This window comes from Phyllobates terribilis, unplaced genomic scaffold (assembly GCF_046119375.1).
Source record: "Phyllobates terribilis strain yellow unplaced genomic scaffold, ASM4611937v1 Scaffold_12__6_contigs__length_324123572, whole genome shotgun sequence".
Classification (NCBI taxonomy): Eukaryota; Metazoa; Chordata; class Amphibia; order Anura; family Dendrobatidae; genus Phyllobates; species Phyllobates terribilis.
In genome coordinates, this window is record NW_027362772.1 from 276,976,146 (window position 1) to 277,095,890 (window position 119,745).

Here is a 119,745-nt window from a genome sequence, read left to right on the forward strand (position 1 = left end):
GTTGGAACCAAAGATCTGCTGCTAGAACTCTGTGTGGCATTGACCTGGTCTGTAATCTGAGCTGCTGTTAACCTGCGATTTCTGAGACTGGTGACTCGGATAAACTTATCCTCAGAAACAGAGGTGACTCTTGGTCTTCCTTTCCTGGGGCGGTCCTCATGTGAGGCAGTTTCTTTGTAGCGCTTGATGGTTTTTGCAACTGCACTTGGGGACACTTTCAAAGTTTTCCCAATTTTTCGGACTGACTGACCTTCATTTCTTAAAGTAATGATGGCCACTCATTTTACTTTACTTAGCTGCTTTTTTCTTGCCATAATACAAATTCTAACAGTCTATTCAGTAGGACTTTCAGCTGTGTATCCACTAAACTTCTGCACAACACAACTGATGGTCCCAACCCAATTTATAAGGTAAGAAATCCCACTTATTAAACCTGACAGGGCACACCTGTGAAGGGAAAACCATTTCCGGTGACTACTTCTTGAAGCTCATCAAGAGAATGCCAAGAGTGTGCAAAGCAGTCATCAAAGCAAAAGGTGGCTACTTTGAAGAACCTAAAATATAAGACATATTTTCAGTTGTTTCACACATTTTTGTTAAGTATATGATTCCACATGTGTTAATTCATAGTTTTGATGCCTTCAGTGTGAATGTACAATTTTCATAGTCATGAAAATACAGAAAAAATCTTTAAATGAGAAGGTGTGTCCAAACTTTTGGTCTGTACTGTAAATATTATTCTGTATCTGCACTGTGCGACTTGGAGTGATAATGTTGTCTGTAAAATCCCTTAGGCTGCATTCTCACATTTGTGTGAAATGTCTGTGAGCTGCCAGATTTTTTTTTATCGGACTCATAGAGTTTTCTGGGTCCATTCACACATCTGTGAAAATCACGGATCTGAGAATGAGATCTGTGAGGGTCAGAGAATGTCCTGTTCTTATCCGATTTTCAAGATTAGAATAGGACATGCTTAATGAGTCTGTAAAAGCGGACAGCACACTGACACTGCAGACGGATCAGGAATGTAGCCGTATTATGCATAGCACAGTCCCTTAGTATATAGTGTAATCACTTATTATGTATAGCACAGTCCCTTAGTAGTGTTGAGCCACCCCCGTAGTGTTCGAGTTCGGTTCGGTTCGTCGAGCACCCGTGTGTTCGCCGAACTGTTCGTCGAACTGTTCGTCGAACACCTTCGAACACAGTTAAAACCAATGGCAGGCAAACAAAAACACATAGAAACACATAGAAAACACCTTCAAAGGTGTCCAAAAGCTGACAAACTGCTCAGAAGACACAACTAACACATGGAAAAGTGACAAGTACATATAGTCATGCGAAAAGAAAAGAGGTGGAGGAGTAAAAGGAGGGGGAGACACAGATATAGGCATGTCATGCCCTTCTAAAATCCAAAAAGTGAGAAGCCGACACGGCCAGTCCGTTCCTGCCTGTGCCACCTCTGTGTCGCCGGGTTTGTGCCAGAGCCGCGGTGGACCCTGACGGCCAGCCCCCCTATCCCAATACTGGTGCCTGTCCGCCGGTGGGTCGAGGCCCCCCACGGTGGGGGGGGGAGTAACATCTGCAGAAGAAAGACCATCTTCCAGCCAAACTAAGATGTCGACTTCGTTTCGTGGATCCCATTCTTACGGACACGCCCATCGCTACAAATTCTAGATGAGGCACAAAAACAGCAGGTGCTTCAACGGATATCAAGTGCTCCTTCAAGTGGGCTCTCCATCACCTCAATTTCAACATCACAAATACTCCAGTCCTCAGAGGTGTCACCCCAATCGCACTTGCTTCCTCACAGCTCCCAAGTCTCCAGCTGCCCGTCTGAGTATGGGGTAACACAGATGGCTGAGTCTGCCCAGCTGTTTACTCATACTATAGCCTGGGAAACGGAGGTCTGCTCCAGAGCTTCTGTTAATCCAGATGAGGAAATGATCTGATCCGATGCCCAGAATCTTTATAAGTTGGATCCAGGACCAGATGAAGAAGGTTCTGAGCATAATGTAGACCCTTGTTCCCAAACTGTAACTCCTGTTGGTGGAGACAATGATGAAGACGATGATGAGACTCAAATACCTGATTGGAGCGACAACTTGACTTTTCGGTCAGGGCAGGAAGAGGTTGGCTCTGAGGGCGACGGGTGTGATAACACACAGGGTGATGATGACGAGGTTGGAGATCCCACTTACTGTCAACCCACAGTCAGACAGTCGATGAGGTCAGCAGAGGAGGTGGAGGAGGATGTGACTAGCCCTGGGGATGGGGATGACTCGGTACCCGGGCATTTGCCTGGCCTTGGGGATGTCGCGGTGGTCGGCTCCCTGGCCCGTACCCTGGGGTCTCTCTTTAAAAGGGTGGATAATTGTTAATTTTATAAGAGTTCATGACGCCACCTGTGGTATCTGGTGACAAGCACCAGCGCTGCAGCAGTCCACTGAGGCCGGTGATAAGGCAGCTCGATGGTATAGCTCCCCACAGGTGGAGCTAGGTCTCAGGGCAGCGTATGCAGGGGGAATGCAGGACAGGCAAGACCCAGCTGGGTCAGAGCAAGAACGGGAACGGACACGGTAGTCACTTCAGTACCTTTTACTGGTGGAAATTCAGGCACATCCCGGAGCACTGTAGGGTGAAGGGTGCATATCAGGATCCTCCCCAATGAGCGGGTGTAGGGCCTCCTGTTTCTTGCCTCTGCGTAGTAAGTTTCTGACCTGCCTGGAGCTAGGCCTAACTTTGTCTCTGTCCTGCGCTGGCTGACCTTGTGGTAGGGCCTTCTCTTGGAGTTCACACTCCCAGTATGTGGGGCCTAAGCGTCTCCTGGCTCTGTTACATATCAGCACCTTAGCAATCCTGGGACTTGTAGTTCTCCAGGGATTCCGGTTATGCCTTACTGGGTCATAGAGATACCGGTAAGCTCGGATCCTGTGTCTGGTAAATGCTTCGGGGTGAGCTGGTTAAGCTCCTCTGCCCCTTATGTATTAACTCGCCACTCGCCTTTGGCCTACTCGGGCCCTCACTAGGCTATACACACTAACGGCAGCTTGCCGCGCTTCACTGATCTTACGGCACCGGCACACCTTAAGCTCTATCTGGGCTCCCTGAATCTAGCAAGCAGGAGCCTCGTGCTCCACTGCTGAACTATTAACTGCGTTCTCTAGACTAGACTGAGCTCCACTGCAGACTGACCTCTCTTAGGCTTCTCTACTGCAGGAACTCTTCAGAGGAACTGAACTGCCTAGCTCCACCTTCCCTATTTATATCCCTAACGGGCTCCCTCTGCTGGTCTGAGGTGGAAGGTGGAGATGTGTGAATGTTTATGGGGGCCTCTTGTGGAGGATTCCATCAATGCACTCTTGTAGGATCTGTGATACCAAGCGCAGCGGGGCATCACAGATGCTATTGACGACGAGGTTAGGTTGCACCTTCCTGAACAGAGAAGGAGTACTGGAAGCACGTCAACAACTGCATCCTCAACCACAACTCTGCCTCTGACCACAAGTCGTAGTGGCTCTTCAGGTCACATGGGCTCTAAGCCTTGCATAGCCTGGGCATTTATTCAGATCGATAAGGATGACCCAACTCGTGTTATCTGTAATATTTGTCAGCAAAAGCTAAGTAGAGGCCAAAAAATACATAGTTTGAGTACTTCATGCATGTACCGTCACATGGATATGAAGCATAAGTTGCAGTGGGAAGCTCACTGTGCTACAATGCGGCCTAGCCGGCTGGGCCAACCACCGTCTGCCCCATCTTGTGCATCCGCAGCCTCTTCATCCTCTGTGACTGGGGGGACAGCAGTCACACATGTTTTTGGACGCAGACCTGCCACCTCTTTACCCGCAACAGCCAGTGTGATTGGCAGGTCGTCAGTTCATTGGGAAGTGGAAACACCTGCTAGTGTTGAGCGCTCTCCGACATCGAGAGCACCACCTTTGGATCAAGGCAACCTAACATGTCCGCCTGCATCTTCCTCACAGACCGGCAGTTGCCGGAGACACCCTACTCAACACCGTCTAAGCACAACAGCCAGCCCTCGGTCCCTCAGATGTGGAAAAGTAAAAGACCATTTCCTCCTAGCCATGAGAAAGCTAAGAGGTTGAATTTCACCATCTGCAAGCTGTTGGCTACAGAAATGCTGCCTTTCCACCTGGAGGACACAGAGGATTTTCAAGACCTTATGTCCGTCACAGTGCCCCAGTACCAGATGCCCAGTCGGCACTACTTCTCAAAGAAAGGTGTGCCTGCGCTCCACTAGCATGTCGCACACAACATCACCGCTTCTTTGAGAAACTCTGTGTGTGACAGGGTGCACTTCACCACAGACAGTTGGACGAGTAGGCATGGACAGGGGCGTTACATGTCGCTGACTGGGCACTGGGTAACTATGGTGACAGCAGGACAAGGGGCTGCTGTCCAAGTCTTACCGTCCCCACGAGTTGTGTGTTAATCCTCTTTATCTCGAACTTCCTCCACTGCTTCTGCCTCCTCAACCTCCTCTCGGTCCTCCACCTGCACCCAAAGCCTGTCTGGTAATGCCACCTGCTTTCTAACTGCGCAGAAGGAATCCTGCACACCTCCTTACTATGCTGGCAGCAGGGCTCAACGCATCAGTGTTTACTTTGAAATGTCTGGGAAATGTGAGTCACACAGCTGAGGAGTTTTGGTCAGCTCTGGAGACCCAGTTTCATGAAAGGTTGTCTCCACTGGACCTGCAACCAGGGAAGGCCATGTGCGACAATGCTGAAAACCTGGGTGCGGCACTTCGCCGGGGCAATGTCACACACGTGCCTTGTATGGCTCACGTGTTGAACCTGGTTGTCCAGCAATTTTTAGCCCACTATCCCGGACTAGATGGCCTTCTGCAGAGTGCACGGTCGCTGTGTGCTCACTTCCACCGTTCGCATCCCGCAGTTCAACGACTTACATCTCTACAGAAGTCGTTGGGCCTGCCAGTTCACCGGCTGAAATGCGATGTGCCGACACGGTGGAATTCAACTCTGCACATGTTGCAGCGACTGTGGCAGCACCGACAAGCCCTGGTGCAATACGTTCTGACGTATAGCCTGGGCCAACGAGATCCAGAGGTGGGGCAAATCACGCTGGAGGAGTGGTCTCAGATCAGGGACCTATGCACCCTTCTGCACAGTCTTGAAATGGCGACGAAGATGTTTAGTGCTGACGATGCCATTATCAGCATGACTATTACGGTGATTTACATGCTGGAGCACATGTTAAACAGAATTCGGAGTCAGGTGGTGGGACAAGAGGAGGTGGAGGAAGTAGAGGAGGAGTCGTATGCAGAAGGGATAACATCTCCAAGGTCCAGACGGTTGGCAGCACCAAGGCGGCAGGCATGGGAGGGTGGGGGAGAGGGATTAACCAGGGCGCATGGTAGCAGCCAAACTGTTGAGGAAGGTGCAGGAGCCGAGGAAGAAGTGGAGGACGAACTGGCAATGGGCATGGAAGACTCATCAGATGAGGGAGACCTTGATCACATTTCTGTTGTGCGAGGTTGGAGGGAGAGGGCAGAGGAAGGAAGCATGATTCTTACCTCGCTTCCAACACAACAAGGACTTGGTCCTTCTGGATGCGCAAGACACATGAGTGCCTTCTTGCTGCACTACCTGCAACATGACCCCCGGATTGTCAGAATTCGAAGTAATCCCGACTACTGGGTTGCCACACTCTTAGATCCCCGGTACAAAAGTATATTTGCCGAAATAATTCCTGCCATAAAAAGGTATTGACGAATGCAGGAGTATCTGTTGCAGAATCTTACATGTGCTTTTCCACAAAACACCAGTGGTGCACGTAGTGAATCTCACAGTTCTAACTTGCCAACGGTGGGACTGTCGAGTCTTCATCACTCAAACAGTAACAGTAACACAGTATCTGCTGGTAACAGCAATTTTGTGGAATCGTTTCACCACTTTTTTAGACCATCCTTTGCAAGGCCACAGGAGACAAGAAGTCTGACACATAGTCAATGCCTAGAGAGGATGGTACAGGAGAATCTCCAAGTGAACATCGAAGCCATGACTGTGTCACTGGACCCTTGCTCATTTTGGTATTCCAATCTTGAAAAATCGCCGGAGCTCGCCACTCACGCCATGGAGATCTTGTCATGCCATGCAGCCAGCGTTCTCTCTGAACGTGTGTTCAGCGCTGCTGGTGGTGTGCTGACAGATAAGCGCACGCGGCTGTCCACTGAGAATGTAGACAGACTCACGTTCATAAAGATGATCAAATCATGGATTCGCAAGGACAATTCTACCCCTGTGTCATCCTTGGGAGACTAAAAGCTTGGGGATTTGGTAAAATCACCTCACCAACCGTTTTAAGCAACAGTGGGGCAATTGATGCCACTTAACCCTAGAACGCATGACCATAAAAATCTACACTTTCACATACCTGGGGCCCTTTAGGCCCGTGTGCAAATAACATGGAATAACTCAAACTCAAATGACAAACAACTATATACATGAAGAATACCTAGAGTTTCAAAATTCTAACTAAAGCAATCTTGCAGAAAATAGAAAACAATTAACTGGGCGGGCCTGCAAGGCCACAGGTATGCGTTCTAGGGTTAAGTGGTGTCTGTGCCACAATTTTGGGAGTCCCCTTGCTGTGTCTTACGTGACGTTGGCATCGTCAATTCCAGGTGGGTTGGGTCGCACCCCCCCTTTTAACTGTAAGAAACTACATACACTATGGCTTGGGGTAACACAGATGGTTGAGTCTGAAGAGCTGTTTACTCAGAGGTCTGCTCCAAATCTTCAGTGTCTGCTAGTCAGCGTAGAATTTTTAACTGCATCTAGCCTAGGCAATACTTTGGGCGTAGTAGCCCAGCTGCGAAGCAAGCTGCACCGCCTGTGTATCTAATAAGAATTTTTAAATTAATCTAGCCTAGGCAGACTGTGGGGACCCCCAACCAAACCCAGATGCTCAGCCCCCCTACCGCCCCCCTTTCATGGACAACCCAATAATGTAACTCTTACAACTGGATGGGTGAGGATCGGTCACAGCTTTATTAACTCTTTATACTCATTCCATTAGAAAGGCATTTTATTTCTAAAATAATTCAGCTTGTTGCAGCATGCCCTGGGTCCCCACTCCGGCAAGTTGGCCAACAAGTGTAACTCTCCAACATGTCCTTTCTATTTCCAGGCCACGGAGGATCCAGCGTACTCGTATGCAGGACTCTGACCCCCATCCATCACTCTTAACGCTTGCTCCACTCCGTCCTGGAGTCCTGACAGGAATATGTCCAGTCCAATATCTATTAAGTGAACACCGTCTGGCCGTATGAGGCCTGCTTTATCTCCTTCCAGTTGTCGGTGTCGTATCACTACACCGCCTCTGTCTCTTCTAAATTTTGCCATCCGAATATTTATTACCCGCCTTGTCCATTCGATGGCCGTGATGTCTCGTGCACCTTGCCATACCGCTATCGGCACAATCTCTGACCATACTATAGCTAATTTTGTGAAAAATTCTCTGAAGCGCTCAGTGTCTAGTTTCATTATTGCCATTAGTTATGCGCTCTTGTGATGACCTAGGTTGTTTCCCCCGGCCTGTATAACTAAGATGACCGGACCTCTTGCCTCTCTCCCTACCTTGATTACCTCCATTAGTACCTGTGGCCATAGCAGGCCTCTAATACCTCTCCAGTTGAAATATGTGTTATGAAACTCTAATTTCCTCCCGCCTGGGCGGACTTTCGCCCTTTTTTGTGCCCAATATATATACGAGTGGCCTATCACTCACACTGTTGGCTTAGCGTCACCTGTAAAAGAAACAAACCACGTTAGGATAACAAGTCCGGTCTTATGTATCTCGCCAAACACGTGGATCGCCATCTCCCTATCCTCTGAACTTCCGTTTCTGACAGTCCTGCTCTTGCTGCTTCCGTGGCCGCACCTATGCGGAATGAGTGTGTCCCGTAATCTTTGGGGTGGTTCCCTGCCGATGTTATGCATTTATTAAATTTAGCTTGGAACAGGTATCTTGATAATGGCGTTCCATCAATGTGTGATACGAAGAAATTACTTTGTGATCTGATGGTTAGATATGTTTTTACTATTGTTACCCGACTCAGTGTACCGTTTGTGGGTTGTAGAAGTACCCAAGTACCCCTGCCCGCTGGAACCGTTTTCGATTGGTGTATGCGTACACGTATTGCATTATTGGCTATGACTACTTCCTGGTGTAATAAGCGTCCACTGGTGGTAATTTTGGATTGAGGGACTAATTCGCTTATACATAGCGCCCCGAAGAAGGCGATCACAAATGCAGTAGACATTAGTGTTGCTTCGAATTGTGAGTGTCATGTTAATGGTGTTAGGGATAAGATGTGAGAAATCAGTTTTAGTGACACGGGACGGGACGTCTACATTCCTGACTTGGCTGACCCCTTTTCCACCCTTTTATGGATTGTCTGATGATGAATCTTTGTCACATCTCCCCAATTCAGTAGTTGGAAGTGAAATGCTACTCCGGTCAGACACCGCTGCGCTGACGCCCCTGATATGCCCCTCATCATTAGCTGGTGGAGAAATTCTATGGTGACTTGTGATCTGGCTTGTTCACATTGGTCAACCCGTCTGCCTGCTACTAGTCGTGTCCACTCTTCCCATGCCTTACCGTATGCTTGCCACGTTGACGGGGCAACTGACGCTCTGATTAATGGCATCAACTATTCGCCACTAGATCCCATAGGGAGGGTGGGCAACTGTTGCCCGATGGGTGGGCGTTGTGGAAGAGCTCTGTGAAAATCTGCCAATTGAATTGTTATAAAGCGTTAGCAGCAGCTTTATACCCCTCAGCATAGTGGCTAGCGCGGACCCATACATTGTGTTTTAGGCACAGGAATACTAGCCTGCGTAGTAGGCCTAGCACTGGGAGAGACGATGATGCCATCTTATTAATGCAGTGCGCTAGGCTAGTGTTTTGTGTTATGAAGCGTATATTTTTGTTAGCCAGGCGCGCGCCCCATATTTCTATTGCTACCACTATTGGGAAAAATTATTTTCAGGGCTAGATGCAGCTAAAAATTATTATTAATTTCAAAGCTGGTGGAGCTTGGTATAGATGGCCTAATACAATGAGTCCCACACACTGCTAGAAGCCCAAATATTTTTTCAGAGGTAGATGCAGATAAAATTTATTTTTAATTTGCAACCTGATGGAGGTCAGTATAGATGGACTAATAGAGAAAGTCCCACACACTGCTAGAAGGCCAAATATTTTTTCAGAGCTAGATGCAGATAAAAATTATATTCAATTTGCAACCTGATGGAGGTCAGTAAAGATGGACTAATAGAACAAGTCCCACACACAGCTAGAAGCCCAAATATTTTTTCAGAGGTAGATGCAGATAAAAATTATTTTTAATTTGCAACCTGATGGAGGTCAGTATAGATGGACTAATAGAGAAAGTCCCACACACTGCTAGAAGGCCAAATATTTTTTCAGAGCTAGATGCAGATAAAAATTACATTCAATTTGCAACCTGATGGAGGTCAGTATAGATGGACTAATAGAACAAGTCCCACACACAGCTAGAAGCCGAAATATTTTTTCAGAGGTAGATGCAGATAAAAATTATTTTTAATTTGCAACCTGATGGAGGTCAGTATAGATGGACTAATAGAGAAAGTCCCACACACTGCTAGAAGGCCAAATATTTTTTCAGAGCTAGATGCAGATAAAAATTATATTCAATTTGCAACCTGATGGAGGTCAGTATAGATGAACTAATAGAACAAGTCCCACACACAGCTAGAAGCCCAAATATTTTTTCAGAGGTAGATGCAGATAAAAATTATTTTTAATTTGCAACCTGATGGAGGTCAGTATAGATGGACTAATAGAGAAAGTCCCACACACTGCTAGAAGGCCAAATATTTTTTCAGAGCTAGATGCAGATAAAAATTATATTCAATTTGCAACCTGATGGAGGTCAGTATAGATGGACTAATAGAACAAGTCCCACACACAGCTAGAAGCCCAAATATTTTTTCAGAGGTACTGTAGATGCAGATAAAAATTATTTTTAATTTGCAACCTGATGGAGGTCAGTATAGATGGACTAATACAACAAGTCCCACACACAGCTAGAAGCCCAATATTTTTTCAGAGCTAGATGCAGACAAAAAATTATTTTGAATTTGCAACCTGATGGAGGTCAGTATAGATGGACTAATATAGAAAGTCCCACACACTGCTAGAAGGCCAAATATTTTTTCAGAGCTAGATGCAGAAAAAAATTATATTCAGTTTGCAACCTGATGGAGGTCAGTATAGATGGACTAATAGAGAAAGTCCCACACACTGCTAGAAGGCCACATATTTTTTCAGAGGTAGATGCAGAAAAAAATATATTCAGTTTGCAACCTGATGGAGGTCTGTATAGATGGATTAATAGAACAAGTCCCACACACTGCTAGAAGCCCAATATTTTTTCAGAGGTAGATGCAGAAAAAAATATATTCAGTTTGCAACCTGATGGAGGTCAGTATAGATGGACTAATACAACAAGTCCCACACACAGCTAGAAGCCCAATATTTTTTCAGAGGTAGATGCAGAAAAAAATATATTCAGTTTGCAACCTGATGGAGGTCTGTATAGATGGATTAATAGAACAAGTCCCACACACAGCTAGAAGCCCAAATATTTTTTCAGAGGTAGATGCAGATAAAAATTATTTTTAATTTGCAACCTGATGGAGGTCAGTATAGATGGACTAATAGAACAAGTCCCACACACAGCTAGAAGCCCAAATATTTTTTCAGAGGTACTGTAGATGCAGATAAAAATTATTTTTAATTTGCAACCTGATGGAGGTCAGTATAGATGGACTAATACAACAAGTCCCACACACAGCTAGAAGCCCAATATTTTTTCAGAGGTAGATGCAGAAAAAAATATATTCAGTTTGCAACCTGATGGAGGTCTGTATAGATGGATTAATAGAACAAGTCCCACACACAGCTAGAAGCCCAATATTTTTTCAGAGGTAGATGCAGAAAAAAATATATTCAGTTTGCAACCTGATGGAGGTCAGTATAGATGGACTAATACAACAATTCCCACACACAGCTAGAAGCCCAATATTTTTTCAGAGCTAGATGCAGAAAAAAATTATATTCAATTTGCAACCTGATGGAGGTCAGTATAGATGGACTAATAGAATGATGCTATGCCCAAAAGATTTTACTTCACTAGGTGCAGTAAAAAAATTGGTATTCTATACACAGGTGGTATATCTTGCAACACAGATAGGCTACTCCACTGACTAACACACTCTGCAATAGGCCAAAAAGGATTAGCTTTGCTAGATTCAGCCAAATGCTGTGAAAAAAACTTGCACAGCACTGGCACAGACCTGCCTGGCAAAAACTGATAGGAACTGATGTAACCTAGTCCTGAAAAGGACTCCAATTACAATTAGTCTTTACTCCCACAACCTATCTATTTAAGAGCACAGACCTGCCTGATAAAAGTCGTAGGAAATGCTGTAACCTAGTCCTTAAAAGGACTGCAATCACAACTATTCCCTACTCCCAAGCTATCTGTAGATTTGTGCGAAAATTGGCTTGAAATTAACAAGGTATAGCGCACACAGCAACAGCGGTGCCGTCTAACACGCAGCTGCAGCAGTGAGAAAATGGTGGCGACGGGGAAAATGGCTTGGTCTTATAGGGCAAGGACATGTGACATACACTGCCAATGACACATGCCCTTGCTTGTGTGAAAAAAAGCACTTCGCTCCGTGTGTGCGCTGCTGATAGGCTGACAGATTGCACCTCCCCACTGTAAATGCGGGAAAGAGAAAAAAAAAATGGAGATCTTCATTGTTCCTGCAGAGATCCATCCCCTGCCCCTCCCCCCACCCCGCTGTACACTCAAACTGCGTATTAACATTAATTTTCATCATTACTGAGAAAAAATCCAGTTATGATTTTGGTGCACGAACAGTTATCGAACATAACCTCGAACAGCCGAATTTTTCTCAAATTGTTCGTGTTCGCCGAACGGCTCGAACACCGACCAAAACAGCTCGAATTTGAGATTGGCGAACAGTTCGAGTAGAACAACGCTCATCTCTATCCCTTAGTATATAGCGTACTCACTTATTATGTTTAGCGCCATACTTAGTTGTATAGTTTTCCTCTTTTATTAGGTCCCATCCTGTCCCTTATTATGTACCATCCTCTATAGTTATATATGGTGCCTTCTCTTATTATACAGCTTCCTCTGCTGTTATGTACAGTGCTGTCCCTTACATAGCGTATTCTTGTAATTTTTGTCAGTCACAGCGCCCTCTTTTATTACATAGTCATCTCTTGTTAGATATAAAATGACTGCTGATGGAGCAGCATCTGACCAGAAGACCAGTCCATCAGCTCCTCCATCAGAAAAGAAGCTTTCCCATGCTCCATCAGCCATCCTTGCATTATACACTGCTCAAAAAAATAAAGGGAACACTTAAACAACAGAATATAACTCCAAGTAAATCAAACTTCTGTGAAATCAAACTGTCCACTTAGGAAGCAACACTGATTGACAATCAATTTCACATGCTGTTGTGCAAATGGAATAGACAATAGATGGAAATTACTGGCAATTATCAAGACACACTCAATAAAAGGAGTGGTTCTGCAGGTGGGGACCACAGACCACATCTCAGTGCCAATGCTTTCTGGCTGATGTTTTGGTCACTTTTGTATGTTGGTTGTGCTTTCACAACGGACTCTACAACCCACAGAAGTTGCTCAGGTAGTGCAGCTCATCCAGGATGGCACATCAATGCGAACTGTGGCAAGAAGGTTTGCTGTGTCTATCAGCGTAGTGTCCAGAGGCTGGAGGCGCTACCAGGAGACAGGCCAGTACACCAGGAGATGTGGAGGGGGCTGTAGGAGGGCAACAACCCAGCAGCAGGACCGCTACCTCCGTCTTTGTGCAAGGAGGAACATGAGGAGCACTGCCAGAGCCCTGCAAAATTACCTCCAGCAGGCCACAAATGTGCATGTGTCTGTGAAGCGCCCCCTGGGCCGCATGGGGAACCCGGAACCGGGCCTTTTTGTGGATGCTGGGGGTTGTAGTCACCGTGGCGGCGGCCCGGTCCCGTGGCTCAGGGTGGTCAAACCAATGACTGTCTTTTATAGGGGTTTTTATGGTTTTAATGTCCAACTGCGCCACCCGTGGATTGCGGTCAGGGTTTACCGCCGCTGCAGGGCAGACCGCTGAGGCTGGTGTTGTGGGTGCAGCAGAGTGTAGTACAACTCCCCACGGGAGGAGTATAGCCTCAGGGCAGTGTAGAGTGATGATGGTGGTTGTGGTGCGGGGCGTCCCAGTACTAGTAGTGCTGACGCGGTGAGAAAGCACAGAGACAAGGTGTTGCAGTTCAGGTTCTTTACTCACAGTTCTCATCCAGGTCACTTGTGCACAGATAGGACCGCCCGAGCCGTGCTGCGCCCACCAGGCAAGGGGCTCGATCAACCCCCAGGCAATTCCGGAGTGTGGCTCAGGACTCCCTTCTATCCTTTCGTCAGCCGTGCCCCACCAGTGACACTACCTCTGTCCAGCTGCCTTGGGTCTTCTCCTGGGGAGACTGGGTGTCCACTTCCCTGACCCTATGTGGTGTGCCTTTCTAGTAGGTGTAGTGAGGGGTCGCACCAGTAAATAGTCACGACCGCCGGTCCTTGGTTAAGGATTAGTCGCCTCCACCAACTTGGGATCCGGTACCCTGTTCTGCCAACCCGTCACCCGCAATCTCCTGGGTCCTTAGGGTTCCTTCTGCTTTCGTGTCTCTGGGCCCTTCTACACTTTGGGTACTTTTCTTTCTTTGCTGTTCCTTTCTGTTTCTGTTCCTTTCTGCTGGCTCTGGCCTTCCTCCTAGGCCTGCCTCGTGGAGCTGGGCCCAGACTGAGCCACAGCTCCCTGTCAGCCCTCTCTGGCTGAACTCCTCTTCTCTTCTCCTCCTGACTGAACTGAACCCAGAACTAAGATGGTGCCCACCTCTTATATACCTCCCTCTCTGTGTATGAGCCCAGGTGACTTGCAACCAATGGGCTCCTGCCTATGCCCAGAGACCAGCCCCTCCTGCTCCTACATCACTGGGTTTTCCTCCCCCCTCCCCACTCCAGCCAGGGACATGATCTATCGTGCCTGCATTACTGTACTAATGGGAGCACCGTTGAGCTGTCCCCCGGAAATGGGGTGTGTGTGATGCATGCAGCTAACTGAGTCCCGGTCCACACACAATCCTTACCCGGGAGTGGGATATCACACCTCTGGTTGAGGTGCAATACCTCTGTAGCGACCGAACCCTCGGGGCGCTACATCTGCACAAACGGTTAGAAACCGACTCCATGAGGGTGGTATGAGGGCCCGACGTCCACAGATGGGGGTTGTGCTCACAGCCCAACACCATGCAGGACGCTTGGCATTTTCCACAGAACACCAGGTTTGGCAAAGTCGCCACTGGCGCCCTGTGCTCTTCACAGATGAAAGCAGCTTCACACTGAGCACATGTGACAGACGTGACAGTGTCTGAAGATGCTGTGGAGAGCGATCTGCTGCCTGCAACATCCTTCAGCATGACCGGTTTGGCAGTGGGTCAGTAATGGTGTGGGGTGGCATTTCTTTGGAGGGCCGCACAGCCCTCCATATGCTCGCCAGAGGTAGCCTGACTGCCATTAGGTACCGAGATAAGATCCTCAGACCCCTTGTGAGACCATATGCTGGTGTGGTTGACCCTGGGTTCCTCCTAATGCAGGAAAATGCCAGACCTCATGAGGCTGGAGTGTGTCAGCAGTTCCTGCAAGATGAAGGCATTGAAGCTATGGACTGGCCCGCCCATTCCTCAGACCTGAATCCGATTGAGCACATCTGGGACATCATGTCTCGCTCCATCCACCAACGTCACGTTGCACCACAGACTGTCCAGGAGTTGGCGGATGCTTTAGTCCAGGTCTGGGAGGAGATCCCACATGAGACCATCCGCAACCTCATCAGGAGCATGCCCAGGCTTTGTAGGGAGGTCATAAAGGCACATGGAGGCCACACACAATACTGAGTCTCATTTTGACTTGTTTTAAGGACATTACATCAAAGTTGGATCAGCCTGTAGTGTGTTTTTCCACTTTAATTTTGGGGTTGACTCCAAATCCAGGCCTCCATTGTTTAATAAATTTGATTTCCATTGATGATTTTTGTGTGATTTTGTTGTCAGCACATTCAACTTTGTACAGAGCAAAGTATTCAATGAGAATATTTCATTCATTCAGATCTAGGATGTGTTATTTGAGTGTTCCCTTTATTTTTTTGAGCAGTGTATATCTAACAAGAGAGGACGGTATGTAATAAAGACATGGCGCTATATTATCCGATATATAAGGGACGGTACTGTACATATCAAGAGAGGGCACTGTGTAATAAGGGACGGCAATATACATAATAAAGGAGACTATGTAAGAGGTATATACAGTGGTGGCCAAAAGTATTGGCACCCCTGCAATTCTGTCAGATAATACTCAGTTTCTTCCTGAAAATGATTGCAATCACAAATTCTTTGGTATTATTATCTTCATTTAATTTGTCTTCAATGAAAAAACACAAAAAGAATTGTCCTAAAGCCAAATTGGATACAATTCCACACCAAACCTAAAAAAGGGGGTGGACAAAAGTATTGGCACTGTTTGAAAAATCATGTGATGCTTCTCTAATTCGTGTAATTAACAGCACCTGTAATTTACCTGTGGCACCTAACAGGTGTTGGCAATAACTAAATCACACTTGCAGCCAGTTAACATGGATTAAAGTTGACTCAACCTCTGTCCTGTGTCCTTGTGTGTACCACATTGAGCATGGAGAAAAGAAAGAATACCAAAGAACTGTCTGAGGACTTGAGAAACCAAATTGTGAGATAGCATGAGTAATCTCAAGGCTACAAGTCCATCTCCAAAGACCTGAATGTTCCTGTGTCTTCCGTGCGCAGTGTCATCAAGAAGTTTAAAGCCCATGGCACTGTGGCTAACCTCCCGAGATGTGGATGGAAAAGAAAAATTGACGAGAGATTTCAAAATTGTGCGGATGGTGGATAAAGAACCTCGACTAACATCCAAACAAGTTCAAGCTGCCCTGCAGTCCGAGGGTACAACAGTGTCAACCCGTACTATCTGTCGGCGTCTGAATGAAAAGGGACTGTATGGTAGGATACCCAGGAAGACCCCACTTCTTACCCTGAGACATAAAAAAGCCAGGCTGGAGTTTGCCAAAACTTACCTGAGAAAGCCTAAAACGTTTTGGAAGAATGTTCTCTGGTCAGATGAGACAAAAGTAGAGCTTTTTGGCAAAAAGCATCAACATAGAGTGTACAGGAAAAAAAGAGGCATTGAAAGAAAAGAACACGGTCCCTACAGTCAAACATGGCGGAGGTTCCCTGATGTTTTGGGGTTGCTTTGCTGCCTCTGGCACTGGACTGCTTGACCGTGTGCATGGCATTATGAAGTCTGAAGACTACCAACTAATTTTGCAGCATAATGTAGGGCCCAGTGTGAGAAAGCTGGGTCTCCCTCAGAGGTCATGGGTCTTCCAGCAGGACAATGACCCAAAACACACTTCCAAAAGCACTATAAAATGGTTTGAAAGAAAGCACTGGATACTTCTAAGGTGGCCAGCAATGAGTCCAGACCTGAATCCCATAGAACACCTGTGGAGAGATCTCAAAATGGCAGTTTGGAGAAGGCACTCTTCAAATATCAGGGACCTGGAGCAGTTTGCCAAAGAAGAATGGTCTACAATTCCAGCAGAGCATTGTAAGAAACTCATTGATGGTTACCGGAAGCGGTTGTTCACAGTTATTTTGGCTAAAGGTTGTGCAACCAAGTATTAGGCTGAGGGTGCCAATACTTTTGTCTGGCCCATTTTTGGAGTTTTGTGTGAAATGATCAATGATTTGATTTTTGCTTCATTCTGTTTTGTGTTATTTCCTTGCAAGCAAATTAAATGAAGATAATAATACCAAAGAATTTGTGATTGCAATCATTTTCAGGAAGAAACGGAGTATTATCTGACAGAATGGCAGGGGTGCCAATACTTTTGGCCACCACTGTATGTGTGTGTGGTTATATATACATCTATAGTTTTGCCACCATAAAAGGTGGGGACCCCAGACACATTTCTTGCACAGGGGCCCCAAGCAGTCAGTGTCCGCCTCTGGTCCACTGCCATGTCAACACATCTTTTGTCTGATCCTCTAGAAGACTTCTGACAATCACTGAGGCAGTTGCATATGATCGTATTTTTGGTGTTTTGTTGGATCACACTCAGATCTATGTTATTCTATGAGGTCGTGCACATGTCCAATATTTTCCTCGGACTTAGTCTGTCCAAAAAAAAAAACGCAGTATGCACATGTTTGATTCGATATTCGGATCGTACTCGGCCATGCAAGTCAGTGAGTCCATGGAAAACATTTCCACGGACTCACAGGATGGAGAAGATGGAGACATTTTTTTCACCATCATCTCCACATCCACGAAAATCGGATCACGCTCTGATCAAAATCTGATTTTGATCATTTGTTTGACCCATAACATGAAAATAACATTAATAACATAACTTTCATTACAAAATTTTCAGTTTTACTCAAGCTAGTTGATGTGAAAATGAGTACACTGCACATCAAAAACAACTACATCAAGTATTATGTATGACCTCCATGATTTTTAAGGACTGCACCAAGTCTTCTCGGCCTGGAATGAACAAGTTAGTGACATATTGCAACATCTATCTTTTTTCCATTCTTTAAGAACAGCCTCTTTTAAATCCTGGGTGCTGGATGGAGAGTCATGGCAACTTGTCTCTTCAGAATTCCCTATATGTGTTCGGTTGGGTCAGATCAGGAGCCACTTGGCCACTGAAAAACTTTCACCCTGTTCTTCTTCAGAAATCCATTAGATGGATGTTTTGGATCATTGTCATTGTCATGCCTTGAGCCTGTGCTTTGTGGTCGTCTTCTCTATCCGCTGAGACACAGCAGATATACCTTTTCTCCAGGTGTTTAGTATCTGTTATCCTTGCTTTAGTCTTTTTAGTTTAACAGGTGTTTTCATTTATTCATTTGTCTGTCCTATTACCTTCCGGATGCGGCTTTATACACATTCCCCCTGCTGGTGATAGTCTCATAAGGAAAACCAGTAGTGATGAGTGTTACGGATCTGGGTGGTGGAACCTCTGTGCTTTGATGCAAGGAGGGACCAGAGGGGTGTAACTAAGTGCCTACTCGGACCGAACCAGGTCACACGGCTCCGTGAACCAGGGAGGGACCGGGCAGGTGGACCAGGTGCCACTCTGGGACCGACCTTGTGTGAGAGAAGGTGACTCCCACGGGTCAGATGACGGGAGCTGACCGGTAGAGCGGATGAGCACGGCAGGTAGGCTGGCGGGTGATCCGAGTAGACAAGCAGGCGGGTACAGCAGGTAACTTGGCAGGTGCTCCGGGTAGGCAGGCTGGTGGGCACGGCAGGTAACAGGCGGGAGCTCCGGGTAGGCAGGCTGGCGGGCACAGCAGGTAAACAGACTGGCGGGCAGGACTGTTAGCCAGACTGTTGGGCAGGACTGTTAGACAGACTGGTGGGCTGGACTGTTAGACAGACTAGCGGGCAAGGGACCTGAGGGCTGAGTAGAGTGTTAGCACACAAACAACAACCTTGCACAGGCACCTCCATTTTGGAGGAGGTGCTTAATACATGGGCAGTCCTCTGGCCATTGGCCGGGGACTCCTTAGGATGGCGCGCGCGGCCCCTTTAAGAGCGAGGGAGCACACGCGTCCTAATGACAGTGCCTGGGAAGCTGCGCGCAGTGAAAGTCTCAGCAGGAGAACAGGAAGACACCAGACCAGGGCTGCGGCGGTGAGGGGAGCGGCGTCTCTGCCCGGCAGAAGTCAGAGACGCCGATGCTACAGTACCCCCCCTTTACGCCCCCTCTTCTTTAAGCCCGTGAGAATTTTTTCTAGAAGATGAGGGGCATGAATGCTCTCCCTGGGCTCCCAAGACCTATCCTCAGGGCCAAACCCCTTCCAATCCACAAGAAAGAAAGTCTTTCATCTTACCCTCTTCGTGGCCAAAATGTTTTCTACTTCAAAGACGACCTCAGCGGAGACTGTAGCTGGAGTGGTACCTGGATCGTCAGAGAAAGAATTAAGGACAACTGGTTTGAGGAGAGACACATGAAAGGAGTTGGGAGTCTGTAAGGAGGCCGGGAGTTTCAGCTTGTAAGCCATCGGATTAATTTGGCTCAGAACCTCGAACGGACCGATGAACCGCGGACCCAACTTGTAAGATGGTATCTTAAGACGAACATATTTGGAAGAAAGCCAGACCTTGTCTCCCAGACGGAATAGAGGCGGATCCAGACGTCTCTTATCAGCATGCTTCTTCATCCGCGCCGAGGACTGAAGAAGAGCAGATCTAGTGTCTTCCCAAATTGCAGAAAATTCGCTGACGAGAGACTCCACGGCAGGATTGTCCACTGAAGAGGAGACAGGAAACGAAATCTGGGGATGTTGACCTTAAACCACAAAAAACTGAGTTTTAGCAGAAGACTCGCTCACATGGTTGTTATGGGAAATCTCAGCCCAGGGCAGGAGCTCAACCCAATCGCTATGGTGAGCGTTGACAAAGTGATGAAGAAAACTGGTGAGGATTTGATTAATGCGTTCCACTTGGCTATTGGACTGAGGATGATAGGCCAAAGAAAAATCCAAGGAGACATCCAGCAGCTTGCGCATGGCTCTCCAGAAGCGTGAAGTGAATTGAACTCCGCGATTCGAGACAATGTGTCATGATACTAGTGGATACAACTGGACACCAGTAGCTAGGTCAAAGAGACTGCAGACACAAGAGTTAAACAAGCGATAATGTATTGATGATTTGAATGCAATACAGCACAGAAGTTCAGACGAGTCTTTAGCCAATCCAACAGACAATAGCGGCAGAGCTTACACTCGGCAATATAGCATGCGAAGTCACTGAGCAATGAGAGCACCAAGATGTCTGGCACTGACAGACTCTCTTGCAGAGCAGAGGAACACAAGCTGGCGGGAGTTCTTACATATCCGCAGGTGTAGTCAGGTCGGAGATTTCTGAAGTTGGGTGTTAGCAATCACTCAGTCACCAGGCGGGGATTCAGACATGCAGGTCGGCAGAGGACTCTGCCGTTAGGAAAGGACCAACAGGGATCGTAAGTCCAGGCTTAAGACTGCAGAGGAACAAGGTCCACAACATAATACACAAGCAAGGAAACAGAACAGGTGCTGACTTTATATATAGCTTTGGCAGGAAGCAAGATGGCCGATGTGAAACATAAAGATCCATGTTAACTAAGGGCAAAAGAAACAACAGATTCCAGGCCTAGATCCTGACACAATGTGGAGGAGTAGGCCGTGAAGACAGAAGATGTGATGGATGAAGTCCTTAGCCAGCACAGGTGCAGACGGAAGACCAGGCAGTGGAATGAAGTGGGCCATCTTAGAAATGCGGTCAGCGACCACCCAAATGACAGTACAACCGGCAGAAACAGGGAGATCCGTGATGAAGTCCATTGCAATATGTTGCCACGGAGCGGAAGGCATGGGAAGAGGAAGAAGACAACCGGCTGGGAGGTGCCTAGGTATCTTTTTACGGGCACAAGAGGAACAAGCCGAGACAAATTCTGCAACATCCTTGTGCAGGGTGGGCCACCAATAATGTTGGGCAATGAGCAGAAATGTCTTCCTCAGTAAAACCTTCTTCCGATCCTGAACCACTACAAAGGTCTTACCGGGAGGTAGATGAGACTGGTCAAAGGGAGCAACAGTCATTATTTTGGAGGGGTCAATGATATGTAGAGGCTCCTCCTTCTGGTCGGTAGACAAAAATGAATGGGATAGTGCGCCGGCTTTAATGTTCTTGTCTGCCGGCCGGTAGTGAAGAGTAAAGCAGAATCGAGCGAAGAATAGTGACCATCTGGCCTGAAGCAGGTTTAGTCTTTGGGAATTCTGCAAATAAGCAAGGTTTTTATTGTCAGTGTAGATGACCACTGGGTGCAGAGCCCCCTCCAGCAAGTAGTGCCACTCCTTCAGTGCTAATTTGATGGCCAGCAGCTCTCGATCTCCAATGGAGTAGTTGCGCTCGGACAAGGAGAAGAGCTTGGAGAAGAAGCCGCAGGTTACCATTCTACCGGATGAGGATTTCTGGGTGAGCACTGCTCCGGCCCCGGAGGAGGAGGCATCGACCTCGAGGAAGAACTGTCTGTTGCAATCCGGACAGTGTAGCACTGGAGTAGAGGAGAAGGCTTGTTTTAGGGAGACGAAGGCTTTCTCCACCTCGGAAGACCACTCCTTGTAATTTGCTCCTTTACGGGTGAGAGCAGAGATGGGAGCAGTCCGGGAGGAAAAATGAGGAATGAAGAGGCGGTAATATTTCGCGAAACCCAGAAACCGTTGCATCGCCTTCAATCCCTCCGGTCAAGGCCACTTTAACACGGCAGACATCTTCTTGGGATCCATCCGCAGACCGGTCTCAGAAATGATGTAACCAAGAAACGGCAAGGAAGTCTGCTCAAAGAGGCATTTCTCGTATTTAGCATACAGACGATTCCTCCGAAGCCTCAGCAGAACCTGACAAACATCCCTCCGGTGTGAGGGCAGATCAGGGGAGAACACCAAGATGTCGTCCAGGTACACCACCACGCAGGAAAACAGGAGATCTTGGAAGATATCGTTAACTAGCTCCTGGGAGACGGCTGGAGCATTACAGAGACCGAAGGGCATCACGCGGTATTCGTAGTGACCATCCCTGGTGTTGAATACGATCTTCCACTCGTCTCCTTGGCGAATCCGGACCAGATTGTATGCCCCCCGAAGATTGAGCTTGGTGAAGATCTTCGCGCCAATTAGACGGTCAAACAGTTCCGAGATGAGAGGCAGGGGGTACTTATTTTTGATGGTAATCTGGTTTAGATCCCTATAGTCAACACAAGGGCGAAGTGAGCCGTCTTTCTTCTTGACGAAGAAGAATCCTGCCGGAGAGGTGGATTTCTGGATAAATCCCATAGCAAAATTCTCCTCAATGTACTCAGACATAGCATGGGTCTCGGCCAACAACAAGGGGTAGATTCGCCCACGAGGAGGTGAAGCACCAGGTATTAGGTCGATGGTGCAATCATGCGGCCTATGAGGTGGTAGTGTCTCAGCCTCCTCTTTGTCAAAGGCGTCCACATAGGACCAGTAGGGTGCCGGCAGGCCAGGTAGGTTAGCCGGCATAGACGGGGGTCGAGCAGGACCAACCGGAACCAGAGAGGATTCATGGCATTCCTGACCACAACAGAGCACTTCACCAGATCTCCAATTCAGGATGGGCTCATGTCTCTGTAACCAGGGCAGACCAAGCAAGAGGGGATGAGAGAGACCGGACAGCACATGAAAGGAGATCTTCTCCGAGTGCAGCATTCCCACCTGAAGAGTTACAGGCTCTGTGACCAGCAAGATGATTTCCGGAAGAAGCTTCCCATCCACTGATGAAACCACCAAAGGTTCAGCCAGACATATGGTAGGAATATGATAACGTTCCACAACGGCCTGTTGAATGAGATTCCCTGCGGCTCCGGAATCCAAAAAAGGCAGTCTCAAAGAAGCGGGTCTCACCACTGGTGACAGAAACGGACAGAGTCAAGGACGGAGAGGAAGAACTCTTGCCTAGGACGACCTCTCCGAGTGGTCCTAGACACTGGAGTTACCCGGTCTCACCGGGCAGGAACGGATCAGATGCTCTATACTGCCACAGTAGAAGCAACTTGCCTCGGCGCGGCGTGTCTCCTGGCGAGACTTGACCATCTTGGCTTGGTCAATTTGCATTGGCTCTGGAGAAGACACCCGGGGGATTGCTAGTTGCGAGACAGGCCTTTGGAAGGTTGGAGCGAGACGCGGAAGTCTTCTCTCCGGGGTCGTCTCCTTAGCACGTTCCAGAAAGCGAATGTCGATCCGGGTAGCTAAAGACACCAGGTTGTCCAGGGTGGAAGGTATGTCTCGGCCGGCTAGCTCATCCTTGATCCGTCCAGAAAGGCCCTCCCAAAAGGTGGACACCAGTTCCTCATTATTCCAGGCCAGTACAGATGTAAGGGTGCGGAAACGCATGGCATACCCTCCCACATAAAGACTCCCTTGATTGAGTTGGAGAAGTGAGGAGGTATGACGCGCCCCCCTGGGCCGTGGGGTACTCGGTAGTCGGGCCGGTCGTTGCTAGGGGAGATGTCACAGTGGCAGTGACCCGGTCTGTGACCCAGTGCGGTCAATAAAAGGGGTTTTAAGAAAAGGATTATAGTTTTTATGTTTATGTTCGTGACGCCACCTGTGGTATGCGGCTAAAGGGAGCCGCCGCTGCGGAGCAGGTCCTCTGGAGCTGTTGTTAATGCAGCAGAGTTGGTTTAGCTCTCCACATGTAGAGCTTAGCTCCAGGGCAGTGTAGATGTTGTATGATGTAGATGATGCTGGGCAGTGTAGTGCAGGGGGTGATGGCGCAGCAATAATTCACAGAGACAGTGGGGTGCAGTCTTCAGGGTTTACTCACAGTTCTCTCTTGGCTCCTGGTTACAACTGCAGATCATAACTTCCCACGTCGTGCTGCGTTCACTGGGCAGGGGTTCAGCAATCCCTCAGGTAATTCAAGAGTGCCTGACAGGACCCAGTTCTATATGCCCTTCTCAGCAGTCTTCCTGCACTGGCTCTCACCCTTCTTGCCCTGCGCCTTGTAAGAGGGTGACCAGGACCTGGTCATGCACCTTGTCTATGTGTGTGCACATAACGCTATATCCTGTTTGAAATATGAACATGTGTTATGATCAATTGTCTGATGTGTCAGTTATAGGGTCAGTATAGGTCAGTGCAGGTAGGGTATCAGAATAGTAGAAGAGTAAGGCTAAGGGGGGCACTATAGCTTAAAGCAGATATAGTTGTAAGTTAGGAAAGAGTTAAGGGGTTTGGGAGCTGCTCAGGGTGAGAGGAGCAGGTTCAGTGCAGACTGAGATGTTTTTCCTGGTTGCAGTTAGTTAGTGAGGAAGTGAGAGAGATGTAAGGAATTACAGTTGGTGGTCCAGGGGGCACCGTTGGCACGATCTGTCCAGCAGAAAAGGACCCGTATTCAGATATTCTGAACCAGACATTTCCTAACGTTCGGGACCTACGGTCCACAGGATCCACAGAGAGGTGTGTGTCCAAAAGCCTTCAGTGAAGGGGAAGTCGGACGGGAAATAGACAGTATGGGATTCTTAAAACTGGGTCTCATAGGCCAAGAAGGTCCGCTATGGAAGGGACAGCTCAGGACAAACAGACAGTGAACATCAATATGTGCGGTGTATCAGACGGTAACCCTGGAAAAGTATGTGAACAATGCTACCTGCTGTATGAAGTTCCTGAGGTGAAAGAACCGAAGACAGCAGAGATCTGCAATCCAAACGTGAGTGTTCTGCACCACACGCACAACACAGGAGAATTGGGACATTTATTTTTGTCAGGGGACCAGGGTATGGGAACACATCAGCCCCTCGCCATAACTACTACCCTGAGGTTCCTACAAAATTGGCGTAGTCGGCAGGATGCGAGTTCCTCACATGAAGAGAGCGGGGTGTAGGGGACCCGCGGCACAGATAAAGCGCCTGAAGATAAACAAATGAAACGGAGAGAATTGAAAAGTGTGCGAACAAAGATGGCGGATGAACATGGCGATCCCAAGATGGTGGCCGGCCACGTGAGTCCCAAGATAGCGGAAGATGGCGCGGAGATTTGCCAAGGTTCCGCCCATCGTGGGCGTCCTGAGCACAAAACGGCGTGGAAAGCAGTATGGTATGGACGCCGGGCCAGATGGAGATTGCGGCCCCCTGTGAGTTGTTTCCACCCATGATAGGCGCGGCGAAGGAAGAAGAAATTCCGCCTACCATTGAAGATCCCAGTAACAGAGTGGGAAGAATTGCTGAAGGCAGTCCCACCCATGGTCGGGCGGAGCCTGGAAGGAGGACCCATTGTGCTGAACAGTGCGGTGCCATTGCTGAAAGGAACGGTGGAGCAGCGACAACCTGGGAACATGTCTCATCATGGTGGCTTCGGGAGGATGGAGTGGAGCCGGCGCAGGGAGCGCCAGGAGAAGGAAGAACGCCCAGTTGGCCGCTGGGGAGTCTTTGACCTCCATGATTACCCCCTAGAGAGCGGCTTACTGTTTGTATCAGGCTGGTACCCCTTCCACAATCCGCAGGGGGATACCATCTCCCTAGCGGAGGCCTTAAAAGGGCTCGTGATCACAAGTCCAGGAGAGAAACAAGTAGCGGTACAGGAGGAGGCGGCCGGAGGAACAACGGCAGCGGAGGTGCCAGCAGTTGACAGCGAGCCGGCTCCGGTGACCATGGCAGCGGTGAGTCGCAACGCGGGCCCTGTCTCCAGCCCCCAACCCCCTACTTACCAGGAAGTAGTGAGAACCCCCGGGGAAGAGGAGGCCAGGTGGATCGCCGGGGTAATCGCTGAAAAGAAGAGGCGGTAGCTCCGCATCCGTGAAGAGCTGCGGAGGCCGGGGGGGGGAGCAATGTCCGGCCTGACGACTTGCGGCCTAGTGCGACACTTCGACTTGTCTCGCGGCTACGGTTTCTTACAGGAAGCAGGGACCGGCGAGAAGGTATATGTCAGCAAGGGGCCTATTGACGCCCCCGGTCCCTTGCTCGTGGGTAGCAGAGTTAAATTCATCAAAGAACGTGGGCCCCGAGGCCCGTATGCAGTGGCCGTCACCGTTCTGTCCGACACAGAGGAGCAGATGATGAACCAGCCTGTGCGGCCAACTGTTGTGGCCACAGCACAGCTGGCCGTGGGCGCAAGTGAAAGTGTGCGTTTTCTGCACCACACGCACAACACAGGAGAATTGGGACATTTATCTTTGTCAGGGGACCAGGGTATGGGAACACATCAGCCCCTCGCCATAACTACTACCCTGAGGTTCCTACACTCCTCGCAAACAGTGTCCCAAGGCGGTATCCTCGGATCTTTCTGGTCAACCTGGAGTTCCCTGGATCCTATGTAGTTACCTTTTTGGCGACTTGAGTGCGGATGTGGAAACTGCACCCTGAAAGTACAGAAGCCTCCAGTTTCTAGTTGAATTTTGTAATTCTCATTAGTTAGGGGCCGGTCCCCTCTGTGGCTCGATCCCTCCACCGCCTGTTAGATTCGGGCGTACGGGTGGCCTCCAGCACTGCCCGTACCCCGGGGATGCCTTCTTCACTCCTGGAGCCTTCCCTCTGCTCCCGTTTCTTCCTCCTCTCCTTCTCCTGGGCCTCTCTCACTCAGGCTTGCTCTTCCCTGAGCAGAGCTCCTGCAGAGCTCCTGCTCCCAACTCTTCCTCTGACTCAATCTCCTCAGACTCCCTCTAGAATGTTCCACCCTCTCTTTTGTATCGCTTCTTACTGAGCTCCCCTAAACTACTTACTCCACCCATACCCACTACATGGTTCCCCCTACTTTGGTTCCCCCCATTCCAGCCAGGGACAGGGCTCAGCAGAGGAGCAGCACATCTTGCCCCTCCTGCCGGTCTGGAGTAGTGTAGTGTTGGATGCAGGTGTTAGGGTCCCGGGCAGCACTCTATCCTTACCTGAGAGTGAGATACCACACCTCTGGGTGAGATGCAGTACCTATGTGGCGACTGAACCCGAAGATCTTTGTCCAGGTTCATCGAACACCTTCCGGAAAGCCGTGAGGAAAGCCTGGAGATCGGACACCAGAGGATCCCCTCTCTCCCAAAGAGGGTTAAGCCATGCCAACGCCTCTCCGGTGAGGTGAGACATGATGAATGCCACCTTGGCGGGGTCAGAGACGAACTGGTGTGCTAGAAGTTCAAAGTGCAGCGTGCACTGATTTATGAAGCCTCAACATAGAACAGGGTCACCATCGAAATGTGGAGGCGCAGAAAGCCGGGGTCCAAAGCCGGGTGCCACAGCGCCACAGGGTAGAGGCGCCGGCGGGGTGGGTGCCGCCGGAGTGGGTGCCGCTCAATTAGAGACGGACAACGTCGGAGTAGACAGCTTGTCCAGGCGGGAGTTGACGGTCCGCAGACAGGACAGGATAGTCTCCTGTTGGGATCTCTGACGAGAGACCTCCTGGTACAAGTCAGAGAGCGAAGGAGGCTGGGAGCCACCGGATTCCATGGCTTGTGCAAACTTTTACGGATCTGGGTGGTGGAACCTCTGTGCTTTGATGCAAGGAGGGACCAGAGGGGCGTAACTAAGTGCCTACTCGGACCGAACCAGGTCACATGGCGGCTTAGTCGAATCCGTGAACCAGGGAGGGGGGCTGGGCAGGTGGACCAGGTACCACTCTGGGACCGACCTTGTGTGAGAGCAGGTGACTCCCACGGGTGAGATGACAGGAGCTGACCAGTACGGCGGATGAGCACGGCAGGTGGGCTGGTGGGTGATCCAGGTAGACAACCAGGCGGGTACAGCAGGTAACTAGGCAGGTGCTCCAGGTAGGCAGGCTGACGGGCATGGCAGGTAACTGGCAGGTGCTCCGGTTAGGCAGGCTGGCGGGCATGGCAGGTAACTGGCAGGAGCTCCGGGTAGGCAGGCTGGCGGGCACGGCAGATAAACAGACTGGCGGGCAGTACTGTTAGACAGACTGGTGGGCAGGACTGTTAGACAGACTGGCGGGCAAGGGACCTGAGGGCTGAGGAGAGTGTTAGCACACAAGCAACAACCTTGCACAGGCACCTCCATTTTGGAGGAGGTGCTTAATATAAGGGCAGTCCTCCCGCCATTGGCCGGGGACTCTTTAGGACAGCGCACGCGGCCCCCTTAAGAGGGAGGGAGCGCACGCGCGTCCTAAGCACAGTGCCCGGGAAGCTGCGTGCAGTGCACACCTCAGCAGCAGAACAGGAAGACGCCGGACTGGGGCCGCGGCGGTGAAGGGAACAGCGTCTCTGCCCTGGAGGATGCAGAGACGCCGATGCTACAATGAGCAAGTATGCTCTGTTAACCCTTTCGGCGAGTATGCTCGGGCGAACGCCGCTTATCTTCAGCGTGCTCGGTGTTGCTGTATGTTTTAATCACTCCAGTGTGCATGATTTGCGACTGTTTGACAGCTTTAATACATGTGAGGAATGCCAAAGAAATAGGCATTCCTCACATGTATTAAAGCTGTCAAACAGTTGCAAACCATGCACACAGGAGTGATTAAAACATAACACCGAGCACTCTGAAGGTAAGCGGTGTTCGCCAGAGCATGCTCGTAAATCTTGAGTAACGAACATCACTAATAACCAGCCTTACCGCCACTGTTTATGCCAGTCAGTGAAAGACCAGCTAGGTTTTATCTTTCTGCTGATTATGCTTTTCACCCTGCACCTATCTTCTGTTTCTTGTTTAGAAAGTAGGCGGAATATTCTCCAGCAGTACATACCTTATCTTCTCATTTTGTATTTTGTGGTTTGTTTTACTCACTCTGGGATCTCTTTCTATCTCAGCACACTTTCCTTTCTGTAGTTAAATCGCACTCTGCTCTGCCCTCCGGTTCCTTATGAGGAACTTGAAACGCTCGCGGCCCTTTCAAGCAGCATAGGTCCGAGCTGCCATTGTTTATTCTGTTGTTAGGGCTATTCCAGCTCATGTAGGAACCACTAGGGACTGCGGGGTCAGAATCTCTAATCTGTACAGGTAGGGTCAGTTGCAGTTTCTAGTGTTTTACCTATTTTCCTGAGTGAGTTGTTACACAATCATAACAGTCATGTTGGAAACGTGTTTGTCTACCACTAGCGCGGAGTAAGGGCAGCATCTTCTCTATCACTATAGAGCAGTACATCTGTGAATTCATGATAATGCCATCAATAGCATGCAGTCCCCCAACACCAGGAGCTCTCAAGTGCCCAAAATAAGGACATGGCCACCACCATGTCTCACTGTAGGCACCATGCATTTAGAAAAATGTTTTTAAAAAAATGCATGGTGCCTATAGCGAGCAAGTAGTATAGTGAGTATTGCATAGTGAGGAATGACTAATCACTCCTTGCACCGCCCCGATGACTGGAAGGGAGCAGCTACGGGGCAAATTAATTTAATTTTCTTCTTGTATCCGCTCTTTTATTAAACCAGCCTTACGTGATTTAAATGCTCTTTATCTGCAGAGTGGCCCTATATCTGTGGCGGGTAGATAGTGTTTTTTAGAAGTGACAAGTTGCCTTTTAAAGTGAATGAAATGTATCAGTGATTAACTAAAATAATGAAACACATAAGAGATCTCATCACTAAACGATGACTATGAAGTAAGTGTAACTCTAGTAATATAGAGGCGGGAGCAGCCATATACATATCACATTTCTACACTTCCAGGGTTTGTCCTCAATTCACAAAAGAGGAGAGGTTACCTGGATGGATCCATATATATATAGTATATAGGGAGAACAGAAAGCACAAGAAAGACACAAATGCAGCAATCACTATGACATAGTATAGATCAGGTTTGTGTAGGCGAAGCCTCATGTGGACATTGATCCAGATCTACAGGTACCGGGTGACGAATTCTGGATCCGTCTTTGGGGTACTATGTTGACTCTACTTATCCTACTCATGATCTTCCCATGTGCAGGTGAGTGTATCATCAGTTTAGTATCTTATTGATGTCACATTTTGGCATCATAGAATTTAGTGTTTAGTTTAAATCATTTCCTTTTTTCTTTGGTTACGTTTTTGTTTCTTTCTTGTTTCCGTTAGATTTAGTGACCCAAAAGAGCCTTAAAGGAAAACTAAACTTTCTAATAATGTTTGATCTGTTATATGTTGATCAGTGGGGTTCCAGGTCCTGAGACCCCCAATGATCGCTCTAACCAAGCTTATACCCAAGCGCACAGACTGGTGTATGGACTCATACACTTTCTACTGAGTTCATCCTCAGCTCTGTGGAAACTAGAAAAGAACTTGGACACCTCATTTGTGTACGGATTATGTTTTTATATATTGTTTGTGCAACAAAACTTCTCTTAATGTTTTATTAATCATAATTTTGGGAGGGGATCTTGTTACATTTTTTTTTACATTTTTTAGGTCTTTTATCTATCTAAATATTTTTCTTATATACTGTACATACAGCGGGGAAAATAAGTATTTGATACACTGCCGATTTTGCAAGTTTTCCCACCTACAAAGAATGGAAAGGTCTGTAATTTGTATCGTAGGTCACTTCATCTGTGAGAGACAGAATCTTACAAAAGATCCTACAATGTGATTTTATGGTTTTTATGTTTAGATTCTGTCTCTCACAGGTGAAATGACCTACGATAAAAATTACAGACCTCTCCATTCTTTGTAGGTGGGAAAACTTTCAAAATCGTCTATAACGAGTGGACGTTTGCAATCACACACAATATATATTTTTTTACCCCCTTCACGACATGCGCCATACATGTACCGCATGGTGCGGGCTCCGGCGCTGAACCTGCACCTTTCCGGGCATATGACAGCTGATCTGTACAGATGTCATATGCCCATAACAGCTGTGGGTGGAATCGTAATCAAATGCCGCTGTCAAACTCTGACAGTGGCATGTAACATGATTGTGCCGGAAGTGCATCATTAGTAACATGATCGTGCCGGAAGTGAGTCACATGATCGTGGGTCGCAGATGGGTTAGCATGACAACCCACGGTCTGCAGGAGACCCCTGTGGTTGTCATAGGCAATCTGCTATAAGCGCCGCCCAGTGGTCGGAGCTCATAGTAGATGAGCACTTTTGTTATACACAGCGCCCTGAGACTATTAAAGCAAACAAAAAGTAGAAAAAAAAAATAAATAAATAAAAAAAAATATAAAAGTTCAAATCACCCCCCCCCCTTTTTTCCCATTCAAAATAAAACAATTAAAAAAAAATCATATATGCACATATTTGGTATCTTCACGTTCAGAATCGCCCGATCTATTAATATATAAAAAGAATTAATCCGATCGGTGAATGGCGTAACAAGAAAGAAAATCGAAACACCAGAATTACGTTTTTTTGGTCGCTGCAACATTGCAATAAAATACAACAACAGGCAATCAAAATATTGTATCTACCCCAAAATTGAATCAATAAAAACTTCAACTTGGCTCGCAAAAAATAAGCCCTCACCCGGCCCCAGATCCTGAAAAATAGAGACGCTATGGGTCTTGGAAAATGGCGCAATTTTTTTTTTTTTAGCAAGCTTTGGATTTTTTTTACCACTTTAATAAAAAAGAACCTATACATGTTTGGTGTCTAGTAACTCGTAATGACCTGGAGAATCATAATGGCAGGTCAGTTTTAGCATTTAGTGGACATGGTAATAAAATAACCCAAAAAAAACAATTGCAATTTTTTTTTGCAATTTCACCGCACTTAGAATTTTTTTCCCCCGTTTTCCAGTACACTATATGGTAAAACCAATGGTGTCGATCAAAAGTACAACTCATCTTGCAAAAAATAAGCCCTCACACCGCCATATTGATGGAAAAATAAATACGTTATTGCTCTGGGAAGAAGGGGAGGGAAAAAAACGAAAGTGCAAAAACGGAAAAGTGCTGAGGCGTGAAGGGGTTAATTTGTCTACAAATGGAAAGGAGGGTTTTTTTTACATCATCAAATGCACCAAATTTATTAGTGAGCTGTGCTACTTTTTAGGAGCAAAATATTGATATAAAATATACCATTCAAGAGGTAATATTAAACGGGGCGGTCCGAAAGTGAAACCTATTTTCATCCTAAATGCCTATCTATTTAATGTAATCATCTGATCATTTTCTAATACACTTCAATTAAAATTTCCTACCGTTCCCTCTCTATTTGAACTATTTTATTTTATTTTATTTTACTACTGCTTGTGATGACACTTCTTTTGAGAATCCCATTGCATGCTGGGATAGTCAAACGATCGTCAGAGAGCTGAGACATTGTAAAGACATACTGTACAGTGGCATACTTTGTCCATTAGCTCCATCTTACAATAACAAGCAAACATGTGTGATATGTTTTTTATTTTCTTTTGTTATCCAGTATCTTATGAATTGGAATCCAATAAATCAACATTAGTGGAGCTTTCGGACTACTTGATGGATGGCTACCACAAGGACATCAGACCTGTGAAGAACTGGAGGAAAACCACTACGGTATATATAGACGTAGCCGTATATGCAATTCTTGGGGTGGTAAGTTATTTCTTTCCTTAGCTATGGCTCATCTAGACTTTAGAGTTGTATAAAACGTTGGGTTCAGCAATTTTTCAAATGTCTGTTTGGTTTTCCAGTTTTCTAAACCAGGGTTCCCCAACTCCAATCCTCAAGGCCCACCAACAGATCATGGTTTCAGAATTTCCTTAGTATTGCACAAGGTGATGGAATTATTGCCTGTGCAGGTGATGGAATTATCACCTGAGCAATACTAAGGAAATCCTGAAAACATGGCCTGTTGGTGGGCCTTGAGGACTGGAGTTGGGGAACATTGCTCTAAACGATGTCTTCTTCAAAGGGATTGTCCACTTCAGAAAGCTCATTGTCCCCTATAGCAGAATTCTAAGTTCATTTTCAAGATTCTCATATCTTGCTAAAAAGATCATTTCTTTTTACCAACTCACATTGGTTTCAATGGGAGAAGCAATATATTTATGCTTTTCAATGTAGCCAAAAAAAAAATTGACTCCCAAGTGAATGGATTTCTCAAAGGGGATCTTACTCAATATTTTACAATACAAACTTTTTTTGCATACATTATTATTACTGTGAGAGAAAGGCAGAAAGACTGATTGGATTGTGCAATCGTTTTCTGTTGTTTATCTCAGCACAGTGCTGGAATCACATCTACACTGCTCAGTACAGCTGTATAATGTCCTCCATGCTCCATGCTTCTGAACATGTGCTAAATAGCAGTAATCCTTCATGTCTTTGTGTGTGGGAGACATCATAGCAGTTAGACCAGCAAGAAAAGATGACGCATCTTCAGGGGTATACAAGACACATATAATTGTGTTAGAGATGAGTGAACCTTCCGAGATTCAAATTCGGCAGACTGCCCAAATTCGGCAGGGAAATTCAATTTACATCAAAATGATTCAATGTGAATAGAACATTCCTAATAACACCCTGGGATTTCTCCACACCCCAGAGCATAATAATATACAGGGTGGAAAAATAAAAAATGTAATGCTCTACTTGCTGTTCACCTTTCCTGCTACCATCTGGTCCTCCATTAGGTCCAACCTCTTTGATCCTTTCTCTGGCATGCAATGTCATCTTCAGGCATCTTGACTCTGGCTGGAACTCCGTCGCTGAGAAGACCTCTTATATCACTGTGCACATCGTGAAATCATAATGTGCATCATCCAAGGCCTAGCCTACACCTTGGGTGATGTACGTCGTCAAGACTAGACATCACGACATGGGCCATGATGTTAGAGGCCTACTTGGCACTAGAAGCCGTAGCACAAAGAGAAAATTCCTGAAAATGAGAAAGGTGCAAAGAAGAGATCGAATGGAGCAAAGGACGGTAAACTGTGGAAATGGCGAGACAAGTGAGTGGGAAGGTGTGGGTTTTTTAACCCCTTTTTTTGGCCAATACAATGCAGCAAAATGGTGAGTAGTTGATCATTATCTTACAGGATTTACAAGTAGTGAAATGAAAAAAAAATGGATTTAGAAAAATCTGAAATGTTCATATAATTTAAGGTGAACTAAATCTGCCTTTAACAAATTTGCTTTAATTAGTATATTCTAAAGGGTAACATTTCTCCTTGTGGAGATTGGCATGTCAGGGTAAGGAGACTTATAGGCCCTGAAATGCTCCTCTGGGCAATTAAATATGCAAATTGGCTCTTCAGAGAGGAAAATGACTTGAAATCTAGCGCCACCTATTGAAAATGCCAATCCTAAAAGTCAATATTGATCCCTTAATGAGCCTTGTCATATGATTTAGGATTTAAGTTAAACTAGAATCTCAATTTGCAGACATGTGCTTCGGGGTGTTTCCCCTCCTCAATGAAAAGCATGAGATCTCATTTGGCTGTATGAGAGGCCTTTGACTGGGGTCTAACGGGTAACGTTTCTCCTTATGGAGAGTGACAAGCCAGACATGCTAGTGTAAGGAGACTTATAGGCTATGCAATGTTCCTCTGGGAAATTAAATATGCAAATTGCCTCTTAATTAGTAGGCAACATATAATCATGATTAACCTACATTGGTTTGCATTAGTAATAAAGTGACCAAACATTTTACAGCAACTTTCATTTTGTAATTTGTAACTAGTGTTGAGCATTCCGATACTGAAATATCGGGTATCGGCCGATATTCGCGGTATCAGAATTCCGATACTTAATTTCTATACTTTTACAATATCGAATACCGGAATCGGAAGTTCCCATAATGCCTGCGCTCTGCAGTGTCTCTGAAGTATGACAAGCTGGATGGCAGCGCTCAGCTGAGATCCAGCCTGTCATCAGAATGCTATCCCAGTGTGGGAGAATTCTCCTGATCGTTTAAAAGCCGGCGGGCGATAAAAAGCCGTCGGCTTTTAAATAATCACACAGCCCCATCCTGCTTCCCCGCAGCCTCCCACCCCGATCCTCCGCTCCCCCCCGCCACCTCCCATCCCGATCGTAAGTTGGGACCGGGCGGGGAGCGCAGCACCAAGGAGCGGGGAGCGAAGGACCCGGGCGGGGAAGCCGGCAGTGAAAAGACTTCACCGCCGGCTTTCCCGTTCTGTGCTGCGCTTTCCCGCCGGTTATTTCAAATGAACAGCTGAGGTATCAGGTGATGCTGATCAGCTGTTCATTTGAAGTAGCCGCGGTGCCCTCAGAGGGTTCACGTGAGTTCATGCTTGACTGCATTGCATGAACTCACATGAACTTTCCCACGGCCGCACAGGTCAGCCCGTCATGATTGGTGTGTGTGGGTGTCTGTGCGTGTGTCTGCGAGTGTGTGCGGGGTGTCTGTGCGTGTGTCTGCGAGTGTGTGCGGGGAGTCTGTGCGATGTCTGTGCGGGTGTGCGCGGTGTCTGTGCGATGTCTGCGGTGTCTGTGCGATGTCTGCGAGTGTGTGCGGTTTCTGTGCGATGTCTGCGAGTGTGTGCGGTGTCTGTGCGATGTGTGCGGGTGTGCGCGGTGTCTGTGCGATGTCTGCGAGTGTGTGCGGTGTCTGTACGATGTCTGCGGGTGTGTGCGGTGTCTGTGCGATGTCTGCGGGTGTGTGCGTGCAGGCAGACATAGGCCGATGTGACACTACTACTCCCATCGGCCTATGTCTGTCCCCCGTCCACTCGTGCCAGCAGGATCAGCTCGATGGGAGCAGTAGTTCCCATCAGCCTGATCCTGCTATTTAAATTGCCCTACTGTTTCCCCAATAAATTTTAAATACATGTCATTGGTGGCCAGTGGTTACCTACAATAAATTAGTTTATACATTACCTGTCCCCGCCGATCGGCACCTAAAATAAAGTAAAAAATAAAAAACTACACCTATACTCACCTAGACACCTAATTCCCCGAAGCCATCGATCTCCTGTAATAAAATATAAAATAATAAACCACAACCTTATCCTTACCCCTCCGTAGTAGTCCACGAGTGTCCCACGATGATCTCCAGTTTAGAGCAGCCACATAGAATGTGACCGCTCTGAACCGCTGCCACCGCTAGAATGATGGGGCCGTAAAGCAGCCCCGTCACTGCATAAGCGGGTTCGCCAGAGTTCAGGCAGCGCTGCTCCGGTTAGCTCCTTTACGGCCCTGCTGCATCGTGAGAAATTCCCACAGTACAGCAGTGCCGTAAAGGAGGTCTCCGGAGCTGCGCTGCCTGAATGCACTCCGGTGACCTCAGTCAGTGGCTCCCGCTGCCGGGAGCAGACGTGTTCCCGGCAGTGTGAGCTTACAGCAGCCATGCACAGCTGTCACCATCTGCAGATGTGACAGCTGTGCATGGGAGATCAGCGCAGGAACGTGGACAGGTAACTATTTTTTTTTAGTAGACTAAGAATTAAATAAAATGGTGTGTTTTATTTCAAATAAATTATTTTTTTCTGGGTGTAGTGTGTTTTTTCTTTTTAACACTTTGTAGGTTAGTAATGGGGGTGTCTTATAGACGCCCATCATTACTAACCTGGGCTTCATGGCAGCTGGCGCTGACATGAACCCCAACCCTATTACCCCCTGCCACCGCACCAGGGCAGCGTGGAAGAGCGAGGCTAAGTGCCAGAGTTGGCGCATCCTATGGATGCGCCATTTCTGGGGCGGCTGACGGCTGGTGTTTCTAGCCTGGGAGGGGGCCAATATTCATGGCACCCTTCCTGGGCTATTAATATCAGCCCCCAGCTGTCTGCCTAGCCTTTGCTAGCTATTAAATAGGGGGTACCCCACGTCATTTTTTTGGGGGGGTCCCCCATTTTAATAGCTAGTAAAGGCTAGGTATTCAGCTGGGGGCTGATATTAGTAGTCTGGGAAGCTCCGTAGGTATTACCCACTTCCCAGGCTTCAAACATCTGCCCCAGCCGTCTGCTTAACCTCCGCTAGAGCCTAAAATTATGGGGGATCCCACGCCAATTTTTTTTTAAATAAATCCTTTATTTTAACACTAAATGACATTTGAGGAGTTAATAAAGATGCAGTCCCTAAATTATTATTTATTTTTTAATTAATTTTTCCCAACAATTTTGACGTGGGCTTTGACATATTTTGTATGCCAGCCAGGTACAGCATCCAGCTTCTATGAACGCGCCATTTTCCGGGGTGGCTGCGGACTGCAATTTGCACCGGGGGGGGGGGGGGGCAGAAAGCTTCCATCCCCCAGCTGCCTAGTTGTTCCTGGCTGGACACAAATATAGTGCGAAGCCCCACGTCAATTTTTTTTTAAATTATTTCAGGAAATTCATGAAATAATTAAAAAAAAATTGATGTGGGGCTTCGCCCTATATTTGTGTCCAGCCAGGTACAGCAGGCAGGAACAGGCTGCGCCCAACCACCAGCTGCCTATTTGTACCTGGCCGGACACAACAATATAGAGAAGCCCTTTTTTCAAAAAATTATTTCATGAAATAATTTTAAAAAAATTGACGTGGGGCTTCGCACTATATTTGTGTCCAGCCAGGTACAGCAGGCAGGAACGGGCTGCCCCGAACCACCAGCTGCCTACTTGTACCTAGTTGGACACAACAATATAGGGAAGCCCTTTCTTTTCTTAATTATTTCATGAATTTCATGAAATAATTTTAAAAAAAAATACGTGGGGCTTCGCCTTATTTTTGTGTCCAGCCAGGTACAACTAGGCAGCTGGGGGCTGGAATCAGCAGCGCAGGGAGGCCCAATCTTTCTGGGCCCCACCCGCTGCAAATTGCAGTCCGCAGCCACCCCGGAAAATGGCGCGTTCATAGAAGCGCCATCTTCTGGCGCTGTACCCAACTCATCCAGGGCCCTGGTGCGGTGGCTCACTGGGTAATAAAGGGGTTAAGGCCAGCTTGGCATTATCAGCTGGCTCTAAGCCCGAAATTCATGGGGTCACGCCAATATTAGACATGACCACCATGAATTTCTAGTAAAGTATTTAAAAAAAACACAACACCCAAAAAAAAGTCCTTTAATTGAAATAAACACACAATTCTTTATTGTTCTAAATTAAACTATACTTACCATCACGCCCATTCCAGCTGAAGCCAACGATCTCCTGCAATAAAAGAAAAATAATAAAGCAACCTCATCCTTACCTTTCCATGGTTCCCACAACAGCTTCAGCTCTGCTACATCGAGATGACAGGCTGGACTGCAGCAGAATGCTGCCATCCAGCCTGTCATCCCGCAGACACTGAGAAGCACAGTGTCTCTCTTTGACGGCATAAAGATGAGCCGAGGTCATGTCCAATGAACTCGGCTCACCTCATGCACGTCACTGACAGCGTGGGAAAATTCTCCTGCACTCAGCGCTTCAGCGTGAGAATTTTCCCACGCTGTCAGTGACGTGAATGAGGTGAGGTCATGTCCAATGAACTCAGCTCACCTCATGCACGTCACTGACAGCGTGGGAAAATTCTCACGCTGAAGCGCTGAGTGCAGGAGAATTCTCCCACGCTGTCAGTGACGTGCATGAGGTGAGCTGAGTTCATTGGACATGACCTCGGCTCATCTGGATGCCGTCACAGAGAGACACTGAGGAGCGCAAGCATGCCTGCACTTCTCAGTGTCTGCGGGATGACAGGCTGGATGGCAGCGTTCTGCTGCGGTCCAGCCTGTCATCTCGATGTAGCAGAGCTGAAGCTGTCCTGGGAACCATGGAAAGGTAAGGATGAGGTTGCTTTATTATTTTTCTTTTATTGCAGGAGATCGTTGGCTTCAGCTGGAATGGGCGTGATGGTAAGTAGAGTTTAATTTAGAACAATAAAGAATTGTGTGTTTATTTCAATTAAAGGACTTTATTCTGGGTGTTTGTGTTTTTTTTTTAACTTTGACTATGGGGTTAGTAATGGGGGTGTCTTATAGACGCCTCTCCATTACTAACCTGGCTTGATGTCAGCTGGCATTATAAGCTGACATCAACCCCAACCCTATTACCCCACTGCCACCGCTACAGGGCAGTGGGAAGAGCGAGGCTAAGTGCCAGAATTGGCGCATCCTATGGATGCGCCATTTCTGGGGCGGCTGACGGCTGGTGTTTCTAGCCTGGGAGGGGGCCAATATTCATGGCACCCTTCCTGGGCTATTAATATCAGCCCCCAGCTGTCTGCCTAGCCTTTGCTAGCTATCAAATTAGGGGGACCCCACGTCATTTTTTTGAGGGGGTCCCCCATTTTAATAGCTAGTAAAGGCTAGGTATTCAGCTGGGGCCTCATATTAGTAGCCTGGGTAGCTCCGCAGGTATTACCCCATTCCCAGGCTTCAAACATCTGCCCCAGCCGTCTGCTTAACCTCCGCTAGAGACTAAAATTAAGGGGAACCCCACGCCAATTTTTTTTTAAATAAATCCTTTATTTTAACACTAAATGACAAGTACAGTAATCAACACTGTCACTGTACTTCATATATATGTGACTGACATGTTTCTATCTATCTAATCTATGTGTGAAGCTCTATTCTGTCTGTTATAAATTGTCGGGTACCGCTGCTGAATTGCCGGCCGGCTTTTTTAAAGAGACAGTGCATGAAAACACTATTATTTTTTTAAATAAATCCTTTACACTAAATGACAAGTACAGTAAGCAACACTGTCACTGTACTTCATATATATGTGACTGACTTGTTTCTATCTATCTAATCTATGTGTGGTGCTCTATTCTTTCTGTTGTAAATTGTCGGGTACCGGTGAATGCCGTTGATGAATTGCCGGCTTTTCATGTCATTCTACATTATTCTTAGTTGTTTTACTTCATGTAGAATTTACCTACAAGGAAAGAAAGGGTTTATTTTCATTCCGATATTTGTGTCCCATTGACTTGCATTGGTTTCCGGTATCGGAATCGGCGATATCCGATACTTTTTGGGTATCGGTCCGATCCAATCCGATCCGATATTTCCTGATATCGGAAGGTATCGCTCAACACTATTTGTAACCATTGCTACAAAAATCATCGTTGGATGAGTTGTAACCAATACAATATTGGTGGCAAAAGTCTGAGATGAGACATTTTATTATCTGAGCCTCTCATGTGTGACTGGGACATGTCATTTTGGCTGAATTTCTCCTTCAATAGTTTGGCAACAGATACAATGATACAAGAAAGTCTGAGTAACATCTACAATGCAATAAACGAAAATATGACAACTAATATGTGGGATGGAAATATAACAAGAAGAAATCAAACTTTAGATAATACAGGACGTTGTTCTTCATGACATTGTATCATATCAGTCATATTATGATTTTAATAGTCGTTTTACATCTTTAATACTTTCTCCTATTAACAGGATGAGAAAAACCAAGTAGTGAAGACCTATATCTGGTACAATCAGGTAATGTTAATGATAATTTATATTAATGTACAGGGTGATTCACTCGCTACTTTACCCTGGAAAATTGCTGTAACTTCTAAATGAGACGTTGACCGTACTGAGATTTAGAATGTACATACCTTGGTTTATGAGAAGTAAGAGTGCAATGAACCTCAGCGAAGATAAACATCATCACGCCGAGTGGTCTCGTTGACTTGTCGCCCCGCTGGTAGCCACCACTACGAGATAGACTTGCTTGTGCACGTTGGTAGTTTACATGTGGTGCTTGCATTTCACTCCTGCCGAATTCCTTCTTCATTTCTTAACAATGTACAGATAATTTGGAGGAGCGTGTTTTCATTGTGAAAACTTATTGGAAAACTGAATCCTTAAAGAAGAGCCAAAGTGAGTTTCTAAAGAAGTTTGGAGGTCGAAATCCACCGCCCAAGCCGTGTATTCTATCATTGGTGAATAAGGTGGAACGTACAGGAACGTTCCTGGATAGGCACAATGAAAATGTCTGGGGAAACAATTCAAGATGTGAAACAGAGACTTCTGATATCTCCACCTAAATCATTGCACTGTCTTTCCCAGGAGACAAGCATGTCATATTCCACATGTCAACGAGTGGCCAAGAAAGGTCGTGTTCCTCCGTACAGAGTCACTGTCGTTCAGGAATTGAAGATAAAAAATGTGTTTTTAACACACTTTTTCCTTTGGGGCCATTTGTAGGGACGGGTGTAAAGTAACAAGCCATTAACATTTCAGGCACTCCAAGGGAATATATTCAGGCTATGACCCCAGACGTCCTGCAGAATACATTCAACAATAATGAACAGTGCAGGCCGACGTGCTTGGATGTCAGTGTTGGACATTTTCAACACTTGCTTTAAAACATCAGTTTGTCATGAACCAAGGTATGTACAGTCCAATTTTCAGTACGATAGTCTCTTTTAGAAGTTACAGCAATTTTTCCAGGTAAAGTAGCGAGTGACTTGTCCTGTATTACTTTGTCTATTATGCAATGGAAGGGAGAAACTCCCTAAAAAACTGTTTTAATTAGAGTTGTCCCATTATAACATTCATGTTTTATGACTTAGACCCTATATGTGATATACTATTTGCAATTTACATGCTGTTAAAAATGCGATTGCAACCCCTATTGAAGTTACGCCCCCGATTCCACTCGAATATTCGCCGAACTCTAATATTTACCACTTTTATATTTGTATTATATGTGCACATGATTGGCCTTGATTTTCCTATATTTAGTACATTCTTTTTTCATTTTGGTTGTTTCATGAAGAAATGTCCATAAATGCAAATAAAAAAAAACACTTTAAATTAGCAATTTTTGCATATATGGTTGATACATTTTTAATAATATTAACCATTAATAATTGTATTTCCTTGTTTGATTTTTCCCTTTTACAGTCTTGGGTGGATGAATTTTTAAAGTGGGATCCGATCCAGTTTGACAACATCACTCACATCTACATTCCCACACATTCAGTATGGCTTCCAGATATTATGATTGAAGAAGTGTAAGTCTGAGGAACTCAATCTTTTTTTGTTTTGTTTTTTTCCTTCTAACCAATGAAGAAACCCTCTCCGCTGTAATTATATACAGACACATAAAATTGGTGCAATAGTTAATAAAAAGGAGTCGAGGACCCAAATAATATAATTTTTCTTTTCAATCAATAATATTGTACCCTGATCTAATTTAATTTGGCTCACATGAGTTAATGATGCTTTCTATTTAGCAAACTAAAACTGAGATTGTTGTTGATGAGTTCTAGGAAACTCCCAAATCAAGGTTCGAGCAATCTCAGGGTTACTGTTTGGGAAACAATGCTTTAAACATGACCTGTCAACAGGTCAGAATTGGCCAGTTTTATTTTATTCCCGCTGCTTCCATGAGTATTTTGTTTTTTGTTTTATTTAAATCTGCCACATAGTTCCAGAGATATAGGTCTTTTTATTTAGTGCTAATTTTTATGGTGTTTACAAGGGGGTGTGGCTCATTAATAATGCATCTTAACAGACACGCCCCAGAGGATCCTGTGAGCCACGCCCTCATAGAAAAGGCCATAAACATTAATTCTAAATAAAAAAGCCCATATCTCTGGGACCGTATGGTGGATTAAAAAAAAAACAAAAAAACATGTAATACTCAGAAGAGCAGCAAGAATCAAATAAGAGCAAAAACTGGACACTTTTGACCTGGTGAAAGCTCCACTTTAAGTGGTAAAATACTGGTGGTCAATGGCTACTTCTAGGGTTAGATCTGGAGCTTACAGCATAAGGTGTTATTATTAAGTCTAAAAGGTTATCAGCTTGAGAAAAATTGTGTTTAGATATAAATTTTTGGAATACAAATACACAGACATTACTAATATATTTTAGAAGGGGTACTAAACACATTGAAAATCAATGGCAGTCCCATAAGTTATGCAGCGTCCTCATCTGTCACACCTGATGTCACACCTGATGCATAAGCAGAGAAGAGGGTAGCCAGTCCTATTCACATATAGCACATACTGAAACAGGAAGTTTATTTTATTTATTTCACTCACTGATATAGCGGCATTAATTGCACAGCATTTACAGACATCATCACTGTCCCCATTGGGGCTCACAATCTATATTCCCTATCAGTATGTCTTTAGAGTGTGGGAGGAAACCAGAAAACCCAGGGGAAATCTCGCCAACACGGGGAGAACATACAAACTCCTTGCAGATGTTGTCCTTGGTCGGATTTGAACCCAGGACCCCAGCGCTGCAAGGCTGCAGTGCTAATCACTGAGCCACCATGCTGCCCTAATTTCTCTCTTGTGTTGAACCCAGTGGCGTACCGCCAATGGCAGCAGGCCATGCCACTGCAATGGGGCCCATGAGCCAGGGGGCCCCGAAGCAGTGGGGGAACAAGGAGGATATGTGAGTATTGGGGTGGGAGGGAGGTCGCGGCAGCGGAGGAGTGGGGCACACTGCTAAAGGGACATGAATATTCCCTCTTCTCCATTCCCATGGGCGTGGAGAAGAGGGAATATTCATTCTCTTTAGCAGTGGGCATGGAGGAGCGCTGTGCCTGCTACTAAAGAGAATGCATATTCACGCTTCTCCATGCCCATAGTCCCGGCATGGAGAAGAGTGAATGTGCCGGCAGCAGCAGCTCACCTCAGCATCTGAGAGCGCGCGCTGCTCAAATGCCGACATGAGCTGCTGGCAGACAGGAAGCATCCCTGGAGCAGAGGTAAGCAAGGAAGGTGAGTATAAGTGTTTATTTTTTTATGTGTAAAGTGATTGGGACACACATACCAGGATTGGGAGATGAGGAGGCCATACATACCAGGATTGGGGGATGAGGAGGCCATACATACCAGGATTGGAGGATGAGGAGGCCACACATACCAGGATTGGGGGTTGAGGAGGCCATACATACCAGGATTGGGAGATGAGGGGGGCCACACAAACCAGGATTGGGGGATGAGGGGGCCACACATACCAGGATTGGGGGATGAGGGGGCCCACACATACCAGGATTGGAGTATGAGGAGGCCTTACATACCAGGATTGGGGGATGAGGGGGCCCACACATACAAGGATTGGTGGATGAGGGAGCCCTACATACCAGGATTAGGGGTTGAGGGGACCATACATACCAGGATTGTGGGATGAGGGGGCCATGCATACCAGGATTGTGGGATGAGGGGGCCCACACATACCAGGATTGGGGGATGAGGTGGCCACACATACCAGGATTTGGAGATGAGGGGGCCACACATACCAGGATTGGGGGATGAGGGGGCTACACATACCAGGAATGGGGGTTGAGGAGGCCATACATACCAGGATTGGGGGATGAGGAGGCCATACACACCAGGATTGGGGGATGAGCGGGGCCACGCATACCAGGATTGGGGGATGAGGGAGGCCACGCATACTGGGATTGGGGGATGAGGAGGCCACACATACCAGGATTGGGGAATGAGGGGGCTATACATACCAGGATTGGGGGATGAGGGGGCCCACACATACCAGGATTGGGGGATGAGGAGGCCACACATACCAGGATTTGGAGATGAAGGGGCCACACATACCAGGATTGGGGGATGAGGGGGCTACACATACCAGGAATGGGGGTTGAGGAGGCCATGCATACCAGGATTGGGGGATGAGGAGGCCATACATACCAGAATTGGGGGATGAGCGGGGCCACGCATACCAGGATTGGGGGGATGAGGGGGGCCACACATACCAGGATTGGGGAATGAGGGGGCTATACATACCAGGATTAGGGGATGAGGGGGCCATACATACCAGGATTGGGGGATGAGGGGACCATGCATACCAGGATTGGGGGATGAGGGGCCCCAGACATACCAGGATTGGGGGATGAGGTGACCACACATACCAGGATTGGGGGATGAGGGGGCTACACATACCAGGATTGGGGGATGAGGAGGCCATACTGTACATACCAGGATTGGGGGATGAGGAGGCCATACTTACAAGGATTTGGGGATGAGGGGGGCCACACATACCAGGATTGGGGATGAGGAGGCCATGCATACCAGGATTGGGGGATGAGGGGGGCCGCGCATATTGGGATTGGGGGGTGAGGAGGCCATGCATACAAGGATTGGGGAATAAGGGGGCTACACATACCAGGATTGGGGGATGAGGAGGCCATACTGTACATACCAGGATTGGGGGATGAGGAGGCCATACATACAAGGATTGAGGGATGAGGGGGGCCACACATACCAGGATTGGGGGATGAGGAGGCCATGCATACTAGGATTGGGGGATGAGGGGGGCCATGCATACAAGGATTGGGGGGATGAGGGGGCCATGTATACCAGGATTGGGGGATGAGGCAGCCATGCATACCAGGATTGGGGGGATGAGGAGACCATGCATACCTGGATTGGGGGATGAGTGGGCCATGCATACCAGGATTGGGGGATGAGGGGGCCATACATACCAGGATTGGGGAGATGAGGGGGCCATGCATACCAGGATTGAGGGATGAGGGGGCCATTCATACCAGGATTGGGGGATGAGGGGGCCATGCATACCAGGATTGGGGAGATGAGTGGACCATGCATACCAGGATTGGAGGATGAGGAGGCCCATGCATACCCGGATTGGGGGGATGAGGAGGCCCATACATACCAGGATTGGGGGGATGAGGGGGCCATGCATACCAGGATTGAGGGGATGAGGGTGCCATACATACCAGGATTGGGGGATGAGGGGTCCATGCATACCAGGATTGGGGGATGAGGGGAGCTATGCGTACCTGGATTGGGGGATGAGGGGTGTCATGCCTACCAGGATTGGGGGATGAGGGGTGTCATGCGTACCAGGATTGGGGGATGAGGGGTGCCATATTTACCAGGATTGGCGCGTGAGGGGTGCCATACGTACCAGGATTGCGGGATGAGGGGTGCCATACATACCAGGATGGGGAAATTTACCAGTAGCTGCTGCATTTCCCACCCTAGGCTTATACACAAGTCAATCCGTTTTCCCAGTTTTTGTGGTAAAATTAGGGGCCTCAGCTTATACTCGGGTAGGCTTATTTAAAATATACGGTATTTTAAAATCAGTGAGTACGTGGTGCCCATAATACTGCAGGACTGTGGGGTGCATTATACTATATGGGGGCTGCATTTTACCCTATGGGGTGTGTAATATACTGTATGGAGGACTATGAGGAGTGCACTATATTCTATGAAGGATCATGGAAAGTTCATTATACTATATGGAGGATTATGGGGGGGTGCATAATACTATATGGAAGATTATGGGGGCGCATTTACTTTCTGGAGGATTATGGGTGGCGTATTATACTATATGGAAGGCTATGTGGGGCCATTATAATATTTTGAGGGCTATGTGGGGGCCATTATACTGTATGAAAGCAATTATATGGTGTGAAGGTTTGTGTGGGGGCCATCATACTGTTTGGAGGGCTAGTGAGGGCCTTTATACTGTATGGAGGGCTGTGTGGGAGTCACAGTTGGAGGATTATACTGTGTTAGGGTCACCATACTTTGCCTTGGGAGTTGTAGTGGGGTACAATAGGGTCATTATACTGTGCATATGGAGGCTAATGTGGAGGAATGCACCATGGGGGTATCAAAGTGTGTCTGGGGGGCACTGTTATTGGCATCATACTTTATGGGGGAATGAATCTAGGACTTCAGCAGGAGAAAAAATACTAAGTAAAGGCTGTAAAGTTGTGAGATCTGCTCTTCTGTGACACAGACAAATATGTATTTTTTTTTTTGGAGGGGGGCCAAGTTATAGCTTCTGATATGGGGCCCCATGATTTCTATGTACGCCCCTGGTTGAACCCAAGCTAGAGTGGAGCTGCTACGACCAGGGACTGATGCTGCTTAGTGTTGAGCGAACGTGCTCGGATAACGTGCTTTCTGAGCATGCTTGGTTGTTATCCGAGTATCATCAGAGCGCTTTGCTAATATGTTTGCCTCCTTGCGGCTGCATGTTTGCAGCGGTAGACAGGCTCAATACATTCGGGGATTGCCTGTTTGTTAGGCAATCCCCGCATGTGTTGCATCTGTCTACCACTGCAAAATATACAGCCCCAGTAAGGCAAACATATTAGCAGATCACTACAAGATACTCTGACAACACCCGAGCATGTTCGCTCAACACTACTTGTTGATATCTGAAGATTGAGGCAACATTGATATCACAAGCATATTAGTTAGCTTTGTAGATTTATATTTCAAACACTTCTAGACACCAGAAAAAGGGAAAAATCTCTCATTAGAAAAATATTAATTACCGTAAATATTTTTTCATTTTTTGATGCTGGATTTTTACTCTTTTTCCTGTATTTACTTCTGGGGACACTGGCTCCGCTATATCCAAGCATCATCTTGTGGACTTTCATACACATTTGCCCTGACATTTTTGGTGAGCTGACGTTTGTTTTTCTCTTTTTTCTTCACTTCTAGACAACCCCTTTATTTTTTAAGCAGTAGGTTCCCCCTAGCGGTGGTGAGAGGCAGACAGAATGTTATCCTTCAGCTTCACATCCACGTAGAAGATAAATCTTTTTATCTATTACGTCAAAACCGATATATAAATAAATCAATTAGCAAATAATTTTGGATGAAAAAAAAAACATAGTTCTTTTTCAAAGTGATTATGGGCATGATGATTTCTTACAGTCTGAGTCTCAGCGAGTCCACTATAAATCCTGCACTGGCACAGAAGATCTACGTGTTACATTGTGACAAATAGTTGTTTATTGTTTATTATAAGTTGCTACTCTCTTACTATGCATAGGACATTCTGCACATTATATGCTCTACTCTGCTCCATTACTGAATTCCTCGACAATTACTGATTGTTTTCTGTCTGCAGTGTGGGTGCTAGAGAGACGACAGATGCCCCTTACATCTACGTGAACAATAGAGGCCGAGTCTTCAAGAACAATCCCATTCACATCATGACTTCCTGCAATCTTGATATCTACCATTTCCCTTTTGATTTCCTGAACTGTTCCATCTCATTCAGAAGTTGGCTTCATTCCAGTAAGAATATCAGAAATTGCTTTTAATTACTTTTTTTCACCTAAATGTATTAATATCATTCATGATAACAGGTAAATGATCTACATCTGAGACGGTTCTCATCTTGGCATTGTATCTTTCAGCTGAAGAAATAAACGTATCTTTATGGAGAACACCAAAAGAAATGCCACTGCTCAAAGACCCTTCTGAGGACGATGGAGAATGGGATCTCGTAAGTGTGGTGCCCAGTTACGAAGTGACTACTGATCATAACCACAAGTATGGACAGATAACGTTCTACGTAAGTGAATGTCAGGATGAAGCAGAAACTCTGTATCTGAGTGCTCAGCAATAGTGATGAGAGAGTATGTTCGGTTAAACCTTTCGGCGAGTATGCTCTGACGAGTACCGAGTATCTTCAGCGTGCTCGGGTGTTATGTTTGAATCACTCCTGTGTGCATGATTTGCGACTGAGTATACTCGCCGAAAGGGTTAACCGAACATACTCGCTCATCACTACTTAGCAAATAATCAACAAAAGTTGAATTTTATCCTATTATTTATAATGAAGAGGTCCTCATTTTTTTGGGGGGAAACTGTGTTTAAAAGGGTTAAACCATCCGTTCAATGTCCTTGCAGAAGACCTATTCCACCATACTGGTTGGTTGCCAATTCAGGGAGCCTTTTTTATAATAATATGTAAAGAGAGGAGAGAACAAGGCGCAATGGGTGACTCAGTATTGCAATTGTTAGAGGGGTGTGAGGATGGCTACTAACCTTATGAAGTTGTGCACCTCTGCACAACCCCAGTGTAAAGCTCCACAAGCTCCGCTCTGTTGGTGGCTGTCATCTATTTCCAGCGGCGTTCACAGATCCTGATCTCTCGGTGGTGGATCACGTGGTCAGGTTAGTTGCATGTAACGCCGAGATGGACGCCCAGCTTCACCAACACCCCCGGCAGCGTTCCGGAGGGGTTAGGGCAGCGCAGCTTGGAAAACCAGGGTAGTGATTCTAATTAAATTCCTCCCACAGGTGAAAGAACAATAAGTTAAAGGCAGCTCTACCGCACCCCAACAGGGGGAAAATTACATCCTATTAGTTCATGCTCAACAGTATCCCCCTCCATTCAAGAATCTAATATACCAGGCCCCCCATTACTGGACCCTTTCACTCATGTAAATGTGAAGGGGAAAAATAATTTTTATCCATTACATCACAAAGGTTCACACCTTGAAACTTTCCAACAATTAATTTTGAGGGACCTTAGGACATTCCCCCCAATTTCTAAAAAAGTGAATAACTTGAGCTACCAGGAGAAATGTGCATTAAAAACCCTTCAGGATAATAAAGAAATAATTATAAAGAGAGCAGATAAGGGAGGGGGGACTGTGATAATGAACAGAGGCTGGTACATCAAGGAGGGCCTCAGAATCTTAGACGACTCAAACTACTACGTGAAATTAGAAGCAGACCCATCTGTAACCATTTTTTTTTTGGAGTACAAAGGACTTGTAGCAGGGGCCTCTACAGCTGGCTTCCTCAATAAAAAAGAAAAATCCTTTTTAGACATTAAAAAATTCAAAGTCCCTTATTTTTATTTTTTACCCAAAATTCATAAAGATAAATTTAATCCCCCTGGACGTCCTATTATTTCTGGTATTAATTCTATCACATCCAACTTATCCCACTATATTGATCTTTTTTTATAGAAGTACGTTTTATCCCTAGATTCTCATTTAAAGGATTCCACACATTTAATTAGACTATTGAGAGAATTACCCCCTCTTCCAGGCTGTCTTCTTATTACACTCGATATAAGCTCTCTTTATTCCAATATCACACATGTATTGGGTTTACAGGCAATTAAAATATTCCTAGATGAGGACCCTAACTTACAAGATCCTCAAAAAAACTTTTTATTGAGGGGTATAACTTTCATTCTTGAGAACAATGTATTTTCTTTTGAGGGGGTGATGTATCGGCAGCTGAGGGGCTGCGCGATGGGGACGAGGTTTGCCCCCAGTTATGCAAATCTATATATGGGGGCATTCGAGTCTATCCACATCGCGCAATCCCTCGGCGCCGATAAATCCATCGTTATGTACCGCCGCTTTATAGACGATCTGTTTATTATATGGAGGGGAAATACTGTGGAGGCTGCCAAATTTATTGATGAATTAAACTCTAACGACTGGGGTCTTTCCTTTACCTCTACCATATCTGAGAGTAATATTCAATATCTTGACCTTCAGATAAATATAGACAATTCGGGTAAAATATCCACATCTACCCACTTTAAGGAAGTGGATGTAAATAGCTATCTTGAATTTGACAGTGGCCATCTACCCAGCTGGATTAGAAATATTCCATACGGTCAATTTTGGCGTGTCAGAAAAAATTGTACACATGATTCGGATTTTTTTCTGGAATCTAAGGTTTTACAAAAACGTTTTAGAGCTAAGGGATACCCCTGGAAATTATTAGAGGATGCTTTCTCCAAAACTAGATCCCTATCACAGAACCTGTGTATCAACAAATCCAAGAATACCAGCCAAGAGCCATACAGCGATTTCAGTTTAAATCTGATTACTACCTATGGTAAACCTACGCAAGTGTTATCCAGTTTATTAAAAAAATACTGGTTCATTTTAAGTAATGATCCAATATTAACTGGTCATTTACCGGAATTTCCTCATGTCATATATCGGAGGAGTAAAAATCTAGGAAACTATATAGCCCCTAGCAATACAACAATTGGTAGAAGACCGAACCATTCAGTTCCTATTAGCAATAATGGATGTTATAAATGTAATGTCCCTAAATGCTTATGCTGTCAATCCATTGATAACGGAGCCAAAACATTCGTCTCTGCGGTCACTGGAGAGATATATCCCATTCGCTTTAGACTTACATGTCAGTCCTCATATGTGATCTATCTGCTCCAGTGCACCTGCGGCCTGCAATACATTGGCCGCACTATCCAGGAAATGCACTCCAGATTAAATAAACATCGCCAAAATATTAGAAACGGCTTTCCCCTACATAGTGTTTCTAATCATTTCTTAAAAGAACATCAAAAAAATCCTAATAACCTAAAACTAACTATCATTGATCATATAGTTGATACACACCCTGATAGACTAAATCGTCTCATTACACGTGAAAATTATTGGATTTTCAAAATGGGAACCTTGTCTCCTGAAGGTTTGAACCTTAATATAGAGAAGACAACTTTTTAAATAATTGTTTTCATATTTTAGCAAATTTATTATATATATCTTTTATATGGAGGAGGAGGGGGAGGAGAGAGAGAAGGAGGGAAGAGGGGAAAGGAGAGAGGGAGGGGAGGAGGGAGGAGAGAGAGAGAAGGGAGAAAAGATTTAAAAAAAAAAAAAAAAAAAAAAATTATTTTTTTTTTATTATTATTTTTTTTTTTTTTTTTTTTTTTTTTTTTCTCTTTCCTTTCTTCGTCTACTTTTCCTAATTATAATGATAGAAACTGATTGTAATTTTATACTTTATATTTATGCATTGTTTTATGTTGTATGTAAAAATTATTATTATTTTTTTATATAATCTAAAATATAGGGTGGTAGATGACAATATATCCTATGAAGTATTAAGATTATAGGATTCACAAGTTGTTGTTTTTTTACAGCGAATCCTTTTTATAAGAACCCTATATGCTTCATTAGGCATTATTTTATAACAATCCTTTTTACTCTATTGAGCATATATGAACTCAAGGGGTTAATATAGAGGTATTACTCTGTATCTGGCCCCGCCCCTTTCAAGTAATTGTATACCTAGTCAAATGTATATAAGGATCAATTGTTTGCTGCTTGTCACACCTGATGAAGGTGGCTGTGTCCACCGAAACGCGTTGTGTGTATATTAATAAATCAGTCCTTTTAATATTTTTGCCCTGTTATTGGCGCTCTGGTACCGCTATTCATATCCATTTATTTTTTATAATAATAGTCCTACAGCTTTCCCCATATGTGTTGACTTTTGAGCAGGAGATTTACAGATGTAATAACCACTTAAAGAAGCACTCCTTCTCCTCCCATCAAAGTTTTTATCCTCTTAATATATTGTCATCATATTATACAGCACTGTGCACTTACAATTGCTCATTTTGCCTTTCTATCCAGTTAATTCTTCTCTTTTCCATTAGGTCTATGAGATCACATGATTAAAAAGAGACTAGCTGAATCCGTCTAAGCTCTATGTAGAAACAAGAAGTCATTTTTTCCTGCATGAGTCATCATTAGAACTACAATTCTACCTAATTTCAAAGTCCCTGGCAGGTGGGAGGAGCAGAGCAGCTGGATCAATAGTTGAAGAGGATGTGATGAAAGTATAAACACTGGAAAGACAATTGAGCGCAAAATAGGGTTTTAACTGGTTAAAATAAATGCAAAATAAAAAAATGTTACGCTCACCTTAATAAGTTGCAACCTGCAACTATATGAAAGTATGTACCAGCTGCTGCACAACCGCTGATCAATAGACCAAAACTGGATGTAATAAGGAGTTCAAATGGTTTTTCACTGCGCTGCTGGTCATCCACATGGAAAAGACGTCTCAAAACAAAAGATTCCAATAAGAATTTTTTATTTTTGTTTGTTGCAAATTAAAAATCTAAGCGTTTCAAAGTCTCTCCAACTCCTTCATTAGGGTGGAGAAAAACCGTTTGAACTCCTTGTTGCATCCAGTTTTCATCATGTGAGGTCATAGACCTAATGGAAAAGAGAAGAATTATCTGGGTAGAAAGGCAAAATGAGCAATTGTAAGTACACAGTGCTATATAATATGATGACAGCAATAGATTAAGAGGATAAAAACTTTTATGGAAGTGCTTCTTTAACCTGCATTTCCTATAAAGTAGTATATCATCTGTATAAAATTTAATGGGAACCTGTCACTACATTTTGAACCCCTAAACCACCACAACTGACATAATTTGTAGGTCCCCAAACATACACTTTCCTTATTTTCTGCTGCAGCGATAATTAACTAAATCAAATTTTAATTTAACATTCACTGGTAAGGTAGCATGGTGGCTCAGTGGTTAGCACTGCAGCCTTGCAGCGCTGGGGTCCTGGCTTCAAATCCACCAAGGATAACATCTGCAAGGAGTTTGTATGTTCTCCTCGTGTTTGCGTGGGTTTCCTTCGGGTTCTCCAGTTTCCTCACACACTCCAAAGACATACTGATAGGGAATATAGATTGTGAGCCCCAATGGGGACAGTGATGATATCTGTAAAGCACTGTGGAATTAATGGCGCTATATAAGTAATTAAAATAAATAAATTAGTCTTGACTTTCCCTGTTCATTGTGCATTCACTGAATGCTGCTCCGGAGCTGGCTTGTGATGATGTATCATGGCCTGAGGGATGTCAATGAAACCAAAAGAATGTGTTTAGTGGTGCTGCTCTTATTGAAAAGTTATACTAGCCAGTTAATAAATGCACTTTTTGGCTTGATTGACATCTCTCATGTTGGGATACATCATAACTAACCAGCTCTATCATTATACAGCCCATGTGTAATGAGCAGATGAAGCCTGGGCTGGTCCATCTAACAGTGGTGGAAGCCATCAAAGCTGGGTTGTGATTATGTATCCCGACCTGAGGGACATCAATTTAGAGGCCGACCAGTCTGAATCTTTAGAGAAACAATATTACCCCATGACTCCCTTTTTAGCAAGTAGTTTGCATGCAACTCTTTCAAAATGTTTCTATTGGTTATTATAACAGCTACAAAGAATCTGGAAAGAATATTTTTGACCTATTAAGCTCAGTGTAGTTTTCAAACTGGAACCCAAGTTCCCCTATTAAGTTAGAAGCTAAAAAGTGCAAACCGCTTTCCAAAAGTGTTATTAAGAGGGGGGAGAACCAGGCAAAAATGCCCAGGACCCAAATTTACCAGCAACTAACCAATATAAGATCAGATCACTTTCTGGTAACCTAGAACGATTCTACTAGTTAGTTTCTCAAATGTTCTCTCGCCCTGTGCATGGCTTCCAGTAGAAGAATAAGACATAAAGCAAAATGTGTCCTTACATTGAATATTGATTTATTTATATATGTAACCTTGTGTAGGTCACAATATAGCTGACCACTCTAACCCTTTGCACTTTCTCACATTTGATCACTGAAGGTAGGTGTCAGGAGAAGACCTCTCTTCTACATTGTGAATCTGATTCTCCCCAGCATCCTCCTCATGATAATGGATATTATCGGCTTCTATATTCCTCCAGAGTGTGGGGAGAGGATATCATTTAAGATCACTCTTCTTCTGGGTTACTCTGTCTTCCTCATCATTGTATCTGATACATTACCTGCAACCGGAGCTCCGTTAATAGGTGAGACCAGAGCAATATAGACATAAGTGTGCTGTACACCAAACTGGAATAAAATGTGAGTTAGAGTGGCTGTCCCAACATATCAAGTCATCATCTATTCAAAGAATAGATGATAACCTGCTGATCACTGGGGGTCCCACAACTGGGCTCCCCATTATCCTGAGAGCGAGGTTCTGAAGTCCCCTGTTCAAACAGAACTACGGTCACCATGCACACCACTGCCTATGACAATGAATGGCATGATGATGCACATTTGAGGCTTTTGCTCTGTTCAAGCAAGGCACTTTAGAGCCTCGCTCTCAGGATCATGGGGGTCTAACAGGAAAATTATCCAGTAGCAACACAGGCAGTTATATGAAGAGAATTACAGGAACACATACTTCCACAAACTAGATCAGGCACACTGATTGAACTGTCCGCACTTTTACTTCGGGCACAGAGATATGCACTGAATTACAGTTGAAACCAAAAGTTTCCATACACTATATAAAAAGACACATTTACATGTTTTTCTCAATATCTGACATGAAATCAGAATAAACCTTTCCCATTTTAGGTCAATTAGGATTACCATCATTTTTAATATTTGCCAAATGCCAGAATAATGAGAGAGAATGTTTTAAGGCATTTTTATTACTTACTGCAAAGTCAAAAGTTTACATACATTTTATTAGTATTTGGTACCATTGTCCTTAAACTGAATGACTTGGGTCAAATGTTTGGGATATCCTTCCACAAGCTTCTCACAGTAGTTGGTCGGAATTTGGGCCCATTCCTCCTGACAAAACTGGTGTAACTGATCCAGGTTTGTAGGTCGCCTTGCTCGCACCTGCCTTTTCAGCTTTGCCCATAAATTTTCAATAGGATTGAGATCAGGGCTGTGTGATAACATTGATTTGTTATCCTTAAGCCACTTTGTTACCATTTTGGCAGTATGCTTCTGGTCACTGTCCATTTCGGAGACTCATTTCCGCCCAAGCTTTAACTTCCTGGCTGATGTCTTGAGATGTTGCCTCAGTATTGCCACATAATCTTCTTTTTTCATGCCATCTATTGTGTGAAGTGCACCAGTCCCTCCTGCAGCAAAAGAACCCCACAACATCATGCTGCCACCCCCGTGTTTCACAGTTGGGATGGTGTTCTTAGGCTTCCAAGCTTCTCTCTTTTTCCTCCAAACGTAACGATGATCATTATGCCCAAAAAGTTAAATTTTAGTTTCATCAGACCACAGGACATGTCTTCAAAAATTAAGGTCTTTGTTACTGTGTGCATTTGTAAACATTAATCTGCTTTTTTATGTTTGTAATGGCTTCTTCCTGGCAGAGTAGCCTTTCAGCCCATGTTGATACAGTACTTGTTTCACTGTGGACATTGACACAATCTTACCAGCTTCCGCCATCATCTTCACAAGCTCTTTTGCTTTTGTCCTTGGGTTGATATGCACATGTCGGAGCAAAGCAAGTTCATCTCTGGGACACAGAACCCATCTCCTTCCTGAGTGGTATGATGGCTGGACATTCCCATCTTGTTTGTACTTGCATATAATTGTTTGTACAGATGAGCGAGTCACCTTCAGGTATCTTGAAATTGTACCCAAGGATGAGCCAGACTTGTGCAAGTCCACAATTCTCTTTCTGATATCTTGGCTGATTTCTTTAGACTTTCCCATGATGCTACACAAAGAAGCAGTGTATTTCAGGTGTATTTCAGCTGTGCATTAAAATACATCCACAGATGTGTCTCTAATTAACTCAGATGTTGCAAAAAACCTATCTGAAGCTTCCAAAACATGACATCACCATATAGGCAGTCCAGAATTGTTTAAAGGCATGGTGTATGTAAACTTTTGACTTTGCAGTAAGTAATAAAAATGCCTTAAAACATTTTCTCTCACATTATTCTGCCATTTGTCAAATATTAAACATTATGGTAATCCTAATGGAGCTAAAACGGGAAAGATTTATTCTGATTTCATGTCGGATATTGAGAAAAACATGCATATGGGTCTTTTTATATAGTGTATGTAAACTTCTGGTTTCAACTGTATGTACAGTCTTTTAATGGAGGTTCTGTCTTGAGACAGCTGTCTGCAGATGTAGAGCTTTTCCTTGTGGATTTGAAGGAGATGGACATACTGCCCACATTCCACATTGAAGAATAAGTGTAATGTTATATTGTGTAATGTAAATGTGACATGCATTAATAATGTTGGTATTGTATGTTGCCCAACCATAGGAAAAGTTACAGTTAAGTTTGGGACTAGCCCGGTGTGGGAGGGGCTAAGCTGATGTGACAGAGATGGTTTCCTGTCAGTATTTGAAATTGGGCTCAGTGTGCGTAGAAAGCAGGCATTTGATCAGTAAACAGTGCCGCATGACGTGGTTGTCCCTAATGTGAAAGGAGACCGTGACAGAGGATAGCGAGATCCTAGTGGAAGGAAGGGGACAAGTGACCAAAAGAGCAGAGTGATTGATCAGAGACAGGTCCCAGGAGAGGGCGCAAAGCAGTATGGCCCAGAGGTTATAACTCCAAGAGGTAACGGGACAGAGTACGTGAGATGAAGGCAGCGCCCCAGGTGAGAGTTCAAAGGAGTTAGGGACAAGAAGATAAGTACCGGCCATACTGGCAATATTGTTTACTAGAGGGGAAAGAAGACGTGAGATTAGGATTCTTGCTAACTGGACTGTATTACTGGGCTGTGTTGAAGTAGTGAGAAATGGTGAAGATAGAGAATGAGTGAGTAAAAAGGAAGGTATTGAAACTGGGTGTGGAAAATGCTCTGTTTTGTGAAGGAAACGTTCACAAAGTTGTGTACCCGCTATCTACTGTATATAATCCCCACCAAGTTATCCTTTAGTAAAGAGTTTATTTTTGGCTGGTGGTCTCCCTTATTGAACTGTTAAACATCTGGTCCTGGCATCGGTTACAAGGGCATAGTGCCCCCACAACACAAGTCCACACACCCAGCCAGGACCCCCACCTTCATGTAACGTGCTGGGGCGTAAGAGATGAGGAACTCACCCACAGCTACGGCCCCGCTCCACGTTGCAAATTTGTCTGACGAGCCTAAGCTATGTTGATGTCTAATACAAGGGTTGGACATTGACCGTTAGCATAGCTACTACCAATCAGTGGCACTGGAGATCCAGCTTTCATGATCTTGGAGAAGAGCTTATTTGTAATGCTTATTCACAGGTAGTATTGTCTGACCTATAAGACTCTCCACATGGAATAGCATTACCCTATAGACCTCCATCAAAAGCCCCTCACCCACCCAGCCAGTCAACTGCTCTGTACTGATGACGGGCAGAAGTCCTAAAACAGCTTTCCACAGAAGGTTGCCTTTTGGAGTAAACTCTAGTTTGGCTAAATATTCTAGTTGTTGCGTCAAGGTTTGTTAAAGGATCAGATCTTGACTTAGAGGGTAGCTACCAAATAGCGCTAGAGAACCAGGTGGATTATAGTTAATACTATACCGACACATTAAAACAAAGCCGCAGAGGGAAAACCCTTTCTGATCAATGTTCATCTGTTCTGTACATTGGCCCAGACCAGATGCAGGTGGTGATATATTAAAGGAATTATCCAAAACTTCAATATTGATGGCTTATTTTTTAAGCTAGGTCATCAATATCAGATTGGTGGGGTCTAAAACCTGACACCCCCACTGATCAGCGGTTACCATGTCCCACAACAGTTGGACGTATACTGGAATAGCAGAGCTCCCTACACCATGTAGTGGTCATTCTTGAGTAGTCATGAGCGAGCACTAAAATGCTCGGGTACTCGTTGCTCGGGTCGAGCACATTGGAGTACTCAGGTGCTCGACCCGAGCTACAAGCCCAATGTAAGTCTATGGGAAACTCAAGCATTTTTCAGGTGGCTCCCCCCGGCGGTCTGCAGAGGGCCTAAAAATTGCCAAAATCAATGGGAACAGTGCTCAAATGACATGGGGACAGCATGGAGAAGACCCCTGGAAGCATCTCTGACTCCCAGATCACTGCTGTCAACAACGTTGTCAGAGGTATTACTCCACTTTTACGGACTCACAATAAAACATACAAAAACTAAACCAAAATGGATTTTCCTGGGAAATATGTTAAGTAACATCCTTTCCAGGTTAATGACTTGTATATAAGGCAAAATAAAGAACCACAAACAAAAATGCTCCTCCACACCTTGGGCTATGTTCACACGTAGCGTTTTTGATGCGTTTTTTCACTTTTGCATTGCTTTCAACCGTGACAAATGCATTCACAAGGAAATGTAATTTTAACATTTTACAACCTTATCTGGCCATGTGGTGTGTGAGATATCATCAGACACATCGTGTTTCATTTATGAAGGAGGGACTCTGAAAGTCACAAAGCCTATTCTTATAGGGCCATCAGGCGGCCTTTACTATTCTTAAAGGGCCAGCAGTCGGCCCTCACTATTCTTAGAGAGCCATCAGCCGGCTATGTTTTATTGTTCCCATTACTAAAGAATGGGTCTCCTATACTGTTATTGCGTATGCAGTGAGTGCCAGAGCTGCCCAAAATTTCGATGCACCCCAATACCCCTGTGAAGAGACTTAGAGGAGGGCCTCCTGAAAACAATGTTCCCATTATTAGGAAGTAGGTCTCCCATTGTGTTTGCCTATGCAGTGAATGCAAAGGTTGCCAAAAATTTGGAGGCACTCCAATGCCCCTTGGAAAAGACGTGGAGGTCAGAGGGCCTCCTGAAAACAAGGTTCCCATTATTAAGAAGTGGGTCTCCCATAGTGTTTGCCTATGCATTGAATGCAAGGGTTGCCAAAAATTTGGAGGCACTCCAATGCCCCATTGGAAGAGACGTGGAGGTCAGAGGGCCTCCTGAAAACAATGTTCCCATTATTAGAAAGTGGGTCTCCTATTGTGTTTGCCTATGCAGTGAATGCAAGGGTTGCCAAAAATTTGGAGGCACTCCAATGCCCCTTGGAAGAGACGTAGAGGGCCTCATAAAGAAATATTCCCATTATTAGGAAGTGGGTCTCCCACAGTGTTGGCCTGAGCAGAAAATGCAAGGGCTGCCAAAAATTTGGAGGCACTCCAATGCCCCTTGGAAGAGACGTGGAGGTCAGAGGGCCTCCTGAAAACAATGTTCCCATTATTAAGAAGTGGGTCTCCCATTGTGTTTGCCTATGCAGAGAATGCAAGGGTTGCCAAAAATTTGAAGGCACTCCAATGCCCCTTGGAAGAGACGTGGAGGTCAGAGGGCCTCCTGAAAACAATGTTCCCATTATTAGGAAGTGGGTCTCCCATTGTCTTTGCCTATGCAGTGAATGCAAGGATTGCCAAAAATTTGAAGGCACTCCAATGCCCCTTGGAAGAGACGTGGAGGTCAGAGGGCTTCCTGAAAACAATGTTCCCATTAATAGGAAGTGGGTCTCTCATTGTGTTTGCCTATGCAGTGAATGCAAGGGTTGCCAAATATTGGGAGGCACTCCAATGCCCCTTGGAAGAGACATGGAGCAGGGCCTCATAAAAAAATGTTCCCATTAGAAAGGAGCGGGCCTCCTATACTTGTGATGCCCATGCACTAAGTGTATGGGCTGACAAACATTTAACCCTGGGGGGTATACATGAACATACGGTATAAATTTTTATTTTTTACGGGCATCATAAACACCCTTTAAAAAAATTATGTGGGTGTTGCATCACGGACCACGGTCATGCTGGTGATATGATGGTGGAGGATTAGGAGAAGGAGGAGGACAAGAGCAAATAGCCAAAATCAGGAAGCGTATACCCATGTGTGGGTGTGAAAAGGTGCATGGGAATACACCTCCCAAGAAAAGACACTGGATTCGAGTTTATGTTACGCTGCTATCATTCGGTGGTGTTGAGAAGTGTGGCCCAATCCAGCCCTTGTTCATTTTTATAATAGTCAGCCTGTCAGCATTTTCAGTTGACAGGCGGATGCGCTTATCAGTTATAATTCCACCAGCGGCACTAAAAACCGGCTCTGATAAAACGCTGGTGGCAAGGCAGGCCAGGACCTCCAAAGCATAGAGAGCCAGTTCATTCCACGTATCTAGCTTGGATACCCAATAATTATAAGGCACAGAGGAAACGCGGAGGACGTTGGTATGGTCGGCAAGGTACTCCCTCAGCATCTTCCCAAACTTTGCACTCCTTGTGATAGTTCCCCGCGCCTCAGGGCCTGTGCGATGGGAGGGGCTGAGAAAACTCTCCCAGAACTTTGACAGTGTTCCCCTGCCTCTGCTGGATTGGAGTTGTGTCTCTCTCGTCTGTACTCCTTGGTTGTCCAACGAAGTGTGACTTCTGCCGCCAGAGTTTTCAAATGGGAATTTTTCTAATAGTTCCGCAACAAAGGCCTTCTGGTACAGCCCCATTTTTGTAGACTTGTCCGCCTCAGGAATAAAAGATATAAAGTTCTCCTTGTAGCGTGAGTCTAGAAATGTCACCAACCAGTAATGACTGTCACCCAAAATTTTGAGAACATGAGGATCATGGGAAGGGCAGCGTAGCATAAACTCAGCCATGCGTGCCAGACTGCTAACAGGCAAGACTTCCATGTCCTCACCAAGAGGATGACTGACCATGCTATCCTCCTCCACCTCTCACGCTGAACAGATGGTATAACAGCTGTGCAGTTAGTACCATCTATAGCGCATGAAACTCCTGTTCTTCCTCCTCCTCCTCTTCCTCATTGTCACCCAATCCACGTTGGGATGAGATGAGGCTGGGCTGTGTGTAATCACCCTGTATGGCTCCTTGCTCCATCTCATCGTGCTCCGCCTGCAATGTATCCTCTTTGATTGTGAGCAGAGAGCGTTTCAGAAGACAGAGAAGCGGGATGGTGATGCTAATTATGGTGTCATCGCCGCTCACCATCTTGGTGGAGTCCTGAAAGTTTTGGAGGATGGTACATATGTCTGACATCCATGTCCACTCCTGAGGTCTTATGTGTGGAGTCTGAACTGAATACCGACGGCCTTGTTGATGCTGGTACTCAACAACTGCCCTCTTCTGCTCACAAATCCTTCCCAACATCTGCAGTGTACAGTTCCAACGCGTGGGGACATCACACACCAGTCTGTGAGCCAAAAGCTGCAAACGCTGCTGAAACACGGCAAGGGCAGCGGAAGCTGTAGGTGACTTTCTAAAATGGGCACGCTGGCAGCGTACTTTAACAAGCAGATCCTGCAGCTTCGGGTATGATTAGAGAAACCGCTGAACCACGAGGTTAACATGGGCCAGGTATTGTACGTGTGTGAGCTCGCCTTCCCTTAGAGCCGCCACCAGGTTCCGGCCATTGTCACACACGACCATGTCTGGCTGTAGGTTCAGCGGTGTGAGCCACAGATCTGCCTGCTCTTTCAGAGCTGTCCACAACTCTTCAGCATTGTGTGGTTTGTCACCTAAGTGACGCACCCCCTGGGCCTGTGCTGTGCAGGGGGATACCCGGAGCCGGATCTCTGGGGATTGTAGTCCTCTGTGGCGGTGACCCGGTCCGTGCCCAGGGCGGTCAAACCAGTGGCAGTCTTAAGTAATAACAATGTCCGACTATGCCACCCGTGGATTGCGGTCAGTGGGGACCGCCGCTGCGCTGCAGACCGCTGAGGCTGATGTAATTTGCGCAGCCGAGTATGGAATAACTCCCCACGGGAGAAGTATTGCCTCAGGGCAGCTAGTGTGGATGATGAGAGTGATGGTGTGAGCGTCCCAGTACTAATGGTGCTGGTGCGGCGATGAAACACAGAGACGTGTGGTGCAGTTCAGGGTCTTTACTGATGGTATAAAGCAGACCCTCCCAGGAGTACTGGTTAGCAGTAGGGGCATGGTCAGTCTGTGAGCAAGCAGGATCTCCCCTGGCCAGGTGGAGTTGTAGGCCTCCCCGACTATCTGCACTCTTTCCTGGCTACCTTGCTCTATGCGGGTAGAAGTAGCCCACGTCCCTGAGTATACCGTGTGGTGCTCACCCGTATGGCCGGTGACTTGGGGCCTTCCGTTAGCCTCCGCTTCACGATGGCGGTGCTGGTCCCTTGCTTGTGACCGTGCCTCCGGGCTTCTAAGGCCAGAGGACATGGAATCCCCTGCCGGTTGGATTCTGCTGCTGGACCTGGATGTCCCCACAGCCTCGGACTCCGTGTCCGGGTTTAGTGTCCTCAGCCAAGGCGAGCTTTCTAGCTTCCAGCCTCTGGCACTCACTCCTGCTCCTACAGAGCTCCTGTTGTAACTCTCCCTTTCCAGGCTCTGACTGCTCTGCTTGTTCTGCAGGCTCTGTCTGACCTAATCCCACCCCAGACCCAGTTTATAAGGCCAGATTCCTCCCCTCCCAGGTCTGGGTGGGCCGTGTTGCATGCTTAGGGATCCTGACCAGAGAAACCTCCCACTTGCTCTCAGACATAATATCTCTATTACTGTGGTAACCAGACCCCTGGGGTGCCACATTCCCCCTTAGTACATTTTAGTACTCCGGGACTAAACACATTTTTTTAAAGAAACATAAATACAGGGTATAACAATAATACAATAACATATTTACAAGAAGCTTTAGTTCTTTAAAGGTCACGGCGTGTCCGCAACCGGGTGTCCATATCACCCAAGGTGAAGCTTTAAGCGAAGTAGAGGACCTGTCCAAAGCAAACCCCTTGCGTTGGCCCTGGGCGTGGCTGCAAGGCTGGAGCTAGCTACTTTGGGCTGCAAGTAGGCCACACCAGACAGGTTTTCTCTTCCGCGGCCGTCTTCGCAAGAGGCACCAAGGTGCAACTATCTACAAGAATTGTTCCGGTTATCTAGTGTCCATAACCTGTTAGTCCAAATAAATCTGCAGGGTAACTGAGAAACATAATTAATAACAGGCAACAAACATAAACCATAAACATTTTCAAGAAACAGGTAAATTTACAGTGCATTACTTTAGATTTTCCAGCGAGCGGGCATTTGAGCTCTAGTGACTCTAGTGGACCTACGGAGCTCACTAACTGGTCCTGCACTACAGGGTGTAGGAGGTGTTATGGGTAAGCTGGGCAGCTGTCTGCGCACTCTTTGGCTCACTAGGGGCTCAGCAGGCTCACTAGTAGCAGAGGGTTGATTCTCCTGTGCTGCTGGTATGGATTCTTCTGCCTCCTGGGCCGGCTGCTCTTCCAGCTCTACCTGGTCTTCTGTAGGCACTTGAGGGGCTGGCTGGAGAAAGGTGAGGACGGGCACCACGATAGCATTGTTTACTTGTGTCCAGGACCGGGGAAAGTCTCCGAGTACGGTGCTGATCATTTCCTCCTTTTCCTCTATGGGTTGAGGGTCTTCCTGATCTTCATCCGTGCTTTGCAACTTCTCGGGGCACTTTTTCAGGTGGTCTCTGGAGACAGTGGCTGTGGTCTCTCCTCCATCCTTGCTGATGACGTACACCTTTGGATTATTGTGGCTTGAGGGCAGTAAGGTGTACGGGTCCTTTTCCCACTGATCGTCCAACTTATGGAGCCGCCTTTTCCTTTTCAAGACCTGCTCTCCAGGTACCAGGGGAACAGCGGGAGCATGTTGGTTATAAATCCTCTCCTGCCTTTCTCTTGATTGACAGAGACTTCGCTCGACGCTCTCCTGTACTTTCCGGTACTGCTGCTGCCGTTCTGTATCCCAGTCTGCCTCTGGCGAGGTGTCCTCAGGTGTCAGGACTCCCATATCCAGGTCAACAGGCAGCCTACCAGGTCTTGCTCGCATTAGGTAAGCCGGGGTACAGTTGGTGGAACCTACGGGATGTGGTTATACAGGTCCACCAGATCGGGCAGTTTCTCAGGCCACAGACTGCGTTCTTCCAGGGGCAATGTTTTTAGCAGATCTATCACCACCTGGTTCATCTTCTCGCAGAGTCCATTGGTTTGGGGGTGATAGGGCGTTGTTCTTATCTTCTTGCAGCCATACAGGTTGCAGAACTCCTGGAAGACCTCCGCTTCGAAGGCTGGTCCTTGGTCCGTCAGCACTTGGTCCAGGTACCCGTGTGGGCGGCAGAAGTGCCGCTGGAAGGCTCTGGCTGCTGTCTGAGCCGTCAGGTCTTTGACAGGGACCACCACCAGGAACCGGGAGTAGTGATCCACGATGGTTAGGGCGTAGACATACCTGCTTCTGCTTGGAGCCAGTTTAACATGGTCCAGAGCGACCAGTTCCAGCAGCTGCCTGGTGATGATGGGCTGCAGGGGAGTCCTCTGGCTGGCACGGTCCCTTCTTCTTAGATTGCACGGGCCACAGTCTCTACACCACCTCTCAATGGCTCCTCTCATGCCTATCCAGTAGAACCGTTCACGCAGCAGGAACTCCAGCTTCTTCCATCCGAAGTGCCCTGCCCCATTGTGGTAGGCCTCCAGCACCATAGCTGCGTCCCGTCTCGGTACCACAACCTACCAGATCAGCTCATGTGTCCGGGAATTGACCATTCTGCGGCACAACTTCTCCTTGTAGAGGAACAGTCTGCTCTTTTCCGTCCACAGTTGCTTGGTCTCTTCCGGAGCGTCTGGGTCGAGGCGGGCGTCAGCCTGGGTCAGCATCCCCTTCACCGGATGGACTGTCACTGTCTTGCGTCTCCGCCCAGTTGTAGTGGGGTAAGGGGTTGAACGTAGCCGTTCGCTGGCCCCTCACACGGTGGGAATACTGGGTAATCCCATGACGGTGAAACGCAGGGAGTTCGATCTCTTCCAATTCTTCAGGATCCTCCCCTTCGTCCGGTAGGTTTGGCATCCTGGACAGGGCGTCCGCGTTGGTATTGGAGCGTCCTGCCCGGTATTTGATCGTGAACTCAAAATTGGACAGGTGGGCCATCCATCTCTGCTCCAGGGCACCCAGTCTTGCAGTGTCCAGGTGTGTCAGCGGGTTGTTGTCCGTGTACACGGTGAACATGGAAGAGGCAAGGTAATGCTTAAAACGTTCGGTTACCACCCACACCACTGCCAGGAACTCTAGCTTGAACGAGCTGTAATTCTCAGGGTTTCTTTCCGTGGGTCGCAGTTTTCGGCTGGCGTAAGCAATTACCCGTTCTCTCCCCTGCTGGATCTGGGACAGTACGGCTCCTAGCCCGATGTTGCTTGCATCCGTGTAGAGGATAAAGGGCTGGCTATAATCAGGGTACGCCAGGATTTCATCCCCCGTGAGGGCCATCTTCAGCTGGCGGAAGGACTCCTCTTCCAGCTTTTCCCATTTGAAGGGTGGCTTCTGGTTTTTGGCCTTCCTGGACTGGCCTATCAGGAGGTCCTGCATAGGAGCTGCCTTTTTGGTAAAACCGGGAATGAATCTTCGGTAGTAGCCTACCAACCCGAGGAACTGCCGCACTTCCTTTATGCTGGATGGTCTTGGCCAGTCCTTAATCACGGTGATCTTGTCAGGGTCGGGGGCTACTCCGTCAGCACTCACCACGTGTCCCAGGTACTGTACCTTTGGCTTCAGTAGATGACACTTTGAGGGTTTTACCTTTAGGCCATAGTTTGCCAGGGCTTCAAACACTTCTGCCAGGTGTTCCAGATGGTCCTCATAGGTCTTGGAATAGATGATGACATCGTCCAGGTATAATAGGACCGTCTCGAAGTTCTGGTGTCCCAGACAGCATTCCATCAACCGCTGGAAGGTTCCTGGTGCGTTGCAGAGCCCGAACGGCATACAGTTAAATTCGCTGAGTCCCATCAGGGTGGTGAATGCGGTCTTCTCCCGGTCCGCCTCTGCTACAGGAACCTGCCAGTTCCCGCTAGTGAGATCCAAAGTAGAGAAGAAGTTAGCAGATTTTAATGCAGCTAAGGACTCTTCTATCCTTGGTAACGGGTACGCATCTTTGTGTGTGATACGGTTGACCTTCCTGTAGTCTACACACATTCTCATGGTGTTGTCTTTCTTTTTCACTAAGACTAGTGGAGCTGCCCAGGGGCTACAGCTGTCCCTAACTACCCCAGCCTCCTTCATGTCTTTTAGCATCCCCTTGGCGTGTTGATAGTGTGCAGGGTGTATGGGTCGGTATCTCTCCTTTATGGGAGGATGGTCTCCCGTGGGGATGTGATGTTCTACCCCCTTTACTCGCCCGAAGTCTAGTGGGTGTTTACTAAACACTCTCTCGTACTCTTGAACCACCCGGTAGACTCCATGTTTTTGGTGTGAGGGAGTGGAGCCAGTACCCAAATGCAGTTGCTGACACCAGTCCTCCATTGGTTTCTTAGAGCCGTTACCTTCCTCTGGTTGAGATGGAGGCAAGGGTTCCACGGCCTGTACAGAGTTCTGGTTGATGGTGAACAATTTGGCTAGCGTGGCATATCGGGGCAGGTATACTTCTCTCTCCCCGATATTGATGATGCGGACGGGCACCCTCCCATGGCGTACATCGACCACCCCCAGGGCTGTCAAAATGGTGGGCCTACTGTCTGAGTAGACGGGTTCTACCATTGCTTGGTAGTCTCTATCTCTTAGACCAATAGCTGCCTGGCACCAAATCATCATCTCACTTTTTGGGGGCATGGCAATAGGGAACGGGTCACACATTCTCACGCTACCTATCTCACCACCAGATAGTTCCACCTGCTGCCGCTTCATCAGTGCCCGGATCTCTTTTTGGAGCACACGCTGCTGGCTGGAACTGGCATTCTTGGCAACCTGCTGCAAAATAAGAATCACCTCTGCAAGACAGTTTTCAATTACGTTAGTATCTAGGGTGATTTTTGGGTGACTCTTGCGACGGTCAATGTCCACAATGATAAGTCCTTGTGCCGGCAGTTCAACTTTACCGACCTTGATGGTCACTTCCTTAAATCCTATCTGTGGCACGGGCTGACCATTGCTGGCGATAATGCTCAGGTCGTCATCTGGGTAGCGGGTTATGTCCGAGTCATTCCAGTACCGCTTGAAGAGCACGTACGGGATGGTGGTGACCTGTGACCCGGTGTCTAATAGGGCACTCATAGGAATGCCGTCCAGTACCACAGGCAAGACCGGACGTCCCCCTACGTATTTGTCACACCAGTTCGATGGGCCTGATGATCTTATGCCTGGGGGTTGGCCCTCTACCCCAGGTTGTGCCCGTTTAAATGACAGTACCTTGCCATATGTCCGGGTTGATTGCAGCGGCGGCAGATGGGTCGTCCGTCCTCATTGTATCTGTCGCTGGGTCTTCCTCTGGCCGGTGGGGTCCTCCTCAGTCGGCGCCATGGGACATCCTCCGGTCCGGATGCCAGCTGGATCTTTCCTGGAGAAGAGACCTGTAAAGACTGCACAGTTCTGGTTAGCGCGGCAACGCTCTTAGTCAGCTCTTGGACCTGATGGTGCAAGTCTGTAGCTGGGTCATTGTTCAAAGCCTGCGCATCAGCTCCCACAGGCCCTGCAGACAAGGGCGCCGCGTCCTGGTGATAAGTGATAGCAGGGCGCCTGTGGGTCACAGCGCCACCTGGTGCCGGTTCTCGGAGCACCCGGATGGCTCGGTCCTTGAACTGTGCAAAGTCCAGGTCAGGGTCCTGTAAGGCCATTGCCCGCAACTGGGTCCGGTGGGCATTGCACATTAGACCCTCAATAAATTGTTCAGTCAACAGCTTGTCTTCATTTCCCACGCTGTCAGGGTCTGCCTGCTTAATGGCTCTCAGGGCCTCTTGTAGGTTTAGAGCATAGTCTCTTATACTTTCGTGTGCCCGTTGTTTGCACCCGTAAAATCTGAGCTTTATTTCGGCTGAGGTGCGGGTATCAAATGTGTCTTTCAGCCGGGCTAGTAACTCTCTGACAGTCCTCTTCTTCCCAGGTGACCAGGACTTTACCTCCCTTTGGGCTGCCCCGATTAACTGGGCCACCAGAATGCTCACTTTTTGCTCTTCTGTGAGGGGGTATACCTGGAAGAGGCTATCAAGTCTTTCCCTAAAGTCACTCAGGGTATGTGACTCCCCTGAGTACTGGGGTAGCCAGGTTGCCCCCGGGATATAGGGCATGGTGAAGGGCATTACTGCAGCAGCGGTTGCGCTGGCGGCCGGTGTGGCGGTGGAGCTCCCCTCGGTGTCCGACATCCTTCTTCCCCCCTAGTGGACCGTGGCCTACCTTGCGATGCTCTTCTTCCGTAGGCCGCGGCTCCGCAGTCGATCGTCGGGGTTGAGGACCTGGCGTCGCGCTCCGATGACGTCAGCTTCGCTCTTCCTTCCTTCCAGGACCTTACGCAGCATCGGAGCGTGGGGCGGAGCGTGGGGCGGAGCTTCGGATCTCGCGCGCTTTCGGCGTCCACGCCCCTCTTCTTCCCGCGCGGCGTCCCGAAGATGGCGTCCGAAGGTGGGAACCAGCTGCAGATGGCGGGAAGAAGGCAGAAGACGGCGGGAAACGGTCCAAGATGGCGTCTGATGGCGGGAATCGGCTCCGGATGGCGGGAAACGACTCCGGACGGCAGGAAACTTCACCACAGGTAAGTTCAAAAGTCTTTTTCAGGCACGCAGTACCCGGTGGTTGCGGGCACGAAATCCTGCCGACTACGCCAAAGTTGACGCGCCCCCTGGGCCTGTGCTGTGCAGGGGGATACCCGGAGCCGGATCGCTGGGGGTTGTAGTCCTCCGTGGCGGGGACCCGGTCCGTGCCCAGGGCGGTCAAACCAGTGGCAGTCTTAAGTAATAACAATGTCTGACTACGCCACCCGTGGATTGCGGTCAGTGGGGACCGCCGCTGCGCTGCAGACCGCTGAGGCTGATGTAATTTGCGCAGCCGAGTATGGAATAACTCCCCACGGGAGAAGTATTGCCTCAGGGCAGCTAGTGTGGATGATGAGAGTGATGGTGTGAGCGTCCCAGTAGTAATGGTGCTGGTGCGGCGATGAAACACAGAGACGTGTGGTGCAGTTCAGGGTCTTTACTGATGGTATAAAGCAGACCCTCCCAGGAGTACTGGTTAGCAGTAGGGGCCTGGTCAGTCTGTGAGCAAGCAGAATCTCCCCTGGCCAGGTGGAGTTGTAGGCCTCCCCGACTATCTGCACTCTTTCCTGGCTACCTTGCTCTATGCGGGTAGAAGTAGCCCACGTCCCTGAGTATGCCGTGTGGTGCTCACCCGTATGGCCGGTGACTTGGGGCCTTCCGTTAGCCTCCGCTTCACGATGGCGGTGCTGGTCCCTTGCTTGTGACCGTGCCTCCGGGCGTCTAAGGCCAGAGGACATGGAATCTCCTGCCGGTTGGATTCTGCTGCTGGACCTGGATGTCCCCACAGCCTCGGAATCCGTGTCCGGGTTTAGTGTCCTCAGCCAAGGCGAGCTTTCTAGCTTCCAGCCTCTGGCACTCACTCCTGCTCCTACAGAGCTCCTGTTGTAACTCTCCCTTTCCAGGCTCTGACTGCTCTGCTTGTTCTGCAGGCTCTGTCTGACCTAATCCCGCCCCAGACCCAGTTTATAAGGGCAGATTCCTCCCCTCCCAGGTCTGGGTGGGCCGTGTTGCATGCTTAGGGCTCCTGACCAGAGAAACCTCCCACTTGCTCTCAGACATAATATCTCTATTACTGTGGTAACCAGACCCCTGGGGTGCCACATAAGCATATTAGCTTCTTCACAGCCTGTTGCTGCTTGGCCGAGGCAGTGCTGCAGTGCTTCCAGCTTGTGACTCATGTGGTCATTTTAGAGATGGAGGCTGAAGACTAGGAGGAGGCTGAGGTGGATGAGGTGCAGGAGCTGTAGACCGTGGGGGCAACCCTTATTGACCTTGGGCCCGCAATCCCTGGTGTCGGGAGGACGTGTTCAGTCCCAAGGTCCGACTGGGTCCCGGCTTCCACTATGTTAACCCAGTGTGCCGTCAGTGAGATGTACCATCCCTGCCCACAAGCACTTGTCCACGTGTCCGTGGTAGGTGGACTTTCCCGGTAACTGCTTTGTTTAGGGCACGGCTAATGTTTTGGGACACGTGCTTGTGTAATGCGGGGACGGCACACCGGGAGAAATAGTGGCGGCTGGGGACCGAGTACCAAGGGATGGCCGCCGCCATCAGGTTGTGGAATGCTTCCGTCTCCACGAGCTTAAAAGGCAACATTTTGAGTGCAAGCAGTCGTGAAATGTGAGAATTTAGTAGTGTGGCCTGTGGGGCGTTGGCTGCGTATTTGCGCTTGCGTTCCAAGGACTGGGGTATGGACAACTGAACGCTGCGCTGGGACAAGGACGTGGACGTGCTTCCGGATGCTGCTACTTGAGAGTGTGCAACGGCAGGTGCAGGGCAGGAGGCATCTTCGCATGCACCATAGACAGTTGTACTGGTAACTTCCTGCATGTTGGTGTTACGGGGAACTGTTGCCCGCCTTCTGTCTGCAGCCACCACACTGCTTCTTCCTGCCTTTTGGGGTGCTTTGCCTCCCTCCCCCTGTGTGCTGCTCTCCTCGCTCTGCATGTCCTGCTGCCAGGTTCGGTCAGTTACTATATCATCCACCACCTCGTCTTCCACTTCCGCACCCTGGTCTTCCTCCTGACTTTCTAGCAATTGTGTCTCATCATCGTCCACCTCTTGTGACACGTTCCCACCGTCGCCTCCATGTGACCGTGGCTGCTCAAATAATTGGGCATCGCTACATGCAATCTCCTCTTGCCTCGCTTCAAGTGGACCGGGCGAGAGGCCCGAATCTTTAAATGGAAAAGTGAACAGCTCTTCAGAGTGTCCAATTGTGGGATCATTTGTCTCCGGGCACTCAGCATGGTGGGAGGAAGGAGGATCAGGGTGAGGAATATGCGGTCCAGACTCACGGCTACTGAGACTTGACCGTGTGGAAGACAGGGTGGTGGTGGTGGTGGCTAAGTGACTGGAAGCATTATTCGCTATCCAACCAACAACCTTTTGACACTGCTCTGGGTTCAATAGTGGTGTGCTGCGGTCCCCTAGGAATTGGGACAGGAAGTTCGGGCGAGAAGATGTGGGTGTTTGTTGTGGCACAATTCAATTTCAGCTTCCCCACGGCCTTCGCCTCGGCCTTTGCATGCACCATCACCATCACGTCCAGTTTCCCGTCCCTCTTTCCACGTGCCTTGCCCATTTTTAATGGAGGACAATATCTTCCACGCTCACTACAAATGACTGAATTTGGAGCGAACTTATATGTGATCCGTGTGATGGAGAAACCACAGTTTTAAATATCTGGCCTGTAGGTAACTATTTTGAACAGCAATCTGGTGTCAATTGCTTCACTGACACACTGAAACAAATTTTTAATGGAGGCCAGAAATGGCCGTATTTTCAGCGCAATTATATGTGATCCGTGCGACGGACAAACCACAGTTTTAAATAGCTGGATTTTTAGCGCCGTAATATGGAAAGGACCTGGCTGTATTCTGCAGTGCCAACAATCAAATGGCGCAGAAAAACTGTGTTCTCTGGATTGCTTTTTAAGCAAATAATGAGGATTAAGATCCAAAGAAAAGTATTCCTGGCCCCTGAGACCTGGGCCTTTGTATAGAAATATCTAACAGCAGCAGAAGGCAGAACTGGAATGGAGCCTCTTGTGCTATATGCACTGCAGTCTGCTGTATACACTGCCTGCCTATATACACTGCCTTCCTATATACACTGCTTTCCCGATATCTCTGCTGGTGGATTAGTCCTCAGAAGAACTGTTTGCTGAGATGGATATGTGTAATGTACTTGTTTTCTCCCTACACTGCCTAATAAACAACCAAATCTCTCCCTAGCTCAGCACCTCTCCCTACTTTGCCTGGTTCCGGAGTGACTGTGACGCGCACAGCGGCGCCAGGGCTGATATAGACCCGATGACGCTGTGCGGCCAGCCAATCACTGTAATGCTACAAACACCATGGCTGCGGCATTACAGTGAGTGGCAGGCAATCCCTGCATGTTCATTGGCTTTCTAAAGAGTGCCAAACATGCAGGGAGGGGACCCGAGCATCCGCCCGAGCATCTCGCAAGTACTCGGCGAGCTCCAAGCATCTCGAGTATTGAGATGCTCGGGCGATTCCCGAGTACTTGCGAGTATGCTCGCTCATCACTATTCTTGAGTACTTCAACTCAGATCACATATACGTCAATATGAGTTGAGATGTAGTAACCAGGTATAGCCACTGCAAGGTGCTATTCTGGCTCTGTACACTGTATATATTAGGCAGCCACAGTACTGGAAAATAGCTGGTCGGGCCCCAAATGATCTGATGTCAATGAGCTCTCCTAAGAATAGGGCATCAAAATCAATCCCTTTAGCTGAGCATTACTGCAATGTTTATACAGTAGCAAAACTTGAGTTAGGTGCAAATTTCACTGTTTTCTTTGCAGAAAATGTATCCATATAATTGCAAAACCGTCCTCCGGTTGTCAATGCTTTCTCCTCTCTCCTTCTACTTTAAGTATTGTTTTACTACTCAAACATTCAGACAGTAAAATTATGCATGAAATTATTAAGTTGTCTGGAAGAATAAAAATGACGAGCAGCAAAATATATCAATATCTTTCTGGTAATAAAACAATCAAAATGTAACGAGGAAAACGAGAGTAAATTATGGAGCAAACAGAATCTGTCGCTAAATAGAAAAGAAGATTTGATGCAGAGACACAGACCTTCTTCTGCTGATGTTTTTTACACCACTCACTATACGTCCTGGGGTAAAACGCACAACATTTATTACAAAGTGAACGCCTTTTAATAAATGTGCTGCATCTTTTGGCAGAAAGTTAAACAGGTCACTTTGTGACAACACTTTCAGGAAAGTACTCCCTAAACCATAGGGTGTTCTTTAAAAAAATTAAACACATATAGAATCCACCCTCCCCTGGTCCAGTGCCAGAACCACCTCTTTAGTCTGTGTTTTAGCTACAGTGGTGACATCACAACTGCAATGCACATCACCGCTGCAGCCTATCACTGAGCTTTGCGGCTTTTGCCGACTACATAAGCAGAGCTGCTGAGCTCAGCGATTGGCTGCAGTAGTGATATGCCCTGTAGTTGTGATATCACCACCTCAGCCAAAACACAGAGACCGGAGCAGCGGCAGAAAACTGGTATTGGACCAGGGGAGGGTGCAGTATCTGTGTTTGTTTGGTTTCAAATATTCATCACCCCTTTAACCTCTTTCCGACCTTGTCAGTAATAGTACGTAGTTGTGCCCTGGGCCTATAGAGCAAGCTACGTATTATTACGCGTGATACGATCGAACCCGCACACAAGCCTTGCGGGGAGATTGCCGCCAGGTGTCAGCTGATGGCACATTAACCCCCGCAATGCTGCGATCGCAGCATTGCAGGGGCAAGGGGAGGTAAGCGCTGGTACTCACCTACTCTGCCGGTGTCCCATGCTGTCTGCGACGGCTCACGGATGATGTCATGGTGATCCGATGTCGTCATGACAACATCCGGGTCACCAGGCAGCAGGAAGTTACTTTGGTCATGCGCAGTGCATGACCAAAGTAACTTCTCCCTGTGCAGCTCTGACAGGGTGCATGGCATAGGGAGCTGCTGCTCTCTATGCTACACAGTCGATCAGGCTGCAAAAACTGAAAGTCCCATAGTGGGACAAAGTGTAAAAGTAAAAAAAGTGCCAGAAAGTGAAAAAAAATATATTGTAAAAATATTTAAAAAAAATGAAAAAATCCCCCCCCAAAAAATATATTGTACCCATAATATTTATTTATTATGAAAAAAAAAAAATAAACCAATAAAAGTACACATATTTGGTATTGCCACGCCCAGAACGACCTGACCTATAAAACTGTCCCACTAGTTAACCCTTTTAGTGAACACGTTAAAAAAAAAAAAAAAAAGCATAAAACGATGCTTTATCATCATACCGCCAAACAAAAAATGGAATAAAACATGATCAAAAGACGAATGCAAATAAAAATAGTACCGCTGAAAATGTCATCTTGTCCCGCAAAAAACAAGCCACCATACAGCTTCATCAGCCGAATATAAAAAAGGTATAGCTCTCAGAATAAAGTGATACAAAAAAATATTTTTTCTATAAAATAGTTTTTATTGTGTGAAAGCGACATAACATAAAAAAATCGATATAAATGTGGTACCGCTGTAAACGTACTGACCCGAAGAATAAAGCTACCTTATCACTTTTACCACACGCGGAACAGAATAAAAAAAAAGTCAATTCAAGAATTGTTGGTTTTTGTTTATTCTGCCTCCCAAAACTCAGAATAGAAAGCGATCAAAAAATGTCACGTGGCCAAAAACGGTATCAATAAAACTTGTCCCACAAAAAACAATCCATCACATGATTCTGTCGGCCGAAATATGGAAAAATTATAGCTCTCAAAATAAGGTAATGCAAAAACTAATCTTTGCAAAAAAAAAGCGTCTTTTAGTGTGTGACAGCTGTCAATCATAAAAAACCTATATGAATCTGGTATCGCTGTAATCACACCAATCTGAAGAATAAAGTCGTCTAATCACTCATACCGCATGAGGAACGGTGTAAAAAATAAACTCTAGGGTTAGGGTTGTGCTAGGGATAGTGTTGTGCTAGGGTTAGGGTTGTTCTAGGGTTAGGGCTGTGCTAGGGTTAGGGTTGTGCTAGGGTTTATTGTTGGGCTAGAGTTAGAGTTGGGCTAGGGTTAGGGTTGGGCTAGGGTTAGGGTTGGGCTAGGGTTGGGTTAGGGTTAGGCTTGGGCTAGGGTTAGGGTTGGGCTAGGGTTAGGCTAGGGTTATGGTTGGGCTAGGGTTAGGATTGGGGTTGTGTTAGGGTTGGAGTTGTATTAGGATTGGGGTTAGGGTTGTGTTGAGGTTGGGATTTTTTCAAAAGTAAAAAAAAATGACGACAATATGGCGAATAGTGTTGAGCGCAAGTGCTCGCTACTTTAGTTCGCATCGGGTGCTCGGATATGCTCTGAGTATCGCAGGTGCTCGAGTCTCCGCCCCATATGATTCGCGGCTGTTATACAGCCAAAAAAACCTAGCGGGGATTGCCTGCCATGCTCAAGCGATCCCCGCATGTTTTTTTTTGGGTGTCTAATAACCGTGAAACATGCGGAGCAGGGACTAGAGCATGTCACTCAAGCACCGGCGATACTTGGTGCATACCCAAGCACCCGACGCAAACTCAAGTAGTGAGCACTTGCACTCAAGACTAATAACTTATTCAATATGATGACCTAATGTTATCAAATTCTGTGTCTACCTCTGGGTTCAAAATGTTCGCTATACCCCTTGATAAAATCCTTGAGGGGTCTATTTTCCAAAATGGTGTCACTTGTGGGGGGTTTCCACTGTTTAGGCAAATCAGGGGCTCCCCAAAAGCAACATGGCGTCCGCTAATTATTCAAGCAAATTTTACATTCAAAAAGTCAAATGGTGCTCCTTCCCTTCCGAGCCCTGCCGTGCACCTAAACAGTGGTTTTCTCCCACATATGGGGTATCGGCTTACTTAGGAGAAATTGCACAACAAATGGTATGGTGCAATTTCTCCGGTTACCCTTATGACAATGCAAAATTGGGGGCTAAAAAACATTTTTGTGGGAAAGATGTGAAAATTTTATTTTTATGGCTCAATGTTATAAACTTCTGTGAAACATCTGGGGGTTCAGGGTGCTCACCACACATCTAGATAAGTTCCCTGAGGGGTTTAGTTTCCAAAATGGTGTCAGTTGTGGGGGATTTCCACTGTTTAGGAACATCAAGGGCTCCCCAAATGCAACATGGCGTCCACTAATTATTCAAGCAAATTTTACATTCAAAAAGTCAAATGGCACTCCTTCCCTTCCGAACCCTGCCGTGCGCCCAAACAGTGATTTTTCCCCACATTTGGGGTATCCGTGTGCTCAGGAGGAATTGCACAACAAATTTTGAGGTCCATTTTTTAATGATACCCTTGCAAAAATAAAAAAATGGGGTTTAAAGTAACATTTTTGTGAAAAAAAATAAATGTTCATTTTTTTCTTCCACATTCCAAAAATTCCTGTGAAGCACCTGAAGGGTTAATAAACTTCTTGAATGTGGTTTTGAGCACATTGAGGGGTGCAGTTTTTAGAATGGTGTTACTTTTGGGTATTTTCTGTCATAAAGTCCCTTCAAAGTCACTTCAAATGTGATGTGGTCCCTAAAAGAATGGTTTTGTAACTTTTGTTGCAAAAATGAGAAATCGGTAGTCAACTTTTAACCCTTATAACACCCTAACAAAAGAAAATTTTGCTCCAAAATTGTGCTGATGTAAAGTAGACATGTGGGAAATAGCAATGGGCAAGCACTAAAATGCTCAGGTGCTCGATGCTCGGGTCGAGCACATTTGAATACTCAGGTGCTCGACCCGAGCAACGAGCCCAATGTAAGCCTATGGGAAACTCGAGCATTTTCAGGCAGCTCCTCCTAGCTGTCTGCAGAGACCTAAAAATTGCCCAAATCGATGTGAACAGTGCTCAAATGACATGGGGACAGCATGGGGAAGACCCTTGGAAGCATTTCTGACGCTCAGGTCACTTCTGTCAACAACGTTGTCAGAGGTATTACGCCACTTTTATGGACTGACAATAAAACATACAAAAATGTAACCAAAATGGACTTTCCTGGGAAATATGTTAAGGAACATCCTTTCCAGGGTAATGACTTGTATATAAGGCAAAATAAATAACCAAAAACAAAAATACTCCTCCACACCTTGGGCTATGTTCACACGTAGCGTTTTTGATGCGTTTTTGCACTTTTGCATTGCTTTCTACAGTGACAAATGCATTCACCGGGAGATGTCATTTTAACATTTTACAACCTTATCTGGCCATGTGGTGTGTGAGACATGATCAGACACATCCTGTTTCATTTATGATGGAGGGACTCTGAAAGTTACAAAGCCTATTTTTAAAGGGCCATAAGGCGGCCTTTACTATTCTTAAAGGGCCAGCAGTCGGCCCTCGCTATTCTTAGAGAGCCATCAGCCGGCTATGCTTTGTTGTTCCCATTACTAAAGACTGGGTCTCCTATACTGTTATTGTGTATGCAGTGAGTGGCAGGGCTGCCCAAATTTTGGACGCACCCCAATACCCCTTTGAAAATCTGGACGCACGCCAATACCCCTTTGAAGAGACTTAGAGGAGGGCCTCCTGAAAACAATGTTCCCATTATCAGGAAGTGGATCTCCCATAGTATGTGCCTATGCAGTGAATGCAAGGATTGCCAAAAATTTGGAGGCACTCCAATACCCCTTGGAAGAGGCGTGGAGGTCAGAGGACCTCATGAAAAAATGTTCCCATTATTTGGAAGTTGGTCTCCCATAGTGTTGGCCTATGCAGTGAATGCAAGGGCTGCCAAAAATTGGGAGGCACTCTAATGCCCCTTTGAAAGGATGTGGAGCATGGCCTCATAAAAAAATGTTACCATTAGAAAGGAGCGGGTCTCCTATACTTGTAATGCTCATGCACTAAGTGTATGGGCTGACAAACATTTACCCCTGGGGGGTATACATGAACATACTGTATAAAAAAAATTTTTACGGGCATCATAAGCACCCTTTAAAAAAATTATATGGGTGTTGCATCACGGACCACGGTCACCCTGGTGATATGGTGGTGGAGGATGAGGATGAGGAGAAGGAGGAGAACAAGAGTAAATAGCCAAAATCAGGAAGCGTATACCCATGTGTGGGTGTGAAAAGGTGCATGGGAATACACCTCCCTAAAAAAGACACTGGATTTGAGTTTATGTTACGCTGCTATTATATTGTGGTGTTGAGAAGTCTGGCTCAATCCAGTCCTTGCTCATTTTTATAAGAGTCAGCATGTCAGCATTTTCAGTTGACAGGCAGATGCGCTTGTCAGTTATAATTCCACCAGCGGCACTAAAAGCCCGCTCTGATAAAACGCTGGCGGCAGGGCAGGCCAGGACCTCCAAGGCGTAGAGAGCCAATTCATTCCACGTGTCCGTCTTGGATACCCAATAATTATAAGGCACAGAAGAATCACAGAGGACATTGGTATGGTCAACAAGGGACTCCCATAGCATCTTACCAAACTTTGCACTCCTTGTGAGAGCACCCCGCGCCTCAGGGCTTGTGCGATGGGAGGGGCTGAGAAAACTCTCCCAGAACTTTGTCAGTGTTCCCCTGCCTCTGCTAGATTGGAGTTGTGTCTCTCTCGGCTGTACTCCTTGATTGTCTAACGAACTGTGACCTCTGCCACCAGCGTTTTCAGATGGGAATTTTTTCACTAATTCCTCAACAAAGGCCTTCTCGTACTGCCCCATTTTTGTAGACCTTTCCGCCTCAGGAATAAGAGATATAAAGTTCTCCTTGTTGTGTGGGTCTAGAAGTGTCACCAACCAGTAATGACTGTCACCCAGAATTTTGAGAACGCGAGGGTCAAGGGAAAGGTAGTGTAACATAAACTCAGCCATGCATGCCAGACTGCTAACAAGCAAGACTTCGGTGCCCTCACCAAGAGGACGACTGACCCTGCTCTCCTCCTCCTCCTCTCTGTCCTCAGGCCATCCACGCTGAACAGACGGTATGACAGTTGTGCAGGTAGTACCGTCTATAGTGCATGAAACTAGCTCGTGTTCTTCCTCCTCCTCCTCCTCTTCCTCATTGTCACCCAATCCACGTTGGGATGAGATGAGGCTGGGCTCTGTGTAATCACCCTGTAAGGTTCCTTGCTCCATCTCATTGTGCTCCACCTGCAATGCATCCTCTTTGATTGGGAGCAAAGAGCGTTTCAGAAGACAGAGAAGCGGGATGGTGACACTAATTATGATGTCATCGCCGCTCACCATCTTGGTGAAGTCCTCAAACTTTTGGAAGATGATACAGATGTCTGACATTCATGACCACTCCTGAGGTCTTATGTGTGGAGTCTGAACTGAATACCAACGGCCTTGTTGATGCTGGTAGTTGTGGTGCCCGTGTCTATAGCGCCACAAAATGCCTGCATGTGTAATATAATTGACATATATTGCCAGCAATGGTGAGGGATAAATTCTCTGCGGTTTTCATTACCTACATATATTGTTACTCGATCCCTTACTGGAGGATTTTGCACTTCTGTAGACCTTGTGTACAAAGAATTTGTGCACAATCCCTTAGAGGGGAGGAGGTGCTTAGTTGTAGTTTGTAGTGTGTGAGGGAGAAGCAACATCATGGAGTTCACTGTGCAAGAGAGAGAAGTGTGCTCTCTGCATGTTTAACCCCTTAAGCCCCGCGGGTGGTTTGCACGTTAATGACCGGGCCAATTTTTACAATTCTGACCACTGTCACTTTATGAGGTAATTACTCTGGAACGCTTCAACGGATCCCCCTGATTCTGAGATTGTTTTTTCGTGACATATTGTAATTCATGATAGTGGAAAAACTTCTTCGATATCACTTGCGTTTATTTGTGAAAAAAACGGAAATTTTGCGAAAATTTTGAAAATTTTGCAATTTTCAAAATTTGAATTTTTAAGCCCTGAAATCAGAGCGATATGTCACACAAAAGAGTTAATAAATAATATTTCCCACATGTCTACTTTACATCAGCACAATTTTGGAACCAAAATTTTTTTTTGTTAGGGAGCTATAAGGGTTAAAAGTTGACAAGCGATTTCTCATTTTTCCAACAAAATTTACAAAACCATTTTTTTAGGGACCACATCACATTTGAAGTCACTTGGAGAGGTCTTTTTGACAGAAAATACCCAAAAGTGACACCATTCTAAAAACTGCACCCCTCAAGGTGCTCAAAACCACATTCAAGAACTTTATTAACCCTTCAGGTGCTTCACAGGAATTTTTTGAATGTGGAAGAAAAAAATGAACATTTAACTTTTTTCACAAAAATGTTACTTTAGACCCAATTTTTTTTATTTTCACAGGGGTAACAAGAAAAAATGGACCCCAAAATTAGTTGTGCAATTTCCCCTGGGCACGCAGATACCCAATATTTGGGGAAAAAACACTGTTTGGGCACACGGCAGGGCTCGGAAGGGAAGGAGCGCCATTTGACTTTTTGATTGTAAAATTTGTTGAATAATTAGCGGACGCCATGTTGTGTTTGGAGAGCCCCTGTGTGCCCAAACTTTGGAGCTCCCCCACAAGTGACCCCATTTTGGAAACTAGACCCCCCAAGGCACCTTTCTAGATGCATAGTGAGCACTTGGAACCCCCAGGTGCTTCACAAATTGATTCGTAAAAATGAAAAAGTGAAAATAAAAACACTTTTTCATTTTTACGAATCAATTTGTGAAGCACCTAGGGGTTCCAAGTGCTCACTATGCATCTAGATAGGTGCCTTGGGGGTCTAGTTTCCAAAATGGGGTCACTTGTGGGGGAGCTCCAATGTTTGGGCACACAGAAACTCTCTAAATGCAACATGGTATCCGCTAACAAATTGAATGGAAAATCGTCTCAAATTGTTAGCGGACACCACATTGCGTTTGGAGAGCCCCTCTGTGCCCAAACTTTGGAGCTCCCCCACAAGTGACCCCATTTTGGAAACTAGACCCCCCAAGGCACCTTTCTAGATGCATAGTGAGCACTTGGAACCCCCAGGTGCTTCACAAATTGATTCGTAAAAATGAAAAAGTGAAAAAAAAAAAACACTTTTTCATTTTTATGAATCAATTTGTGAAACACCTGGGGTTCCAAGTGCTCACTATGCATCTAGATAGGTGCCTTGGGGGGTCTAGTTTCCAAAATGGGGTCACTTGTGGGGGAGCTCCAATGTTTGGGCACACAGGGACTCTCCAAATGCAACATGATATCCGCTAACAAATTGAGCCGACAATTTGTTAGCGGATATCATGTTGCATTTGGAGAGTCCCTGTGTGCCCAAACATTGGAGCTCCCCCACAAGTGACCCCATTTTGGAAACTAGACCCCCAAGGCACCTATCTAGATTCATAGTGAGCACTTGGAACCCCAGGTGCTTCACAAATTGATTCATAAAAATGAAAAAGTGTTTTTTTTCACTTTTTCATTTTTACGAATCAATTTGTGAAGCACCTGGGGGTTCCAAGTGCTCACTATGCACCTAGATAGGTGGCTTGGGGGGTCTAGTTTCCAAAATGGGGTCACTTGTGGGGGAGCTCCAATGTTTGGGCACACAGGGGCTCTCCAAACGCAACATGGCGTCCGCTAACAATTTGAGCCGATTTTCCATTCAATTTGTTAGCGGACACCATGTCGCGTTTGGAGAGCCCGTGATGTGCCTAAACAGTGGAGCTCCCCCACAAGTGTCCCCATTTTGGAAACTATACCCCTCAAGGATTTTATTAAGGTGTATAGTGAACATTTTGAACCCAGAGGTACGGCACAGAATTTGTTTACATTAGGTCATCATATTGAATAAGTTGTCATTATTCTTGAGCGCAAGTGCTCGCTACTTGAGTTTGCATCGGGTACTCAGGTATGCACCATGTACAGCGTGTGCTCGAGTGACATGCTCGAGTCCCTGCTCCGCATGTTTCACGGTTATTAGACACCCAAAAAAAAACATGCGGGGATCGCTCGTGCATGGCAGGCAATCCCCGTAAAGTTTTTTGGCCGTGAAGCATATGGGGCAGAGACTCGAGCATGTCACTCAAATACCCACGATACTCAATGCATACCAGAGCACCCGATGCAAACTCAAGTAGCGAGCACTTGCTCTCAACACTAGTCGCCATATCGTCATCTTTTTTTCTTACTTTTGAAAAAAATCCCAACCCCAGCCCTAACCCTAGCACAACCCTAGCCCTAGCACAACCCTAGCCCTAGCACAACCCTAGCCCCAGCACAACCCTAGCCCCAGCACAACCCTAGCCCCAGCACAACCCTAGCCCCAAACCCAGCCCTAACCCTAGCCCAATCCTAACCCAAGAGTTTATTTTTGACGCCGTTCCTTGTGCGGTATAAGTGATTAGACGACTTTATTCTTCGGGTCGGTGTGATTACAGCAATGCCAGAATCATATGGGGTTTTTATGACTGACAGCTGTCACACACTAAAAGATGCATTTTTTGTAAAATCTAGTTTTTGCATCGCCATATTTTGAGAGCTATAATTTTTCCAGATTTTGGCAGACAGTCATGTGACGGCTCGTTTTTTGCGGGATGACTTGACGTTGTTATTGGTGCCATTTTCAGGCACGTGACATTTTTTGATCGCTTTCTATTCCGATTTTTGGGAGGCAGAATAAACAAAAAACAACAATTCAGGAATTGTTTTTTTTTTTTTTTTAATCTGTTCCGCGTGTGGTAAAATTGATGAGGTAGCTTTATTCTTCGGGTCAGTACGTTTACAGCGGTACCAGATTTGTATCATTTTTCTATGTTTTGGCGCTTATACACAATAAAAGCTACTTTATAGGAAAAAATATTTTTTAGCATCGCTTTATTCTGAGAGCTATAACTTTTTTATTTTTAGGCTGATGGAGCTGTATGGTGGCTTGTTTTTTGCGGGACGAGATGACGTTTTCAGCGGTATCATTTTTATTTATATGCGTCTTTTTGATCACGTGTTATTCCACTTTTTGTTTGGTGGTATGGTGATAAAGCTTTGTTTTTTGCTTCGGTTTTTTTTTTTTTTTTTTACCGTGTTCACTGAAGGGGTTAACTAGTGAGACAGTTTTATAGGTCAGGTTGTTCCGGACGCGGTGATACCAAATATGTGTACTTTTATTGTTTTTTTTTTGTTTTTTTTATAATAATATTTATTGATGGGTACATTATATTTTTATTTTTGGTGTATTATTTTTTTTATTTTTTTATAATATTTTTGCACATTTTTTTTTTTTTTCCCACTTTCACACAGTTTATACACTTTATTACTTTGTCCCACTCTGGGACTTTCACTTTTTTTTTTCTGATCGCCTGCATGGCACAGGAATGAAGCACCATCCCTATGCCATGAAGGCTGTCAGAAGTGCACAGTGTGAAGATTGCTTGGAGATGCAATGCGCATGCCCAAGCAATCTTCCTGCTCTCTGGTGACCCGGATGTTGTCATGACGACATTGGGTCGTCATGGCAACACCCGGGAAGCCTTTGCAGACTGCGCTGGAAGCCGGAAGAGGAGGTGAGTATCACCGATCACCTCCCCTTGCCCTCGCAATGCCGCGATCGACTTCGATCGACTTTGATCGCAGCATCGCGGGGGTTAATGTGCTGGGAGCGGTGCAGGACCGCTCCCTGCACATAGTACCGGGTGTCAGCTGTGACAATCAGCTGACACCCGGCGGCGATCGCGCCCGCACAGCCTGTGTGCGCGCGCGATCGCCATGACGTACTAATACGGGTCTGGCTCTTAAGTCCCAGGGCACAGACGCCTATTAGTACGTCAGATGTTATTAAGGGGTTAAGCTGCACAAGGCCGGGTTCAGTCCCTAGAGCACAGAGACTTCCAGAGTCTGTGCTAAACTGTGAGCCTGCTCGGTCTTCATATAACGAGCAGTGAACCTCATGGAATCACAGAGACACTGCTGCAATGGAAAGTGAGTATTCATGTTGCCTGCTCGATGGGAGGGGTCACAGTAACTGTTTAACTTGGACCCCTGGGGATCCAATGAATCATCTAACAGAGGTAAAATTAGCAGCAGGAAGGCTACACAACCTCACAGCAGAGAAACTGAACCCTCACCATGCAGGGCTGTCCAAACCCCTCTATATGAGCTGTACAGAAGCTGTTGGAGCTGTACGCTGGATTCCAGGAAAAGGTACAAACTGGTTATCACCCTGTCTCAAGCTGATTATTTCCTGCTGAGCCATTCTTGCTCCAGGGAGCCAGCCCTGGTTAGGAAGGGTTAATCATCTGGCACTGCTCATCACTACCAAACTCCCAGGGGCCCTCATCAGTGCCGGACATACCAGGCCAAACACGAACCTTTTTATTATTTTATTAACCCCCCACACAATTGATAAAGACTGGCGCGCACCTCCGGTCGGACCATACCAGCACTCGGACCACCGTGCACCAGTACCGTGACTGCAGCGGCCTTGCCGGGGCAGCACAGTCAGCAACTGCCCTCTTCTGCTCACAAATCCTTCCCAACATCTGCAGTGTAGAGTTCCAATGTGTGGGGACATCACACACCAGTGGGTGAGCCAGAAGCTGCAAAGGCTGCTGAAGCACAGCAAGGGCGATGGAAGCTGTAGCTGACTTTCTAAAATGGGCAAACAGGTGGCGTACTTTGACAAGCAGAACTGGCAGCTCCGTGTAGGTTTTGAGAAACCCCTGAAGCACGAGGTTAAGCACATGGGCCAGGCATGGTACATGTGTGAGCTCGCCTCGCCTCAGAGCTGCCACCAGGTTCCGGCCATTGTCACACAAGTCCATGCCTGGCAGTTGGTTCAGCGGTGTCAGCCACAGATCTGCCTGCGCTTTCAGAGCTGTCCACAACTCTTCAGCATTGTGCGGTATGTCACTTAAGCATATTAGCCTCAGCACAGCCTGTTGTCTCTTGACCGAGGCAGTGCTGCAGTGCTTCCAGCTTGTGACTGATGTGGTCATTTTGAAGACGGAGGCTGAAGAGGAGGAGGAGACTGAGGAGGATGAGGTGCAGGAGCTGTAGACTGTGGGGGCAACCTTGATTGACCTAGGGCCTGCAATCCTCGGCGTCGGGAGGATGTATTCCGTCCCAAGGTCCGACTAGGTCTCGGCATCTACTATGTTAACTCAATGTGCCGTTAGCGAGATGTACCGTCCCTGCCCACAAGCACTTGTCCACGTGTCCGTGGTTAGGTGGACTTTCCCTGTAACTGCATTGTTGAGGGCACGGCTAATGTTGTGGGACACGTGCTTGTGTAATGCGGGGATGGCACAGCGGGAGAAATAGTGGTGGCTGGGGACCGAGTACCGAGGGATGGCCGCTGCCATCAGGTTGCGGAAAGCTTCCATCTCCACGAGCCTAAAAGGCAACATTTCGAGCGCAAGCAGTCGCGAAATGTGGTGATTTAGTAGTGTGGCCTGTGGGGCATTAGCTGCGTATCTGCGCTTGAGTTCCATGGACTTGGGTATGGACAACTGAACGCTGCGCTGGGACAAGGACGTGCTTGCTAAGGATGCTATTTGAGAGTGTGCAATGACAGGTGCAGGGAAGGAGGCATTGTCTCATGCACTATGGACAGGGGATTGGCTTGCACGCATAACAGCGGAAGAAGCAGTGGTGTCACCTGCAGACACTGTTTCTGGACCCTGGGGTTCAGCCCACAAAGTCAGGTGCTTTGCTACCATGTGCCTGATCATGCTGGTGGTGGTCAGGCTGGTAGTTTTGCTACCCCTGCTGATGCTGGCCTGGCCGGTGGTGCAAATGGCCTTTTTGGAGTTATCGGCAGAGTCTTTAAAAAACAACCAGACTTGGGAAGACCTAACAGTTGTACTGGCGACGTCCGTCGTGTTGGTGTTATGGGAAACGGTTGCCCGCCTTCTGTCTGCGGTCACCACACTGCTTCTTCCTGCCTGTTGGGGTGCTCTGCCTCCCTCCCCCTGTGTGCTGCTGTCCTCGCTCTGCTTGTCCTCCTGCCAGGTTGGGTCAGTTACTATATAATCCACCCCCTTGTCTTCCACTTCCGCCCCCTGGTCCTCCTCCTGACTTTCTGGCAATTGTGTCTCATCATCGTCCACCTCTTGTGACACTTTTCCACCGTCACCTTCGTATGACCGTGGCTGCTAAAATATTTGGGCATCACTACATGCGATCTCCTCTTGCCACGCTTCAAGTGGACCAGGCTAGAGACCCGAACCTATAAATGGAAAAGTGAACAGCTCTTCGGAGTGTCCAAGTGTGGGATCAGTTGTCTCTGGGCACTCGGCATTGTGGGAGTAAGGAGGACCGTGTGGAAGACAGGGTGGTGGAGGTGGTGGTGGTGGCTAAGTGACTGGAAGCATTATCTGCTATCCAACCAATAACCTTTTCACACTGCTCTGGGTTCAATAGTGGTGTTCTGCGGTCCTCTATTAATAGGGACAGGAAGGTCGAGCGAGAAGATGTGGGTGTTTGTTGTGGCACAATTTTGGCTTGCCCACGGCCTTGGCCTCTGCATGCACCATCACCATCACGTCCAGTTCCTTGCCATGTGCCTTGCCCATTTTAAATGAAGGACAATATCTTCCATGCTCAATACAAATGGCTGAATTTGGAGCGAACGTATATGTGATCCGTGTGACGGACAAACCACAGTTTTAAATAGCTAGATTTTTAGCAGTTTAACCTAAGTTTCGCAAAAACTTAGTTTGTCTTAATTTAACGGCAACTATTTATTTATAAAAAAATTTAAATTAGGTAAAAAATAAGTGTCCTGTGCACTTCTCTTCCTCTTCTGACTGGAGATGACATTTGATTACTGCAGTCATTTTGTGGCAAATAATTGATTACAGTTATGACTTTCCATCTGGGACAGTTTTCTAGATCTCCAGTGATTTTCTGCAGCAGTTATGTGACATCTCCTGTAAAAAATAATAGGGGTCAGCACTGGGGACTGTTAGGTATTTTTTTTATCATTATTTTAACACCACCATGAGCTCGTTTTTAAAGTAAAATATAAATAGTGGACTGCCCCTTTAAACCTAAGAATGGTTTCCATCATTATATGGATCAATGTACACATAAAAGTGTCCATAATAGTAATGTCAGGATACAAATATAACATGTCATGTGCAAACACCACTAGATACTATAGCTGTAAATGTAACATTCTGTGTTTTCCGCTCACTTTGGATACATTACTTCTTCCTAGGTATATACTTTGCTCTGTGTATGATTCTGCTTCTGATAAGTCTAACGGAAAGCATCCTGATAGTCCGATCATTTCATCAGCAGAATCTCAGGCCTGAGGTTCCCAAATGGTTAAAAATGTTAGTCCTGGAGAAGATGACAGTTTTTATTTCCATAAAGGACAAAGGAGAAAACGATGGATCTATCTCTGGAGCTTGTATTCATAATGAAAACGCCAGCAGCGGTAAGTGTGTGAACAGCGAGGAACCGGGAGCAGCAGTATGTAATGTGCAATGTGCAGTTATTGGAGAGGGTACAGGCTTGGACTGGCCCACAGGAGAGCAGGGGAATCCTCCGGTGGGCCACCACCATCTTATATGAGCACAAAATGTCACACACAGTGTAGGAAAGACAAAGTGCGACACAAAGGGATGAGGGGAAGGGATCCCAGATACTAGGAAAAGGGGGAAGTGGAGACCTACTAGACTGATCTGCAATCACCCTGTCTACCCCTACCGTCCCTATATTGCTTCTTCACCAATTGCCGCACAGGAACCTATCCCTGTATTTCCTTAGCGCTTGGTCCTAGATATGTCGATACCCACTGACAACTAAAGACAGCAAGGGGAGACAGACATGGGGGAAGTAGCTTAGCCTGAGTCGACTTCAGAGAGATAGCACACACGTCCTCTTAGCACCAGATAGGAAGTAAGAATTGCACTTGCTCCAAGCCTTCACAAGGGGTCATGTGAATATCACTGACTCCTCCCTCTAACAACAGCCAGTATTTAAACACCCAGCCTGGGTGTCAATTAGCAGGAGGGAGGTAGCTGCTGGGTCCTAGAGTGAGACAGCTAAGAAGGTATCTGTATTGCCAAATGAAGAGATCTTCTGCAACCAACTGCAGGGCGACTGTCTGTCACTTCTGACACACCAGTGACACATTATACTTGAATCACTATGTACAGACAAAGGCAACATCTTATTCATTTAACAATCTACTCAGTTCATTGTTATATACATTTTTGATTGAGGATAATGTCACATTTGCATGTAGCTGAGAAGTAGAGCCCTGTAGTTGGTTACTGGTGGGCCCTTCGCACACAAGTCGTGGATGTGGACTGCAGCTAAAGATGGACACTTTGCACCCGTTACCACCAAGGTACATGCAAGACTGTCCTGCCCTGGGTCTCCCAGAAGAGAAATACTTTGATGGACACTGAAATATTAAATACGGAAAGTGTTCTAAAAAAAGACGGATTGTATAAAACAGGTTTTTATGTTAAATGTATTTAAAAAAAGCAATTGGAAATGTTTTTTCTTAATTTTATATATCAGGATTAGTGTTGAGCGAGCACTAAAATGCTCGGGTGCTCGAAGCTCGGGCCGAGCTCACCGTGATACTCGGGTGCTTGACCCGAGCAACGAGCCCAATGTTAGTCTATGGGAGACCCGAGCATTTTTGCGGCGACACCCCCGGCAGTCAGTAGAAAGCCTAAAAGATGCCCAAAACGATAGTGACAGTGCTCAAAAGACATGGGGACAGCATGAGCATCGCCCCAGGAAGCATTTCTGACCCCCAGGTCACTGCTGTCAACAACGTGATCAGAGGTATTAAGCCACTTTTACGGGCTCACAATAAAACGTTCAAAAACAAAACTGAAAGTGCTTTCCTGTGAAATATGTTAAGGAACTTCCTTTCCAGGGTAAAGACTTGTGTATAAGGTAAAATAAATAACCAAAAACAAAAATACTCCTCCACACCTTGGGCTATGTTCACAAGTAGCATTTTTTATGTGTTTTTTCACTTTTGTATTGCTTTCAACCGTGACAAATGCATTCACCGGGAAATGTCATGGCTGCGTCGGCGGCCTGGTATCCATACTCAGTCCCCAACCGCCCGGCAGCCGGGTGTCCGCGCTTGGTCCCCAGTCGCCAGGGGTCGGCCGGGTGTCCATACTCGGTCCCCAGCCACCCCGCGGCCGGGTGCCCACGCACGGTCCCCAGCTGCCTGGGGGCGGCCGGGTGTCCATAAACGGTCCCCAGCTACCACTATTTCTCTCGGTAACCTTCCCCCCACTTTTCTTAGCCTGGCCTGCTTTAGGTCACAATTGGACAATCCCACCAGACAACCAGACTCCTCTGGTGGGCCCTGGCTTCTCCATCAGGGGAGTTGAGAGTGCCAAGGTGAGGAGCATGATGATGATAATAGAAGTTAGCATCTGCTTTGTTTTCTTGGAATGCAAGCGTAAGTGTGCAGCCTGCCAGCCACCCACCCCCAGGCTGCAATACCATACTGCTAGCTTGCTTGCACTTGAAATGAGGCCTTTTAGGCTTGTGGAGGCAGACGCCGGCCACCATGTCATGGCTGCGTCGGCGGCCTGGTATCCATACTCAGTCCCCAGCCGCCCGGCGACCGGGTGTCCACACTTGGTCCCCAGCCGCCAGGGGGCGGCCGGGTGTCCATACTCGGTCCCCAGAAGCGCCTATTTGTCCCGGTGCGCCTTATACACAAGCGTGCATACCAAAACATTACCAGTGCCTTCCCCAGTGCATTTAGTGGGAAGGACAGCCTATTCCGCTATAGTGTGTGCACACCAACCCCCTGTTCATGGCACATGCGAAGATGCCTCCCGCCCTGCACCTGTCGTTGCAGACTTGCAACTATCCCCGTTCAAGTCCTTGTCCCAGGGCAGTGTTCAATTGTACCTCCCCCATTCCTTGCAATGCAAGCGCAAGTATGCAGCCTGCCACCCACCCACCCCCAGGCTGCAATACCATACTGCTTGCTTGCTTGCACTTGAAATTGGGCCTTTTAGACATGTGGAGGAGGAATCTGGCCACCACGTCATGGCTGCGTTGGTGGCCTGGTATCCATATTCAGTCCCCAGCCTCCCGGCGGTCGGGTGTCCACGCTTGGTCCCCAGCCTCCAGGGGGCGGCCACGTGCCCACACACGGTCCCCAGCCGCCTGGGGGCGGCCGGGTGTCCAGAAACGGTCCCCAGCCGCCCCTATTTGAAGGACAGCCTAACCACAAACACGTGGACAAGTGAATGTGGCCAGGGATGGTCCATCTGACTGATGCCGTCACACTGGGTTAATATTGTGGAAGCCGGGACACAGTTGGACACTGGGATGCAACATGTCCTCCAGACATAGAGGATTGCGGGTCCTGGGTCAATCAGGTTTCAACACAAAGTTTAGAAGGTAGACAGCAGCAGTGGTCGGCCTCCTACACAACGAGTAAATTATTCATGATCATGAGGCCATCCATCTCCTTAGCTTTCTGTTCCTTGGAATGCAAGCGCATGTATGTAGTAGCGGCTAGGCCTGAGGTGGTCAGCATTTTGGCGCATATCCTACCTCCTCCGAGGATTGCTGGATCTTTTCCTGCTACTATCCCAGTTCTATGACTCCCGTTAAAACTAAGCATCAGGTGATGAATGATGGATGAGGTGGCGGCAAAGGAGAAAGAGCATGAGGAACAGGGACCATTCACATCAATATCAGGCCAGTCAACCACACATGTCTTGTAGGATATGTTTCTGTACCAAAAGGAGCGGTTCGGCTACACAGTTATAGGTCATACAGTGAGTGCAATGCCTACCCAAAATTTCGAGGCACTCCAATGCCCCTTGGAAGTGACATGGAGGTCAGAGGCCCTTAAGTAAACCGTTTTTTCCATTTATAGTAACTGGGTCTCCTGTACACTGTTGGCCTAAGTAGTGAATGGAAGGCTTTCCAAAAATTATGAGGAAATGCAATGCCCCTTGAAACAGACATGGATTACAGCATACTAAAAACCTTCTACCCATTATTGGGGAGTGGGTCTCCCTTAGTGTTCGCCTATGCATTGAAAAGCAAAAGCTGACTAAAATTAGAAGGAAATGCAATGCCCGTTGGAAGAGTCGTGGAGGTTAGAGGTAATTAAAAACAACATTTCAATGCCCCCTTGGAAGAGCTGTGGAGTTCAGAGTGGTTTAACAAGACGGTTTTAATGCCCCTTGGAAGAGATGTGGAGGTCACAGTAGCTTAACAAGACGGTTGTAATGCCCCTTGGAAGAGCGATGGAGGTCGCAGTAGCTTAACAAGACGGTTTAAATGCCCCTTGGAAGAGACGTGGATGTCACAGTGGAATAAAAAGACAATATCAATGCCCCTTGGAAGAGTGGTGGAGGTCGCAGTGGAATAAAAAGACAATATCAATGCCCCTTGGAAGAGACGTGGAGGTCGCAGTGGAATAAAAAGACAATATCAATGACCCTTGGAAGAGAAGTGGAAGTCACAGTAGCTTAACAAGACGATTTTAATGCCCCTTACAAGAGCCATGCAGTACAGCATATTAAAAACATTATTCCCATTATTGGCGAGTGGGTCTCCCATAGTCTTTGCCTATGCCTTCCAAGCAAAAGCTGCCAAAAATTAGGACAGAGGAACTTGCAATGCCCCTTACAAGAGCCATGCAGTACAACATATTAAAAACATTATTCCCATTATTGGGGAATGGGTCTCCCATAGTCTTTGCCTATGCCTTCCAAGCAAAAGCTGCCAAAAATTAGGACAGAGGAACTTGCAATGCCCCTTACAAGAGCCATGTGGTACAGCATATTAAAAACATTATTCCCATTATTGGGGAGTGGGTCTCCCAAAGTCTTTGCCTATGCCTTCCAAGCAAAAGCTGCCAACAATTAGGACAGAGGAACTTGCAATGCCCCTTACAAGAGCCATGTAGTGCAGCATATTAACCCCTTAATAACATCTGACGTACTAATACGCGTCTGTGCGTCATCGCTAGTACGTCATCGCGATCGCGCGCGCACACAGGCTGTGCGGGCGCGATCGCCGCCGGGTGTCAGCTGATTGTCACAGCTGACACCCGTTACTATGTGCAGGGAGCGGTCCTGCACCGCTCCCAGCACATTAACCCCTGCGATGCTGCGATCGAAGTCGATCGCAGCCGATCGCAGCATTGCCGGGGCAAGGGGAGGTGATCGCAGATACTCACCTCCTCTTCCGGCTTCCAGCGCTGTCTGCAAAGGCTTCCCGGGTGTTGCCATGACGACCCGATGTCGTCATGACAACATCCGGGTCACCAGACAGCAGGAAGATTGTTTGGACATGCGCAGTGCATCTCCAAACAATCTTCTCACTGTGCAGCGCTGATAGCCTGTATGACACAGGGATGGTGCTGCATTCCTGTGCCATGCAGGCGATCAGAGGAAAAAAAGTGAAAGTCCCATAGTGGGACAAAGTAATAAAGTATAAAAACTGTCAGTAAGTGAAAAAAAAAAAAATTGCAAAAATATAAAAAATAAATAAATAAAATAATCCACCAAAAATAAAAATATAATGTACCCATCAATAAATATTATTATAAAAAAAAACAATAAAAGTACACATATTTGGTATCGTCGCGTCCGGAACAACCAGACCTTTAAAACTGTCCCACTAGTTAACCCCTTCAGTGAACACGGTAAAAAAAAAAAAAAAAAAAAAAAACGAAGCAAAAAACAATGCTTTATCACCATACCGCCAAATAAAAAATTGAATAACACGTGATCAAAAAGACAAATATAAATAAAAATGGTACCGCTGAAAACGTCATCTCGTCCCGCAAAAAACAAGCTGACATACAGCTCCATCAGCTGAAAAATAAAAAAGTTATAGCTCTCAGAATAAAGCTATGCTAAAAAATATTTTTTTCTATAAAATTGCTTTTATTATGTAAAAGTGCAAAACATAGAAAAAAGATATAAATGTGGTACCGCTGTAAACATACTGACCCGAAGAATAAAGCTACCTTATCACTTTTACCACACGCGGAACAGAATAAAAGAAAAAAAAAAAAACAATTCCTGAATTTTTGGTTTTTGTTTATTCTGCCTCCCAAAAATCGGAATAGAAAGCGATCAAAAAATGTCACGTGCCTGAAAATGGCACCAATAACAACGTCAACTCATCCCGCAAAAAACGAGCCGTCACATGACTGTCTGCCAAAATCTGGAAAAATTATTGCTCTCAAAATATGGCGATGCAAAAACTAGATTTTACAAAAAATGCGTCTTTTTGTGTGTGACAGCTGTCAGTCATAAAAACCCCATATGATTCTGGTATTGCTGTAATCACACCGACCCGAAGAATAAAGTCGTCTAATCACTTATACCGCGCGAGGAACGGCGTCAAAAATAAACTCTTGGGTTAGGATTGGGCTAGGGTTAGGGCTGGGTTTGGGGTTAGGGTTGTGCTAGGGTTAGGGTTGTGCTAGGGTTAGGGTTGTGCTACGGTTAGGGTTGTGCTAGGGTTAGGGTTGTGCTACGGTTAGGGCTGGGGTTGGGGTTAGGGTTGGGGTTAGGGTTGTGATGGGGTTGGGATTTTTTTCAAAAGTAAGAAAAAAAAGATGACGATATGGTGACTAGTGTTGAGAGCAAGTGCTCGCTACTTGAGTTTGCATCGGGTGCTCTGGTATGCATTGAGTATCGTGGGTATTTGAGTGACATGCTCGAGTCTCTGCCCCATATGCTTCGCGGCCAAAAAAACTTTACGTGGATTGCTTGCGATGCACGAGCGATCCCCGCATGGTTTTTTTTGGGTGTCTAATAACTGTGAAACATGCGGAGCAGGGACTCGAGCATGTCACTCGAGCACACGCTGTACATGGTGCATACCTGAGTACCCGATGCAAACTCAAGTAGCGAGCACTTGCGCTCAAGACTAATGACAACTTATTCAATATGATGACCTAATGTAAACAAATTCTGTGTCATACCTCTGGGTTCAAAATGTTCACTATACACCTTAATAAAATCCTTGAGGGGTATAGTTTCCAAAATGGGGTCACTTGTGGGGGAGCTCCACTGTTTAGGCACATCACGGGCTCTCCAAATGCGACATGGTGTCCGCTAACAAATTGAATGGAAAATCGGCTCAAATTGTTAGCGGACGCCATGTTGCGTTTGGAGAGCTACTGCGTGCACAAACATTGGAGCTCCCCCACAAGTGACCCCATTTTGGAAACTAGACCCCCCAAGGCACCTATTTAGATGCATAGTGAGCACTTGGAACCCCCAGGTGCTTCACAAATTGATTCATAAATATGAAAAAGTGTTTTTTTTTCACTTTTTCATTTTTACGAATCAATTTGTGAAGCACCTGGGGGTTCCAAGTGCTCACTATGCATCTAGATAGGTGCCTTTGGGGGTCTAGTTTCCAAAATGGGGTTACTTGTGAGGGAGCTCCAAAGTTTGGGCACACAGGGGCTCTCCAAACGCAACTTGGTGTCCGCTAACAATTTGAGCCGATTTTCCATTCAATTTGTTAGCGGACACCATGTTGCATTTGGAGAGTCCCTGTGTGCCCAAACATTGGAGCTCTCCCACAAGTGGCCCCATTTTGGAAACTAGACCCCCCAAGGCACCTATCTAGATGCATAGTGAGCACTTGGAACCCCCAGGTGCTTCACAAATTGATTCATAAAAATGAAAAAGTGTTTTTTTTTTTCACTTTTTCATTTTTACGAATCAATTTGTGAAGCACCTGGGGGTTCCAAGTGCTCACTATGCATCTACATAGGTGCCTTTGGGGGTCTAGTTTCCAATATGGGGTCACTTGTGGGGGAGCTCCAAAGTTTGGGCACACAGGGGCTCTCCAAACGCAACTTGGTGTCCGCTAACAATTTGAGCCGATTTTCCATTCAATTTGTTAGCGGATACCATGTTGCATTTGGAGAGTCCCTGTGTGCCCAAACATTGGAGCTCTCCCACAAGTGACCCCATTTTGGAAACTAGACCCCCCCAAGGCACCTATCTAGATGCATAGTGAGCACTTGGAACCCCCAGGTGCTTCACAAATTGATTCATAAAAATGAAAAAGTGTTTTTTTTTTCACTTTTTCATTTTTACAAATCAATTTGTGAAGCACCTGGGGGTTCCAAGTGCTTACTATGCATCTAGATAGGTGCCTTTGGGGGTCTAGTTTCCAAAATGGGGTCACTTGTGGGGGAGCTCCAATGTTTGGGCACACAGGGGCTCTCCAAACACAACATGGCGTCCGCTAATTATTCAAGCAAATTTTACAATCAAAAAGTCAAATGGCGCTCCTTCCCTTCCGAGCCCTGCCGTGCGCCCAAACAGTGTTTTTTCCCCACATATTGGGTATCTGCGTGCCCAGGGGAAATTGCACAACAAATTTTGCGGTCCATTTTTTCTTGTTACCTCTGTGAAAATAAAAAAAATTGGGTCTAAAGTAACATTTTTGTGAAAAAAGTTAAATGTTCATTTTTTTCTTCCACATTCAAAAAATTCCTGTGAAGCACCTGAAGGGTTAATAAAGTTCATTAATGTGGTTTTGAGCACCTTGAGGGGTGCAGTTTTTAGAATGGTGTCGCTTTGGGGTATTTTCTGTCATAAAGACCACTCAAAGTGACTTCAAATGTGATGTGGTCCCTAAAAAAATGGTTTTGTAAATTTTGTTGGAAAAATTAGAAATCGCTGGTCATCTTTTAACCCTTATAGCTCCCTAACAAAAAAAAATTTTGATTCCAAAATTGTGCTGATGTAAAGTAGACATGTGGGAAATGTTATTTATTAACTCTTTTGTGTGACATATCTCTCTGATTTAAGGGCATAAAAATTCAAATTTTGAAAATTGCTAAATTTTCAAAATTTTTGCCAAATTTCCGTTTTTTTCACAAATAAACGCAAGTGATATCGAAGAAATGTTACCACAATCATGAAGTACAATATGTCACGAAAAAACAGTCTCAGAATCAGGGGGATCCGTTGAAGCGTTCCAGAGTAATTACCTCATAAAGTGACAGTGGTCAGAATTGAAAAAATTGGCCTGGTCATTAACGTGCAAACCACCCTCGGGGCTTAAGGGGTTAAAAACATTATTCCCATTATTGGGGAGTGGGTCTCCCATAGTCTTTGCCTATGCCTTCCAAGCAAAAGCTGCCAAAAATTAGGACGGAGGAACTTGCAATGCCCCTTACAAGAGCCATGCAGTACAGCATATTAAAAACATTATTCCCATCATTGGGGAATGGGTCTCCCATAGTCTTTGCCTATGCCATCCAAGCAAAAGCTTCCAAAAATTTGGACGGAGGAACTTGCAATGCCCCTTGCAAGAGCCATGCAGTACAGCATATTAAAAACATTATTCCCATTATTGGGGAGTGGGTCTCCCATAGTCTTTGCCTATGCCTTCCAAGCAAAAGCTACCAAAAATTAGGACGGAGGAACTTGCAATGCCCCTTACAAGAGCCACGCAGTACAGCATATTAAAAACATTATTCCCATTATTGGGCAGTGGGTCTTCCATAGTCTTTGCCTATGCCTTCCAAGCAAAACCTGCCAAAAATTAGGACGGAGGAACTTGCAATGCCCCTTACAAGAGCCATGCAGTACAGCATATTAAAAACATTATTCCCATTATTGGGGAGTGGGTCTCCCATAGTCTTTGCCTATGCCTTCCAAGCAAAAGCTGCCAAAAATTAGGACGGAGGAACTTGCAATGCCCCTTACAAGAGCCATGCAGTACAGCATATTAAAAACATTTTTCCCATTATTGGGGAGTGGGTCTTCTATAGTCTTTGCCTATGCCTTCCACGCAAAAGCTGCCAAAAATTAAGATGGAGGAACTTGCAATGCCCCTTACAAGAGCCATGCATTACAGCATATTAAAAACATTATTCCCATTATTGGGGAGTGAGTCTCCCACAGTCTTTGCCTATGCCTTCCAAGCAAAAGCTGCCAAAAATTAGGACGGAGGAACTTGCAATGCCCCTTACAAGAGCCATGTAGTGCAGCATATTAAAAACATTATTCCCATTATTGGGGAGTGGGTCTCCCATAGTCTTTGCCTATGCCTTCCAAGCAAAGCTGCCAAAAATTAGGACATAGGAACTTGCAATGCCCCTTACAAGAGCCATGCAGTACAGCATATTAAAAACATTATTCCCATTATTGGGGAGTGGGTCTCCCATAGTCTTTGCCTATGCCTTCCAAGCAAAAGCTGCCAAAACTTAGGACGGAGGAACTTGCAATGCCCCTTACAAGAGCCATGCAGTACAGCATATTAAAAACATTTTTCCCATTATTGGGGAGTGGGTCTCCCATAGTCTTTGCCTATACCTTTCAAGCAAAAGCTGCCAAAAATTAGGACGGAGGATCTTGCAATGCCCCTTACAAGAGCCATGCAGTACAGCATATTAAAAACATTATTCCCATTATTGGGTAGTGGGTCTCCTATAGTCTTTGCCTATGCCTTCCAAGCAAACGCTGCCAAAAATTAGGACGGAGTAACTTGCAATGCTGGCAACACGGACCACGGTCACCCTGGGGGTATAGTGGTGGTGGAGGCTGAGGATAAGGAGAAGAGCAAAAAACAGCCAAAATGAGGAAGCGTATATGTGTGGGTGTGAAGCGGTGCATGGGAATACACCTCCCAAAATAACACAGTGGATTTGACTTTATGTTACTCTGTTTGGTGGTGATGAGAAGTCTGGCCCAATCCAGCCTTTGTTCATTTTGATAAGGGTCAGCTTGTCAGCATTGTCAGTTGACAGGCGAGTGTGCTTATCAGTTATAATTCCCCCAGTGGCACTAAAAACATGCTCCGATAACACGCTAGCGGCAGGGCAGGCCAGGACCTCAAAGGCATACAGAGCGAGTTCATTCCAAGTGTCCATCTTGGATACCCAATAAGAGGAATCACGGACGATGCTGGTACGGTCGGTCAGGTACTCCCTCACCATCTTTTGAAACTTTCCACTCCTTGTGAGAGTACCCCGCGCCTCAGGGCCTGTAAGCTGGGCGGGTCTCAGAAAACTGTCCCAGAACGTTGACAGTGATCCCCTGCCTCTGCTGGGTTGGAGTTGCGTCTCTCTCGCCTGTACGCCTTGGTTGGGCAACGAACTGTGACCTCTGCCGCTAGCGTGTTCAGATGGGAATTTTTTTAACAGTTCTGCAGCAAGGGCCTTCTGGTACTGCCCCATTTTTGTAGACCTCTCCACCTCAGGAATAAGAGAGTGAAAGTTCTCCTTGTAGCTGGGGTCTAAAAGTGTCACCAACCAGTAATGACTGTCACCCAACAGTTTGACAACGCGAGGGTCATGGTTAAGGCAGCGTAACATAAAGTCAGCCATGCGTGCCAGACTAGTAACGGGCAAGACTTCCATGTCCTCACCAAGATGACGACTGACCATGCTCTCCTCCTCCTCCTCCTCCTCCCCCCTGTCTGTCCTCAGCCCACCCACGCTGAACCGATGGTATGACAGTTGTACAGGTTCTACCGTCTACAGCGCATAATACCAGCTCCTGTTCTTCCTCCTCCTCCTCCTCTCCCTCATTGTCCCCCAATGCACGTTGGGATGAGATGAGGCTGGGCTGTGTGTAATCGCCCGCTACGGCTTCTTGATCCATCTCATCATACTCTGGCTGCAATGCCTCCTCTTTAATTCTCTGCAGAGAGCGTTGCAAAAGACAGACAAGTGGGATGCTGACGCTAATGATGGCGTCATCGCCACTCACCATCTTGGTGGACTCCTCAAAGTTTGTCAGGATGGTACATATGTCAGACATCCAGGTCCACTCCTGAGGTCTTATGTGTGGAGTCTGACCTGAATATCGATGGCCTTGTTGCAGCTGGTACTCCACAACTGCTCTCTTCTGCTCACAAATCCTTTGCAACATGTGGAGGGTAGAGTTCCAACGTGTGGGGACATCACACACCAGTCGGTGTGCCAGAAGCTGCAAACGCTGCTGCAACACAGCAAGGGTGGCGGAAGCTGTAGCCGACTTCCGAAAATGAGCTGACAGGCGGCGTACTTTGACGAGCAGATCTGGCAACTCGGGGTACGATTTAAGAAACTGCTAAACCACGAGGTTTAGCACATGAGCCAGGCATGGTACGTGTGTGATCTCGCCTCGCCTCAGGGCAGCCACCAGGTTACTGCCATTTTCACACACGACCATGCCTGGATGTAGGTTCAGCGGTCTCAGCCACAGATCTGCCTGCTCTTTCACAGCTGGGGTTATCAGTAGAGTCTTTAAAAAAAATTCCAGACTCTGGAAGACCTACCGGTTGTACTGGCAACGTCCCTCGTGTTGGTGTTACGGGGAATGATTGCCCACCTTCTGTCTGCGGCCACCACACTGCTTCTTCCTGCCTGTTGGGGTACTCTGCCTCCCTCCCCCTGTGTGCTGCTGGCCTCGCTCTGCATGTCCTCCTGCCACGTTGGGTCAGTTACTAGATCATCCACCACCTCCTCCTCTTCCACTTCCGCACCACGGTCCTCCTCCTCACTTCGTGGCAATTGTGTCTCGTCATCTCGTCATCGTCCACCTCTTGTGACAAATTGCCAGCGTCGCCTTCCTATTGCCGTAGCTGTTCAAATATTTGGCCATCGCTACATGGGATCTCCTCTTCCACCACTTGAAGCGGAGCTGGCGAGGGGCCCATATATGGAAATGGACCAGTGAACAGCTCTTCAGAGTGTCCAACTGTGGGATCAGTTGCTGTCTGACGACACTCGGCATGGTGGGAGGAAGGAGCATCAGGGTGAGGAGGAGTATGCAGTCGAGACTCACGGCTACTAAGACTTGACTGTGTGGAAGACAGACCGGAGGTGGTGGTGCCCAGGTGACTGGAAGTATTATCTGCTATCCAATTAATAACCTGTTCACACTGATCAGTTCGCAATAGTGGTGTTGTTGTGTGCTTCCCTAGTAATTTGGTTTTGAACTGGGAGCGAGAAGATGTGGCTGTTGGTTGTGGCACATTTTCACCTTGGCCACGGCCCCGTCCTCTAAACGCACCATCACCAGAAAGTCCAGTTCCACGTCCCTTGCCATGCGCCTTGCCCATTGTAAATGAAGTAAAATAGCTTGCTCTCGCGCTATCAATGGCAAAAGTTTAATAAAAAGGAGATTTGAACCGTGAAAGAGGAAAACCACAGTTCTATTTCTCTGGCCTACAACAGAATCTTTTAAACAGATATATTTGTGTTTGAACAGTCAGCGAGACACTTAAACTGTTTCTTTCATGTAAAAAATGCAAAAAGGTGGATTACACCCAGATTTGAACCGTGGAAGAGGAAAACCACAGTTCTATTTCTCTGGCAAACACCAGAATCTTTTAAACAGATATATTTGTGTCTGAACAGTCAGCGAGACACTCAAACTGTTTTCTTTTATGTAAAAAAGGCAAAAAGGTGGATTACAGCCAGATTTGAACCGTGGAAGAGGAAAACCACAGTTCTATTTCTCTGGCCTACACCAGAATCTTTTAAACAGATATATTTGTGTCTGAACAGTCAGCGAGACACTCAAACTGTTTTCTTTTATGTAAAAAAGGCAAAAAGGTGGATTACAGCCAGATTTGAACCGTGGAAGAGGAAAACCACAGTTCTATTTCTCTGGCCTACACCAGAATCTTTTAAACAGATATATTTGTGTCTGAACAGTCAGCGAGACACTCAAACTGTTTTTTTTATGTAAAAAAGGCAAAAAGGTGGATAACACCCAGATTTGAACCGTGGAAGAGGAAAACCACAGTTCTATTTCTCTGGCCTACACCAGAATCTTTTAAACAGATATATTTGTGTCTGAACAGTCAGCGAGACACTTAAACTGTTTTTTTTTATGTAAAAAAGGCAAAAAGATGGATAACACCCAGATTTGAACCGTGGAAGAGGAAAACCACAGTTCTAATTTCCTGGCGTATACCAGACTTTTTTAAATAGATATATTTGTGTCTGAACAGTCAGCGAGACACTCAAACTGTTTTTTTTTATGGAAAAAAGGCAAAAAGTGGATAATACCCAGATTTGAACCGTGGAACTGCAAAACCACAGTTCTAGTTATCTGTCCGAAACCAGATTCTTTTAAACAGATATATTTGTGTCTGAACACTCATAGGCAGACTCAATTTTTTTTTTTTGGGGGGGGGGGGGGGGGATACCAAAAGGTTAATAAGATGGGTATTTGTACAGTCTGTCTGAGGGGAAAAAAAAAAAAAGAGGATTTAGATGAAAAAAAAAAGGATTTTTCCTGGCCCCCGTGACCTGGCGCTAAGTCTAGCAATTTGAGCAGCAGCACACAGGACTGTAAAGCAGTGTTTGCTGGTATAACCACTGCGTCTCCTATACAGCCTGCCTGCCTGCCTGATATCTGGGATGGATATTAGTCATCAGAAGGACTGTTTGTTTGATTTTGCAGGCTTTAGAGACCCTACACTACCTATTTTGCAGTACAAATCTCTCCCTAGCTCAGCAGCACTCTCTCTACACTGTCTGATCCGGAGCGACTGTGTCCAAGAAGGTGGCGCCCGGTTTTAAATACTCGAGGTGACGCTGTGCGGCCAGCCAATCACTGTAATGCCCACAACCAATATGGTGCGGCATTACAGTGACTGGCTGGCAATCCCTGCATGTTCATTGGCTCTGTAAAGAGCACCAAACATGCAGGGCGGAGACCTGAGCTCCCGCCCGAGTAACCCGAAAATGCTTGGTGCTCGCTGAACATCCCAAGTAGTGAGATGCTCGGGCAAGTACCGAGCAGTGTCGAGCATGCTCGCTCAACACTAATCAGGATCTGTATTTAGACTTGTCACCAGGTCAAAAGTGGCCAGATTTTGCTCTTATTTTATTGTCACTCTTCCCCTGATTATTCCGTTTTCATACTAAGAAGTTGTTTTATTTGTTTTTCAAAGTCGACCATATGGTTCCATATATTGGCCTCTTTATTTAATACTAATTCATAAAATGCAGGCCAAGGAGGCGGGCTCACAGGGTAATTATTTAGAGCATCCTAAAGACACACCCCAGAGGATCCTGTGAGTTACTTCCCCTTTGATAGACACCATAAAATTAGCACAAAATAATAAAGACTATATCTCTGGAATGATATGGCAGATTACAAAAAAACACAGAATACTCAGAGAGGAACCAGAGTCCTATAAGAGCAAAAACTAGATACTTTTGACCTGGTGACAAGTCCTTTTAAATGTAAATTCAGAAATCTTGCAACTTTCGCAATGATAACTAGTAACTCATTTAAGGCTCATACTTTCAGAAAAAAACACACGTACATTAGCAGCAGTAGACTGATATAGACCCTATCTTTTGTATTGAAGCTTCTAATGAGTGCGTGTAAAGGACATTGTGAAGGGAAGGAGAGGAGGTGTCAGGATTTCTGTTGCCCTTCTACAGTTTGACCACTAGTGGCTGCTATTGTTCTCTTTAATGTTGTGCTGCAGTTTCACTTCTTACCACAGGAGGCTGCTGTTGTGTTCTGCAATTGCCCTTTACCAAGATGGCAGATTCTGAATCTATGGAATCCATCTTGTTTCCTGTTTGGGCCTACTTAAAGCTGCATAGATCTCTCACTCATTGCTTGAGTATTGTGTCTACCTGTTAGCCTAGTTTCAGTCTCCAGCTCTTGAACATTCTTACCCAGACTGTTCTATTCATCTACGGATTGTTTCCTACAACACCTTGCTATCTCCAAGAACTTTTACTACCGCTTTCTGTTCCTGCTTGTGCTCCTTCTGCCACTGGTTTCCAGCAGTACTAGGCCAGTATCGTAACATGAGCTGAGCTGTGACATCATCTATTGTGAATGGTGGATCCTATGTTATATACTGTACACACGTGGTCAAAATTGTTGGTACCCCTCGTTTAATGAAAGAAAAACCTATAATGGTCACAGAAATAACTTGAATCTGACAAAAGTAATAATAAATTAAAAATCTATGAAAATGAACAAATGTAAGTCAGTCATTGCTTTTCTGCTTCCACAGAATTTAAAAAAAATTAAACTCATGAAATAGGCCTGGACAGAAATGATGATTCTTCTTAACTTAATATTTTGTTGAACAACCTTTTGAGGCAATCACTGCAATCAAACGATTCCTGTAACTGTCAATGAGACTTCTGCACCTCTCGACAGGTATTTTGGCCCACTCCTCATGAGCAAACTGCTCCAGTTGTCTCGTGTTTGAAGATGGCCTTTTCCAGACGGCATGTTTCAGCTCTTTCCAAAGATGCTCAATAGGATTTAGGTCAGGGCTCATAGAAGGCCACTTCAGAAGAGTCCAATGTTTTCCTCTTAGCCATTCTTGGGTGTTTTTATGTGTGTGTTTTGGGTCATTATCCTGTTGCAAAACCCATGACCTGCGACTAAGACCAAGCTTTCTGACACTGGGCAGCACATTTCTCTCTAAAATCCCTTGATAGTCTTGAGATTTCAATGTACCCTGCACAGATTCAAGACACCCTGTGCCAGATGCAGCAAAGGACATAACAGAGCCTCCTCCATGTTTCACAGTAGGGACAGTGTTCTTTTCTTGATATGCTTCATTTTTCCATCTGTGAACATAGAGCTGACGTGCCTTGCCCAAATCTTCCATTTTTATCTCATCTGTCCATAGGACATTCTCCCAGAAGCTTTGTGGCTTGTCACCATGTAGTTTGGCAAATTCCAGTCTGGATTTTTTATGATTTTTTTTCAACAGTGGAGTTCTCCTTGGTCATCTGCCATGAAGTCCACTTTGATCAAGCAATGACGGATGGTGCGATCTGACACTGATGTTCCTTGAGCTTGAAGTTCACCTTTAATCTCTTTCGAAGTTATCCTGGGCTCTTTTGTTACCATTCGTATTATCCGTCTCTTTGATTTGTCATCAATTTTCCTCCTGTGGCCACGTCCAGGGAGGTTGGCCACAGTCCCATGGATCTTAATTTTCTGAATAATATGTGCAACTGTAGTCACAGGAAAATCAAGCTGCTTAGACATGGTCTTATAACCTTTGCCTTTAACATGCTTGTCCATAATTTTCTTTCTAATCTCCTGAGACAACTCTTTCCATTGCTACCTCTGGTCCATGTTGAGTGTGGTACACACCATGTCACCAAACAGCACAGTGAGTATTTGTAGCCCTATATACAGGCCCACTGACTGATTACAAGATTGTAGACACTTGTGATGCTAATTAGTGGACACAACTTGATTTAACATGTCCCTTTTGTCACATTATTTTCAGGGGTACCATCATTTCTGTCCAGGCCTATTTCATGAGTTTAATTTTTTTTTAAATTCAGTGGAAGCAGAGTTCAAAAGCAATGTCTGACTTTCATTTGTTCATTTTCATAGATTTTTAATTTATTATTACTTTTGTCAGATTCAAGTTATTTCTGTGACCATTGTGGGTTTTTCTTTCATTAAACGAGGGGTACTGTAACATACCTGGCGGCGTCCTTGCATAGTTGTCCATCTCCCACTGTGCAAGAGCGCGCACTTGATTTCCAGTCCAGACTGCCACTCTGGCTTCTTTCCATACTGTCTGCTTTGCTCTGCTCTGACTGCTTAGGGCGATGCCCGCTGAATTTCCTGTTTCTTTAGCTGCTGTAGACACACCCCTAATGCGTCCTCAGCCTATTGCTGTCTGTCACCTGGTATTTAAACCAGCTCCTCCTTGGAATCCATGCCTGAGCATCTTGTTCTGTCAGTTGGCTTCTTGTCACTGATGTGCCAGGTCCTGTCTATGTTTCCTGCCTTGCGGTATCAGTTCCCGTGTCTGAACTGTGCACTCTAGCCAGCTGTCTTTCTGCCTTTCCTGGAGGCTGTAATTCCAGGCCCGTGTGAACACGCTCTTAGCCTGTTCGTCCCACCCAGACTCGCTCCTGTATCTCGCTACAGTAACAGTTCCTGTCTGAACTGTCTCCTAACCTGCTTCCTGTTTTTCTCTATATCCGTACCTTCCCTTTCTCCTGCATTGTCTGAACCAGCACTTGGCTTTACCTTGGCTCGTTCCTGTATTTGTTGCAGTAACAGTTCCTGTCTGAACTGTCTCCTAACCTGTCTCCTGTTTTTCTCTATGTCCGTACCTTCCCTTTTTCTGCAGAGTCTGAACCTGCACCTTACTCCTACTCGTTGTCGCTGTACTTCCGTTTGTGAGTTTAGAGTCCACTCGCTACTTCATTGCAAGTATCTTGTGTGTATCTGGTTCTGCCTTTCCCTTCCAGTCTGTTCCGTGTGAACAGAGCCCTGTCCCCTCTGCCCTGCCTTGCTCGCCGCTCCGGCAGTTTCTGCCTGCTCTGCCTTGTTCACCGCTCCGGCGGTTCTTGCCTGCTCTCCCTTGCTCACCGCTCCGGCGGTTCTTGCCTGCTCTGCCTTGCTCACCGCTCCGGCGGTTCTTGCTTGCTCTGCCTTGCTCACTGCTCCAAAGGTCTCGCTCTGCTCTGCCTTTGCTCACCGCTCCAGGCGGTCTCGCTCTGCTCTGACCCTTTGCTCACTGCTCCGGAAGTCTCGCTCTGCTCTGACCCTTTGCTCACTGCTCCGGAAGTCTCGCTCTGCTCTGACCCTTTGCTCACTGCTCCGGCAGTCTCGCTCTGCTCTGACCCTTTGCTCACTGCTCCGGCAGTCTCGCTCTGCTCTGACCCTTTGCTCACTGCTCCGGCAGTCTCGCTCTGCTCTGACCCTTTGCTCACTGCTCCGGCAGTCTCGCTCTGCTCTGACCCTTTGCTCACTGCTCCTGCAGTCTCGCTCTGCTCTGACCCTTTGCTCACTGCTCCTGCAGTCTCGCTCTGCTCTGACCCTTTGCTCACTGCTCCGGCAGTCTCGCTCTGCTCTGACCCTTTGCTCACTGCTCTGGCAGTCTCGTCCTGCTCCACTCTTGCTCACCGTTCCAGGCAGCCTCGTCCTGGTCTACTCTCGCTCACCGCTCCAGGCGGTCTCGTCTTGCTCTGCTCTTGCTCGCCGCTCCGGGCGGCCTCACTCTGCTGTGTTTGTCCACCGCATCTGCGGTTCTGTTCCTGAGTCCCAGTCTGTACTGGATCCTATCCATTCTGTGCTCCAACCTGTCGTACCTGCCAGTACCTCCCTGCCTGCATACCAGTCGTGCTTACCAGCATCCACCTGCCTGCATACCGGCCGTACCTGCCAGTACCTCCCTGTTTGCATACCAGTCGTGCTTGCCAGCATCCACCCGTCTGCATACCAGCCGTGTCTGCCTATACACACCAGTCTGTGTGCCAGCCTAACCGGCCTGTTCCTGTTCCCCGGTGTGGGTCAACAGCCGTGTCCGGGGGTCTGACCTGGAGTAGCACCTGGTCCCTCTGCTCGGTTCCTCCTTGGTGCACTGGCGTCGTATGCCGTCGTGCGACCTTGGTCGGATCGGGTGGATACTTAGTTATGCCCCTCCAGGCATTCACTCTCCGGTACGGTCCAGTGGAATCACTACATATACACGCACATGCCAGTCTGTCCGGGCGCGTGCATTACAGCATGCTCAGGCCATGTTTACCGTTGAGCCCCACGGCCTTCGCTCTCTGAGACGTTTTCCAGCGAATACGTGCATCTAGAAGAAATTTATTTTATTTTTTTTGCTACAAGCTGAGTTCCAGGCGAATTACGCACCCGTCCAGATGGAGCTTTCTGCACCCGTTCCTGCGGATCCGCCACGGTACTATGGGGATCCAAGACAGAGTCGTGCATTTGTGGAGCAATCCATGCTACACTTCAAGTTCTATCCTCTTTATTTTCCCACCGATCGGGTTAAGGTGGGATTCATGATGTCTTACCTAGCGGGTGATGCCTTGAAATGGATCACCCCCCTATGGGAAGCACAGGATCCTATCGTCCTGGACCTGCAGGCCTTCCTGGTGGCCTTTCTAATGGTCTTCGATGACCCTAACCCGGAAGCCCCTGCTGAAGCTTCACTTCCCAATATCCCGGAGCAGCCCCGATGGGTAATGTGTGTGGGTAGCGCACTAGTCCTCCTGCCCGAAGAGACTACTGCCCACCCAGAATCCACACAGGATGACTACGCTCTCCGGAATACTTCTCCCAACCTCAAGAGGCAGTCCAGACGTGCTAGGCGTAGAGGCAAGCCGTCACGCCAGGGTCTGTCCTCCCAAAGACCTCCTGATCCCAACCTTGAAGTCCCTGCTGAAGCTTCACTTCCCGGTATCCCGGAGCAGCCCCGACGGGTAATGCGTGTGGGTAGCGCACCAGTTCTCCTGCACGAAGAGACTGCTGCCCACCCAGAATCCACACAGGAGGACTTCCTGCACCCGGTATCTTATACTTCACCCACTTTACCCGGTGAGCCTGTCCAAGGGTACTCCGAAGCAGTGATTACCCCCGAGTCTGTGCACCTCTACTACCTGGCGGAGGACCCCCTGTTGCCTCCTGAATCCTCCCGGATACCACTTGATGACAAATGGAGAGAGACTTCCCTACACCCGGTACCCGATACTTCGTCCGCTCCGTCCTGTGAGCTTGACAAAGGGTACCTCAAAGTGGTAGTTACCCCCGAGTCTCTACACCCCTCCGACCAGGCGGAGGACCTCCAGTTGTCTCCTGAACCCTTCGGGGTGCTACCTGGTAGCGAATGGACAGAGACTTTCCTATACTCTGTACCTGATACCTCGCCCGCTTCGTCCAGTGAGTCCGACCTAGTGTACTCCGAAGCAGAGGTTACCCCCGAGTCTCTGCACTCTTCCGACCCGGCGGAGGACCTCCAATTGTTTCCTGAATCCTCCGGGGTACCAGCAGATAACAAAGGGACAGTGACTTTTCTACACCTTGTACCTGATACCTCGCCCATTTCATCCTGTAAGCTTGACAAGATGTACCCCGAAGCAGAGGTTACCCCCGAGTCTCTGCACCTCTCCAACCCGGCGGAGGACTTCCAGTTGTCACCTGAACCCTCTGGGGTGCTACCTGATAATAAGTGGAGAGAAACTTCCTTGTGTGCTGTTCCTGGTACTCCACCCGTTTCGTCTGTTGCTGCGGATGGCTGGATAGGAGGTAGCATCCTAGCTACCCAGTTGAGACCAGTTTTGTCTCTTCCTGTGGACAGTAGAAGTAATCTCCTTGAAGAGAAGGATTGGCCCTCAAATTCCCTGCGGAAGATTCTGGCAGGCCTGAAGAAGAGGGGGCATAAGGGGGGGGGGTACTGTAACATACCTGGCGGCGTCCTTGCATAGTGGTCCATCTCCCACTGGGCAAGAGCGCGCACTTGATTTCCAGTCCAGACTGCCACTCTGGCTTCTTTCCATACTGTCTGCTTTGCTCTGCTCTGGCTGCTTAGGGCGATGCCCGCTGAACTTCCTGTTTCTTGTAGCTGCTGCAGACACACCCCTAATGCGTCCTCAGCCTATTGCTGTCTGTCACCAGGTATTTAAACCAGCTCCTCCTTGGAATCCATGCCTGAGCATCTTGTTCTGTCAGTTGGCTTCTTGTCACTGATGTGCCAGGTCCTGTCTATGTTTCCTGCCTTGCGGTATCAGTTCCCGTGTCTGAACTGTGTCCTGTCTGTGCACTCTAGCCAGCTGTCTTTCTGCCTTTCCTGGAGGCTGTAATTCCAGGCCCGTGTGAACATGCTCTTAGCCTGTTCGTCCCGCCCTCTGGGGGCCGCATACCCAGACTCGCTCCTGTATCTCGCTACAGTAACAGTTCCTGTCTGAACTGTCTCCTAACCTGTCTCCTGTTTTTCTCTATGTCCGTACCTTCCCTTTTTCTGCAGAGTCTGAACCTGCACCTAACTCCTACTCATTGTCGCTGTACTTTTGTTTGTGAGTTTAGAGTCCACTCGCTACTTCATTGCGAGTATCTTGTGTGTATCTGGTTCTGCCTTTCCCTTCCAGTCTGTTCCATGTGAACAGAGCCCTGTCCCCTCTGCCCTGCCTTGCTCACCGCTCCGGCGGTTTATGCCTGATCTGCTTTGTTCACCGCTACGGCGGTTCTTGCCTGCTCTGCCTTGCTCACCGCTCCCGTGGTTCTTGCCTGCTCTCCCTTGCTCACCGCTCCAGCGGTTCTTGCTTGCTCTGTCTTGCTCACCACTCCGGCGGTTCTTGCTTGCTCTGCCTTTGCTCACCACTCCGGCGGTCTCGCTCTGCTCTGCCTTTGCTCACCGCTCCAGGCGGTCTTGCTCTGCTCTGCCTTTGCTCACCGCTCTGGCGGTCTCGCTATGCTCTGACCCTTTGCTCACTGCTCCGGCAGTCTCGCTCTGCTCTGACCCTTTGCTCACTGCTCCAGCTGTCTCGCTCTGCTCTGACCCTTTGCTCACTGCTCCGGCAGTCTCGCTCTGCTCTGACCCTTTGCTCACTGCTCCGGCAGTCTCGCTTTGCTCACTGCTCCGGCAGTCTCGCTCTGCTCTGACCCTTTGCTCACTGCTCCGGCAGTCTCGCTTTGCTCACTGCTCCGGCAGTCTCGCTCTGCTCTGTCCCTTTGCTCTCTGCTCCGGCAGTCTTGCTCTGCTCTGACCCTTTGCTCACTGCTCCGGCAGTCTCACTCTGCTCTGACCCTTTGCTCACTGCTCCGGCAGCCTCGCTCTGCTCTGACCCTTTGCTCACTGCTCTGGCAGTCTCGCTCTGCTCTGACCCTTTGCTCACTGCTCCGGCAGTCTCGTCTTGCTCTGCTCTTGCTCGCCACTCCGGGCGGCCTCACTCTGCTGTGTTTGTCCACCGCATCAGCGGTTCTGTTCCTGAGTCCCAGTCTGTACTGGATCCTATCCACTCTGTGCTCCAACCTGTCGTACCTGCCAGTACCTCCCTGCCTGCATACCAGTCGTGCTTACCAGCATCCACCTGCCTGCATACCGGCCTTACCTGCCAGTACCTCCCTGTTTGCATACCAGTCGTGCTTGCCAGCATCCACCCGTCTGCATACCAGCCGTGTCTGCCTATACCCACCAGTCTGTGTGCCAGCCTAACCTGCCTGTTCCTGTATTCCCCGGTGTGGGTCAACAGCCGTGTCCGGGGTCTGACCTGGAGTAGCACCTGGTCCCTCTGCTCGGTTCCTCCTTGGTGCACTGGCGTCGTATGCCGTCGTGCGACCTTGGTCAGATCGGGTGGATACTTAGTTACGCCCCTCCAGGCATTCACTCTCCGGTACGGTCCAGTGGAATCACTACATATACACGCACACGCCAGTCAGTCCGGGCGCGTGCATTACAGGTACCAACAATTTTGACCACGTGTATATAGAGGTATTATTATCAGTCATTGTCTATTATGAATGGTGGATCCTGTGTTATCTACTGTATATAGAGGTGTTATCAGTCATTGTACAGGAGGAGGAGGAAGTGAGCTGTGACATCACCTATTGTGAATGGTGGATCCTGTGTTATCTACTGTATATAGAGGTGCTATCAGTCACTGTACAGGAGGAGGAGGTTAGCTGTGATATCACCTATTGTGAATGGTGGATCCTGTGTTATCTACTGTATATAGAGGTCTTATCAGTCATTGTACAGGAGGAGGAGGAGGTGAGCTGTGACATCACTTATTGTGAATGGTGGATCCTGTGTTATCTATTGTATATAGAGGTGTTATCTGTCATTGAAATACTGACTGATAACAATGAGACTGTAGAAAAGTCTTCTGTAAAGAAAAGGAAATATGAGTTTTAAATTAGGATTAGTGAAAATGTGAAAATTACAAGATTTCTATTTTTTAAATGTAGATATTGAAAAAAAAATAGATTATTAAAAATGGAAAATAAATACATTTAACATAAAAATGTGATTTAATCAATATGGCATTTACTGATGATACATTATTTTTAACCCATTCCCACCATGGCCTTTTTACTATTTTTGTTGCCTTTATTCCACATAGTCCAAAGTCTGAAATTGTACTTATTTTTCGATCCCTATAGGCATATGAGGGTTTGTTTTTGCTGGACAGGTATTATTTTTGCTTTCCCGTACGATCTTCTGAATAATGGAAAATTATTGGAAATAGGAAAGAGTCAGCAATTCCAGAATGATATTTAACACAGTTTCCTTTGCTACATTAAAACCTACGTTTGTATTTTCATGTATCCAGAGACTCCTCCTGACTGTAATAATGAAGAGGAAAATTATTGTTATGTGCCGGCACAACTGAAAACACTGCACGCAAAATACCTGGAAGTTCTTCATCACATTGCGAAAGAGATCACATGTATCCGGCTTCACCTATGGAGTGCAAAGGACCGGAAAATCCACACGGAGTGGCTGCAAGTTGCTTATGTTTTGGACATGTTTTTCTTCCGAATTTATCTTGCTTTCCTAATTGTATTTGCTGTGACCATAATTTGCCTCTGGGCAAGCTAGTTACCCTTCCTAAACCGGTGATACTTCCATATAGATAGTAGGGTTGTAGCAGACTCCAGTAGTGTAACTTGAACCTTGTAGGCTCCAGGACAAAACTTCCAACATGGCCCCAACTATCTCAGGTCTTTAATAGTAATAGTCATTTTTTCTGGCCAAAGGCACCTTTTGGGCCCCCCTAAGCCCCAGGACCTGTCCAAGATGCTGGTGTTGAAGAAAGGAAAGGGCAAGGGTAAGTTCTAGAACCCAGTTTCCTCCTATTAGTAAAGATCCAAGGGGTAACATTTCTCCTAGTGGAGAGTGACATGCCAAGCCTGGCATGCCCATGTGAGGAGACTTTTAATCCTCCAATTCTACTCTGGGAAATTAAATATGCAAATTGCCTCTTCAGAGAGGAAGAGGAGTAGAACTCTAGTGCCACATATTGGAAGTAGCCATCCTAAAAATCAACATCGACCCTTTAACGAGCCTTGCTGCATGACTTAGAATAAAAGCCAAACCAGAATCTCAATTTGTAGACATGTGCTTCAGGGTGCTGCCCCTCATCAGTGCAAAGTGTGAGATCTGATTTGGTTGGGTGAGAGGCGTTTGACCGAGATCCAAGGGGTATCATTTCTCCTTGTGGAGATTGACATGCCAAGCCTGTCATGCCAATGTGAGGAAACTTTTAAGCCTTGCAATGCTCCTCTAGGAAATTAAATATGCAAATTGTCTCTTCAGAGAGGAAGAGGACTAGAACTCTAGAATTGCTACTTCTAATGGGTGGCACAAGAGTTCTAGTCCTCTTCCTCTCTGAAGAGGCAATTTGCATACTCCTATTAATACAAAGTAAGGTGAATATTCCTGACATGAAAACTGGACCAGCATGAACTCTATACCTTTACATATACACATATTGTTTCAAGGTTTGCCATACTTATTGGCTCATTTGGTCACCAGTTTGCTTTCTCATTCCTCTTATACATGTGCACACTTCTTCAGTTGTACATGTTCCCTTAGTTGTAAAAGAGGGGTAAGACTTTTCTTTACTCCCTTAGAATAAGAGGATAGGGCATACTGAAATAGATCTACCCAACTCAACGTCTGCAGTCAAGGAAGATTCAGAAAGTCCCCATGCACATTCGTCCAATGCTTAAAATATCAGTGAGCGCTGTCTCTGTACAACACATCTAATGGGGCCTTTATATATAGATGTAACAAACTTAAAACAAATTCTAGGTGCCCCACAAACAACCGATCAGCGTTAGACAACATAGTTAAAAGTAACAAAGGGGTTTGGTACCCTGTTAGCCAGTTGAAAACAGATTGCTCTCAGTGGGAAAAACAAGATAATCTTGTAGTTATGATACCTTTTAATGGCTAACAGAAATAAAATAAATGATGTCACAAGGCAAGCTTTCAGGACAACTTAGGTCCCTTCCTCAAGCATCGTATGGTATAACATGATATATGAAGAAACTCAAAAAACACCTGAGCATGCCCGTAAATCTCAAGTAACGAGTGTGCTCGCTCATCACTAGTGGTCATCAATGAACACAAATCAGAAAAGACAGATGAAAGAATTTAAACCGCAGCTCAGAACAAGCTCACTGATGGATTCTCAGTTAACTCATTCTGCAGCCAACAATGGGCAGGAAAGCAAAAAGCCTTTAGGGTATGTGTGCATATGTTAAAGAGGTTGTCCATTATTTTATCATTGATGACCTATCCTTTGTATAGGTCATCAATGTCTGATTGGTTGGAGTCTGACACCTGGCACCCCCGCGGATCAGCAGTTTCCGGTGTCGGCAGCAACTGCTGGCCAGAAGTGTTCTATTGTGGAGCTGCTCCGTCTTCTGATAATGGCTGCAGACGGTTACTGCACATTCGCTTCCTATTCAAATCAATAGCAGTACCTGGCCACGGCCACTATTAGAAGACGGAGCTGCTCCGCAACTGAGCACTTCCGGCCACTGGCCGCCGACATAGATAACAGCTAATCGGCAGGGGTGCCGGGTGTCGGACCCTGACCGATCAGACAGTGATGACCTACCCTAAGGATAGGACATCTATGATAAATTAGTGGACAACCTCTAAGTATTTATTGCAGATAAAGTATTTCTGCATCAAAAATGTGTTGCTTGGCGAGAAAAATTCTGCATAAAAATGTGCATATTTGCGTGTGCATTTTTTTATGCGTTTTTTTCCCATTCATTACTATGGAAGAAAAATGCTGCAAAACCACTTAAAATATTGACATACTGCAAATTTGCAACTGCTTCAAATATGCAAAGAAAAAGTAAGTAGCATGTGCATGGGTTTTTTAGAGATCTCATTCACTTTGCCGGGACAGTAAAATGCAGCTTTTTTTTTGCAGCAAAGCAACATGTGCAAAGATCTATTTGTATTTGTGAGGGTTTCCCTGGGTATTGTGGATGCCTCCGACACTCCAAAAAAATAATGAGAGGTAAATTGATTTCCTTTAGATGTGGACTCTAGTGGGGAGGGGAGTCAGTATCTAAATGACGGCTACTCAAGACCTTCTCCATAAGTCTTTACATGATATTTTGAAGCAGCAATTAAATGTCTTAAGTGAGAAAATATTATTACAAATATTTGCTACTTGTATTTTATAAATATTTGTCTTATTGGAGAGCAGCTATTTGTGATTTTTTTTATCAAACTTGTGGTGCGGCTTGTGCAGGGCAGGAAGAACTGTAGGGTAAATCATAGGGGAGGGAGTGAGCAATAGGATAAGGGGATTTTTTTAGGGATTCAAAAACAAATTTTCTGGTGGAAACCGCTTCAGGAAATGCTCTTTTTGGGGGGAGTTTTTGAAGAAGTTTCTTTTTTCCTGAACTGGTTTTGAAGGGTTTTTTTGCAGCCCTTTGATTAGTCAGTGCTTGGTTTGGTTGAGCAAAATTTGTGCGCACTCTGTCAGAGTGGAGGTGCTGATGTAATAGGCAACGAGGGCCTGGTTACTATAGGTGATTAATTCATCGCACACTCTGGTGATTGGGATGCAGAATTCATTTATTAACAAAAAAGGAAAAGACAAACCAAGCTCCATACCCTAAAAAACTTTAACAAAAATGAAGTGGATTTCCTACAAACTTGTCTTCTGAAAGGGTTTTTTTTACTATGAAAAATCTAGTACCTAAACGATTACCGTACATACTTGAAAACAACAAACTCAGATAGTGCTCACTGTCATGCTTCCTGGTTCAAACCCTCGAGCCTGTGATTTGTGGTCGGCTTCTCTGTCCACCGAGCCGCAACAGTTACACCTTTTCTCCGCGTGTTTAGTATCTGTTAGCCTTGCTGCAGTCTTTTTAGGGTGACAGGTGTTTTCATTTACTCATTTGTCTGCCCTATCATCTTTCGGGTGCGGCTTTATATACTTTCCCCCTGGTGGTATTTCCTGCTGATAATAGCCTCATTTGGATATTCATACTGCTGTAGTTTAAACAAGTCAGTGAAAGACCAGCTAGGGTTTATCTCTCTGCTATTTATGTTCTTTACCCTGCACCTATCTTCTGTTTATTTTTAGGACGTAGGCGGCATATTTTAAGAGTCCATCTTAATCCTTTATTTTGTATTCGGTGGTTTGTTTTACTCACTCTGGGATATTTTCCTTTTTTCAGCACACTTTCCCTTCTGTAGGTAATTTGCACTCTGCTCTGCCCTCCGTTTTTTTAGGAGGAACATGAAGCGCTCGATGGCCTTTCAGGCAGCATAGGTCCGAGTTGCCATTGTCTAGTCTGTGGTTAGGGCTATCTCCGCTCATGCAGGAACCACTAGGGACTACGGGGTCAGGATCTCTAGTCTGTACAGGAACCGGCAGGGTCAATTGTAGTTTTTAGTGCGTTACCTATTTTCCTGAGTGAGTTGCTACACCGCCATAACACTCCCCTCTCCTAGAATCTATCGTCGTCACTCCGCCGCTGTAATGGCTGCAGCGATGATGTCACCACTACAATGCACATCACCGCTGCAGCCAATGTGCTAAACAGCTTTGTTTGTGTGATTGGCTGCAGCAGTGATGTGCACTATAGCCTTGACATCATGGCTGCAAACAATTCACAGAGAGCCGAGTAGTGGTGCTGGACCCGAGGAGGGTGAGTACTATTGTTGTTTAACAAGTGTGCACTAGTTTGGGGACAACTTTTTGAAAGCTGAAAAAACAATTAAAGGGGTTGGCCACTTTATGATATAGTGACACTAATCTATAAGTATTACCCATACTCCTCCCGTACTGGTTAGTCATCCTTGTGCATCTACTGGGACCATCCAGTCCCATGTGAAAGCGCAGATGATAAGTTGTGATGTTTACATAAATGAATTGAGTCGGACAATGAAATCAGCTCTGCTACATCTGTACCTGTGTGCATGCAAAGAGAGCAGTACGGAGAAATGCTGCTAGGAATAACATTTTCAGGTCAAACCTCCAAACATCTGGCATTTCATGAAGGCATTGGTCAGAAGCAAAATAATTGGTCCCTGCAGCATTGAAATGGGTTGTTTAAGCTAAACTGGTGCTGAAAGAGTTTGAGCTCGGAGACGGTGCGGAGAGGTGATGTTTAGCATCTGTTCTTCACTTAATGTGCTGATCATCCCTAAGTAACCATCTATTGATGAGGTGTCCAGACCGGGAGTTAGTAAGACAGTAAATCAGCCATTGATCCCTGCTAAATCAATTGAGTTACAGAGCTGATCAGCACAATGGGCAATTAACAACCTCTCCGATCGGTTACGTTCATGTAACATCAAACGCCTCGCTGGACAAATTCAATAGTTAGATTGATCTACGCCGTCGTTTTCTGTATACACCATATAAATGTACATAAACCAGGAAAAGGGACGGCGCTCGTGGTTAGATTCATTCTCTTCGCGATAAAAAAAAGCTTAAAGAAGTTTTATCTATTACCAATATGCCAGAAATTATGTGTCAGAAGGGGCAAAAAATGCCAAAACCAATATACAGAACTTCTGCCAAAGTGGTAACTATCTGGCCCTCGGTGCTTTGCTATATCATGTTTAGGTTAGTAAAGTCCCTGAATTTTGGAGCTGTGCTCATTGAAATGTTACCAAATAGGATATCAGATGAAGCAGAACTGAATTTGTTGTGCAAACCTTTAATTCACATACAATACTGCAATAGACCTACATTACATTGTGATACTCAGCTCAGCTACTCTTGGAATTAAAAGGAAAATATATTAAAAAAAAGTTTTTTTACCAACATTAAAAGTTATCAGCTAGTCAAAAGATAAGTAATAACTTGAGTATCGGTAGGGGTACAGCCACGATCTCTAGACCAGGCTCTGAAATGCAACATCAGAATGGAAAATGCATGCCATGAGTTTATTCAATCAATATAGAACTGTACAGAGTACAGTATCTCTTACAGTCCCATAGACAATGGCATAGACAACTATTGAAAGATATGATAGGAATCCACAGACACAGCTCCATATTGATGGGGAACTTTAGAGCCCTGTTCTCATGAGCAGTGCACACGATGTCAGTACTGATAAGTCTGCCATCACATAAAGTAACTTCAGATTTGTAGCCTGAGGCCGGAAAACTGCTTTAAGGCAAGGAGATGATTAAACACAGGAGTAGCCAAGAAGTAAATACCGTCTGGTGTCTTCCGGTAGAGCAATGGTTAATAGCAGCAATGTCACAGAGTACTAAATGCAGTCTGTTTTCTTTCAGCAGAGCAATGGTTAATAGCAGAGATGTAACAGACTATTAAACGCAGTCTGGTATCTTCCAGGAGAGCAATGATTAATAGAAGCAATGTCACAGAGTAGTAATTGCAGTCTGGTATCTTTCAGCAGAGCAATGGTTAATAGCAGCAATGTAACAAACTATTAAACGCAGTCTGGTATCTTCCGACAGAGCAATGGTTAATAGCAGCAATGTCACAGAGTACTAAATGCTGTCTGGTATCTTTCAGCAAAGCAATGGTTAATAGCAGCGATATAACAGACTATTAAACGCAGTCTGGCATCTTCCAGCAGAGCAATGGTTGATAGAAGTGATGTCGCAGAGTAGTAATTACAGTCTGGTATCTTCCAGCAGTGCAATGGTTAACAGCAACAATGTCACAGAGTAGTAAATACAGTCTGGTATCTTCAAGCAGGGCAATGGTTAATAGCAGTGATATCATAGAGTAGTAAATACAATCTGCCAGCTTCCAGCAGGTCAATAATTAATAGCAGCGATGTCAGTGACTAGTAAATACAGTCTGGTATCTTCCAGCATGGCAATGGTTAATACCAGCAATGTAGCAAAGTAGTAAATGCAGTTTGGTATCTTCCAGCAGAGCAATGGGAGTAATAAATGCAGTCTGGCATCTTCCAGCAAAGCAATGTTTAATAGCAGCGATGTCACTGAGTAGTAAATACAGTCTGGTATCTTGCAGTAGGGCAATGGCTATTAGCAGCAGTGTAAGAGAGAAGTAAATGCAGCAGAGACGTAATGAAATATGGGCAAACTGGAGATTCACTTGAAGAGATGTGTTACCTTGATGCCAGAGGCTATGTGTGAACAGTTGCAAGAAATTGGCAACTTGTTGAGAGATGGATTGAGCATGGAAATATCTGTGATTGCAGCATGTAGGTCAAGATAAGCTGGGGAGATGACAATTAACCTTCACTTGGCTACAGGTAAACCAATTAAAGTAGCAGCAACTGACCAACTTAAGACACCTGAAACAAAGCTCAGCACCTGAATTCTGCAAAAGCTTAAAAGACCTATAGCGATGATGTCAGGAGAGTTCACCAGGTTACCTGAGAAACCTGGCGTGGACTACTGCAATGGAAGGTGGCCATAGGTGAAGGGAGCAGGGCCCGACGCAGGTGAATAACAGCATGGAACGGATGATATCCAGAGATACACCAATATTACAGTATTATACATTTACTTGGTCAAGTGGAAGTGCTGTGAGTATAATCACTTGTTGTGTACTACAGATCTTAGCATGCCAAAGAATGGAATCAAATATTCATTGATTACTCTTCCTGCTTATGTCAATCACTGGAATCACGAGCCGTAATTCATCAATGCCTTTGCACCTTTTTTTCTGGAGTAAAAATGGTTCTTTTGGTGACTTTTCTGTTTCCCTGTTAGTCATTATTTTATTTCTGCAATTTTTTAAGTTTTCTTGTTTGTTCGTTTTTTGACAATGTGTACGCAAGTTTTAGCCTAACTTATCATCTGCAACGCTTTGAAATGTTATACTCTAGTACCCTACTTACTGGACTACTAGATTTATCTTATTTTATTTTTGCTCTGTTGAAGACTAACGTGCGACATTTGAAAAGTATCCTGTTACTTTTTGCTATAAAAGGATGTAAAAAAAAAAAAAAAAAGTGTAACTTTGAGTTTTGCCTAAAATTCCTCATCCAGCACGTGCCTATTTTTAAGAATTTGGAGCAGAAAAGGGAACAAACGCTAAAAATAAAAGTCACTTAAAACTTACTAAGGATGAAAATGAAATGAATAAATATCATATTATTATGATTTATTATTATAGCACCATTTATTCCATGGTGCTTTACATGTGAAAAAGGGGTATACATAATAAAAAACAAGTATAATAATCTTGAACAAAACGAATCACCGACTGTTACAAGAGAAGAGAGGACCCTGCCCGTGAGGGATATGCTATAGATATTTATATTATTCATTTTTATAGCACCAACAGTTTCTACAGCGCTGTGCAGGGATTGGCAACATTCATATCAGTTCCTGTCCCCATTGGGGCTCAATTCCAAATTCCAAATTAACCCTTATGTTTCGGAGTATGGAAGCAAATCAGAGCATCCACAGGTAACCCAGGCTAACATTAGAAGAACTACAAACTCCGTGCAGATTTCTGCCCTTGGTCAGACTTAAACCCAGGAATACAAGGTAACCGTTCTAACCACTGAGACACTTTTCTCCCCGTACATATTGCATGTTGTAGATGCACTCTAGTGTTCAGATGATCGCATTTTTGCTCCATGTGCTGTTTATAGAGGTATAGTAAGTCAATGCCATACATACTTTTTTCCATGCGGTACATCCGTGTGAAAAAACATTACAGCATGCATAGGTCTGTAGGACTCAATGGTAAGACTCAATGGTTCTCGTTTACTTCACACCGGCATTTCTAAGTTTAATGTTCAAAAAAATGCAACAAATTTATAAAGAGGCTCAGAGCTTTTTGTAAATTAAAATACAAAGTACATGAGTGACCACCTTACCCTGCATAAGGCTCCAACGATCCTCGGCACAGAAAAAACACCGCTGCCCAATGTGGTGGAACAACGATGCGAAATAAGAAGCTTTCCAGGTTAAAAAATATGCATCAGCTTTATTCCAATGAGGTTAAAAATCAGATTCCTCGTACACCCAAAAATATATGTTTCCTACGCGTTTCAGACTAAATCGTAGCCTTATTCATCCATGAATAGGCTACACGTGAGCTTTATTCCAACATGGTTAAAAATGACATTACCAGTATATCAAAAAGTATATATAGTGTCCTACGCGTTTCAGACTAAATCTTAGTCCCTATTTAGAAAGCACATGAGCGAAGCAGCTCACCCCAGATAAGGCTCCAATGATCCTCAGCACGAATAAAACACTCCTGTCCAATGTGGTGGAACGACAATATGAAATAAGAAGCTTTCCAACTTTATTCCAGTTGTATAAGCTTTATTCCAACATAGTTAAAAATGACATTCTTTGTACATCCAAAAATATATGTTTACTACGCATTTCAGACTAAACCTTAGTTCCTATTCATGGATAAATAAGGACTAAGGTTTAGTCTGAAACGCGTAGGAAACCATATATATTTTTGGATGTAAAGAGAATGACATTTTTAACCATGTCGGAATAAAGCTTATTTGTGGATGAATAAGGACTAAGATTTAGTCTGAAACGCGAATATATTTTTGGATGTACCAGGAATCTAATTTTTAACCTTATTGGAATAAAGCTTATGCATATTTTTTAACCTGGAAAGCTTCTCATTTCATATTTTTGTTCCACCATATTGGGCAGGAGTTTTTTTTTTCCGTATGTGAATAAGGACTAAAGTTTAGTCTGAAACGCGTAGGAAACCATACAGTATATAGCTTTGGATGTACCAGGAATGTCATTTTTAACCATGTTGGAATAAAGCTTATGTGTAGCTTATTCATGGATGAATAAGGAATAATGTTTGGTCTGAAATGC

The 119,745-nt window shown here is 46.2% G+C and overlaps 1 protein-coding gene across 1 annotated transcript; it reads left to right on the plus strand.

Moving 5' to 3' along the window:
* Positions 1 to 29,396: 29,396 nt before the first annotated feature.
* LOC141172602 (5-hydroxytryptamine receptor 3A-like) lies at positions 29,397 to 113,164 on the plus strand. The gene is made up of 9 exons (XM_073657004.1): positions 29,397 to 29,663; positions 32,081 to 32,232; positions 39,955 to 39,999; positions 41,413 to 41,522; positions 47,386 to 47,555; positions 47,678 to 47,835; positions 53,701 to 53,905; positions 86,456 to 86,677; positions 110,267 to 113,164. Exons 1-9 carry the CDS (start codon positions 29,621 to 29,623, stop codon positions 110,533 to 110,535), a joined length of 1,374 nt encoding a protein of 457 aa, XP_073513105.1. The 5' UTR covers positions 29,397 to 29,620; the 3' UTR covers positions 110,536 to 113,164.
* The last annotated feature ends 6,581 nt before the right edge of the window (positions 113,165 to 119,745 follow it).

Bases quoted from the DNA above. Each gene is read 5' to 3' on its own strand.
- LOC141172602 (XM_073657004.1), top strand. From the start codon at position 29,621: ATGTTGACTCTACTTATCCTACTCATGATCTTCCCATGTGCAG. The intron at 47,556-47,677 runs GTAAGAATATCA...TGTATCTTTCAG, and splicing joins CAGAAGTTGGCTTCATTCCA to CTGAAGAAATAAACGTATCT. The intron at 47,836-53,700 runs GTAAGTGAATGT...TGATCACTGAAG, and splicing joins ATGGACAGATAACGTTCTAC to GTAGGTGTCAGGAGAAGACC.